General features: G+C 39.1%; 9 protein-coding genes across 19 annotated transcripts in view; 4 read left to right on the top strand and 5 right to left on the bottom strand.

Moving 5' to 3' along the window:
* Positions 1-50,904, bottom strand: part of pcsk5b (proprotein convertase subtilisin/kexin type 5b) — a 59,050-nt gene extending 8,146 nt beyond the window's left edge. For 2 of the 3 annotated variants that reach the window (XM_061729235.1, XM_061729236.1), the window contains exons 1-17: positions 50,276-50,904; positions 45,842-45,946; positions 36,474-36,626; positions 33,583-33,726; positions 32,743-32,819; positions 27,190-27,278; positions 26,371-26,543; positions 23,963-24,175; positions 22,663-22,763; positions 18,336-18,439; positions 15,075-15,192; positions 10,742-10,930; positions 7,453-7,589; positions 6,942-7,073; positions 6,720-6,822; positions 2,674-2,867; positions 811-895 (exon numbers count right to left, since the gene is read on the bottom strand). In XM_061729235.1, coding sequence (XP_061585219.1) covers positions 811-895; positions 2,674-2,867; positions 6,720-6,822; positions 6,942-7,073; positions 7,453-7,589; positions 10,742-10,930; positions 15,075-15,192; positions 18,336-18,439; positions 22,663-22,763; positions 23,963-24,175; positions 26,371-26,543; positions 27,190-27,278; positions 32,743-32,819; positions 33,583-33,726; positions 36,474-36,626; positions 45,842-45,946; positions 50,276-50,452 — 2,294 coding nt within the window. In that variant the 5' untranslated portion in view covers positions 50,453-50,904. Of the gene's footprint in view, positions 1-810; positions 896-2,673; positions 2,868-2,951; positions 3,284-6,719; positions 6,823-6,941; positions 7,074-7,452; positions 7,590-10,741; positions 10,931-15,074; positions 15,193-18,335; positions 18,440-22,662; positions 22,764-23,962; positions 24,176-26,370; positions 26,544-27,189; positions 27,279-32,742; positions 32,820-33,582; positions 33,727-36,473; positions 36,627-45,841; positions 45,947-50,275 lie in introns of those variants that run through there. The other variant, XM_061729237.1, reaches the window with a different exon arrangement.
* A 7,370-nt stretch (positions 50,905-58,274) lies between these two features.
* LOC133450538 (ubiquitin-associated protein 2-like) lies at positions 58,275-75,508 on the bottom strand. Its single transcript, XM_061729234.1, has 29 exons — positions 75,451-75,508; positions 73,229-73,367; positions 72,912-72,989; positions 72,677-72,787; positions 72,344-72,500; positions 71,307-71,384; positions 70,818-70,881; positions 70,563-70,639; positions 70,290-70,342; positions 68,938-69,002; positions 68,540-68,771; positions 68,166-68,421; positions 67,916-68,053; positions 67,636-67,772; positions 66,292-66,518; positions 65,450-65,693; positions 65,248-65,287; positions 64,900-65,026; positions 63,638-63,695; positions 63,283-63,493; positions 63,007-63,098; positions 62,765-62,815; positions 62,308-62,386; positions 61,976-62,176; positions 61,388-61,558; positions 60,748-60,852; positions 60,223-60,296; positions 59,797-59,988; positions 58,275-59,169 (listed from the first exon to the last, which is right to left on the bottom strand). Exons 2-29 carry the CDS (start codon positions 73,322-73,324, stop codon positions 59,074-59,076), a joined length of 3,510 nt encoding a protein of 1,169 aa, XP_061585218.1. The 5' UTR covers positions 73,325-73,367; positions 75,451-75,508; the 3' UTR covers positions 58,275-59,073.
* Positions 75,509-76,616: 1,108 nt separating this feature from the next.
* LOC133450537 (kinesin-like protein KIF24) lies at positions 76,617-87,140 on the bottom strand. 2 transcript variants are annotated; one of them, XM_061729231.1, is made up of 16 exons: positions 86,915-87,140; positions 86,204-86,427; positions 86,007-86,105; positions 85,064-85,918; positions 84,721-84,883; positions 84,495-84,592; positions 84,116-84,328; positions 83,943-84,030; positions 83,484-83,605; positions 81,106-81,211; positions 80,939-81,010; positions 80,703-80,812; positions 78,453-80,518; positions 77,946-78,366; positions 77,754-77,847; positions 76,617-77,630 (listed from the first exon to the last, which is right to left on the bottom strand). In XM_061729231.1, the coding sequence occupies exons 3-16, from the start codon at positions 86,063-86,065 to the stop codon at positions 77,478-77,480; spliced, it is 4,620 nt and encodes a 1,539-aa protein (XP_061585215.1). In that variant the 5' UTR covers positions 86,066-86,105; positions 86,204-86,427; positions 86,915-87,140; the 3' UTR covers positions 76,617-77,477. The 2 variants fall into 2 exon arrangements, with proteins under 2 accessions (XP_061585215.1, XP_061585217.1); XM_061729233.1 differs by lacking the exon at positions 86,915-87,140 and having other exon boundaries at positions 86,204-86,472.
* Positions 87,141-88,129: 989 nt separating this feature from the next.
* Positions 88,130-90,732, top strand: LOC133451076 (Rieske domain-containing protein). 2 transcript variants are annotated; one of them, XM_061730013.1, is made up of 4 exons: positions 88,130-88,407; positions 89,001-89,211; positions 89,383-89,417; positions 89,629-90,732. In XM_061730013.1, the coding sequence occupies exons 2-4, from the start codon at positions 89,028-89,030 to the stop codon at positions 89,917-89,919; spliced, it is 510 nt and encodes a 169-aa protein (XP_061585997.1). In that variant the 5' UTR covers positions 88,130-88,407; positions 89,001-89,027; the 3' UTR covers positions 89,920-90,732. The 2 variants fall into 2 exon arrangements, with proteins under 2 accessions (XP_061585997.1, XP_061585996.1); XM_061730012.1 differs by having other exon boundaries at positions 88,130-89,211.
* Positions 90,733-91,581: 849 nt separating this feature from the next.
* Positions 91,582-95,549, top strand: gtf2h3 (general transcription factor IIH, polypeptide 3). The gene is made up of 13 exons (XM_061729230.1): positions 91,582-91,776; positions 91,892-91,971; positions 92,460-92,566; positions 93,128-93,270; positions 93,422-93,484; positions 93,811-93,840; positions 93,932-93,960; positions 94,078-94,152; positions 94,581-94,634; positions 94,848-94,916; positions 95,008-95,143; positions 95,245-95,281; positions 95,366-95,549. Exons 1-13 carry the CDS (start codon positions 91,767-91,769, stop codon positions 95,433-95,435), a joined length of 903 nt encoding a protein of 300 aa, XP_061585214.1. The 5' UTR covers positions 91,582-91,766; the 3' UTR covers positions 95,436-95,549.
* Positions 95,550-95,555: 6 nt separating this feature from the next.
* On the bottom strand, positions 95,556-99,309 carry psmd9 (proteasome 26S subunit, non-ATPase 9). Of its 2 annotated transcripts, none has more exons than XM_061729229.1 (6): positions 99,137-99,309; positions 98,955-99,051; positions 97,682-97,875; positions 97,469-97,570; positions 97,113-97,201; positions 95,556-96,565 (listed from the first exon to the last, which is right to left on the bottom strand). In XM_061729229.1, exons 1-6 carry the CDS (start codon positions 99,254-99,256, stop codon positions 96,538-96,540), a joined length of 630 nt encoding a protein of 209 aa, XP_061585213.1. In that variant the 5' UTR covers positions 99,257-99,309; the 3' UTR covers positions 95,556-96,537. The 2 variants fall into 2 exon arrangements, with proteins under 2 accessions (XP_061585213.1, XP_061585212.1); XM_061729228.1 differs by having other exon boundaries at positions 98,955-99,054; positions 99,137-99,307.
* Positions 99,310-100,394: 1,085 nt separating this feature from the next.
* On the bottom strand, positions 100,395-105,810 carry LOC133450534 (rab5 GDP/GTP exchange factor-like). 2 transcript variants are annotated; one of them, XM_061729227.1, is made up of 9 exons: positions 105,690-105,810; positions 103,682-103,864; positions 103,430-103,554; positions 102,641-102,792; positions 102,490-102,559; positions 102,277-102,412; positions 102,104-102,198; positions 101,618-101,874; positions 100,395-101,526 (listed from the first exon to the last, which is right to left on the bottom strand). In XM_061729227.1, exons 2-9 carry the CDS (start codon positions 103,837-103,839, stop codon positions 101,110-101,112), a joined length of 1,410 nt encoding a protein of 469 aa, XP_061585211.1. In that variant the 5' UTR covers positions 103,840-103,864; positions 105,690-105,810; the 3' UTR covers positions 100,395-101,109. The 2 variants fall into 2 exon arrangements, with proteins under 2 accessions (XP_061585211.1, XP_061585210.1); XM_061729226.1 differs by having other exon boundaries at positions 100,396-101,526; positions 103,682-103,867; positions 105,690-105,799.
* A 1,416-nt stretch (positions 105,811-107,226) lies between these two features.
* cfap251 (cilia and flagella associated protein 251) lies at positions 107,227-115,570 on the top strand. Its single transcript, XM_061730236.1, has 20 exons — positions 107,227-107,487; positions 107,672-107,812; positions 109,059-109,168; positions 109,264-109,372; positions 109,673-109,753; positions 109,848-109,925; positions 110,390-110,431; positions 110,514-110,764; positions 110,862-111,035; positions 111,132-111,376; positions 111,497-111,648; positions 111,861-112,037; positions 112,137-112,321; positions 112,431-112,545; positions 113,356-113,519; positions 113,610-113,700; positions 114,298-114,441; positions 114,539-114,767; positions 114,909-114,995; positions 115,080-115,570. Exons 1-20 carry the CDS (start codon positions 107,227-107,229, stop codon positions 115,223-115,225), a joined length of 2,982 nt encoding a protein of 993 aa, XP_061586220.1. The 3' UTR covers positions 115,226-115,570.
* A 2,002-nt stretch (positions 115,571-117,572) lies between these two features.
* On the top strand, positions 117,573-140,637 carry mlxip (MLX interacting protein). Of its 5 annotated transcripts, none has more exons than XM_061729224.1 (17): positions 117,573-117,897; positions 122,356-122,462; positions 124,802-124,887; positions 125,095-125,184; positions 125,350-125,385; positions 125,823-125,994; positions 126,220-126,309; positions 126,476-126,570; positions 131,738-132,323; positions 132,594-132,700; positions 132,829-132,940; positions 133,038-133,162; positions 133,267-133,374; positions 133,474-133,601; positions 133,712-133,835; positions 137,073-137,202; positions 138,771-140,637. In XM_061729224.1, the coding sequence occupies exons 1-17, from the start codon at positions 117,590-117,592 to the stop codon at positions 138,875-138,877; spliced, it is 2,511 nt and encodes an 836-aa protein (XP_061585208.1). In that variant the 5' UTR covers positions 117,573-117,589; the 3' UTR covers positions 138,878-140,637. The 5 variants fall into 5 exon arrangements, with proteins under 5 accessions (XP_061585208.1, XP_061585205.1, XP_061585206.1 ...); XM_061729221.1 differs by having other exon boundaries at positions 125,754-125,994; XM_061729222.1 differs by having other exon boundaries at positions 125,344-125,385.
* Positions 140,638-141,192: the final 555 nt, after the last annotated feature.

The raw sequence follows: 141,192 nt of genomic DNA, 5'->3' as shown, positions 1-141,192 counted from the left end.
GGGATGCGTCTCACTTCACTCAGTTTAGGCTCCCAAGAGGAAAACCTTTGAGAAACCCTGGTTTCACTGGTTCATGCTACAAATCTAAGCCACAATTTAACCTACTGTTAATGCTGGTTTAAATTAGCAGCACTGTATTCTTACAGTGTTGCATTTTTTTCTTGAAACCACAAAACTGACATTCAATACTCAAGACTTTTCAAAGTACATGTCCCCAAAGTGGACATGGACACCATGCTTAAAAAAATGTGTTAAATGATGGCAAGATAGAGCGAAAATTTGGGCAAACTGTATATGAACATTGCCATGACTGGGACATGTCTGGGGTGTATCGCAGACTTTAGCTTAAAAGAGACCTGGGATAGGCCAGCAGATCCCTGTGACCCATAACTGAAATAACTGGGTATCGATAATGGATGTTTATGAGCCAACAGGTCCAAAACTCTAAGGGACATTAAGGTAAACTTGCAGAAGAGTTAATGATCATTGAATTTGTAGTTTGGCACTTGTCCCTTTCAATGTGTCGAAGGGAGAGGCACAAACAGAACTTAAGAGTAGAGAATTGTAATGAAGGTACTCTGGAAAGAAGTCTATTCCTTAATTTGGTTCGAGCTGATCTTGACAACATTTAAAATGTGGAGTCTTACTATGACAACCTTTCTCATCCCCACACAGGTGAGCATAAATGTCAGGCTGTCCACTTTGGAAAGTTACAAATACAAAATAATGGATCTTACCATCCAAGCCTCGTAGGATAGTTCTTGGCAAGACAGTAAAATAAGCTCAGATCAGTGACCCTGGAAAGCTTACCTCATCCCAGGTTTACATTCTGCGCAGATGTTGGAGGCCGTACACCTCTTACAATTCTCTTGACATCTCCGGCAAATGTTGGAATCTGTCAAACACAGAAAAAGGATGAAGAGTCTGAACAAGAACTATGAGTTAAGTATTCAGAGAAGAAAGAAGAAAACCCATTGCACGTTCTGCTTTTATTCACATTTCACCAGCCACATGTCTTTTTTTAGAAACTGGGTTGTGGATGAGTATTTTCAAAAGGCAAACTAAAGGCAATGACACGGTTTGATCCAGCGCACAAGGGCAATGCTGCCTTCAGCAGCAAATTAAACTGCCTGAAATATACTCGAGTACGTTTCATCACTTTAACAGGTTGACTGCAATTAAAAATGAAAAATGTTGTCTCTACATTTCCAGAAAACAAGGACATGTTTTGACTGGAGTTTGTGATACGATCAGTGGTAAGTGGATGAGGTGGAGACTGACTAAATCTGGTTGGACTTCTAGGAATCTCAAAATCCCTGTAGAGTGGATGAGGGTGTTGACAGTAAATATACTTTTCTAAATCTCTACATTTCTCTATTTTATGTCATATTATATGTCCGATTTACTTGACTACGAAACAGCTGGTCACACAAAACGTATTATTAAAAAAACTTGTATACAGTTTAAAACACTGATCACAAGGTAAGGAAGAAATAAACTGATAACTGATGTAACCAATAAAACAATTCTGGTTAAAATGCTTTCAAGGGCATGAAACAGTGTTTATCATTTCAATTTTAATGTAAAATATCGCTAATACATTCCAGATGCTTTCCATAGCTTTCGCATCTCAGTCAAAGTTTACTTTGAGCAGAATGAATGAAATGATGATTAAGTGTGATGAATGGAGATGGGAACTTGTCTCTTTTTGCCTTCAGATAAAAAAATAAATAAACTAGTTTGCTTATTTAAAACCAAAAGAAAACTAAGTTGTACTGACATTTCAAAGAGAAAAAGTATCTACTCTGGCATAGTCTGTTGAAATATTATGATTGAAGCTGGATCCTATCACCTCAGATCTGCTGCAAAAAGACTGCCAGCACATACACTAACTTGGCCACAAATATATACACATAATTATAAGATATACATAGTTTCAGTCTCCTGATCGTGCTCTTATTTCACCCATACTGACACACATCTTGAGCACAAGTCAGATATATAAGTATATACTGTATATGGATAACGCTGCGCGACTGTGTTTATTATAAGCCAGTGGTTAACTCAAAATAGAAAAAAAAAGAAAAAGAAAAATTATCTTTAACATAATCCAAAAACAATCAGCTTGGAGATCTGTTTTGCTTAAGGTCTCCCTTCTCTTTAATTTGGGGAACAAAAAAAAACTGCTCACTAGCGCAGACGTTTCACTCCTGTTCGAGTCAGCAGTTGCATGAACATAAACAAGTGGCTAGACATTACATCAAGGATACAAAGGCATCATTCTGAGGTGGAGGGTGAAAGTCGTTTTGCTGGTTAATTTTTGCTCAGCAGGTGGCAGGCAGATGTTTTGAAAAGTCTAGTAGTTTTTCCCATTTGCTGAGAACTTTCTTCACCTTGCACTACATTTCAGGACTTAGTTTATTAATGGACAGCAAAGTAACTTATGACGACAGAAAGTCATTGTTTACCTTTGGGTACAGTATGCTGGAGAAGGCCCATGACTCACATTTAACTAAGTTTACATGTTTGTTATATTTTAAGAAAACAAAAGTCAGGGGGTTCTTTATCAAACTCAAAGAAGCGACTGAATTACGTTCCACTGTGTGTGTTCGTTTCCTTAGAGGATTGTTACCTACTCTTGTACTGCAAAGCCAACTTTGCAGCAAAACGTACCGCTGTCGAGGTAGAAGCCATCAGCACAGCTGGCGACGCAGGTGTTGGAGCCCTCGTTGAGGTGGAACCCACTCCTGCACGTGGTGCACTGGTCACTGCGACTACCGACACAGGTCTCGCACGAGGAAGAGCACTTCTTGCAGCGCTTCCTGTCATCACGGAAAAAGCCGCTGGGGCACTCAGAGACGCACATCCTGCATCGAGAGGTGATTACAAAGGAGACGAGGGAGACTGGGTGAGACAGAGCATCACAAAGAGTAAAAAAAACAGTGCATTTGTAGGTTCCTCTAATGTCCACTTGGACAGCATGATTATGAAGATTAAATTGACCGCATTTTGCATGATTGAATAGCCCTAAGCCACAGCTAGATGGCATGCGTAGAGGTTCAAATTATGACAACATATAGTGTGAACTATTACCGTAGTAAACGAAGCTCTAGTTTAATTAAATCAAAGCAGAAAAATTATCACATGTGGTGTAGCGACATAACTTAATGAGTTCAGAAATACAGATGTGGGGATAGAAGGGGCCTGGTTGTGTGCGTGCAGGTCAACATCTGCTGGATAACTTCACAGACCCTCATCACCCCCTCTTTTTAGCCAGAGGCTCCTATCGTCCAGACAAAAACACACACACGCATACACACTTAAGCCTCTGCACACTGCAGAATTTTCTGCCAAGAAACACATATGGCACGTGTGAGACACATAATCCATGTGTGAAAGCACACACCGCCCTGCGTTTGTCCTGGAACTTCAACACCTGCTTTCACTGCTATACTGATATGATTGCTTAACTAGTAAAGCATTTTCAAAATTACAGTATTGTAACCCCAAGGACGCCGCTAAATAGGAGCTTTAAACTACTTCTTCTTGACCACACTGTTGGCACAAACTTGTGCCAAAAGCTATTTAAATTGGATTATAACTGCTATTTTATAGGTGACGGATGTGTCTTAAGGTCCGTTTCTCTGTTAAAGTAAAAGTGGTCTTCCATTATGCGATGGAGTTAATAAAGGAGTTGAACTGGTGTGTATTTGTGAGAGGACACAGCGAAGGCGTCGTCTCGCGGCTGATTCTGAACATCTGCGTGATGTTTTTAAGCACAAGCTAGCGCCCCTTCTGTTTGTATAAAGAGCCCCCCCCACACACACACACAGCAATTCAACCGTTTCCCTATCTGCTCAGTCAGAGGTGTATCAGTGGTCCAACGACTTCAACCTCTGTAATTACACGGCAAAGCCACCAAGCATGCTACGCTGTAATCTAAAAGATGGTGGGAAAATCTGGACAGACGTTCAGAGAGCAGATGTTTCAGATGCAGCTCAGATGCTTTAAAACATTTTCTCTCTGTGACACACACATTTGTCTCAGACTGCAAGAACCAGCAACAAGCTTTGTCAGTACTATTATTTTTTTTTAAACATCTGATTCCTCTGAACAGCTGATCAGGAAGCAAAGGAATTCAGTTGAAGTCACTACAGCAGTTACACTGAAAGTGACACCTCAGTCTTGTGGGAAAGGAAGCTTCTTTTTTCTTTTTTTTTTTAAACATATCATGACATAATTAAAAGATTTTTCCATTTTGTCAATGGACGTTAATGGATGTCAGTAAGATAACTCCCAAGGTCAGACAGAAACCCACGAGCTACAATACTTAATGGTAAGTTCATGACAGCACTATTAGAAAAATAAGTGCACAAGAATGTATGATTGGATTTCCGTGAAAAAGCTTCTTCTTTCTAAACCGTTTTATCCAAACAAACCCCCAAAAGAGAGCAAAAAAAAAACCACTTCTGGAACAATGTCCTTTGGACTGACGAGTGGGAACGCACGGCGCCATGTTTGGTAGAAGTCACGTACAACAAATAAGCATGAATCGCCTCGTAACAACTGTCAAGCACAATGGTGGAGGGATGATTTGGGGTTGTTTTGCAACCTCCAAAGTTGGGCAACTAGAAATCGTGGAAATATCAAAGTATTCTACAATCAAATGTGACGCCATCTGGTCAAGAGCCAAAAGCTTCACTGAAACTGGGCTCCACGCTCCACAAGATCATTAACCATGCCAACAAAACTCTGTCAGAGCAGAAAACATCAAGGTTTTGGAACGGCCCAGTAAAAGGTCCAGACCTCAGTCTGATTGAAATGCTGTAGTGGGGCCTTAAGAAAGCTGTGCATTAATGAACGTTTGCAAGATCCTTGAAGTGAAGCAGCGTTCTACAGAGAAGCCGAGGGGAACCATTACTCAGCCTGAGACAAGCATGAGTTTCTCATCTCCAGAAATTAAAACCAGTCAAATTAGAAAAACAAAATACAAACCCAGTTCATTTGCCCTTTATTAAATGACAATTGCATGTTTTTAAGCTTTTCCTCTCACGGACCAAGTAAAATTATTAGTATTAGTATAAAAATGTCAGTGTTTACATATATAAATGTATCAAACTGCCTTAAAAATAACTGAATAATTCTTCCTACCTAAAAAAAGAACTGGTTATATACAATAAAGTGATAAAAACTATTTTTGAATTTAACGATTAAAGTTAGAAATTCTGAGAAACAGGTTTATTTGTTTTTAATATAATGTTAAGCAATTTATAGTTTATGAAACCTATAAATAAGAAAAACACAAAAGTTCTACGGACCTACACATTTTGGTTAGTGTAGACATCACATATCCAAGGGTGTAATTATCTGAACATCACACACCACCTCCAGCCCTCCCCCTTCCTCTGACCACTCCCCACTCTTTATTCATCAATTGCTCCCTGTGGTGGCAGAAAAGGGCAGCACAGCTCTAAAGTGGTCTAATGATAAGCTTCGACTAAGCCTGCATGCTCTCATGCACCTGCATTGGTCTGCCTTTTATTAGCGCCGAGACGAGCAGACACACAAAAGGTAATCACCACGGACTTTGATCCTAACAAGATCCTAAGGGCACCAACAAATGTTCACATCTGCCCATTTACCGTCACACTTGTACCATGTGACTTTGTATGCTGAAAATCAGATCACCACATTTATAGACTCTGAGCAGACTAAAGCAAGACTGACTAAAAGTCAGCTATAGCAGTCCCAGATTTAACACTTCTGCAAGGCGTTGATATGCACCATTGATGGTAAACACATTTGTATTTTTCTCCATTCAATTTTCACCCTCTTTAACATACTAATGAGGTTTAGAGTAATATTTATACTTTATAAAATTTTACTTGGGGGAAGACACAATGTTTCGCCACCACAAGGAGTTTGCGCTCTGGGATAACTTAACAAGGTCTCAGACCTTAATCTTCTTGTTAGGTCTATGCCTCGTCCACATTCATCATGAGGAATGCACAAGAGAGACATATTTCAAAGTTTGATAAATATCTGACTCCAACTGTGGCCCACAGTCAGCAACTCCAAAAAGCTGCCTAGAACCCTAAAAATTTAAATTAATGATGTACATGAAGAGGAGTTTAGGAAAACATTACATTTTATTTAATTTTTGCTGGTATTTGTAATTTGTAAGATGTCTGTCAACCATTGAAGTCAATCTGAGACTTGGAAGACCAAGAAAACTTTGTGAGAAGTGTTCAAAGGAGCATTTGAAAGGCGAATGAAAGAGAAAATTAGCTACAATTTCAAGATCAACTAGGTGACTAGGTACCTAATAACAAGGGAGTTTATAGGCGTGCCATTAAGCACTGACCGTGACACGTTGCAAATGATTTGACTTCAGGCCCTTGGGTTTTATAGGTTTAAAAGACAAATATTTGAAATATATAACATTTTACAAAAAACTGCCATTTACTTAATTTCATCAAATGTTATACTCTTTTCTTATTTTGCTTTCTGTTGAATTTTATTCATGAATTTTTTTATTTTATTTTTTTAGACAGTTCTGCATCTTAAAACCTGTGGATATATAGTTGGTAGCAGATGAGCATCTTAATCAAATTAATCATAAATATTAAATTAATATTATTTTATTTAGGTTAATTAAAAATCTTTGTAAAACAATCTCAACCTGAACTTTGACTGAAGGTGTTATGAAGCAGTCAAACCTGGTGTTGTTTTTGAACTTGAGGAAGTAGTGAAGACAGTTAATGCAGTGGTGCGGTCCAGGACCCTCGCAGCCATTTTCATTGCACTCAGAGTCACAGGGGCCTGGAGACACAGAGAATAAAAATCTTGAGCACTTTAAGCTGTCAAAAGCATAACTAAATAAATAAATATCCCAATATTTATATTCTGCTACTGTACATGGCTCTGGATTTATCACTCACCATTGTACTCTTCGGGGAACTCCTCATCAGTGGGCGTCAGGATCTCTGTTAAGCGAGGCTTATCAATATGCAGAGATGAGTATGGGTGCACAGAGGTGCCATACAGCACCAGTGACCACTCCTTCAGCTTGCCTGGGAAAACAGATTCCATGTAAAATTAATCCTATATACAACAATATTTCAGTTTGAAGGCAATAAACTCAGGATATTTTTATTTTTAATTAATTGTGATATGTGCAGAGAATGAAAACATTTTTTTGAGCAACACTGCACAGCTGGGCAGATATTAATCTGGTTACACGCAGCGCTTGAATGTGACTTTCACAATAAGAGCGGAGAAGCAGTGATAGTGGAAGTGTGTGACCCCTGCATTCTCAGTCATTTTCAGCTTAAATACAGACTTTATCATTGTTAATGATAACCAGGAGAAAAGTATCAAGAATTATAGTGACTGGTGTAACTGTTGCTCATGATTTGAGACTCCTAAATTAGTGGGTTATTTCTGTCATACCCGGCACTTTCTGGCTGCGAAGTTGGGACGGTGAGTCATAGATCTCTAGGACCCAGTCGCCTGCTGCCTTCTCTCCCCAGCAGTGAGTGGTCATGAACTCCCAGTTCTTAAAGCCCTCCATGGAGTGATCAAACAACCTGTGCAACAAAAATATACAACCATGGGAAACACAAGCAAACACCCCAAAAAAAAAAAAAGTAATGAGTTTTTTTTTTTTAATTAAATTGAAAAATACAAATCACAAGATGATACCTATTCTGAGTAAATTTAAGAGCTGCAAATACAAGAACAATCAATCACTACTCCCGAGTAAAGTGTAATTACAGCCACTGAAGAAAAAAAAAATAAGACTGCGATTTACTCAAATTCATGCACAAGTCTACATTCTAGTTTGAAAACGTAAATTTAATCTCAGTAATCAGAAAATGTAACCATACAAAAGCGTCAGGCATTTATCATTCCAAATCAATTCAACAGATTTAAAGCAAAATGCAAGGTCACAGCTAATAAGTTCAGAGTTTTCACAATCTGTATAAATACTGCCAGTAAAAAAACAACAACTAATGAGACAATGAGAAAAATGCAGTTTTGCATGTAGAACATATGAGTCTGGATGCTCACATCAGTAGCCACAGGTAAGCATAGAAGAGGCACGGCACAAAAACAGGCGTTTTATTTATGAGAGAGGAGGACGTAGCCGCAGAGCATTTTTAAACGCGTTCCCTGATGGACAAACAGTTTTAATAACACCGAGTGGCAGAGCATGCTGCTTTTCTCTACCGTTGTGGCCCATGGCATCTGTCCTTTTGAATGGAGTGTATTGTGCATCTTGGCGATTGGTTTTCTAATCCCCATCGAAGACTGGGTGCACATCATGGCTCCTCGTGGAAAGTATTTGGTTGCACTCATGTTGGACCCTTGTTTATCCCATTCCACAAATCTTCAATGCACGGTTTATAATTGAGCCATCTGTCATGGCAGCTCTGATTTGATCTCAGGTGCTTGCCATGATGACTACAGATGTGTTTTAGTCCACCTTTGGAGGCTCAAGAGCACAACAGCACAAGAGGTAGAGAGTAAAAGATTGCAATCAATTCAGCCATTACTGATTTGGGTGAGCACAAAACAATGGCTCATTTTGTGCAAACACTTTGGGAGACTACAACTTCTTTCATCATTTTCTTGAACTACTTGAATGAACGGCAAGGCCAGGAGAAAGAAAAGTAAGAAACAAGAAAGGATTAAAAAAAACCAATATAACTATATGCTAAAAATGCATGACTTAAAAAAAAAAAACAAAAAAAAACCCCACAAATATAGTTGGTGGCAGACAGAGCTGTGGTGTCACAAAGAAGATTTCCCACTAGTTTTCCCCTAAGAGGGCAAATGCAACACCTGAGGAATCCTGCCTGCAGACACTTTGCACTCACACCGCTTTAAGCGTCATGTGACATATATTCTTCAATGCTGGTAAATGTCACACTACATTTCTAAACAGCATGCATTGCTTTAAAACCCAGTCAGCGCCAAGCACCACTGCATTTTCTTGCGTTTCCTGACTTCAACGCACAAAAAAAAAAAAAGTTATAACAGCAATTTAGTGCAAATAAGGAGACGTAAAAAAAAAAATGTGATTTGGTTTCAAACAGATGATAAAAACAGAAAAACAACATAAAAACACAGATAGAGAGAGGAGCTCCACGTTATCTACAATGGCCTGATTGTTTTTTTGCATTTTTCCTTGTACAGTCCACAATAACAGGGGTCAAAGGATCTGGAGGAATTTCAGAGCAAGCCTAAACTGGAGCTCCGATCCCTTAGATAGCACTGCATCAACCACTGTCATCCATCAAAAGCTGATACAACCACATGGACGGGGGATTACCTGAGGAACCTTTGTCAAGCACTACAATATGGAACCACACTCACAAATGCCACTTAAAACTTTGCTATGCAAGAAAAAAGCCTTATGTTAACATTGTCCAGAGGCAGCGTCAAAGTCTGTGGGCTTGGAGGGATCTGGGATAGACCATCATTCAGTGGAAATGTGTATTTTGTGGTCAGTCAAATCAGTACTTAGGATCTTTTTTTGAAATGAATAGGCACTGTGAACTCCGGATCAAAGATGAAAAGGACCATCCAGACTATTATCAGCAATAAGTCCAAAAGCCAGGCTCTGTGATGTTATGGGGTTGCACCAGCACCTTTGATAAAGTTTATTTACACTTCTGTTATAGCAGCATTGATGCAGCAAACTCCCAAGAGATTTTAGAGCAGCCTATGCTGCCTTCGAGATGACATCTAACTGCGGGACATCCTTACATTTTTCAAAAACCACATTCTGCTCCTATTACAAAGGCAAGAAGAAAAGCAGGACACGAGCACTGGACTGACATGCCTTCAGTCCTGATCCATCCACGATAAAGACCGTGTTGGGAACTCTTAAACTAAATATGCAACAATGACGACCCTGTACTTTTGTCTACCTTAAAATCCGTATTTGCTGGAAGAATGAGACAGAATTAGGACTGAAACTCCTCATTACCTGGTATCCTCAATGCCAGAACATACTTTAGGGGTTGTGAGATAAAACAGCAACAAAGTGGAACAAAAATAAAGAATGAACTGAACATACTGTCTGCAAAGAAATTAAGTCAGAGTAAATCACTGTAAATACTTGTACGAATCCCTTTCTTTTTTTGCAGTTTTATATTCGTACTAACTTTTTCTGATTTGAACTTGGTAATGTGACAATTAATTAATGTCTTAATCACTGGCAAGCTCTGCATTCATTAGATGATATTACAAGGCCTCGATTGGGACAACACAGTGTTATTAAAAAAAACTATTAAGATCAAAATAAATGAATAAATGTCTCTCTTTTTGAACATTACTAACTATTGTCATGTCTAGCTCAGTAGGTTAGCCTATAGACGTGGAAGTTAAGCCCCTTTTACACTACTGTCCAAGATTTACTATTGTTGAGTCCCTTCTTCGATTGCTCTTTAGATTTCTCTTTCGTCATTAAGTCTCTTAGTCACGTCTACCACAGCCATTGAAGCTTCATGAGCTCCTGTTGTTGTTGTGTGACCTAGTACTGTAAAGTAAAACTGAGTAAAGGACAGAGTGGGGACAAGGAGACAGTAAGAGCTAGACAACACTCCCTTAAAGTGAGCAAATAGACCTTCAAATTAATTTGAATCATATTTTTACACAAAAATACAGCCCTGTGTGCTGTTTTAATATGCTGTAACCTTGAAAAAGCAACCGCAGCTCTTAAATTCAGTACCTGTTGGCAAGCAGCTGAGACTTGGTCCCTGAGGGTGAAGTCAGGTTGATTGACAGGTCCCCACGACGAGGGTGTGTAATCGTAATACGCACAACCACATGTTCCAGGTAAATCACATGCTGGTTGGGATTGTCAGTGCATCCAGTTGCTTTGTACACCGACCGGACCACATGCTCTGGACGGATGGTTCTGCAGAACAGAATGGCATAAAAAATGTTAAGGGAAAAAATACATGCCACAAAACAATCTGATTATGGTTTATTATTCATTATGACACTGAAAACTGAAAAAAGGCAATACATGAGATAGAGAATATTTTACTTTTTATAATAGCAATGACTTAAAATTGCCTGTGAAATTATGAAATAACATAAAAAAGTAAAAAAAATAACTCCACTTTCAATAAGTTAGAAGTTCTTTTATGGACATTGTAGTATTAACAAAGCATATTTGATTCAGCCATTATCCTTTATATAAAAAAAAAAAAAAAAAAAAGGATTCAGCCGTTGAATTTTCCTCTGTATGACCTCAAATATACATGACCTGTACCTGAGATCTGAGGAGCATGACAGTCTCGTTCCACAGACGTTCAGCTCTGTCTGCTCTTTCAAAAAAAAAAAAAAAAAAAAAAAAAAAAAAAACACCATTTGCGACCAACAAACCACTTGACATCCATCCTCAATCGACCTAAAAGCAATTACATGCTCTTTTCAACCAGAGGACGTGTACAAAAGTCCATGTCAAAAGATTAAATTTCTTTCTAAAGAAAGCAAGAACACAAGCATGATAAGAAAGACAAAGAGCTTTATTTGCTCTGTGTGCTATCCACATCCCAGCAGCAGAAAGACCTGTGAAACAGCCAAGACAAACATCTAACAGCCCCTTTGAATAACATCTGTGGTTTGATTTAATACAATAGACAACACAACACCAAAAACGGGGGAAAGTTCCAGAAAAGGAAACCATGAACACCACGGTGACTTTGGAGAAAAGGAGTCTAACGGTTCGGCTGTGCAGCAATTACGCATGAAGTCATTGCATCAATCTTACATAAACAAGCAAAGTTTACTCACTGAAAACGACGAAGGAGTGGGTAAATTACACTAGCTGGCAAACTAATGCTTAAAATTCTTATTGTTATGATTTTTCTTAGCTGGGTGGAGGAGCTGAAGGAAATTATTGCAAGTGACGGGCCATTTGATCCTGCATTGGAGAAAATTGGATTATATTCCTTGTTGTCAGGGTAATGGTCACAACGATGATCCGTTTTAAATGACGAACAGATATACCACAGATGTTTATCTTTAAGACAAAAATAACACCAAGGTAATCCTTAGCTGCAATGGATAGACTTCAGCCCTGTGACATATATTTGTAGTTGGCGGAAAGATTCATTGAGATAAAAAAAAGCAGATGGTTAGTATCGATAAAATGCATTTATTTAATAAAAGGCCAAAAGTGGCCATCAAACTGAAACTAAATTTCTGGAGTGAAAAAAAAACATTGATTTAATGCATCTAATATCGATAAGATCAGTGATTCATTGTAAACGGGAGTGATAGTGGTTTATAATTCAAAGCAGCATATAATGATTTGTTTTTAGTGGTGGTCCGTGGTAAAACAATCCATATGCATTTTTCGATTTGTCCCTAGATCCCGATAATTACCTAATTAGAATCATGAGCAGCCAGCTGAGGGACTTAAGGTCAGTACAAACAATTTACAATAAAAGCACTGAAAGCAGGAAAACATTAACTGAAGCAGACCTGATGGAATGAACAACAATCTCTTTCAATGACCATCTGGGGAGTCTGGAGCTCATAACAACAAAAAAAAAAGCTTTCGCCTTTCTATTGCACAGCTAAGATATCTGAACTGTGCGCATGGGAGCAGATGCACAGCTGATTACTACCAGCCCGATTGCGCAAGAATCATATTCTTTTCACGGCGCATATTCCAAACGGAGCACAGGGATCAGCTGCAAACAGATATTACTAAACAAAGTCAGAAGGGCGAGCCAGAGGGAGTGAGGCAACGCAGCAATGAGGTGACGTCTGCACTGTGTCCAATGAGTTACACCAGAAGCAGAGAGTGCACTTAGTTTTTAAACCCAAGAATTTATGCCAGTAAATGCACACAAATATACCTCCATGTGAAACATCACTATGTAAAACAAAAGGTGCACATAAAAAAGGACATGCATGCAAGCAGATTATCACTCCATTAGGATTTTGTTTGTAAATGTAATGTTTTAGGTGTTCCGTCTTGTCTTTTCCTCCATTGCAATGGCAATAAAACATTTTTATTTTCCCTTGATTACTTAAATCACTTTTGGCTAGATGGATGTAAAACCTCTTAAAAACAGTTTACATGTTTCTTAACAAAACCACCAAGCACAAGGGAAAGTAAGGAAAGAGACAGGTATTGTTTCTTTATTTTAGGCATCATCCCACCACATATTTCAATACTTTGTGAGTCCATGTCTAATTGCCTCAGACACAAGCTAGACTTTACATATGCTTTATATGGGCTGACTTGTGCACCAGAGCAGAAGAGACAGAGTGACACTGATAATACCACAGTTGCAGGCCACTGAAAGCACCGGTTCAGGGCCCAAGTTCAGCATGTCTGCCTGAAACAGAACAGCGCGCAGGCTTCCAGCTGCATCAAGAATAACAAGCTGTGAAGCCATGGCTCTCTCTATTTAAGTGTGTGTGTGTGTGTGTGTGTGTGTGTGTGTGTGTGTGTGTGTGTGTGTGTGTGTGTGTACACACATAGTAAAAGGTCTTATGTGAGAACCACCCTGCCAGAACTAATGCTTGGCCCCATCAAGGTAGAGCTTGCACAACAGCACACTAAAACACATGCCAGTGCAAAACACCAGGGACAGAAAAAATATGAAAAGAAGAGAACGAGAGTGTATGAAACCGACCAAGACACAAAAAGAGGAGTAAAGGGTCTGAGCAAGGATTTCTAAAACAGCTTCTTGCCCATTCATAATACAATTAGTTATGCAAACTAATTGGTTCATTTTTTTCATCTTTGTCATATTAAAAAAACATTCAGAAAAGTGCTTTGGTTTAGAGAAGATTGATTACTCTGTGAGGGATGAGAAAGTATGAAAACTGGTTGTGGAAAGGCTGGCCAGAGAGGGGTCCCCAATGGATGGTCGTGAAGTGTCAGAAAAGATTTAAGAAGCTGCAGAGTGAGTCTGGAAAAAATTAAAAGTCAAAACAGCTGGAATGATGCCAAAAGGGGAAAAAAGGAACCTGTATGACCTGATGCTCGACATCTACAGCCACAAAAGGACACCAAGTGATGGACATAGCCACCTGTCTGCTGGTCTCTGTCGCCGATGTGTTGACCATCTTTGTCTTGTTACTCATTCTGTGGTGCTGTTTCCTTGCATGTTTTCAATTTATATTAAAAACACAAAACGCAATCTTCCCTATGTGTTAAGTAACACAGTGAAAATTGTGCTGTGTGGAAATGACCTTGTGGTGCTACATGGCTCCCACCGTCCCACACACCTGCCTGATGAAATGCAAGCCAGGCGAGGACTTACCTTTCTGAACCACATCATCCCAGCCTAAATACAGCTGTGGAAACCTGGTTTTTCCTTCAGTTTAAGAGAAGATGGTTTTACCAGAGAACACAAAGCATTTGGGCAAAGATATTTAGTTTCCTCTTTGAGAAATAGTTTCATGCTACATATCTTGATGAAGCAACAGATTCTGTTAAGTGAAAACCATTTTTCATAGTAGCCTGTGTGGTTATATCCAAGTGACATGTAGTGCCACATGAGTGCTTGAATACCACAGCCAGCAGCAGTTTGTAGACTCAGGTTCCCTTTAACAACATTATGTACAGATATATATAAACACACACACACACACATTTTTTTTTTTACATTGATGATCCTTTGCTTGAATTTGGCACCAAAGGCCAAGTCACAACCAGTCCTTGCCTAGAAAGACTAAGCTTTGGTAGACACTGCATTAATAGCCAATCAAATGATTCTCCTAATATGATGTGGTTATTTACCTTGCCTCCACAGAGCTTTGACCTCAGTCACATACGTGGGACTACAACACACTCTCCCAAAACAAACAAACAAAAAAAAGGGCTTATTCTGAATGTCACTAATGTTTAAAAATCTCACAGCCAGGTTCCAGATTTGGCCCACCTTAAATTGTGTAGTGGTAGATTAGTGTGAATGGTTTTCACGATGAGACGTTTAGGGGGATAAAGTTAACATTTCTACTCTAAAACAGAGATTCGTGACCCACTGGGGAAAGTGAGTAGCCTGTCTGCCACTGTGAATGTGCTCTACCTGATTTGTCGATCAGCGCTCTCCACGCAGATGTGTTGAGCGGGAACTTGCTTCCATCGCTCCGCCTCCTTCACCATTGCCTCTGCATCCATAAGACCAAATCCATACAGGTGGCTAACTGCAGGAACATGGAAAAGTCACAGCCAGTCATACCTCTCATTCTTGCCATCTATGATGTTTAGATTAGCCGGCATTATTTCAGCATATTCTAGAGTCAAAAAGCGTCTAGAAGAGCAAAACTTAAGGCCAAACTGTTCTTTAAAATAATACTCTGTGATATAAACTTTGAAGACACTGTTAGGTTATATTCCAAAAATGAAAAATTACTTGTGGAAACCATGAAACTTGTGTGTAATTGGGTTGGCTAATCAAATATGAATTCCTTTCATTCTTCTCAACCTCCTTTCCCTGTTCTGTCACTTGGAAAATCTCCAGGCACACTGAGCCTGCAGCCTGGCTGACCCTCGTTTCACACCATCTTGGTTTCTCTCCAGTGTCCACACACACACACACACCACACACCACAGACACACACCACACACACACACACACACACCACACAGACACAGGTATGTGTTAATCATGCACTCAAAGTTACAAAATAGCACAAACCACATGGAGCCGCACAGATGGCAGCTGGGCGCGCAGTAGTTACCAATCGAGATGTAACCTGCTCATCACTTCTCTTCTTACCGAAGAAAACCACTTAAATATCATATCCTATGAATTGAAATGGATCTGAATCGGTCAAGAACAAAAACACAAAAAAGCTTTCTATTTTTAATTGCTCGTAGTAATTAAAAGCTCCACTTGCTACAATACCTCTTCACCTCACGTCAACCATCTTGTGACTACTCTTAAGAATATTTTCTTGATCGTTTTACAATTGGATAAAAAACATATGAAATTTACAGTAATATTTCACGTTTTGGGCATTCTAATATTTTTTCTATATATTTCCACAAGTTTACAACCTAATTAAACTTTAATTGCATAAATCATTTTCTTTACTGTTTTGACTATGGGGCGGTGCAGAAGTCTCAGAAAGGTGTGCATCAAATATGAGACATCATTCGTCAAGGCTTGATTTATTTATTCAAGACAATTATCCAGTATTTTACACCTGAATGACAAAAGTATGTTAACCTGTACTTGACTTTTTTGGTGTGAACCCCCTTTTCAGCAATAACTGTAGCTGAGTAATCCTGTTATCTGGCCTGGAGAAATTTTAAACTACCGTACTCCTCTATACACAGCTGCTTCAGTTTGGGGATGCTGGTGGGTTTCTGCACACAAAATGCTTTCTTTTAATCCTTTACTAACAACTGTATTGAATTAAGTCAATATTTTGACTCTGCCATTCCAGAATACTAACTTCAACCTTATTTAAAAGGGGACCTTTTATGGCATGTAATACCTATTTTAAACTGGCCTTGAATGTCTTAAAAACAAGCTTTTGATTATTTTCGCTAAATAAATTAGAAATTCAGCCTCTGAGGTACAGTATGTCTTTAGCATCCCAGTCTCTAACCTCATTGGCTGCCTGAATGACGCGATACACCGCTACGAAGAAATGGCGGAAGCTCCGGCCGGCGGAGTTATTTGTGGGCGTGGTGTCACGCATCGGAGGCCAACCTATATAAATCGCATTTTGGTTACATAACAAAAAGGAGCAGAATCTGAACGGCTCATAGAAGCCACATCACACTGGATGGCTCATCCGGGCGGCTGTACAGAAACTGCAGAATTTGGTTACTTTGCTCCTCTGAGTTGGCAGGCTGAGGGGAGACCACTTTATATATTTTAAAGCAAGGGAAAACGTGTTTTTCATAATAGGTCCCCTTTAATCATTATTAAGTAGGATAGTTGTTGAGCTTACGGCTGTTGTCCGGCTTCGAAAACCATTTTGTCTTAACATCCAGTTCAAGCACATGCGTTATGAAATTTTCTTTAAGCTTCTGCTGGATTGGTTCAGAATACATTAGATCAATCAAGGAAAGTCATCCTGACCCAGAAGCAATTAAAAGACAAGCCATCAGTACCACCACCATGGACGACAGATGGAATAAGGTTCTGGTGCTGGACTGCGGTTTCATTTTCTCCAAAACACTTCATAATTAAAAAAACAAAAAGGATGATAAAATAACGTGGTTTCATCCATCAATCCTCAAAACATTCTTCCAACAGCTCTCTGACTTGTCCTCACAACTTTCAGCTGACTGCAGACAGGCAGCGATGTTCTTTGTGGAGAGCAAGTTTAGAAGTATTCGCTCTCTGTTCAAATGTATACCATTACAAGTCAAGAAAAGTACATGAATTAAAGTCAGGTGTTGTTCCATAAGGAAGTACTTTCCAATCTGTCATTTGTGGTGCATCGGACTGGTGAGACAACAATTCAGTGCTGACCAGTGACTGCCAAGAGCTCGCTCATATACCTCCAATGGGTCAGCAAGGTCAGTAGCTGCCAAACCGGGCTTAAATGGTGTAATGTGAAAGTCCAAACAGCATGGTAATACCCTACTAGAGGAGGAAAAGAAAAGACAAAACTCTCTCTCATCCTCATTTGGACGTACCGCATGATGCTCCCCTGCTTCTCCAACTACCTTAAAGACTGTTGCTTTCTGTACATGACTTTATATCTGTGACTTCAGGTACTATTCATCTAATGTTGTTGAGGAATCTTGTGTTGTGTAGTTAAAAAATGTAATCTTGTCAAGATCTGATTCTAATAGATCTCAGTTTTTGTCTTTTTCAATAAGCAAAATAGGACACCCATTGATTAACCAGACCTTTAACATAATAGTGTTCCAGTGTTCACTCCCTTTTGGTTTGCTACTCAAATACATACATATTCATTTGAAATAAATGGATGTGGTGAGTTCAACATTTAAAAATTTTGGTTATTTAAAAGAAGACATTTTTGACATAACATAAAATGATATCAAAATAATATCAATATTATTGATCACCAGCTCTACAAACATAATGGCAAGTTAATTTCTGCAATGCACTATAAGTTATATTAATTACATTTCCTTGGACTTTTTACTGATTACATTTATACTGTTGTGTCCCACAAAATATATTTAAATTAATTTGCTTTTAATTAATTAAGTTGCTTATGTTTAAAACCTTCTGCGGTATTGGGAGCAAGATTTCAAAGCAAATACATTATAATGCAGTACAACTGTGTGGGCGCGCGTGTGTGCGTGTGTGCGTGTGTGCGTGTGCGTGTGTGTGTGTGTGCGTGTGCGTGTGTACCATTGTAACCAGCAGCGTTGGTCTTCCAGTCAGGAGCGCTGAGGTGTCCAGCTCGCGAGGTCTTCACAATGATGTGCTGAACGTCTCTCCACGATAGAAGAGAACTAGCAGAGGAAGCACATGAACAAACAAGTTCACTCAGTTAGTTGGCTTCATGTAAAATATCAAATGCCTGTGGAGGCTCACGCAATGTAGGAGTGATGTTACTAAATGACAAAAAGATGTGTTTAAAAGAAAGAAATGTTTTCATCTTTAATGTGCACACATTTCCATATAAATGACAATATTATACATAACTGATCCGCAGGTGAAAAGGTGTTGTCAAACGATGAGAGGAACAAATAAATATTCTAAAAGAGGAGACACTTTGTTCCTGAAGTACATTTAGATTACACCATCGGGGGTGGGGTGGATAGGTAGATGAAAGATGAACATAAAAACATTAAAGATAAAAGAGGAACAGGGTTCAAAATGAAGCATAAGAAAGACTAAACAATGCAAGATGAACAAGATAAAGAAAACGCATTGATACACTTCATAGAAGCCAGATTACTGAGACCAAATTACAGAGAACATAGATGGAAAGCGTAGATGCTTGTTCATCCATCCCTACTTTTTCAGATCTCATGCGAGAGCCATGATGAGATGGCAGCCATGTGTCTCAAGTCCTTTGATGTCCAAACACTACATTAAAGCAAAACCAGGAAGAAGTGGGTCACCAAGTTTCCTGGGATTCCCTTCCATCTCATATGTTGGCCAGATGCTCTGCTCCCTCCCTCATGTCACTCCCTCAGCAGTTAAGACCTCTAGAATTAGCAATGCTCCAAAGTATTTAAACGACACGTAATTCTTAGGGTTGTAAGAAAGCACTTTAAATATTCAAACTCGAGAAAAAGGACAGACATAAGAGTGAGACAGAGTCATGACCTGTTTGTGTCGGTTGCATAACAGCAGGCACGTTCGAAAGCCTGAACATCTGGGGGAAGTCTGCCCGTCACACAATTAACCGCGACTTTCAAGGACTCTGGGAAAACTGGGCTTTTGCACATGCACTTTATTCTATGTTATTACTTTTATGCGTTTAAGTGGAAAAGTACTTGTATGCTAGAAAGAAACAAAAGTACCACTCAATCTGGGTTTGTTCCAAACGGGACAAATCTGTGCCTGTATATTGAGAATGACCGGACTACGTAGATATGACAGACTATTAAAAAAGTGTGTTCTGGGTAATTATCTACCCTTGTTAAAGTTCTCCAACTAAGTTTTAAGAAACATTGTTTCATATTTGTGTAAAATTGCTAAATAAACTGGAGAGACAGACATCTCAGATTTTAAAAGGATAGCCACCAGTCTCTAGTGGTCCAAAAAGCTCGGAAAACATTAAATGCATTTAATAACAGAAAAATAAACATATCAAATAACTCCAACATTCATTTGCTTTTACAGGAAAGTATCATCTTTTTGTGATTTTGAGTGTTCTGTTCAAGCAAAACAGTTTCTAAAAAAAGATTGTTCTCCTGCTCAAAGCGGCAGTAGAAGACGATCCGTGCATGAAGAAAACCCAACACCACTTTGATGTACTTGTGTAGTAAAGTATCCCCAGATGGCTTGAATACTCGGGTAGCCAAGACAATAACGCAGTGTTCAACGTGTCTGAAATTCTGTCAGTGAGCCGAAACATGTTATATCTAAGATATAAACGACAGTAAATAAAATGTTAAAAAAAAAAAAAAAAAAAAAGAGGACTGGTATCAAAGACAAGTCCTGTGACAAGTCAGGAAAATTTGTGTTCAAATCAATATTAATAGGCTTAGCTGCCACTGTGTAATTATGGTGCCATTAATGTTTTATGGTCATTAATTAAAAGTGAATTTGGCATCGTTATCTAGGCCATGACCGCCTTCCTATAAACGAGTCAATACTAATTAATGGAGAATCTCCCAGAGAGGGGAAACCAGCAACAACTAAGAAGCCTAATATAGGGTCCCCCGTATGCAACCATGGATTAAAAAAACCACACGAGTGAGGGCAAACCGGAGGACTAAAACAGACTTCACTGAAACGTCACGTTAGTTTCGTCCTCCAACAGAAGACTGATCCCTAAAAGAAACTGTTATTTACTCTAAAATCTGCCTCTGTAATAAGACTTTTAAAAAGATGGGAAATGAACACAAACGGACAAATAAACTTGTGGCTGCTTGGTTTTCCTTAAACTTCCTAAAATAAGAAGTTTACTTTATAGGTTGTTCGTCTCACTTCTTGTTTATCCCTCCTAAATGTCTTGCTAGGGATCAGTTACTTGCTTGCGCACTCACTTTTCCATTTCTTCATTTTTAAAGGATACAAGGAAAGGCTAACGCGAGGAACGTTTCTGAAGGGACGAAAAGGATAAAAAACATCAGAGAACAGAGCCTGCAGTAGCTTTCTAAATAACTCCTGTGTTCCAGTACACTCTCATACCCAGAAAACCCTTCAAAAAGTCCAGGGCAATGGCTTTGTGGCATGTTTATCACAGAACGTTTGCTCACCGTCCTCCACCAGATAAGAGCAGATATGATCAGTACTGTACACTGTTTGTCTAAACTGTGCCCCTGTTCCTCCGTTACCCTGTTCTCTCTGACTGCTCGTGGATGCATTCAAGAGAAAGAAAGAAAGAAAGAAAGAAAGAAAGAAAAGGGGAGAGCTTGTCTTGGTGGAATCGTATAAAACAATAAGAAATGAGCCCTGGGACAGTGGTGGAGGAACGACAGAGCAGGGGTGACAGCCAGCAAAGGAATAGAACGCAGGCCGGATAGAAACTGTGTGTGATAATCTTGTTGAGGAAACAGGCTTACGTTCCTAGCACTGCTGGGAAACGGAGAATATTTTCTATAGGGAGGGGATTTGGACCGGATTAACCAGGTTAATCGATGTGACCTCGGTGACTTGAGTTGCTCAACATGTGATGATGAACTTAATTCAAGTCTGCGCACCTGCACTTCCCTGCTTCCAATTAATTAATTTATTACAATTTTAGTGCTCAACAGATTTTTGCACTGTGCCCCAACAACAGCAGCTTGAAGGCAGGAGGCCAAGATATGCAAACCAAGTGTAATAAATTGCTTTCAATAAATACATTCTTAAATGTTTCATGTTGTTTCTTCATGGAACTTCGGTGCATTATACATGAATTTTTTGGCAAGAAGAATCCTGGCCTAGAGGCATCCTCCATGATTAAATTATGTCTAAACTTTGATCAAAACCCAACAAAAATACAAAAACACAAGTTGTAAGGACAACCCCAAAGTACCGCCCCCCCCCACCCATTTTTTTAAAAACCAGTCTAACAATGTAACAATATATTCCAGTTTCAGTATTCCTGCAAATGAAACAATACCCTTTAAAGTTAACTGGAATTTTTTTCATATTCTGCATCAAGTACTTGCCTCCACATTCATTAACGGTTGAGATCAAACAAAAACAAAAAACAATCAAAAGATCACAGTAAACAAAAGAAATGCAAATGTGTTTTAGGACTTGCTCCAGAATCCCAGTGCACGTACTCATAATTCTGCTCAATAGACTGTTTTGTCACCTTCCCAGTTTGGAGCTAGATTCTGTTTACACTGCAGCTGAACCTGGTTGTCACCGCACAAAAGAAAACTTAATCCAGCCAGGAAGAACACAGCCATTAAAGCAGCCAAAAGACAAGTAGTGTTGTTGACAGAAAAGTCTCAGCGCCGCCCTCCTCTAGTACCCCCAGCTAAGACACTTTGCCAGCCGAGCAAGTCAAACTATTGGTTTGTCGTCAACATGCTCCCCCACTCCTGCTCTGGGTGACAGACAGGTGAACAACAACAGCTGGTGACTCCGTTCATTGAGCTGCCTGCCTTCACCATTTGCACACACTTATACCTTTTTAAACAACATTCATACAGATGTTTAACAGAAAACATTGTTGTCAGCTGCACCGACACAAATAAAGAAGCATCTAAATATGAGGACATCGTCACACAGTGCTTGCGTGCTAAAATTAGGTGTTACAGCCATCATGTTATGGCACAAATTTGCGCTGCATTAATGTTACTGTTCATCCTATAAAGAGGGTGATAAGGGAGCATTTAGTCCAGCTGTAAACTGAGTCACATAATCTGAAACCCCGTTGAAGCTCTGAGAGTCTCTCCACAAATCTCAAGTATTTACCAAGTAGTTAACTCTTTCTACTGGTGACGATGTGGAAAAAAAAAACGCCTCACGTGTTCCCCTTTAATAAATCAATGATGCCAGAGGACAACAGGGCATTTTAGGTTAAGCAAGGGACAAAGGGGTGAAGTTAAATGGATCTTACTTTGCCTCGAGGGCCAGAGCGATGATGGCAGCGGCCATGGGAGCCGAGGCCGATGTCCCCGTGTGACTGTCTGTACACCGGTGTCTCAGGTCAGTTGTAATCTGTAGATCAACGAAAAGGAGGCGTTAGAGGGGCAGGGTAAAGAAATACAGAGGGAATACAGGAATGACATACCAGAAGGAGTGGAAGCAAAAAGACAGGAGACAAAAAAGGACATCAAAAAACATCCAAAGAATGAGCCAGTGAAGACAGTGACACCAGGACAAGAGGGAGAGAGCAGGAGAGAGGTTGAAGTCATGATGATCAGGTGAATATAGAAACACCTGAAACTCCTGAGATACACGTTCCAACTTTGATACACTGCTGTACTATAGATAGCACAAGGAAACACACACACACACAAACACATACACACACACACAGGGATTTTTCCAAGAAATCGGCTCAAACCTCAAGAGAAACAAAGGATACAGTGTATTAGGCAATACGAGATGATAGAACAAGTTATTAAAGAGCCTAATGCTCACTTTGATTGTATGTACTTTAATCAGCTAACTAGTCCGACAGCTTGACAGCCAGTCAGCCAAGAAAAGCTTGGCTAACCTCCAGTCTTAGCCCTCATCAAAGGACCTTTATCTGGGCTGAAAAGTTTGAGGAATTATTTGAAGAGACGGACAGAGACAGAATCTGTAACGATTTTGTGAGGAGAGAAAGTGGCCCAATGTGGTGCAGTCGACATGCCCAAATTACGATATGAAGTCCTTCTGTTAAGTGTAGGTCAATTGTAACGCGAGAGAGAGAGCCTGTGTGTGTGTTTGTGGGCACCCATCTGTGGTGTCAATATGAGGAATGTACCAAGACACTGCCAGACAACCTAGCACAAAGTGGCCAACTGTCTCTCAACCATGCCACAGGGTCAACGGAGTGAAGTGGTCACTTTGAGTCAAACGAGGTCAGACCGCTACACCCACAAAAATGCACACAAACACACACACAACACACACACACACACAAACAAAAGACCAAATTAACGCCAAGTTCTATAATGCTGCCCACTCAAGTGGATTTAAGCACTGTGTGCAAATTTACAAGCAGACACACATTTCCAAATCTCTTTGGGACACTCTGGAAACTGGAAAACAAAAGTGAAGCTGCATCTGTGGTGTTCTGTACCAACATTTGAATAAAATTAGGTCATGGATGCTGGTAACATGAAGCACCTTAACATGTGTGTGTTTCATCATCCCATCTCACAATCTACCACACACATACACACACATACACACACGTAACTCCTTACAATCTTTCTGTCATAGTTCTCCCCGCTGCTGTATGTGGTCGTCAGTGTGGACGAGCATTCCTCCAGGTACCAGGGCTTGCGTCCACTTTCAGCTGTGCTAGAAATGGAGATGGTGTAGATGGAATTTGTGTAGCCATCACAGGAGCAGTGGTCTCTGCTACGTCCGCCGTTACCTGAAGCCCATACAAAGATGGAGCCACGGCCCTTCCTCCCCTAACAAGTAAAAAAAATGAAAAAATGCAGAGAAGTTACATTTAGAGAATTACCATTTTTCTCAGTACTCAGGAGTAATTCATCATAGGCAAAGTTTGTTTTGGTTTAATTCTTCTTTTTTTTTAAGATCTGAAATGACTGCAGCAAGAGCCAAAGTGCTAAACAACATCAGATACCAGCCAGTTTACTTCATCAGTTCTGATATGATTTGGGAACAGATCTAAGCTGACTTGATCCAAGTTCAGTAATATTTTAGCTGGCCACGTTGTATGGGATGTTAAGTTGGCATTGTGAAGTGTCACTGCGTTGAAGTGTATTTTGGCATATGGGAGGTGAGTTTTTGTCTCATTATGTCGCTGCCACCAACAAGAAAGTTTATTTACTGGCTGAGATTGCACTTATATTGTTACTGGAGTTAAATAAATACACTTGCTTGAATTTGTAATGTATTGGCTTCAACACTTAACAAGATTCATCTTTTCCTGGAAGAGTACACATCATATCATATCATATTTAATGAGATTAATCTTTCTTTGTAATTGTTTTTTCCCTATAAAAATTGTACTACATTTCTTAAATGGTCTGCACTTTTTTGGTTGTTCGGATTCTGCAATAAAGCGTCTGCTGTGTTATTCATCCATCCTTTCACACACCCGCCATCCACTCTACCCACTCAACCACAGCCACTGTTGTTAAACTGAGACAAAAACTTCTTAAACATGGCTCTTTTGTCTGCTTATAAGGAAAAATGGTGCTCACACTTTGACGGAGCTGCGTCTTTTCTAAACTCTAATGTTATTTTAACCTAACATTATCGTAGAAATTTTCAATGTATTTTTGAAGTAGATTCAAAGAAATTATAGAATGTCATTTACTTCAGTTATTTTTAAGCCCTATTAGGTATCAACTTATTCTGTGATACAAGTTTTTAATGCAGAGAACCAAAACTGGGGAACGAGTAAGCAAGTGGACAGATATCCAATCTTTCTACCTGGTTCTGCTGCTTTTGTTGTGATAGTTTGTATTACAGTCAGGTTCCATCCAGTTCCCTCTGCTTACATAGAAGTTGACTTTTGGATCCTCTTATCATTAAACCGCTGACAAAAGATGCTTGATACTTGGGAAAGTTGAATTCTGCCCACTGAATAATCCAAACAAGCACAAATTTGTTCACTCACCTACAGTCTCAACAGTTACAAACACTCCCATCGAGTCTTTCCCAAGTTCAGCTTATGAAGGCTTCAGCTCAACCCAGAAAAGAAGAGTTCTCAAGAATCAACTAAAGTTAGCACCACTTTGTCATGTCAGGATTTGACGTTTGGATCGGTGTAACTGAAGAACTTCGCTGCACCGTGAACAGCAGAGAGGCGGGGGCATCGTTTTGTTTTTGTTGCAGTACTCATTGGTATCGAAGTAATTTGATCAATACAAAAAAAAAGGTATTGATATTCAATACCCATGAATGTCCTGATTTTTGGACTAAAAGCAATCATATGTGCCAGAAACAAAAAAAAAAAAAACACAGAATCAGAGGTTAAAGTTTAGAAGCAAAAGATGGACTTCCCTTTTTCTTTTATGAATGAACACGATATACAGAGCATGCCAGAGTGCACTTCTCACCAGTCGTCAATCTCAACCAAAAACACCTGCTCTCAGCAATATCCTCTCTACCAAGCATGCCGCCTCACAACTGCGTTTTTCACCTGTCATCTTCAAATGCCGGCCTGTCAGGAGTAATAGGGATCGTCTTCTACTCACACTTACTGTCCATCTTTTTCCCCCCATAGTTTTCTTTATTTTTTTTAACGCTGTTTGTTCTCAACCTTCCACTTTTCATTTAGTAAATGTAGATAATGAGATGTAATCAGGAAATCATTTCTGCCTCCGCCACCCCACGCGAACTTTTGATACCTCCTTCATTTAGTTCCAACTTGTTGTTATGCAAAATAGGCTATGAATATGTAAATTAATGTATGCTAATAGTGTAAGGCTGTGCTCTCATGTCAGTTGGACCTTCGCAGGTAAAAATAACAAATCTGGGATCCGAGTGTACAGCCATGAAATACACATCTGCTTTGAGCGTGCGTTTATATCTTTTCTTTCCATATAAATGCAAATGTCAAAATCTTGGCTGAGCAATGAAGCACATGTTTATTTGTACATTTTCCTGCATGCGAATGTGAGGATGCACCCACCATGCGGATGCCATTCTCGAAGGCCTGTCTGGCCAGAGACGCTGGTCCATCCACAGTCTTTCCATCATCATCAGGTCCCCAGCTGGCACTGTAGATGTCAATGTGTTGCGGGTGGAGGCTCAGAGACCTGGCTTCCACCATGTCCGTCACATCTCCATCCAGCATTCGTACACCTGATACGTGAGCAGAAGTAACACAAAGTCAAGTTTAAAAATTCATCAGGGTATTCCTGCAGAGCCTGCTGCAAGATTTAATAAAGCAGCCACTGGACATTCTCCTGCTATAATTATTGTTGTAAACTAAAAACAGGACATGCCAGTACATTAGTGCACAAAAATCATCAGTTGAAACAGGCATTACCAAATAACTAGTTGCATTTTAACAGCTTTATCTGTTACGGCTATTTAACACAGACAGATTACCTAGTGGAAAAAATTTCCAGTAGTAACAAACTACTGGAAAAATAAGCCCTACAGTTGAGGGGGTCGTTTGTTCCTTCAGAAATAAATAGACCCAAAGAGAAAGTTGCTCTGGGTGTTCACCTTTACACTCTACTGAAACTCTACACTGAAGAGAGTAGCATCTTCCAGGATAATAATACCCCCGCCCACAGGAAACGGTGGGAATGATTTGTTAAGTATGAACATCTAGGGAAGAATGTGGACTGACTCTGGAATATTTTCCAAACAGCATTCAAGAGACAGTATCAAATAAATTATAGGTCATAAAGCCTTAACTACACCTAACTACACAAGTTTTTTTCTGAATAAACATCAGCTTCCCACACACAGCTGATAAATAAAAACATCACTCGCTCACCTCCTATTCTGGCATTGTAGGCAATTCCCACGATGCAGTGGGAGTTGTTTGCAGCGGCAGCAACTTCACCTGCACATCGTGTACCATGTCTGAGGAAAAAGCCGAAACAAAGAGCTCATTACTAATCAAATGTAAACACACTCGCACCCTGTATCTGAGTTAGAGAATATAAACGTATAAAGTTTTAGACAAGTGGGAGAAAACAAACTAAAATGGACATGCCATTTCTCAAGAATAGTTAAATCGATCCGAACGTGTAAACACACAGAGAAATGTGTGCATAACGGTTAAAGAAATCCTAAACGCAACAGATGACATTTAGATAACTATTTGAAAGAAAACAAACCTTAAAATATTAAGGAAAATGTAGTTAAGAACTTTTATAAAACCATTTTATTTCCCTTATAGTTAGATAGATGTCTGTAATAAATAAATATATAAGAAATGTGTTTAAAAAATACTTCATAAATGTGGAAACATATACATATACAAGCAAACCGTTTAGAGCACCAGGTAAGCCATGTGCTCAACCAGTTTACAAAATGAAAAAGGAAGAAATCCAAGAATATATGGCTGACGTCTATAATCCCTTTTACAGTTAAAAAAAAAAAAAAAAAAAAAAAGAAATCACACAACCGAGCACCAGAATAACACTCCCCCAGTAACTGCAGTGGTGACAATCGGCCCGCGTCAGGAACCAGCACAAGCTCAAACACAAACACACACACACCTCTGACTGCTGCCATGGAAACCCCCAGGAAAGAAAAGGGACATTACATTGTCCAGGAGATAAATTATACCCAGAGTCTGTATAAAAGTTAACAATGCTCAAGAATCATTACTTTTAATTAGCAACATACTTGCTTTCTATTGCTGCTATTTTTTATTTTTTTGTACTTGTCAGTTTCAAATTGCAGATTGTTTTTCCAAATTGCTTAATGAACTTTCTTCATCATCAATTTGTCCAGTGATTTCTGATTTCAGAACTAATTTGTCTTTTATGCAAATAGTTACAAATAAATAAAATAGACCACCAGATAGAGCATTTCCTTGTTCCATCTACGTTGTTGAATCGTTCAACCTATAGGAAACTCCTGTATTATATATCCTGTACGCAGCTGTATTTGAATTTAAATGGAGGAAGAGTGGTTGTCAGACTTATTGTTTAAAGTAAACTGTGAAAATAATTAATAAAATAAATGTAAATAAGTATATTCTGCATCATCAAAATTATATTAGAATAAAGAGTTTTGATCAAATTTCATCATAAAATGTAGAATTTGTATCCTGTGTTGGTGAAAGGAAACCTCTATCAGACATCTGGGAAGGCCTACTGTATGTGGACTGCGGAAAAAACACAGTTGCAAAGTTTCGTTTAATGATCCATATGGTTCCATACGCTGCATACTGAAGAAAGAATAGCTTCTGTTTCAACGGACGGAAAAATGTGTAGAGCAATGTGTGAATAGAGTACATCCATTTATTTATATGCCACAATATTAAGGCCCTGTCCCAGTACCCCTCGTTTTCATCCCTTCCCCTAAATTTTGCGCGTTCCCGTGAGAGTAGTGGTGTCCCAATTCCTCTTTTCACCTAGGGGGAGTGGGCATAACGAGGGCGAGTGGCTATGAATTGTCCCTTCAGAGCAAGGGTTTTCCAATGCACACTCGCTGATCTAGGGACCAAAAAATTTCCCAGAAAGCTTTTCGTCGTCATTTGCGGACTGAATCCAAAAAAAAAAACATGGCGGATATTTCTTATTTTTTAGTGAATAAAATCAATATTTTGAGTTTCTGCATAAAAATGAGTTTTGATTACATTTCTAGCGAGAAATATATACTTTACTTTCATAATATTCACTCAGTGAATGTACATAATCCCTTTTTTTGCCTATTGTTCACGAAGATCGCGCCGGAATACAGGCTGTTTACGCGTTACGGGCTGTTACGGCGTAGGCTACGTAACCTACGCCGTAGGCTCTGCGTCGATTTGACTCGCCGACCGAGGGCAAACATCATTTGCAGACTCGTCTCAGATTGTGACCGAGGGAGCAAGCATTTTTTTGTGAGAAATAGAGAGAAATAATCCTGTGACTCGTCAGATTTGTTTTGGATGTTTCTGATATAATAGTTTTCAGAAACCACAAAGCTGTTATCTGGGTAATTTACACACTTTCAGATAAAGCTGAAGTGAAGATAGCGGAGCTGATTTATGGTTCCGCGTTAAATCAACGCAGAGCCTACGGCGTAGGTTACGCGGCGACGCGCGCCGTATGCCGTAGGCTCTGCATCGATTTAACGCAGAACCATAAATCAGCTCCGGAGCCGGCAGACAGGCAGAAATCCCCAAATTTTCGGAGCAAATTTCTTAACATTTTATAATATATATACATTTTATAATATTTGGATAAACTGAGCCCAGGTTGGGGATCTTAACGGTTACTTTTACGCCTGAAAAAATATTAAAACTTAATAAAGTGTTAACAGCGCTACAGCTGCAATTAAAACAGCTTTTGGCTCTCAGCTTCCTGATTAGGAGTAGGGATGAAAACGAGGGGTAGGGGGAGTATTGGGACAGGCCCCTGGGAAGATTTCAAGTGCCCGAAAATCTGTCCCTTCTTTTTTAGAGCGAGTGAAGAAAAGTAGGGCTAGTGAAAAAAAGTCGGGGGAGTATTGGGATTGGGCCTAAGCCTTGAAGGAAAGGGAAAACTCTTCCAAGAGCAAAACATGGTGGAGGTTATATGTTGATGGGGGATTTTATTGTTGACTCTGGTTCTTGAGGCTCTAAATGTGTCAAATAATCTAATAAATCAGAATATAACCAAGAGCCTTTTTCTTACCCTCTTCATTTTCAAGTCAAAGGTCTTGGGACCTTTCAGCGGGACAGTGACGCAAATCACACATCTAACAGCAAACTTTATGGACTATAAAAGGAGGGTATGGGCAGTTTTTAAGTGGTCAGCAAGAAGTCCTGACACAAATCCCACTGAAAACTTTTGGACTGAACAGAAATCTACCATTTCCAAAAGACTCCAGCAATCTATTACCGGTAAGTGTATGAATACCTAGAAGTGAAGGATAGATGCAAAACAGGTCCAGATGGCTTAAAAGAAACTTGTCACTGTTTGCAGTGACGAATACTGATAATTGTGGTCAGGGTATGTTTTTGCTTGTAATATTTTCCTATTTATATTTTTCTATATTTATTCTTGTGTAATATGTGCAAATCTCCCTTTTCCCCTTTGATTCAATTGTACAAAACCTGCAACCTTTCTAGAGACATTCACATGGCTGAGGCTGTGAGGGTTAAAGTTTATATTTGAAATGGCTGTAAAGCAGTGACTGGTCCATTCATCAAAGTTAATGAGCCAAACTGCTGGTGCCTTCTTTCAAAACAATTCAACACTCAACTTCACTCTGTTTTCTCCACTCCAGTAATCCATAAAATCATCTCCCTGGCTATTGTTCCAATCTTTAGCTTTTGCCTGCATTTTCCATTTTCTTCACATCTGTGTCAGAGTCACTCATGGATGACTCTGCTCAACCGAAAACCACACAATGTTTATGGACTGGATAATAAAGCGAACAATTCAGATATTTCAGCAATTACAGCCATTTAAACTTGCATTTAACATTTGCATTTCTGTGCCGAGCAAATTTGTTTCTCTATTTGCAAATCAGGCTTGACATCTTCTGAGATTTTTTTAAAAACAAAATTTCACAGTTTTATGCAGGTTACACAAAACTCATTTTGTGAAAAGTTGTTTAAAATAAAAAAAAAAACTTTAATCTGACTTTCATTACCCTGCCTGAACCTTGACAGACCATTTTTACAAAAACAACATTTTAGCTGCACCTAACACAGTTTCAGGCTACATTTCTGATTGGAGCAGCTGATTACCGAGCTAATGTGGTTGTATTGATCGGTGATTGTTGCAGATGAATACACGATTACTATCGTGAACAAAGGGTGGATCTAACTATTCAGATATGCAAATATTCATTCAAAACTCATTAAGTGTAAAGCACCATCTTCCACACTTATTGTGTGCATCTTACAGCTCAACAAGTGTGCTGTATAAACATCAAGTGTGCTGTTTTGTTAATTGTATTATTGGATTGTAGTATTGGATTATGGATACAGCACGGATTTGTTGTATCTTAGGGAAAGAAGCATTTTCTAGAACTTTACATCAAGGAGCTACTTTGTTTTGTTTTAGTAAAGATAGTGGCTATATCTATTTATTTAGTGTATAAATACCTAATCGTGACTCTAAGGTCATAAAAACATAGAAGATAAAAAGCTATTCATTTTGTTACCAACTCTATAGAACACACACATCAACTTCAACTAGTCCAGGGGCCAGAGCCCAAAAATTCACTCGTCAGTACAGCTCAAGGTGACTAAACTTGCTTAAGATTTTTGAAAATATATATGTCTGTAGATGATATTTTGGTATGATAACCCTTCCTGAGTGGCAGCTGTATCATAGTTTGAATGACGTTATGTGATGATTCTGTACTTGGTTAACCTTCTTAACACTATCTTAAGTACACACAGAACTTGATAGCACAACTACAATCAGATCTTGACATATTCCCATTAATAACGATGTTAATTTTGTTTACAATATTGTTATGTTTATAATGTTGTTTCTAAAACTAAGCTGGTTCCTTATCTCATTGTGGTGTCCTTTATATCCTGAACAGCCGTTGTACTCATAAAAAACTCATTTAAATTAACAAGACTTAACTTTTTTCAGTCAGTCTTTTTTCAAGTCTTTTTTCAAGTCTTTGCTTGACCAGCTAAAGTTTGCTCAATGAAGTCAGTTTACCGTATCCCTCAGAATACATTCTACTCTTCTCCCCTTTAAAATCAATTCACCTCCAATGACAGCTGTGACCACCAAAGGTATGTTTAAATAAAAAAATCTTCAGTTTTAATGGTTATAATGAGAGGTTTGAAAGGAGAGAAGATTAGTGTCCACACGCGTAACATCATAGTAAAACTATATCAACCTTGACAGGCCACTACTTCATGAAGCTGCATCTGTGGGTCTGATGTCTCTTTAAGACAAGAAATCAGCGAGGACTGAGCCACTGCTACAGCTCTTGCGTTGGTGCAGCCAAAACACACATACACACTCAAAGGGGGGGGAAAAAAAGGGAAAAAAGTCATTGAGCCAAAGCCAAGCTGGCACAAGACAAGTGCTTGGACAAGGCAAGTTCCCCACCAAACAAACACACACAGATACACTCATGATGTTCAAAACAGAGAAACCACAACCTAGCCACAAATGTTACAATCAGACTCACTAATGTAGGTCATTGCACCCACAACAGAGTCAAGACTCAGCTGATACAAACATGTTCGAGCGCAGAGCGCCGGGTATAGACCAGCCTGAAATAACCTGATGTAGACGGACTCTTGAAAAATATAGCAACAAAACACAGGGCCACGTGTTTATTTTTTCCTGCAACTCAAAAAATAAAAAAAACTAAATTGTCATCTTCTCAGTTGGTGGAAAGGATTTTTTTCTTTTTTTGTTCTTACTTGTTCTCATTGGTTGCATCGTATCGCGGCATGGGATCCGGATCGTTACTGTTGACATCGTAACTTGCTTGAGGGTCCTGTAAAAGGAGGAAAAAAAAGGGAATCAAACTATATTCATTTGTAATAAAGATAAGGAGTGTAAATATCAAGTCAAGGGGTACATTTATTTTAAAATAAAAATAGAGTGTGTGCATGCATGGAGTTACAAAATCACAAAAAAAATGTTCCCCTTTCCCCATCAAACAGTCCATATTAGCGTCACTCACAACAGTTTAGCAAATAGAGTTTAATCAGAGCTAATCAAATCTCCCGTGCTCTTCACCCTTGGGCATAAACAAATCCTGGTATTAAGAGTAGCTAATGACTGCAGCGCAGGCGCTGTCACACAGGGTGTGAATCCTTTTATCTGCAGTTGATTGATCGCCTTACCTGCTTTTTAAGGCCAAGACGTTACTCTCACTATCTAGTCACTGGTGTGTGGAGGCAGAGATTCCTCAACAAGCACACAAGGTCTGCAGCTTCAGACAAACGTGTACACTCAGCATACCTCCGTCCCTCAGGTATGAGGAAGCTTCCCACTGAAATTTAATCCACGGTGCATCAGATCTAAACTACAACCGGATTTGGGTTCTATAGCTAATCATAGAACCCAAACCCCTGAGTGTATCCTGAGTCAATCAGACATAGATATTGTGTACTATTGCTTCTGTTTGAATTCATGTACCTACCCCCTCCTCGCACAAAGACACTTACAAATATTAAGCCCTTTCATTTCACTAACGACAGCATGCACACACTGCCGCGCTTGGCTGCCCTACACGTGCATACATACACACTCACGTAGTTCTGAAAAAGGTCTGGGTGGTTCCTCTCGATGCCGTCATCTAGTATGGTCACCACCACGTCTTTGCCCGTATAGCCCCTCTTCCACGCCCCCATGATGTTCATGTCAGACTGGCAGTTGTGGACGTCATCGTTACAGTGCTGGAGAGAGAAGCAGATAGATGACATCATCATCTGAGTTTATGATCATACCCACATGCGTTCCTCTTGATCTGGACTCTGGGCGAGAAAGAGCACTATCATTTCCCAATCTAACTTAAACAAATCCAAACCTGTTTATGTCAGGCTTGAAAAATTCTTCACATAATCTTACATGATGGGATTCAACCATAAGGTTGTGTCTCAAGCTGAGTTCAGACAACACCACATACGAGACAAAGATATTACAAAATTAGGCAATTAAAGAGTTCTTGTCAAGGCTTGTCCATAACTCACTTTGATGCAATTGGGAAAGAAGTTACTTAGTTACTTACTGGAGACAAAAAATAAACAAACGGTAGTGTGAATTACACTGCCTTTCTCAAGCTTAGGAAACAAAAATGCATATTTATATTTATATATATATATATATATATATATATATATATATATATATATATATATATATATATATATATGTGTTTTAGTCTGTCATCTCACACTACACAGTCATGAGAGGAGGATATTTCTGTTGTGACACTACAAGAGAAAAGGAAAAGAACATTTCTGACATAACTGTAACAGAAAAGGACATAGGAATAGTTATCAAGTGTTTATTTCAAGCCAACACTGTCAATTCTACCCTTGACCTCACTTCACTATTCAAATAAATATCCCAATTGACAAAACACGTGGAACAAATGATGTGGACTTATCCTTTGACATTTTCAGTAGCATTAGCACTCGACAAAAACACATGCCTTAAGTTTTTCTTGTCCTGAAGCTGACTGGGTTAGATTATCAAACGCTGTTCCATCAGCTACAGAAGTCTGGACTAGAGGCTGGGAATGACATCATACCAGGGTTGACTGCGTTTCATCTGCAACACATTTGTGTTTCATTTACCCTTTTATGGCCCGTGTCCCAAATAGTATTAAATGACGAATCGCTCCAGCAGAGTCATCTGACAGCAACAGAATAGTGTCAGTCTTCTCCCAGTAGGTCAGATCCCATCAGTTACTTTTAATGTTATCATTTTGTAGGTGGGTGCATGCACGCGTTTTCACACTCTAATGATCCGCCTTAATAGACAGAATAGTACTATAAACACTACACCACCATAAATATGTATTCTCCTCGTTGGTCTTTAATTTATAGGAAATACACCATATGAGTCTATATGAGGGTAACATTAACAAAATGACTGTGTAAGGTGAGATACTTGTAAAAGAAATTACTTAAGCTTGTGCTCAGGTTTTAAACAAACATGCAAGCAAAAAAACTTCTAGCATTTGATTTGACTGCAAAGACAGCAACTGAGATCAAGCTAAACCTCCGCTGCAGGTTAAACCACAGAGGCAAACAGCAGTACAACGATAGGGTTTATGGGGAATCCCTCAGGGGTTTAAAGCAAGGTTGTAACTCCAAGTCTCAGCCAAAGCTAGTGCAGCTGGCCCTTTAAAAGCAGCAAAAAAGATCTTTTGCGGTAAAATTTCAGTTTCACTTTAATATGAAGGAGCATCTTTTTTTATTTGTAGGAAGTGTCATGCAGCGGTCGTGGTCTTCTATCCCTGCTGACAGGAACAATGATGGATTTAAACCACAAAGCCAGAACACACTCAAAAAAGTAATGATGTAAGAAAAAATGAGAAGATTAATTCTGGACAGCATCATAAATGCAGCTTCCACACCCACAGAGGGGCCCACACGGCTAAAAATGACAATAGTTTATTTTGTGCGATCTTTGTTTTTAACTTAAAATTATAGCACGCTTTCAAATTCCCAAGCCATTCCCTTTAAACTCCTTTCTTTGCAATGTAATTATCTTGAAACGGAAACTGTTGCCACGATTTCCCTAAAGCAATCTCACACAAAGTGGTAGATCATAATAAAGTCACCACTGTCCTGCCATGTTAAGGCGCCTCATCTTACACTGTAAAGGTAATTACAAGAGATGTTCCATCAGTTTCGATTACGTTTTTGTCAAAGTGACATTAAGTATAACTTTAAACCAAAAAGAAAATTCTTCCACCACTTTAGTTTTTAAAATCTGAATCATTTACTTGGTCATCTCTGACAGTTGTGGTAAAATGTAAGTGTAATACCAATATGTAACATCACCCTTGTGTGGCTGTGCTCAATGTTTCAACTGTAAAATATGGAGGGCAACTTTCTTGGAAATGACCGGACGAAGCAATTTCATGTAAACCCTGAAAACACACAAGCCAAGTTCAGACGGATCGAAACTGGAAAAATAAAAACCTCAGGTCAAAGTATCAGGACTTATCTATATCACATTAACAATTGACAGAGCCGAGGACGCTCAACCATCCACATGTACACAAAAATGTATAACTAAGAGTAATGATCTGAGTGTGTATGTACATCGTTGAGATAAGGTTGCAAAAGCCAGCTGTGTGAATTTAACAAAACTTAACTTTGAGAGATTTTAAAATCCAGAAAGGGATACATATTTACAACTGAGTGGACTTTCCCGTGATGGATGCTGATGAACGATCACAAAACTTTACACCTTGACCAGAGCTTGTTACTTCTAAAACTAAGGAAAGATTAAACTTTCATAACTACGGCAACTTTAACTCTAAAATGCAACAATTCCTGTAGATTAATTGATGCAGCGTGATCAAGCCTATGCCATGACCTTGGCAGATCTTCGGCCCACAAGCTGGATAAATGTGGGCAGCATGCAATCCTCTGAGGAAAACAGTCAGAGTATGCAGTGCACTTACAATGTACCACATACTGCTCCACTTGGCATCATTAAAGAATATGTTGTTTTGGGCCTGGTTGCTGTAGGCGGGGCTTGTCTGAGAAAGGGGCGGAGATGGTTTATAATCCCTCTTGATCCTCCTCTTCACCACCTGCTGTTCTATCCACTCCACCTGAAACAAACAGACAGGATATAAAAGAAACTAAGGCTTCAAATAACAACACAAAATAGCAGCATTGCTTTGCTTCTCCCTCTCTGCCATCACTTAGCATCACTTTTCATGAGCTTTTTCACAAATCAGATTGTTTCCATTAGAGAAAAACAAACCTGTGGCTCCAGCCTCTGGGGTTTTGTTGAGTGGAGCGGGTTTGGGTGGGGGTGTTGTGGAAGCTGATTCATGTCTGGACTGTTTCTGTCCTCAGCTCGCCGAGCTGGCAGTAATGATAGCTTCATCTATACCTTCAACTTGTGTTAGTAACCAGCAAATTACGATCTGAAATCATGATACTGATTTGATTGGCTGTCTGGCTGGCTGTCACTGCAGAGACCTCACTAGCTGACAGCCAATTACACTTAATCAAACAAATAAGTAGATCTCAGGGGATGATGATGTAAAGATTATGATGATCATATTAACCTTTGCTCAAAGTAAGGAAAATTGTTGAAATTTTCTGGGATTTTTATTTCTATTTTTTTAATAAAGCAGAATAAGCCAACAAAAGTTTGAGGCGGAGGGAAATGGAAAAAGCACCACGACTGATTTAATAAGCTGTCCATAGATTCAAAGAGCACACAAGGATACACACAACTGATAATAAACAGGGAAACACAGCTTTAAAACTTGGCATAAAAAATGTTGGGCAATTCCCAAAACACTTTACTATAATTAATATCTACAAAGCAATAAGACTGCATGGCAGCTGCCATTAATGCACCTTACTGTCAGCTAACATGAGCCAAGACATTCACACTGGAACCCATGATGACTGTTAGACAGATAACAAGCCACAGAAGGAAACATCACAGTCTAATACTGTATCTTTTGAAAACATCCCTTTTCCATTTAAATATTGCACATGTATTTAACCTACAAAGCTTTGCTGTGTATACAATGGCTTCATGTCATTCCTCAGGCTGGACTAATATATATATATATATATATATATATATATACATATATATATATAAAAATAAAAATGTCTACGTCTCCCAGGTAACATTAATCTCTCAAATGTTATGGGCTTGCTCAAAGGCGTGAGGCATTCTTTGGCAGGAATCTCACTCCAGTTTTAGATGGAATTTTCCGATTTCAAAATCAGCAACGTTGGAGCTGAACAAGACAGCTGGATCCAGTCAACTCCTTTTCAACCATTTTCTGTGTGTTTAGTCTAGCAGACTTCATCTATCTAAGAAGACTCTGTCAGAAACGTTCATGTGTAAATTATTAAAAACAGAGAAACTGAAATATTACCAGAGATGACAAGAGTCAAGAATATTTTTTTAAGTATTTATATTTGGACCTAAACATGAATGTGCTGTAGTTTATGCAAATTATGTTTGAGAAAATTTCAATTGTTTTGGATATTGTACATGTTCCCACTGCATGCAATGTTGTGAGGCACTGCTTTTACATAGTTTCCTTAAAAGCGCGTCCATCTGTTCATCACTGCACCTTTTACAAACTAAAATTCAGTAGCTGCACACATGATGCACTGACACTGAAACTACACTCATAACGGATCAATCAATAAAATAATTTATACACCACCAAAGTGTTTTTGTTTTGATGCTCACTTTGCCAGCTCCATAAATCTGAAACCTTATCGAACGCCATCCCTCTTTGGAGACAAAGCATTTCTACAGGTCAATACAGCTTCACCAGACAGGGGGGAGGAAAACAGAAAACAGCTGACATGATGACTGCAGAGTGATTATCTGGTCTCATGCACCGAAACAATCTGCCAGCATCTCCAGAGAGTTGCCGCACGAGGCAACAAGAATGAGAGAAGGTGTAAGAAGCAGCAGCGACAGAGTTAAAGAGAATAAGTCCCAGGAGGGTCAATAACACAAGAAAGAAAGTGAAAACAGATAGCAAAAGAGACAAGACTGCAAAATAATGGAGGGTAACTGGTTTTCCAAAATAGCCTTATAGTACTAACTCAAATATGTAGCCTTATTGATTGTAGACAAAACATTTTTTTTTAATGCCATAGTTAACCTAAATGAATCATTTTGCAGACGTTTCATGCAACTCTCCAAACCGAGGAGAAAAAGACACTCCAAGAAGAGAAATATAATGAGTGGTAACCAGTAAAGCCTGATGCTCCTCCCCTCTGCCAGCACCCCAGCTCATTTCACTCCAATTTCTATTAGGGCCATCAGCTTCAAAGTAACCGTTTACACACACCATTAACCTCAAAAAAACACTGTCATCAGGAGTTGTGCATGAGTCCGTCTGCACAAAACCACTGGTATGTCATTACAATTTTCATACATTAGCTCGGTATTCACCACAATCTCTGATGAGCAATTGAACTTCTCATCCGCTCCCGTCTGCAAGTTGATTGACAATAATTCCAAGGCAGTCTGTTGATGGCAAACTGCATCCCACGGTACCACAAATTCTCTCCTACTGCCATTCATTCTTGAGCAGACTGATGAGACAGGAAAGTCTTTCAAAACCTTGCAGAACCGGAAGTTTCAGGCCGTGTGCATCACTTCTAATGAAGAGCCTTTGAGAAAGTGAGCCAAATGCTTCTCTGCACCTGAAGATGATGTCCACACAAAAAAAAGCCACAAATTGTCATGATAAAAGGAGTTTTTTTGTCTTCTGCAACACATCTTACAAAGTGAGTAGGTGTAGCAAAATAAAAATAACAAAGAAATGTGAAATATACTCAGTTTAGTCCAGAGATAGCTACGCTGGGGGATCCCCAAACTGATTATAACTGAAGATAGATGTCAGAAGTAGAAATAACCGTTAAACTGGAATATATGTAAAATTCCACCATTGCTCTTCAATTAGTTTATCTTAACCTCACTGTATGAAATTTTGAGCCCAAAGGAAAATGATTCCAGTAAATTCTGAACACAGACATAAAGATAAGGATTAAGGCTAAGTAAATAAGTCCATATGTTTCAAAGGGAACTCTGGGGATGCTGGCATTAACATCCCAGAAAGAAAACCCTGCTGGGTTTATACGATAAATCAGGTTTGCTCTGTGTTTCATTGTGTGGTAATGCCACAAAAAGCTCTTTTCAAAAGGCACTCCGCTACGCATTGATTAGAGGTTAAAGATTTTACGGCTGTAATGTGTAGAGTTGCAAATCAAAGCTCATGAAACTTTCACAATTACCAGGATCTCTGTCCTAATCACTCATAATGAGGAATGTGACACACTAACAAAACAAATCCAGAGTAATTTCTACTTAAACAGCGATACTTTAGTGAACTGCTGAATTTAGTAACTTACAGAATGTCCATTATTAGCAATAATCACCATCAGATGTTTCCTGTAATTGCTTACAACACTTGAACAAACATCAGAAGTGATGAAGAGGAGTTCAGAACCACTCCCTCCTACAAAGCCATTTCAGAAGAAATGAAGAAAATGAACAATCAAACCACGTTATTATGAATAAATAAAGAAGAAGTCCAAGAATTTCGAAAGGAAATCATTTTTTTACAGCTATGGGGATAACTGTACTCAGACATAAAATGTGCATAATGTCCAAATGTTTTACTTATTCAAATTTGCATTTACAGTGGATCTCTGCACAACACTTTCTTGTTCAGTTGGGACTGCATTTCTTTACTTGCATTATAAAGAATGGGCGAATAGACACATACTTTTATCGTCTCTGTCCAAGATACACAGTGGCTGATAATGGCATTCGACAGCTTTTCTAAAGCTATCCAGGGCAATGTCATCCTTTGTTATGGCTGCTAAAAATCCCTCACAGATAGCAGCCTGCAGTTATCCACGACGTCAACTGTATCACATATGCCAGAGCTCATACAAACAAAGAAGATATTGCCTCTAAAACGTGCCCATACGTCACTGTCATTGTTTCAGTGCCAATTCCCTGGCCAGCTGTGAGGCGTGATGATTTGTTTAAGCGATTTAACTCCAACTTTGTGGAGGAGAGAAATGATTTGCTAGCACCTGTACCTCTTCATCAGTCCTCTTCTCCCTTTTTCAAGATTTTCTCCCACCCTGATTCGCTCTTATCTCAGTCTTTTACTTTTCTCATCTTTCTCTGTCACTTACTACTTTTCACTGCCTCTGCTTCATTTGATTTTGCTCTTCTTATCAGCAGATGCCCATTTCTCTCTCTCGGATGGCCTGTCTTTGTCTCCCATTCCCACTCCAACCCCGTTCCTACCTCCCACACTCTTTCATTCGCTCTCTGTGTAAGGGTTTGCAGGTGGCTTTTGCTGGCTGGGTCAGTAACCAGGGGAAACTGGGGAAGAGTTCACTTCAATAGAACAAATGGGAACAAATTTATCCACTTTCCGCTGTTTGCGTGACCATTTTTGAGCTGCAGGCAAAAATAATTGTAAGATGGGAGTTTGAAAGAAGAAAAAGGGCCAAAGGCTAGTGAGACATAAACCCCTGCCCTTACACAAGAAGCCAGTTTGGATCTTTTCTGAAGTAAATCTGAGAAACTCAGCACAAAAATGGCCAACTTTTCAGAGCGATAGAGCTGTGCTGACCAGCTGTAGGCGCTTGTTTCAGGGGCATTGATTTTTTGACGGTTAAACAAACTCAAAGTCAAGGACAAATATAGGAGTCCTTGTTGCTGCAGAGGAATTCTGATTTAATGGAAATCTGTGCCTGTATTTGGAGTCTCACGTCTGGGATTATGCAAATTGTCTCAAATGTTCTGACATGTACATAAGCTTTGTCGTTTGCTCACATATTTAAGAGTGCTCACAAAGCAGCAGAGTGCAAAGAAACACTTCTTTAAGCCATAATAGATAAATATGGAGCAACTGTAACTGTTTTAATCATCTAATAATTGCACACTGGCTTGGGCATGACTTGTAGAAGCCTGTATCTCATTAATAATACAAACTGTTGAAATTTTATATCACCATCACAGCTATTTTGCATTTTAGTGTCTCCCAGCAAGGACTCAGCTGTAAACCACACCTGGCTCTCAGTTTTCCAGCAACAGTCTGAATAAATAACTTCAAGTAAACAAGTGTCTAGCTAAGTGAAACAGGCTGGAAGCAACATGCTCTTACACTAAAGGACTGTGGCCAGAAGCCACAAAGGCACTCAGCTGTTGTACCTCTCTACTAACTTCTGCACTTCAAAAAAACATTATAAAAGAAGAAACAACCACTGCAGTACAGTAATTACTGTTTACAGTGAACCTGAAATAGCTGGAAAGACATTTCAGACAAAGACATTTCAAACTTGAGCTCATTTTACACCAAAACCTATACTGTTAAGCGTGGAGGTATGATGTACAAACTATAGAAGAAAATGGCAACACATCAGTGTTAATGTACAAAGTGCTGGCTGAGTGTTGCTTAAGGCACACAGGCAGGTTCATATAATTAAGATTAATGATTTAATCATTCTTCCCTGCTCAGTTCAGCTCTTTTCATTGCATTTTTACAATCTTTGGAGACTTATCCCAGCACTACTAAAAATAAATCCTCATCAGCAGTCATATGGATTACTTAACCTAAGAAAGAAATACAATAAGGTTGGGAATTGTGGTGGGTTGTTGGGTGCAGAGACATCTGCCCAGCTAATCCCAGCACTTTCCCAAGTAAGAGGAAAGTTATTCTTCTCTCATTTTCTGACACCATTGCAATCTTCTACTGAACTGCTGAGAGTAAAGTACACGTTGGCAGTTGCTGCAACATATTGCACTATGCTTGATTTCTAATTACCAGTATGAACATCCTTGAAGATTGTGCCATTCAATTTTGAGATGTTATAGAGGGAAGAGAAAAGAAAAGACTGGTTAAGGGGAAGGTCCAGGCCTGGTTGTCAGAGACCTTTTTGTACTAGAGAAGGGGGTTTTGGCAGTGAAGAAGAAACTTAAAGAAGATGGTACTTAATGAGGTAACACTAGCAAAACAAATATGAGCAATAAATAACTAAATCATAATAGCTTTGGTATCCTTGTCCTTGAAAGTGCGAAATAGCAGTGTCTTGCTTGCTGCTTTTTAACCGGCAAAATCAGCTGGTATCTGCATCCTCACACAAGTTGCTTAGTGTAAATTAATGGTCACTGTAACATATTATTGTAACATATATTTGTAAGAAATGTGCCATGAGCCTTGATCAAGTAACGGCACCGATCCAGGTGACGGACTGATGCATTAAAAAAAAAAAAAAATCTAAATCATAAACTCAAACTCACACCTACAAGGCTCTAGCAGCCCTCAACCGTTACATTTTATGAGGTCTGAATTACCTCGACCTTTGACCAACACACTCAAATCAGTTAATCTTCGAGTGAACCACCTCACTGGTCTTTCCTGATATGTCCCAAAGGGAAAAGATGGACACATCAATCAACACATGTCCAGAGCTGGTTTCGACACAAAAGCCATAAAATACATCTACTTCTTGGAGTAGCCTTGTGGTGAAATTACTCTAACCTGAAGACTATCGACAGACAAAAAAACTTTGTTTTACATCAGCATGTTGGAAGAACGCACATGTTTTGTAAACCCTTTTCTCATGCATCACTTCAGACGATGTGACGTAAAGAATGGATGTGAATTTTCTCTAGTTTCTCTATACTGGAACAAAAAGCAGTAATGTTGAAATGTTGAATGCAGCATTACTATGGCTGATAAAGCCCCACTGTTTATGATAAAAATAATAAAACCATTGTTAAAATAAACTTAAAATAACCTTGATACTGGAACTATTTGAAGTGAAAACACAGACTATCTATGCATGTGACCTTTCCCCAGCTTGGAATAAGATGTGGTCTTTGACCTGAGAGCAACGTGACACAGCAATTAGTTGGATGCCATAAAGGGGTAATCTGTACTGTTCTGCATCACCATGGTAACATGCGTGCAAATGATAGCTATGGATGGCAGGGTGCGCCTTCCGTGCCATTGCTACACCCCTCTGACTCACTCGGGCACAGCTGTCAAAAAAAAAAAAAAAAAAACTATTGAAAAACATCATTAGTAATATACGCATGTGCCCAACAGCCAACAATGTTGATCCAAACCCACAGACTGGTCGGCAAATTACGCTGAATACGTAGCATCTGACGGCTCAATTTCTCTACGTTACACTCTTTCCGGATTTGGTTTCAGTAATGCATCGTTCTTCTCTTCTCTTCCCTCTGCTTCTGCTGTGATAGCTCATTTTCTGTTTTCTTTCATTTAACCTCCTTCTCTCTGATCCAGTCCTCTGAAATCTCTCAGTCTCTCGGCCAGCTGGCATCTGGACAAAAGCCTTCCTTCACCATGGCACGGTGTCAGGCCCAAGAGGGCAAGAAAGCCAAACAGATATAAGGATAGCAACAGTGAGAGAGGGAAGTAGTAGAGAAATTCAGAGGAGGTGGAAATTAAAAACAAGTAAACAAGAAAAGTGCACAACATGAGTTGATGGTTGCTGTCTCTTCTTTTTTTTGGCTCACCCTTTTTATGCGCTTCATCCTCTTTATTATTACACTGATATCATTACCATTCCTCAGCAATGAGCGTGCTGTGAATGTGCGGATAAAAACTTGCACTTAAGCGTCTGAATTCCACCATTGAAATCTTGCACGTAAAATCACTGTTGCAAGAAAACACTAAATCTTCAAAAAGTCTCCTGTTTTCCCAGTATCAAGTCTTAGCTTGTTCAAATAAAATTACCCACTTCATCGAAAAGGACAAAAATCAACAAGTTTGAGTCAGAAACAAAATGACAAACATGAAAAATATGAATAATTTCCACAAACAGATTCGTCCTTGAAACATATTTGAAGCCATCTACTTCAGAACTCATGCATCTAAGCATGGAACAACCAAAGGAGGGCCTTGAAATAATGGATACACCATATGCTCCAACTCAACATACACCAAATTTGATTGAGAAATACATCTGGTTTATCGTGGTGAGGCTCAAACTGTCCACTGTCTCAAGAGAGGTCAGACGTCATTTCCAATACAGCCAGGATGTGATGCCTTGGTGGAGTGGCGGGATGAGCATCGTGCAAGAACATTGAAAATTAAACAAGTAAACTTTAGTTCAAGCTCTCGTTGGAATTACCAGTAAACGTAAACACAGTGTTCTTTTCATCCTACGATGGTGAGTAATCACGGAGGAAGATTTTCCGCACGGAATATCGTTCTGGTTTGAGCATTGTGGTGGCAGTTCTGCCCACTGGTGGAAAGTTCATGTCTGAAACACAGCCTGATGACATCGGGATCAGACTAACGTGCTATAAAGCAATTCAATTGTACATAAACAGCAATGATACACAGGATGATTCATAACCTACGGGCCCAGCAAGTCAGGCTGGTTTAGATATAGCTCGAGAAAATATTGCAGGTTGAAGCATGTCAGGTCAAAAACTGATAAAGCAGCATTTTGACACTACTACGTTATACCTTATATACGCATGATAGGCTGCATTAAACTCAACCTCCATCGTGGTACAATGCTACAATACCATCAATCAAGGTCAAAAAACACAACTTATGTCATTCTTAGCCAACTAAAAGTAACAGAATAACAAATATTACTGTATTAAGAAAGGCGTTATGCGGCGAGAGTTGAGGTTTGGGCAGTCTGTCTAATATCTTCGTGATTTGGGTTCTAAAGATTACAAACATCATGACCTATGAATCACAGGCTTTAGAGGAATGTGCAGAAAGCCTGTGCCTTGACAGGCAGAGCTTTTTTTCATAAACATTTTAAAGAAAAACTGACCTACATCATGGATGTAGGTCTTCATGGTGTATACTGTATACACGAGGGGCACCATCCTGATTAAGTATCAACAATCAGCCCCTTCACACCATCAAGTGAATGTGTTCTTCAGTGTTTGCAGGACTCTGACTAAATACGTTTACCAGAAAAAAATAAAAATAGTAAATTAGTGAACTGATTACTAAAGGAAAACAATTGTCATAAATGCCTGTCTGACAAAAACAATCTTTTTTTATTTTTTTTTATTTTGGCGTACGCATCGGTTTGATAAAACCGCCTCATCTGAAGATCCACCCGGTTTTTCCAGGATTTTCAGCAGCCGAGTCAGTTGTTAATGCTGAAGGTCAGTCACAGTATGATTATATACTCTGGTGAATACAGAGGCAACAAGTGAGCAGCTTTATCCTGACGTGAATACCATAAGATATACAAGGACTGCCTAAATTATCAACTCAAAGCAATAGAACATGCTCACCTTGGGCTCCATGGAGATGAAACTATGGCGACCACGACTGGACAATGTTGATCTCTTGATTGTTCGACTATGGTAGAAGTGATAGTGGTCTTTGAGATCCCCAATCTGTAAAACACACATATGGATTTAGTTCACATTTTCATCATTGTTACATAAGCCTTTTTTTGTTCAACATAATGTTGAAATGTTTGCTTCTCAACCATTAATAATTAAGCAGATTTTTGGTGTTAAACATTTTTTTCCCTAAAAATGCAGGTCATGTTATGATTTTTTAGTAGATTAAAGCTATCTGGGAGCCTTCTCTAATTTCTTTTAATACCAAACTGAGTCCATGATGTAAAGACCGGGGGTCTGCCGGGACAGAGAAATCTACTGCACGTCTCCTCGTCTTTCTTGTTGCTGAGGATAAACATTCGCTATGCTTTAGGACTTCATGGACGGATGTTTGTTGTCATGCTGCAGCTGAATTTGGAACCAATCTGAAGCTTCTCCTCTGGTATTCTTTTGATGGAAAAGAATCTTAACATCAAAAGCAGTAATACTTTTGCACAGTAGTGTATGCAGAACATGCAAGGTCTTCAAGTAAGCAATGTTACAGGACAGGTTCATGTTGTGAATGACTACCACAAATTAGGACTAAGTACAAATACTTTTTCTGTTTTTCTTCTATGTATATATTGTCCTGTTTTGCGTCTTTTTTTTTGGTTGTTATTGTTTATTTGTTTTCTCCCAACTCTTAAAACTGGAGATTTTCCCAATTTCTTGGTGGGTGATTAGAATCAGTCAATTTCTGGATGATCAGTTCAGAATTATTGACTGGCATCAATAAAGGAGCAAATATATTTATTCATCTTTTTAGTCCCTCTCAAAGAAATTAGATTTCTTTGAAAGTAGTCTTTATAAATGCATCAGCATAGAGTTATGAGAAATCCTCTTTTTTTTCCCAGTAGGTAAACACCTCACAACGGTGCTGTCACTTGAACCAAGTCTTTGATCTGAAAATCTTTTGATCCCAGGAGTACAGAATACTCCAACATAACAATATGTACAGCCTGTAAGGCTGGAACAACAAACTTTATGCAGAACAAAAATCATACAACCAGCTGTATTCACAACAACTGAATTAACAGGTGAGGCAGGGGTGGAAAGGCAAGTCAAACTGACATTGATGACACAGACAAATGTAACGGCACGCAATCAATACTTTGAGTGACAGCAAGCGATGAGGACAAAGGATACACAGACATACAATGACAGACAGACGGCAAGCTGCTGGACGGTGATTAGTTTTAATAATTGATAAAGACCACACGATCCCTCAGATGATCAAACTGTCATGGCTGCCAGGGGTCCTGTGGTGCATCACTGATCCATGGCCGAGATCCACCGCCACAGAGCCCATTAGATCAGTTTTCAGCTCATGTACACAAAAACAAACAAATATTCTCTAACTTTAACACTGAAAAGATGAAAAACTATTCCAAACAAATGTTCACATGCACAACCTTTAACACAGCCTCAACCTGTCCTTACATCCCCCTTTTTTATCTTTTAAATATTGCACAATTAGAATTGATCCAATCGTTCACAAACAAATGAGTTCTTACGAGCTCATACTACAGTTTCAAGTGTTAATTTGATCAGTTTCCTGTCCATATTAAACAGCAGGAGAAAGAGAGCCATGAGACAGGAAGACGAGAGCCCGCTCACACACACGCAGCAGGATTCTGCCTATGCAACAAAAAAAAATTCTTGTGTCAACAGAAATGTGAATGGATTGCAAAATCTGTTTTCCAACTTCTTGTAAAACTGTGCAAACGTCCTGCAGATACTTGGCAAAATGTAAAAGTGACAACAAGGGGCCCCTGAGGTGCTAAACACAACATAAAAACGGAGGACAGTAACTTTTCAGATAACGTGACAACAGAGATTTCAGAAATAAAAATCCAAAAACACAAACAAAGATTTACAAAATGTAAACGTTTCCATTCTCAACGGTATCCGTCTGTTAAACATTGTGTTGCAGATTTTGTTGCGTTTTTGTTGTTGCTGTACTTTTGTGTTTGGGAAATAGGAAAGCACATGAAGCAGATGGAAACACATAAATGATACTTTGGTACTGCATCACAAACTCGGTTTGCCCTGTAAACATGATGCCTTTAACAAATTATTTAACATAAAGGGGAAAAAAAATCCAAATAATCTCTTTAAACTGTTATTGATCCAAGAGGCTCCTGTCCACGTCTGGCTGCAGATTTGAATCCTCCTTCTCAAAGCTCTGAATGGCTCCACGTCTTCTCCCACCTCTTTAAAACACCCGTTTGGACAGATATCCACGACTGGGACCTTGTCAGCTGATTTAGACTCAATTTGAGCCAGTGTCTTAGTCTGGGAAGGGGGCTCCATGCTTAAGAGGATTACCCAGAATTCCCCAATGAGGTGCTCTCTCACTCCATGCCAACTCTTTTCATCCATCCGTCCATCTATCGCCCCTCTTTCACCCCTTTATTCTACCATCTCTTAGTGTGTGCTTATCTTTGTCCGACTTCCTCTTTCCAAACCTGTCAAGAAGACTATATTGTCTCTCTGCCATATTTTTTTTTGTTCCCCATCCCCCTTTTTCCTCTCCAACTACTTTCATTCGTCTCAGCACGTAAAACCCAACTTAGCATTCATACATTTATGAATTGTCAACAGCCCAATCCCTAACAGCATTGGCGATAACAAATAAACATCAAGTTATCTTACTAAAATAGTTTAATCCCCAATATACATAAGTGCCATGCCAAAGAAAAGGGAGGGAATTGATGACAGGGATGTCAGAGTTCACATTGGGCAACCAGAGTGCGCCGTTATCACTCCCATGGGAGCGGTTTTCAGCTGACCCCAAAACCAGGAAGTGAAGTAAAAACTCTTGTCTATGAGGTGTCAAAGTCCAATGAAGGCTTTATATTGAGATGGAAATTAGGGCGAACCATGGGGGTTGGGGGCGACACTCCACTCCACTGGGGAATTCCTGGGGGTGGTGGGGTGGCGGTGACGGGGGGATAACGCAACACATTAGTTGCTGTCAAAGACATGGGATAAACGAGGCCATTAAGGCCTGTTCTCTCGGGAGTATAGTGGGTGGGCAGGCTGGATAAGGTGGAGAAGGAGAGGTGGGGGGTTCAATAGCTGTTGACTAGGCTACCCCACAACAACCTGTCAGAATGCCCCCCTCTGTTCAGTGTTGTCTACATGTTCAATGCTGGCAAGTGCAGGCATGAACTATCGATGTATATTGGTTGTACTCGAGTATGTGTGGGGTCTGCGCTTGTGGCCTATTTCTGTAGACCACAAAGACCAGATGACTACATTTCAAATTTTGTCAAAACAGATGTAGCCATGAAAATTCCACCTCCCTTTTATGTGCATGCATGTGATCCCGCTACAGAAGGAAACAGACCTAACTTTGAAAACTTTCTCCTTTTTTTTGCTCAAGTTTTTCTTTAAAAATGAAGTGAATGGACACTTTAAACCTGAAGTGTCAAACATAACTAACATTTTAGGGCTTAGGCAGTGGAGGCATGCTGATATGCCTGGTGTCACTCTTATTCTACATATTTTCCATCTAAGAGTGGTTCAACATTTGTTTTGTCCTTTTTCTGAAATTCACTCCTACAATTTCACAATAGTTGCAGAATGTACCGTTGAGCATCTACATTAAAGGATAGTGTTGACACAAATATCAATTAGTGTTGTTTATGTATCCATGTTCTTTTTGTTTTTTTTTGTGTTTTTGTGTCTTATTTGCTCAGGAGTCAATATAATATAAGTTGTAAAAACAATATCCCATGCACACTCACACACACTTATTTTTTGTCTTTATTCTTTATATATTGCATTATTAGTTTGCCATCACTTTTGTGTAGTTTTACTTTCTGGTTTTTTGTATGTTAATCTTGACATGAAATTTTAATATCTTCAGTGGAGGCTTCAAATAAGCCCATTGGGTTTTTTGCCTCTTCCTGCACCTATAATGTTTATCATTGATATGTCCTGTATATTTTTTTAAAACTGTGCAAAACAATAAACTAAACTAAACTAGTGCACGGTTACAAGAGTATCTGTTGCATAAGAAAATCTGTTTCCCTGTGTCCTCTTTCCATGTCCCTTCCAGAGCCAGCTGGCCTCACCTGACTCTCAAACCGAGTTGGTAAGTGTGTGAAACCGGCCCACGGAGGAGGCACCTGTTGTGCCATCCTGCCATCCCGCTCCCCTCTCTTTGTCCCCGGCTCCTTCCCTCTCTCCTCCGCCGGCTGGCCGGCAGAGAGGAGCTGCAGACCTGCGGGCTCCAGCCCGCTCTGCCGTCGACAAAACCCCCAGCGCTGGAGCCACGGGGAAACATGCACAAATACATTCAAGTGGAAAAACTTTGAGGGGCTCCACTCCTACCTGTCCCATGTTCCTATAGCCATATTTCTCCGCTATCCGCTCGGCCACCGCGGGTCCCCCGGCTATCCTGACCGCCCAGTGGTTGGTGTAAATCCGGGCTTCGCACGGCGGGGACGCGCAGCCCAGACACAGCGCCAGGCAGAGGAGGCTCCGGCTCCAGGCGGCGTTGTGGACCATCTTCCCCCACTTTTCACCACCGGACTGTTCTTCTCCTCCTCCTCCTCCTCCTCAGCCGACCAGGCAAACAACCAAACTTATCTTCTTCCCGACCGAGACTTTCATAGAAATACAAAAATATCCAAGCAAAAAGGGGAGAAAAAAAAAAGAAAAGAATGGGGGGAAAAAAAGAAAACACTGAGAGGGGAAAAAGAGAGGGACAGAGGGGGAGGAGTAGAAATACACCTTATCTCCAAACCTCTGCTTTCCACATGGGAGAGTTGGGAGTTCTCTCTCTCTCTCTCTCTCTCTCTGTCTCTCTCTCTCTCTCTCTCTCTCTTCCACGGAGAAAGAAAGAAAGAAAGAGGAAGAAGTGTGCGTGTCTGTGCGCCGTGGAGCTCCTCAAAGCTGATTTGAACAAGTCGGATGTTGGTCGTTCAGCTCATCGGGCTTTCATGTGGTGAAATGGCTCCAGCGCCTCCCCACAAATAACTGGCTGACACTCGGGAGAGTAGAAACAACCGAAGCCGCGGGGCTTCCCTCCCAGCTCCGCCGGGTCTTAAACACACCCCGCTTCGCATCCGCAGCTGAGCGCCGCTCTCCGCCAGCGGCGGCCCGGGGAGGGGGTGTCCTGCTGGGGGCTCTGCGGAGCTCCGTGGAGGCCAGGCTCAAGGAACCCCCCCCCAAAAAAAAAAAAAAAATAGGATCATTGTCTTTAAAGCTGACTAGATTCTTAATAACATTTATATTTTGACAGAACTGTCAAGTGAACTTAAAGGGGACCTATTATGGCGTCTAATACCTATTTTAAACAGACCTTGAATGTCTTAAAAACAAGCTTTTGATTGTTTTTGCTAAATAAATTAGAAATTCAGCCTCTCTGAGCCATGCCTTTGGCCCCGTTTACACGGGGCAAAAACAGAGGCGTTTTCATGCGTTTTGGCCGTTCGTTTACACGAAAACGAAGGTCAAAGCCCCCAAAAACGATAATTTCTGAAAACTCCGGCCAAAGTGGAGATTTTCAAAAACTCTGTTTTCACGTTTGCGTCTAAACAGAGGAAACGGAGGAAAACGGAGATTTACGTCACATTATGCGACAGAAACGTCACCAGCAGCGTCATGAGTGCGACCTGTGTTTACAATTTGTTTGGCCACCGTCAATATTTTCTTTTATTTTACCTGTTTTAAATTCTCTCAGACTCTCGTTCCGTCTTGGAAGTAAAGCCTGAATTATGGTCCCGCGTAAAATCGACGCAGAGCCTACGGCGTAGGGTACGCGGCGATGCGCGCCGTACGGTGTGCGTCGCTGCGTACCCTACGCCGTAGGCTCTGCGTTGGTGTAACGCGGAACCACAAATCAGCCTTAACTGGAAGTTACACGTGTCATTTGTTGATGTTTTTTCCAGGATTCTGATTGGCTGGCATGACGTTAACAGCGTTTTCATGCGGGTCCGTGTAAACGAGGATATTTTTGAAAACGTAGAGGGGAAAATATCCGTTTTTGTAAATACCCGGCTACGTGTAAACGTGGCCTTAAAAACAAGCTTTTGATTGTTTTTGCTAAATAAATTAGAAATTCAGCCTCTGAGCCATGTCTTTATCTTCCCATTCCCTAACCTCATTATCTATGCAGGATTCCGAGGTGGGCGGGGCTATGATAATGAGGGACTGTGCTGATTGGCTGCCTGAATGACGCGATACACCGCTACGAAAAAATGGCGGAAGCTCCGGCCGGCGGAGTTACACCGTGTCCGTGGCGGAGTTAGAGCGTCAGCAACAAAATTAATTCCATTGCTTTATTTTCTATTGGACTGTCCTAACTGGCCGCAAGCGACGCAGCGCCACAGAGCGCTACGCAGCACGCCGTTTTGAGCTGAACATTTGTCGGATGCAGGCTTCTATTTTCTTCCTGTCGCTCGCGTTGAAAGCGCAGTAGGAAACGGTCACGGATGAGGAACGGCTGATCCAGTTAGTTGAAATGAGAAGTTATCTCTATGATTCCTCCTCATTTCACTACAAAAACCTCAATAAAGTGGCAGCTGGAGGGAGATGGACAGAGAGCATCCAATGTCACGCAGTGCGACGTGATAGTCGGACGCTCGCATGCAGTTACACGGTGTTTAGTTGTGGGCGTGGTTTGCATTTTGGTTACGTAACGAAAGGGAGCAGAATCTGAACGGCTTGTAGAAGTCACGTCAGACTGGATGGCTCATCCGGGCGGCCGTACAGACACTGAAGAATTTGGTTGCTTTCCTCCTTCTCTGAGTTGGCAGGCTGAAGGGAGACCACTTTATATGTGTTAAAGCAAGAAATAACGTGTTTTTCATAATATGTTCCCTTTAAACAAAGAGACCATGGCAGCGAAGATGTGTATAGGACCAAGAAACCCAAACTGAAGAACTAAATGCATTGTCCAAGCAGATATTATCCGTGTATCTGAGTTTAGTGTCTTAACCTGCATGTTTTTGCATTCATTTGCTCTTCTGTTATTATAATTTTTTTATTTTATCTGAGTGATGTATCACCTTTCATAACTGGTTTCAACATTTTTGCATCTTTCTTGTTTTGATTATTTTGAATCTCCTGAAAGATACTGCGTGTCTGGGATAAAACTTTAAGCCAGCTTGGGTCCCTGGGGCCTCGACTTTTCTTTTCTTTTCTCTCATGTTGTACATTTTCTCTTTTCATTATATATTTGCTCTTTGTATTGCACCAATCACCACAACAAATTCCTTGTGTGTGTTTTACAAACTTGGCATTAAACCTATTTCTGATTTCTTAAAGACTTTTTATATACATAAATCTATATAAAGTCTGGATTTATTCAGGGAATAACTTAAATGCACATGCTTACCCATTTGACACATTTAGATTAAACGCAAACCAGGATTTCCAAAAAGGATTTTTTTTACATACTTTTCATCCCCCAAATTTCCACCAGCTAACAAGTGGATGCATTACATTATGTATATGGGTGTGCTCGCCGTTGAATGCAAGGTTTGTTGGTCTCCTGGGCAATGTTGACATAGACATACCAATGTAAAGCTGAATAAACCATGACCACCCCTTCAGTCATCATCTAGTCCAAATCTGCACCCGACATAAATAAAAAGTCACATTTCAAGAAAAACAAAACATCAAATATCTTTTTCTATGTTTATTGTTCTTTTATCATCCATGACACTCTCATTCCTTGTTTACTGGTTCTATAATATGTTTTCTCAATATAGTGGTCAGATTTGGCCAAGAGGTTTCACTCTTCTAATAAATCTGTAAACATAACTGGAACTCAAGTGTGTTTACAATTATTATACTGTCACAGATGATTTTAGTGCATATCTGGGTTAAGTGCCAACTGTTACCAATTAAACATTCTGCCCTTCATTCTAGCCTCACGACATGTTTCCACTTTACCACTGACGTTGTAGAGTCATGCCCCCCACGGAAACACGGGTCACAACTGACTAAATTCTGTCATTATGGAATGCAACTGGTATCGTCTGCCATTGAGCCTTTTATTCAAGATCTTTGATGACTGATGGCTTTTTGTTTTGCAGCAATTTTCCAGCGATGTCTCTGTGCACAGCCAAAACTCTGTTCTGCTTGGGACACAAGTGAAAATCAGCATAATTGCACTAATTGCAGAGTCTCTAGCTGAATGGACCCTGCTGACACATTTTACAAGCAAGCAGTGGCACAAGAGCATCTCATGGTACCCCAGATGGAGATGAAAGGGCCTAAAGGAGAAAAAACAAAAACATCCAGTTAAAGTTTAATATTATATATTGTATTTCTGATTTTGTTTTTCCTACAAAAGGGAAATGAAACAGAATAGAAAATGATTTTAGTATAAAATTCCACATCAAGATCACTGGGCTGCTTTCAACACCAGTGCCCCCAATTTCCACTGAGGTTTTAACTGTTGCGATATCCTGTGTGACAGTTTCACAGCTCCCTGTGTTTCTCAAGGGAGTGAACTGAGTGAACCCCAACAAAACGTTTTTGTCAACATCTGAGAACAGAGCTTTCATGAGTGTCAACAAACACTCTGAGGAGCATTCCTGTGTGCATTCTCGCGCCTCTTCATTGAAATGACAGGGCGAATCGTGTTTTTCGGCCAAAAAAAGTTCGAGGAAAACGCACTACACAATTACACAACTTTCATGACACGTTACAATGGAAGGCCCCAATTGGGAGCTGCAGCCAGCCAGCTTTACTTACCAAGGACACGGCTAATTTGTTCATTCAGTATAAAGCCCGGCACTTCTAGAGGAGAACCTCCCTCATGATTTTTTTTGTCTCATCAAGACAGGCATATTGTCTAACATGTGAGCTATTCCTTTTATTCATTTTATATTGTTGCCTCTCATTTTATTATGTTTTTTCTAAAAATCGGATACTATTCTCCTCTTTAGAGTTCTTTTTCATTTTGACTTTCCTTGCATCTTGTAACTTTCCGTTCCATCAGTTCTTCCCTGGGCTTTCTGGTATCTCTGTGGGTGGGCTTTAATAGGAGTTTCGGCTGGCCTTTCAACTTCACTTTGACATGTGACCTTTTTGCTTTAGGCTCCTGCTATCAATCCACAATAGCACCTGTCACTCACCTATTTTCTATCCTCTGGGTTCTGCATCTCTCTCTTTTCATTTTTTTCCTACCCTACTCTTTGTCAGACAAATTCCATTAAATGAGCTCTTTTGAGGGGTTCATGAACTTTCTCTCGCTTGATTTCCAAACGATCGGGAGGAAATTATCAGATTTCTTTCATTTTTATTTCACTAAATTACATTATTCATGTATTAATTGTCTATCCTCAGTGGTGTAGTGGTCTCTGGAGATATGGGTATACTCTTAATTAATTAACTTTTTTTAAGCGGCACACACAGCAAAGGATAAACAATTTTATACAATTTTATAAACAATGACATGTAACTACTACTCTATTTAGTTTACCCAAAAAGTGCCAGTGGTATTTGCACACATACAGTAATTTTCTGCTGCTTGACCTCACAGAGCCAGTGTTGCCAACAGTGAGATAAGTTGCTATTGGCTTTACCGTTTATATATGACTGTAATGGATGCTGTAGGAGAGAAAAATAAAGTTGTATGGGGATTTAAAAGTAGTAGTAAAAAAACACCTTTAGAACTACAATCGAACTTTCTTTTGTCAATCCTTTTTTCAATGCCTTTGTCCTGATTACAGGCCAGTACAGCAACATTTAAATGCTATTCTAATCATTACATTAGAATTATATGTAAAAAAAAAAATGTCATCATTTATTATTGAAAGGTGCTGGGCCAGTGCAAGATCAGCCAGCGGTGGATTTGCAGATGGGCGATTTGTTTGCAGGCTGGCGGGAAGAGGGATGCATAGCAGCTCAGGCTGCTCATTGATAAGAGTGAAAGCCATAGAAGCCTTCAAGTTAGTCTACAAAAGTCAACGCTTATATTGGTTAGGTTTAGACATGAGGACTCAAGAGGCAGAGTAGGGCAGGTCGTGCCTGGGAAAACAAATACGGCCTATCCTTCATTTTGTTAGTGTCTTTTAAATCATTTGCCTTTAGAACATATAATGAACATGTACGATGATGGAAGCCATTTAAACAAAAATGTCCTTTCAGAATTGCAAATGTCCTTGAAAATGTGCATCGGCCAGCAGTTCAGCTGCTCTTGGTGATGCTGCACCAGCTCTGTTGACATTAGTCTAGCGCCAACATGTTCACACCTAAAGATACAGGTACTTAGTCAGATGAAGACGTCGACTAGGTGGTTGAGCCCCTTTTGATTACCGAACTTTGTAAATTGTGATTGTAATGTGCCTGGGCTGGACTCGACCAGTAATATCTGCAACCTGTTCCTGGTCGAGTTAATAATAATGGCAGACTCTGGCCTACGTCATCTATTGCACACTAGAAAGATACAGTTAACAAAACACCGTACTAGTCCATATGGACTACTTGAAAGGTGAGAGAATAGTTGACTAATCCTCCCAGTGCAGTTGACTCTAACTAGACTGCGTGGCAGTATTGGGTCAGTAACTTCATAATCCTTAGAGCAAACTTTAACTGGGCAAGAGATGTTTGGAATTTTTAAATATTTCAAATTGTGCAGCGAATGCAGTGCTACAACAGCTTCTACTGTTTGCAACGGAAAGGACAGAGTTGCTTTTTTTCTGTCTTTCCTTCTTATTTTTTTGTGGATTGCAAAATTATCGGATCAGTATTCAGTATCGACCAATACTCAACATCAAATGACTTGGAAGCAAAAAAATGTGATGGGTTATCCTTATAATGAATCATTTCAACTTATGGTATTACAGGGGCCAAAATATTGATGTTTGATGTCCTGGACATAGCCTACGTTTCTTCCAGTGCCAGCTGCAATAGGCTCCAGGTGAACTTCGCAAAACCAAATAAGATTGACATGGTTACAGAAGTTTTAAAGATGGATGGATGGATGTTAAATACAGTTGTGTCCCACATATTAATTGCATGTCCAATCTGTACCCAGGACAGCATCATATAGATATGAGAGGTTCATTTATGTTCCTGGAAACAGTGATCCACCTGGTTTGGATTTGTGTGTCAGAAAGTGTGGACTCAGTGAAGAACATGTAAAACAATATTTATCTACTGCCACCTGGCGGTCATTGCAAATAGCAAACAACAATGGTGACATGACTGGGTTAAAACAGCACAATATCTCTAAATGTAAATGATCAAATTGCAACAATGTTATTGGGATCCTGGATCACAGTCCATCAATGTGCCTTCCCCCTTCTTCATGTCCACCTCTATAATTCATCGTGTCAAACTGGATTGTGACATGCAAAACAGAAATTTACTTTACAGTTTAACCAAAAGAAAGTGTTATTTCCTTTCTGCCAGTGTCCACCCTCGTTTTGCAAGATGCAGGCCCAGTTACTGCTTTAAATGAATCTGCTAATGCTGGTGGAATTACCCCCCTCTGATATTTGTTTTCTTTGCCCAAATCAATTGTTTTAATTTCAAAGAACACATTTTAAACTATAACTTGATCACATGTTTTAACTACACGCCGACTATTTAACAGGGTCTTTTTACCTTTCACAAGCTGGGACACAACACTGATAACTGGCTTAAAAGTTAACTGCAGAGAACAGTTTTGCAAACATTATAGAAATCATGTTTCAAAAGATTACTTTAAACAAAAGGTTCAGGTTTACTCAACTTTTGACCTTCCAAGTAAATCCTCGCTCAAATAACACAAAGAATTAATGCTTGTCAAAGAAAAGCTACGGAGAAAATCAAATTGCCTAGTAAAAGTTCAAACCCACATCTAACACTTTATTGTGCAATAGAAAGAAAATACTGGATTTACAGTGAGCCAATGGGGCAGCACTAAGGCTGGAAATGAAACCAAACTATGTGAAAAAGGCTAACATGAATAATATCCTAAAATGACAGTGAAGTGTCACTGCTCCATTATCTTTAGGATTGTAGTGTAAAAAAGAGCTTTGAAAATTATTTTTAGTTTACCAACAACTGAAAAAGATGCAAATTTAATTTAGGGAGAGTACTTTTTTTTGCTCTACACATCTTTACCTAGGATAAACACTTTCCAAGTGTGGCTCATCTTTATTGTATCTAATCAGTGATACTTGATGGACTGTAATACCCCTCCCATCAAAAATGAAAATTAAAGCAGTATACTTAGTCTCAAAGCATTTGAAATGAATGCATGAGTATGAATGGGGAGCAGCCAGGTTCAATTCACCATCTGAATGCTTTTGTTAGTTTACAAACTCTTATGTGAATAAGTTGCTGCCGTTGAGATAAAACACAAAAGATCACACATAGATCACAATTCCAACTGCTCAGAAGTTTATTTCAAGAGAAATGAAGGTTAAAATTAAATTAAAATATAAAATTTAGATGGACAGGTCTGTTTAAAAAGGGAAGGTGGCAACAGAGAGAGTAGGCAGCTTCCAGAAGAAGGGAAGGAGAGAAAGAGGCAGGAAGGGAAAGATGAGAAGCTACAAAAGTAAGTTTAAGGGGGTATGAGCTTGGCCATTCAGGATGTATAAAAAAGAAAAAACAAGGAGACAGATGCAGTTAGTCATTATAAACCCACCCCCATCTTAATTGTCCTCATATGCAATCAGTGCTACTGCTCTCTCCTTTTCCTTTTTTCTGGTTTCTTTGAGGAAGATTTGATCATTTGTCCTCATCACTCACTCATCATCATCTCATTCTGTATTAATGTAGCATCTTTTCCTGCAGTTTTGAAAAAAAGTAAACAAAAACTCCTTCAAAAATAAAATGCAGCAACCACATTTTATGTTCTACTATTACATATACAGTATATATATTTATATATATAAATACATACATAAATATCTTACATGTACAACCAATTTTGAAAAAGGGGGTAGGGCGGTGAAAGAGCGAACCCAAGAGACTCATGAGGACTTTGTGGGGAGGTGGGGAGAGCAAGGGTGCTCATTTTGAGGATAGTGTGTCTGTCATTTTTATTCTTATTTTTATTTAGCTTTACACACAGACACACACACGCACACACGCGCACACACACACACACCCACGCACACACACACACGCACACACACACAGCCTTATTTTGTGGGGGAGGGCGTAAGAAGCGTTCCTCAATTTGCCCAGTATGGGGAGCTGCCGTAACTGGACTTGCTGCCTTGGGTTTTCTGTTGCATACCACTGGACTGACTCCGCTGACCAGGACCACCCTGCAAAGAAATAGATATCCATCCAGGCTGACGTGTTAGATCAACTAGTAAGATGTTTAATATCTCATTTCACATGCAGGTTATTAAAAGGGAAGTTACAGTATGATCAACAATAAAAGTTCCCATTTTAAGATTGAATATTAAACAGATGCCCTAAATTAAGAAATTCCTCCCCATGCATAGCATGTTTGCATATTATAGTGTGTTATAGTTGGCATTTATACTTGTGTTGCTCTGTAATTAGTGCGTCAAACACTAGGTGGCAGTGTGTGTTCTTTTATCCAGCACTGTAGCTTGCAGTGCAGTTTTTGTTTACTTTTGTCAACCTCATGCAAGCCAGTTGAACATATTGAGTAGATCTGCATGTTTGATAACTGTTAAACAAGCTACCTTCACTGACATTACAGCAATCATTTATCTAGTTTGAAAATTACTATTAATACATTTCTTGGGATGTGTACTTCAGGACATGGTGTAGGCTGTGGCACAGGATCCCCAGCTGTCTTCTTTTTGTGTATATTTTTTCACCCAACCACTTTCTTTAAGCAAGGGTGTACATACATCATCATGCAGAATAATAAATCCTCATTTACTTTACTAGGCTGAGTAGGCAAAGCTTTTGTTTACCTGTCCATCCTGTGTGAGGTGATGGTGCAGCAACTGGGAGTGGGGTTGTTGGTGTGGAGGCAGGATGTGTAGGAAAGGAGCAGGAGCATAGCCAGGTGCACCTCCTGGGTTCAGGGGCCCCGTTCCTCCCAGTGCAGAAGGAAGGCTGAACGGAGGTGGTGTCCCCGTGTGGAAGCCCTGCTTGTCAAATGCCTGTGGAAAATCAACGAAAAGTACATGAGGTTCTATTTAATACATACATAGGGTATAATTTATAAGTAACATGAATAGTGAGCATGTGCATTTCACTGAAATCTATGTAAACACACACACAAACACACACACAGTTTCTTGTTCTGATGAACCACCTCGCTGATGAAACTGCTGGGATATCTCTGTAGGTCTTTTGGCAGAGCGCCATACACTATATGACAGGATTTAACATACCTGCGTTTTGCTGTAGATGGAGCCTCCCATGTCTGGTACTCCACTACTGTTACCAGATCCTGACAATCCTGGTGCTGAGAGAAGAGGGAATAGAGGGAGACGGAAAATAAAATAAAATATTGGAATATGAGATGTGAGGAGGAAGTACAGCCAAACTGAAAAACAGAACGGGGAGAATCAAGGGGTAAAAGGCAAAGAACATCTACTGTAAATTCAATGCTGACGAGTAAATCTTCAACATTTAATGTCCATTTATAGGGTTAGTAGAACACGGGCCAGCCAATAGAAAGAAGCATGTTGTGTCAGGACAAGCAGAGGCATGTTTCTCCGTTTTTTGCCACCCTTTGGTATGTGCTAATTTATGCTCATGGAAGCGCAATCATACCCATGCATATACACACCCATCTCCAAGGTAGCCTCGACAGTAGAACCATCTGTAATTATGAATAAACCCATTTTCCCCCACCGGAAAGAAAAAAAAATAAAATAATGGTGTGTTAGAGTATGCACATGTTTTGTAGATACCTTTCCCAGGGCCGCTGCCTGCTGACTTGGGCTGTGACTGGGCAGAGCCTCCATACCCTGCTTTATTGTACTCCCCACCGTGCGCTTGAGACAGGTCATCAAAGGCTGAAGGAGGAGGAAAATTACAGAATAGAAGAGTAGGCAGAGTGAGCAGAGGGTCGGGGCGAGAGAGATGGCAAACAGATTTGGGGAAAAGGAGATAAAGGAATAGAGAGAAGCCAAGAGGGCAGGGAAGAGAAATGCAGTAAGGTAACCTGACCACAATAGCAGCTGTGTCTTTAATGAGCTTAGACCAACTTTAGCAGTGGGTTTTAGCTATGCATGCAGCATAAGCAAAACAACTTAGAAAGGAAGGGGAAAAAAAAAAAAACAAGCTCAACTCCACACTTGCATGCAGGAAGAGTTCTTCTCCCTTTCTCTACTTGCAATACCTAATTTTACCCAGAGTAATTATATTATTGAGGTTGGCGTGTGTATATTACAGACGTGCACACACACACACACACAACCTAACATGATTAATTTCTAACTTAAAACTCAATTATTTGACTCTGGAGGAAGTGTGCCGATTTTATTTGCCCCAACCCGCCCCAATAAAAAAAAGAAAAAAAAAAAGATTGCTCTCATTTTGTCATATTACCTGCGCCATATGCATGCTGTCCATAACCGGGCTGATGCTGTTGGTGGTACTGATTGGAGGGGTTAGCTAGGCCCATTCCAGGCTGCTTGGCCGAAGCTGGTGGAACAAAGACTGTGGGACCATACTGGAAGGCTGAGGGAACGCCAGGCATCCCAGCATAGTATGGCAAACCTGTGAGGTAGTTTATAAAAAAATAATAATGGTAAGTGCAATATACAGGCGCTGCTGTTGGAGAAAGAGACGGAAAAAACCTTTAACTTTTGTTAAAAGATGAATTTATTTCTCTCTCTCTCTTTTTTTTTTTAAAAACTAAACAAGCCTTATTTAAAGAAGCAGTAATGCATAACATATTTCCACCCATTGCTTTTTTGAATTCAGGGGCACCCAAGAGTTAAATTCAATTTTCAATTCAATTTTATTTATATAGCGTCTAATACAACAGAAGTTTTCTTTAGGCGCTTTCCAGAGAACCAAAACATGACCCCCGAGCAATTATTACATAAACATAACACAAACAATGGCAGGTAAAAAGCAGGAGACTAAAGTGAACCTCCTTAATATTTAACACTAACTTTGCTCATCATTTACCTGTGTATCCATAGCCAGGCGGTAGGGGAGGGTTAAGGAAGGCCTGGTTCTGTGTCTGCTGACCCTGGTTCTGATTCTGGCCTTGTCCCTGTGTTCCGGCTTGCTGTGTCTGCTGAGGCTGCGATTGCACCCCGGCTGTGGACAAGCTGGTTGGGGGAGCTGGGGATGAAGAGTCATTCCTGCCAAATTTAGTTGCTTCACCTGGACCCACAAAAAAAAAAAAAAAGTGATTAAATAAAACATCTGAGGTCATTTCTTTGGCATCTGTGTAAATTAACACCATCTTAAAAACAAAACCAAAATCAAACATTTGCAATATTAACTTAATTTACCAGAGTATGGATTATTTGCCAGGCCGTCTCTTCCAGGCATAGGAGCTGTTGCGCCAGGGAATGTTACACCATAGTAATCCTATTGAGAAGGACAAAAATAATTGAAATGGCAGCTGTTTGGTTTGTATTATCCACTAAAACAGCATACAACTGACAGCATACGTTTGTTTTTCTTTCACGTGCAGGTCAAGCACAATCATAACGGGGGACCCCTCCACCCCATTTATAGATATATAGTTCTTAAAAAAAAACAACTGCAAGAACTTTGTCTTTGCCATGGAATAATTTCCTCATTAAGTCAACATTGGTCTTCTCTGTAAACATGTTAACATTAAGACATGCTACTGTGGGCTTGACCTGGTGCATACTCGGGGTTCATGACTGTGGATCACAAGTTGAGCACAACAACGATCAATTGGCCCATCTGTCTGATCTCTATAGAAAATAAGTGACTTACCAAAGGAAGGCGAGACTGCAGCATCTGCAAGTCTTCATACCCGTAGATTTGCTGTTGAAGTAAAGAGAGCAGATGATGATTATCCTGTGACATGTTGGATTTTGACATTTTTCTGAAGCTCTGGAGAATAGGAACCAAACCTTAACACAATAAATATTCAGTGTACAAACTCATTAAAAATTACACATTTTCGATGAATTGTACACAATCACGTAAATAAATGATAAGAAAGGCATGTTTACTGGGTAAGCAGGAAGCAAGCCACCAGGGCCCATAATGTATTGGTTGGCAAGAAGAGGTGGTACTCCTTGAGCCAAGTTGGGAGGAGCTTTACCTGAGGAAGAGAAGGAACACAGGGGTTATTTTTTGAATTATTGTATGCTTGAGTCAGAAAAGATAAACTGTGTATTTCAAATTGTGAGTAACAACACGAGGAATTGTATTTCAAAACACTTGTTTTGTCTTTTCTTTTTCTAATAATCTTTTGGAATCACATTCGTGTGTCATCATGACTATACCAGAAGTGGTGAGTAGTGGTGCTGCGCGGCTTCCAGCAGCTGAGAGTATGGAGTTAGTGCCGTTTGGAGTTAGGCCTGGTGCTCCAGATTGGTGCAGACCGTTGGAAGATGAGTTACTGACAACTGAGAGAGCTGGTGCACTGGGATTGACCACTTGGCCGGATGATGACGACGAAAAGGCATGAAGGTTGCTGCTGCTCTCCTCAGTTATCTGATAGAACAGGAAATAAGCAAGGATAGATAGAAGAGAAGACAATGTTTTCAGAAATGGTGACCAAGAAATACCTGGATTTATGTAACTTCACTACACAGTAGAATGTGTTATGGCTGCCCATATTTGTGTAAACAAACTTACAGTGAGGGCAGAACTTGTGGCAAGTGCCGATCCAGATGAGTGATTACTGCTCATGTGACTAAAATGAAAGCAAAATAATATTTGAAAGCTTTTTTTTTTTTTTTTTTTTTTTTTTTTAAACGAAGCAAAAAAACAAAAACAAAAAAAAAAACACATCATGGGACATCAGTGAAAAATTATATCTGTATTACAAGATCAGGAAACACTACTCAGCCATAACATTATGTCAAGCCTGATTTTGGGTAGGTCTCTATTTTGCTGCCATGATGGCGGTGACGTATCTCGGTATAGATTATATAGCGCAGTCCACAGGTGTGTGATCAAATTCAAATCTAGAAAATCTGGCAGCCAACACAACACTGTGAATTCATTCACCTCAATGAATTCCCCAAGTCATTTTTATACTTTTCTTGAGTGCATGTTATCTTGCTGAAACAGACCACAACTATACAGTTTCCAGGAAGTGGTACACGTGGCCAGCCATAGTGTTTGTTATACGTCAAAATAATATCAACATGAAGGCCACCAGGATTCAAAGTTTCTCATTTAACTTTGCTTAAAACATCACATTTCCCTCACTGGCTTGCCTTTTTCCCTTCTCGCTTCCTCATGCTACGTCTTCCTTGGGTAATCAGTGCACACAGTCCCAGCCATTAACATGATGTAAAAGAAAATGTCACTAATAAGACCAGATGGCCTTCTTCAGCTGCTTTATTCTGGTTATGATCCCCACATACCCATTGTAGTCACCTTCAGCAGTGGATAATGGTCAGCATGAACAGTTACTGGTGTGTGGCTTCCCAGCCTCGTGTACAACAAACTGGAACGTTATCTGACATCTTTTAGTTGTGACTAGCATGAACTTTTGAGCTATTTGTGCCAGAGTGGTTCTACTTGGTCAAACAACACAGGTCAGTGTTTGCCCACCAAAAGCATTAATAAGCTGTCCAACAACCTGTCACTCATTCACAGACTCTTTTATTTTTCTTCCTTTTGGCAAGTCCAATGGAGATGCCACTACCCAGATAGCCAACACAAATCCAAGCTGTTCAAATAACTATGGGTGATCATTTCCCCCAACACATTAATTGTTAAGGGACATTGTTAAATTATTCCAACATATCCCATCCGCTGCTATTGTAACAACATAAGCAGTGATTTTCACTACACCCATCAGTTATAATGTTTGGGTTGAGTAGTGTATATGCACGTAATCACAATCATTTGCTGGCTAAATAGCATATGTCTAAATGATGCCTTACCTGGTGAGTGAGGGGATGGGTGTTGAGTGGGAAGGTGTAACTGCAGGGGAAGGGATGTGGTGGGATGAGACACTTTCGCTTGTCATAACAGGAGACTCCGTTTTCACTGTTCTAGATGACTGTGTGGCTAGAAAACGAGAAGGATATTGATTTGGAGGAAAACCTTGTGTGTTCAAGTTACAAAATTATTGAGAGAAGGAACTGAAGAATGAAACACAATAGGAGATGAGTTTCAGTGAGAGGGTTCTCTCCAGTTCCAACCACATGTATTTAGTGATAAATAATATATTTAACTTAATGGGCATTCCAGTAAAGTGCTTTAGAACTGATAATGATCAAAGTACTCACTTTCCTGTGTGCTCTGGGTTTTCATGCCACTGTAGCCATTCTATGAAAAGAAAAAACCTCAAAGCCTCAGTCTTATTAATGAACTGTTAAAATAAAACAGGCTGATACTGAAACCTTTACAAAATAATCATTAGCAGTTATCAAAATTTTGACCACGTCATTCATAATTTGATCAAATGGAAAGAAAAGTTTATCTTCGTACCACTGTAAGAGGTGCACTAGCAGCTGATGGGAGATCTTTGCTCTTAGGGAACCCAAGATGTGGTGGCAGGGACCTTGGGTCAGAGTTGTCCACACGGCCAGCAGAAGAAGGGACAGCAGAAGAAGGTGGAACTCCTGCACTGGGAAGACCAAGCGAAGGGGAGGGAGTCGCACTGGGTAAGCCTAAAGATGGTGAAGGGAAGTTGGGATCCGATACTGCAGACGGTAGGCTGCTCATGTGTTCACTGTTCACAGGGCCAAGAGAAAAGTAGGAGAGGGAGGACAGAGATGCATTTTAGACGCATGCAGACAGTAGTTTGGTTCCATTCGAAACCTTTTTTGACAGACTCGGTCTCACCACATTTACCTGTTCAATTTTTCCTGCCTAATATAGGCTAAAATACTTAACACTTGATTTCCATGTCACAGAAAAGATTTGAAAACAACGCGGACATAAAATGCGTTTTAATGAAAACAACTGGGAAAAACAAAGAGAATTAGGCAGACATGACCATAAAGAACTGTCATTTCAATTTATGATCCTTTCCCATGTTTAGTTTTAAATTACCAAGAGAGGTTTTTTGTTGTTGTTTTTAAATTTAAACTGGCTCAATTGTTTTCTTCTTCGAAAGCTTTGGTTGCATGAGTGCACAGATAACAGGTACGAACTCCTCTGTGGAAAATTCCTGGACATAGTTACTGCAACCAAAGCTTTTGGGTGGACATTTCTGCATAAAGTAATCTCTTATCGGACATGCCTCCATCTTGAACTGCCCAAGTTAACATGCAAATTTGATGCAATAACAAAGCTGCACTTCAAACAACTCAAAACAGCAAGTATACCTCACAGCTCCCGACTTGGAGAACATGCTCTGCGGCTGCTGTGTGGGAACAGCAGCAGGAATAGAAACAGCGGACGAGGGGAGAGAAGGCGGGTGTTCCCTGGCTGACTCAGTCTGTGACATCTCTGCTGTTCCACCCGCTTCAGACCCGAAGTCCAGCGCTCCGAACTGAACATTCAGACCAGATATGTCTGCTGAGCCTGGCATCTCCACAGCAGACGATGGAATCTGAGGTGGACAACATAAACGTCTTATAGTAACAGACATTGGTAGCAATCACTATTAGCTTTATATACAAGGAAAAAATAAGAGATGTATTTGCATTGACCTTGAAATTGCACAAACTAGTACTGCAAAAAGAAAATACAGCTAATGGAGAAACTTTCATTTCACAAAAATCCCAAAATACTGTATAACAAACTTTACATGGTGTTTTTTTTTCAGGTATTTTGAAAAATTAATAAATCACAAAACTGCAATAGAAAGCTTTGTGTCTGTGTGTTTGTTATTGTTCAAGCCAAATTTGAGACCATTTTTAACTCATTAATCTGACGTTGGCTTGTGAAGAAAATTAACTGACAATCTTCTGCAAAAGTAGGTTGATAGTTGTTTTTTTACCCTTCTAAAAGCAGCAGCACTCAACCCAGAGTGTGCCACAATGCTAAATACCCATTTTTCTAAATACCCTGGCTAAGCTTCACTAACCACAACAGCCCTTGGGGAAAAAAAGAACCAGTTCACAACAATAACACTGTCACTGCTTAAAACTAACATGGACTTCAAACTTTCTGCGTGTGTGTTGAAGTTTTTCACCGTCCCTCTAGCTATGTCACATCAGGAGCCTCTGGAGGAATTACTTGCATGCATACCTCATCAAAAGTTCAGTGAGTAACTTACGCTTTGAATCTACTACTCCTCTGTCAAATTGAGCAAAATGATGAGCTTGCCTTGCAACAGTTCATTGTGGATGTCTGTCTTTTTTGAGTAAAAATAACAATGGTTAGTGTAATTGCATAATGGAAATTAACCTGACAAATTTTCCAAAGTTCCAGACATCCATTTATATAATTTTAGAAAACCTTACTCAGAGATAGGTTTAAAAAAAAAAAAACGAGAAAAAAAACCAAGCAAGCACATCGTCGTCATCATCATCCAGTGCAATTTGTGGAAAAAGTTCATCTGGAGCCAGTCCTTACACAGAACTTGTTGCTTTCTCGTCACCATATAGAAGCAGACACGTTGATGATTTTCAAGTGCTACATTGTCTTGGAAGTAGCGCAATATATACTTTTTCTTTATACTTATTTTGTCTTATTAAAAAGGGCTAAATGTCACCAGAACTTACTTTTGAAGTCAGAGGCACTCTCCGTTTCTGTGTCTTCAATTGCCGCTGAGGTGGCTCACTGATCGGAGGCTCCAGGCCAGACAGTTTACTTCCTGGTGAAGCTCCGTCTCTTACATGAGGGACAGAAGACTCATGACCTAAAATTCAAAGCAATATACCACAGTTCAATCATTTCTTTTTGTGGATCATGCAGCAATAGGTATTTATCAATATTAATTTGATTAATCATTTTACTTGCACAACATAATGCTCATAATGTGACACAATTATGCAGTCCTACCTGGTGGTGTGGGGACCTGTGGTGCATGTGAGTGAGACATGCCCAGAGAGTCTGCGGTGGGAAGAATGGAGGACTGCTGCTGCCTCTGAGCCAGCTGGCTGAGCACTGCTGATGGCTCTGGCTGAAGTTTCATTTCCACTGAATAAAGTAGGGAGATCAGCAAAATATTGTCATTTTTGAGAACAATTTTATAGGCATGCCCTAAATTTCCAGGCTGTTTTCCTCCCTCTCGAATATGAAATACACTTACAGTGTTGGGACGTAACAGGGCCGTTCTCAACCCTCTGAGCCTTGGTATCTGCAGAGGGCGAGGGCGCAGGAGCAGGACTTTGTGTTGGAGGTGGCCCTGCATCCTGGGAATTGCTGTTGCTGCTAGTGCTTGCCAACATCTGGCTGGTTCTCTGAACAAGCCGAGGGCCATTCAATTCCTCCGATGTCCGAATTTCAGGAGCTGGTGCCTGCTTAGTTGCATTAAGGGACCCAAAACCAGAACCTATGACTGAGGACTGGGAGCACAACAGAAACAAAAGGCAAACTGAACACATGTATAACATATCAGCATTGTGAATCAGATGCTGGTTCTTGCATGAGTTGCGTGTAATGTGTGTATAATGTTGTAAATACCAGGGCAGCATGTGCATAGGTGGTGCTAGCAGAGGCGGCATGGGCATAGCTGTTGGCTGTGGCATGTGCATAGCTATGTGTTGCAGTCCGTCCATTGTGGTGGGAATTGGTGAACACAAGGCTTTGGCCCAAATTCTCTGTTGAGGGGCAATCAACTATGGCTCCCAAGTCAGAGTCCATTGAACCTCCAACAGCAACTCCAGATTTAGGCACTAGGCCGGCCATGTCAACACTGAGGAAAGAAATGAGTCAAGGCAGCAGGAGGAAAGAGAGGAGGTACAATGTTTAGACAGAGGCAAAATGGAAATGACTACTGTATAGGTTAAATGGATGGCAATTCTCTAGTCTAATGTATACATCTTTGAAATAGGATAGGGGTTTTGGGAAAGGTTGCTTACTTTTGTCCAGGTGCAATGTGATTTGCTGGACCAGAAGAGGCAGTGAATACTTTGGTCTCAGACAACTGTGAAAAGATGTAGAGTAATCTGATTAATGTCTGCATATATCACGTACTGCATCTTACCACCCATCCATAGCCACATTAAAATCTAGTCATGTGCAAAAAAAGTAATAATCCACTTCTTACACACTTAAATACAGCACAACAGTTGATGAAAATCCATGTTTATAACAAGTTGGAAAACAAAATTCCACAGTGTGTGTGTGTGTGTGTATGTATGTATATATATATATATATATATATATATATATATATATACACACACACACACACACGAAAAAAAGTGAGATCTACATCCCAGTTTTTACAGGCCCGATCATGTTCAAGCTCTGCTCAGGTTTTTGGCAGTACAACTAGAAAACGACTAAACAAGTTTGACTTGTTTAGGACGGAGAGAACCTATTCTGTCTAAAAATACCACAGTAATATGGTTCAGGCTTGCAAAGTTGCATCTGAACAAACCACAAGACCTCTGCAACAAGATCCTTGAGACGGACAAGACTAAAGTGGAGATGTATGGCCAAAATGCATATCACCATCTGTGCTGAAAAACAACCACACCATATCAGCACAAACGCCTCATACCAACTGTCAACCACAGTGGTGTAGGAGGACAATGATGTGACCTTATTTTGCAGCTTTTTTTTTTTTTGAGTCAACCATCAACTATTCTGCATGCCAAAATATTATAGAATCAAATCTGAACCTGTATGTCTGGCAGCTAAAGCTCAGCCGAAATGGGGTCATAACACAGAACAATGATTTCAAGCTGACCAGCCAATCTACAACAGAAAGGCTTAGAAGGAAAATAATCAAGTTTCGCAATCGACCAGAGTCCAGACTTTACCTGAATGAAATACTGTGGTGGGATATAAAAAAGCTTTGTATCAATGCCAAAATGCCAAACCTCAACCAAGTGATGAAATGTTGTAAAGAAGCGTGGCCCAAAATGCCTCAAAAAAGATGTGCGACATGGATAATGTCATATAGAAAATAATTTGTTTGAGCTATTGCTGCAAAAAGTGGTTCTACATACCACTGAATCCTGGGGTATACTTAAGTTTTACACACAGTTTTGAGGTAGCATTAATCTAAAGTTAGGAGCTGAAGGACAATATTACTTTTTATATTGTGCCTGAATACGTAAAATCTTTTTCAGATTATTGTTGTAATAATACAAATTAACTCTCCGAAAGTTACAATTTATCCAGCATCTCTTCTGATGAGGATTGGACATTAACCAGGTTGCTCCTTAAGTTAAAACAAAAAGTATAGCAATTTCATTCTTACATCCTCACTCCAATCCTCTGCGGTCCAATCTTCCAGATTGCCTCCCCATGTTCCTAAAATAGTGGGGGGGGATAAATAAATAAAGCAGCCAAGTTACCATTACCATGTTCAGTTAAATGTTTTAATTCTACTTTCATTTTACCATCTGCAGAGATGTCTAGAATTTATGATGTTAAAGATAAGACTGGTACTGCTGAGCCAGGAATCGATCTATTACGAAATAAGATCAGAACCTGGCCCCTCAAATGTGGCATTTTATTTTGTGTTATTTACCAGTTCCTTCACCGTCTCCTTCCCAATTTTCCTGGCGAGCTCCAGAGTTAGCAGTGTAATCAGCAGGATTGAAGGTGCTTTAAAAAGAAAAAGGTAAACAGGGGGACATCAAATTAAGGGAGTGTGTGTGTGTGTGTGTGTGTGTGTGTGTGTGTGTGTGTGTGTGTGTGTGTGTGTGTGTGTGTGTGTGTGAAAGGTTTCCTTGATGCTACTTATGGCATTCAGGTTAGATTCACGTTTGGCACCAGTTCTTACCCCATTCCCTGAGAAGAGAACCTGTTACCAGCAGCTGCTCTTCCTCTGCCACGACCACCTACCCCTAAAAACACAAAGCAAAAACAGACAGGTGAACACTGCCGATTGGTATACCGTACTTTAGCCACAGCTCTTGATTTCGTTCTAAAAGAATATCGGGGTTTATAAACCATAGGCAAACGCACACCAGAGATTCTGCTTTTTAGACCGATAGCTTGTTGTTCTGAGTTACTCAAGTTATTCCTGAAGCTTTGCTGCTATGAAAATTCATCATCTCTTTATTGAAGGAAGACATTTCTAGAGGACATTTCCTATGAATTAAAATTGGAAAAGATTCCCCATTTGTTTTAAACGAAACCCCATTAGATAAACAACTGTCTTGTATCAGCACAAATGAAATGGCAACTATAGTTAACACTTATGAAAACCCATCTTTCCAATCGGATACATTTACTATGACTTAAAGACACATTACAATCCAATATTCACCTCTCCCCCGCCCCCTCCGTCCACGGTCTCCACCCCGTTCTCCTGGAGTCACCTCAAAACCGTTCTCCTCTGATCGACCTAGAATCCAACAGGTAATAAAGGGAGGAAGAAAATAAGTAACACTGGGTTTAAATTCTAAAATCAACTTTTGAATGTTTTGATTGACTTAAAACAGCACAAAGAAACGTAAACTCTTAAGGTCCATCTATGGGCGTGGAGGTTAGGTCGTTTTGACAATTCTGTTGAGGATTACTCGTTTGGTCTCTTAGTTGATCACTCATTTTTCTCCTCCATATTTACTTTTTTGAGTCTCTTATTTACCTTTGCCATGATGTTCACTGTAACTCTGAAATAAATTAATTGTTGTTGATGTGTGATAGTGTTGTAAGTGATACTCATATAAGACAATGGGGGTGAGTGTTCAAAGTTACTAGGCTGGTTTGGCAGAAACGGAAGACCAACACAGCTAGACAATGCCTCCTAAAAGTAAGCAACTATTTCTTAAAATTAAAATAAAACTTATATTTTTAAGACAGTCTTTTATGCTAATATAATTGTCACAACCAAGGAAATACACTGCAATATTAAATTCCTGTTCACTTCTTGAATAATGTTGTATTTTTGCCTGTATCTGCTTGACAACAGTCTATTTTTCTGAATCCTACCACATTTTTTGTTGAGGTCTGTGCACTGTGCTCATTTGCTACCCGTCTGCCCATGACACCAGTCACGCACACCAAGTATGAATGAGACAAGTGCATGCAACTACCATGGAAACAAGAAGTCTGGTTGAAAGGCACAGAGGGCAAAAAATGATTTACCTCAACTCAAATAGTTAAGTTTGTCCGAGATAACGGTTTTATATATATTTATCTCAGAGCAGTTAATTACTTCTTATTATTGGAAATATTTCTTATTGGACCGTTAAAAAAAACAAAACAAATAAAAATCAAACAATAAATCGTCACCTATTCCACCTTTGTCTAAGATATACACACACAACCGGGGTTGTCCATAAGCATTTTTCACTTTCTTACCTTCACGGCCTCGACTGATGCCTCTGCCCTTCCTGTTGGCACCCCCACGTCCACGACTGGTGTCCCGCTCTCCTTTCTTATCCTTGTTCTCTTTTATCTCTGAGGGTCCTCCTTCTTTTCCAAGGCCACGCTTCTTTCCCACAGTCTCCCAAGAATTCTGAAACGGTTGACAAGACAATGATGATGGCACTACAAAGTTCACCAATGTTGTGATTTAATTTTTTGATTAATTTGATTTTGGTACCCTAGCCAAACAAGCAATGGTGAGCTATATAACAATAAAGCACAACTGGGAAAGATATGAGAAAGGATTAAGTGTGTTAATGATCTTACTGTGTCGCATGTGCTCTCAAGCAGAAAATTGATGGCTCTGTTTACATCTTCATTGCAGTCATGGAGGGCAACCATGCACTCATCTTGAGTTTTCCCAGTAACCTCAATCAACTGGAAACAACATGTAGAGTTAGAAAAATATGCAATCTAGCAAGGGTCCTAATGTTATGAAAATTTAGTAATATACATTGGTGATACCAAGGATGCCTTGGTAAATGCCTGTGCAACCACAAACCTGTTTGACCTTGTCTTCAAAGTCGGCATCATTTTTGTCGAAGATCATTTGGGCTAAACGAATCTGTTCTGCTGTGGCCTAGTAAACAAACAGAGCTCAGTTAACAAAAAAGACTGAACAATATGGCACCTTACACCAATTTGTATTTTAATCTTACCACACACCACTGTATTATCTTAATTTCCTTAAACACAATGTGCTCCAAAAATCCATACAAACTTTTTTTTTTTTTTTTACATTATTTGAACATTTTTAATATTAAACAAAATTATCAAATGAAAAGGTCTAAAATAAACAATACTTTGCTAATGTCCCACCTGTATCTGTTTCTGTGGCTGTGTTGTTTGTGTGTTGATGGGCAGCGTCTTGTCCCGTGTCCCCCGGGTTTGATTGCTGACCACTGAAGTCATCATATACAGTATATACAAAACAATGTATGTACAAAATAGAAAAAATCTGGAGGGCAGAAAGGAAAGGGAGAGATGCAGATAAGAATAATAGTCAATCAGTAAGATGGTCACATTGTATCCAAAACACAGTGCTGACTGACAGTGCAGTATGGTGTAAGACTATATAAGCAGAGCAAGACTAACCGATGTATACCATGTAAGACTATAACCCCCATCTGTTGCCTGCACTTCCACAGTTAAATTTAGCCACCCAAGAGGGGACTATCCAAGTGTCATCTTACACCCCCCCCTCACTTTCCAATACAAAACACTGCTCCTACGCTTGAACATAATTTTCGGATAACATGAATATTCCTCGTTAGTTTGAACAGAGACCCGCTATGGCACCGATGATTTTAACCCCTTGTTATACTTAAAGACAACCCTCTACACATTTCTCAACAGCCTACGACAGTTCAAATCAATAACATAAAACTAAGATCAGTTTCATCACATTAAGTAATCAGTAATTTCTTACGAATATTATCAGAGGTGTCAAAAGTATTCACATTCATTACTCAGGTAGATACTAGAGTTTAAAAATACTCCTGTAGAAGTTGAAGTATCAACTCGTGTTTTTTACTCAAGTAAAAGTATAAAAGTACTGGTTTCAAAGCTAGTTAAAGTATAAAAGTAAAAGTAATGTAAGGGGGAAAAAAGCCATTAAGGACAAAAGCCATTGAAAATGAGTGCACCTTAGTATAATGCAAATATATTAAAGAACCATATATGTGTACTATTGAGCATTAACATGTGTTTCAGAGAGCAGAGGATATGATGACTAGTTGCCTATAAGTATTGTAATGGTGCAAAAAGTCAAACTTCAGAGGCACGTTATCATTTATCCTAACCTTTATTGGAATGTACATCCAAGTTTAGTTGCAGGAATCTGAGGGAACGGATGTAAGAACAAAACTGGACAAGAACATCTGAAACAACCACAACCAAATTCACTCTATCTGGATGGAGCAATTTAACTGGATAGTTTTTTTTAAAGGCCGAAATGAAATAGAGTAACGAGGCTGTTTTTAAAATGTAAGGAGTAAAAAGTACAGATAATTGCGTGAAAATGTAAGGAGTAAAAGTAAAAAGTCGTCTGAAAAATAATTACTCCAGTGAAGTATAGATAACCAAAATTTCTACTTAAGGTAACGAAGTATTTGTACTTCGTTACTTGACACCTCTGAATATTATTAACTGGTACAGCGTGAGATTCCAGCTCACATGAACCGAATCCTAATATGTCCCTGACAGTCTGTCCCAACAGAAACACATGTCAAAGGACGAGGACCGGCTGATCTCCGCTGGGTGGTATTGGTGTTATAATTCCGTCCCCATGTGTACTGAACATGAGCAGTAAGTGATGGTTAACAGTACCTGGTCTAGGCAGGTACCGGGGGACAGACTAACCCTCAGGTCCAGCTCGTGGTAGCCGCTGCCGGCTAATTGCTCGCCTTTGTTCCGTCCTACGACTCTTAAGGCTGATTTATGGTTCCGCGTAGCCTACGGCGTAAAGTACGCGGCGACGCGCACCGTACGGTGTGCATCGCCGCGTACCCTACGCCGTCGATTAGACTTTACCTTTAAATCTCACTATATTCCCACAAGATTATCAACGTCGGCACCGTGCAATCAGTCAACCACGTCCGACACCGGCTTGTATATATGTGTTTTTTATGTAAACGTGTCCCAGCCTCACGAAGGAAGAAGGAAAAACAAACAAACGTGTCAGTGCCTTTGTGTAGCAGCTAACGTTAGCCGCGGCTAACTACTCCAGATCAGCGGTCCCCGTGTTCCTGCTCGGAGTAGTATGTTGGCGACAAGTTTGTCCAAATACCCGTGGCTCAGCTAAACCGCCACTAACAGTGACAAACCACCCACTAACCGGCACATATTCGACCCGTCCACTCACAATGTTCGGCTAGTTAGCCAGCCAGTTAGCTACCCGCCGACTCACGCCGACAAGTCTGCACGACCCGGCCCATCGGTCACGTAAAACTAACTCAAACGTATATGCAAAGGGAGGGTTTGACTTTGAAACGTTTTTTGAATACCGTAGACATAGAAAGAGACGGTAATGTGTATTTTACCTGCTAACACGCTTCGCTCCGCCAGCACCACCACCAGCAGCAGATGCTGTCACGTGACCAGCCGTCCAATCAGAATACACACAACTGGTCACGTGGTCCCACACGGCGCACCGTCGTGAGTGTTTTTGTCTGGCGCTAGGCACGCAGGTGCTTTCCTTTTTCTGTTTGGCTAAAGAACAAGTGGGGACTGAATGCCACGTTGTTTGAAAGCCTGCAGAGCCTTGGATGTTACACATTACAATTACTCAGAACACCATCAGATATGGTCGACAATCCCAGAAATTATCCTGTGAATACATGGCACCCAATGTTGTACAATATAGTGCAGCTTTTGACCCCTGTCCTATCAGTAAAACATGCAGAATCACAATATGGATTTGCTTTACACTATTTTGTCAAGTATGGTTAAAGTGGTTTTGTCGGTTTCCTTAGCATCTTTTCACTTTCTGTTTTCAGAGCTATCATTATTATTACTATTATTATTATTATTATTATCATCATCGTCGTCATTATTGTTGTTATTATTATTATTACTTTTATTATTATTTTGTGTAGACTTATGATACTTAATTTGTTCTTTTTGTATATTCTATTCTCTTCAAGATAAGCTTTATGCTTCAAGCCCAGACCTTTTCGGTCAAAATAATCACAATATTGAACAGGGAAAAACCTGTTATCTTGTTTGTTGATTTTTATGTTTGTGATTGACCAAAATAAATATTAACTAACTAAAGTACTGTGGTTGTGAGCATGGTTTGTGTGTTTATATGTGGCCCTGCGATGGACTGGTGACCTGTCCAGGGTGTAACCCCTGCCTCTCACCTGAAATGAGCTGGGATAGGCTCCAGCAGACCCCCGTGACCCTGCAAGGGATAAAGCGGGTATAGATAATGGATGGATGGATGGATAAAGTACTGCGATGATTGATTCAACAGTTAAATCTAAATGTTGACCCACAAACTATGAAGGCAAATGTAAGGATAACTGTCCTGGAACTACAGCTCAACAGTGTGGGTCATACAGCAAGGCAGTTATTGCAAACAGCCTGTTCCCCCACAGAAGATGTAAAACAAAGCTTGTGCAAGAAGTCTAATCTGAAACTGTGTTTTGTACTTTGTGTTTAGCCAATTTAAACAGACACGAACACATACCAAATTTTGTGGTAAATTGTAAGTACATTTACTTCAAATGTTAGATCAACTTTCATATACTTTCCATTGCATTTTCATGAAAAAGGTTAGCAGTTTTGGAAGGTCAATTTAAATAAATAAAAAATAAAAACAATGTTTTTTCAATGACTCTAAATAAATAAAATCTTACACTCTTTCAAGCACAACACTAAGAAACAACCTGCAAAGCAAATATATGACAACCTGAGCTTGAGTTTGAAGTGAGTTAGCAAAGTACAAGCTACATATTTGGTTAACTCTGTTCCTAAGATGTGCGGAAATTTAGTTCTGAACCCAAGAGAGGAAATATCTTAATTTTTACACATCAGTCACAACATGTCATATCATTAATGAATTTGCCTTTGGGAATTCATAAAGTTTTTGAATTGAATTGAAACATTTTTTTTTTTTTTGGTAATGTAACATATAGTCAAATGAAGTCAACAAGTCATATTTCAAATAACTTATTACAGTATGAATCAATTCTCAATAAATTGAGGAAAGAAGTATCAAATCAACATGGAGCAGATGAAAAGAACAAATACAGCTTTGCAGGTGATCATTAAAAAATCAAGACATGAACATCCATACAAATGGATATACTTTTTTTTCTCTTCTTCCAAATACATTCTTCTCAACAAGTTTCCCTCTTAAAACATTGATGTGTGTGTAACATGTCTTCGTATAAAAAAATTGGATATTTGTCCAATCCCCATAGATAAGTTTGGTCCCTTTCATGTAAAGGACATCATGACTGTATCTAACTAATACCGTAGTGAGTATTATCAGTGAAAACAATAACGACATACATTACTGTTACTGCGACGAAAAATGTATTCATTTAAAAAAAATAAAAAATCATTTTTCATTCACAACTGGATCATCTTGGGCTTTGGTGTAGTTAGATTGCATAGGTTTCAGATGTGGTTGCAGCAGAGATCCCATGATGTGGACGCATCTAGCCTTTTGCTTCATGAACTCCTCCAGTTTATGGACATATTCCTGAAATGCCTATTAGAGAGAATTAAACAGCAAGAGGAAGAGTGAGAACATATAGTGATTGCTCTTTAAATGCAAAGGTAATTAAAAGATTAGGAGAAGTTTATTGAGTTGTAAATTGGGATTTAGTCTGACCATATTATGTTGCTGGCTCAGCAGCATCCTCTCTTTATGACACAAAGCTTCCATCTCTTTTAGCTGCTCCAAGTGGGCTTCCACAATACACCATCTAATACAGGACCAAGTTAGTGAAAGTGTTATGTTTGTGTTATTAGGATTTCCCTGGTGTGGATATTCACAGAATGCTGAGATTTTAATCGTACTTACTTTGCATGGTCCATGTTGTCCAGAGTGTACAGTTGAATTCTGGGTTTATGTTGCTGATTGTTATTGATTTGGCAATCACTGTTTGATTTAGGTGAAACATGTGGTTTCCTGAAATGGTTTAAATATACCTGTGTTAAGTGGCCTGGGATGCTTTCTGGTTGTTGTGTTGTGATGGAAGATGAAGTATTTTTGTCTTCATAGCATGCATATTTTTTTGGATTAGATATGGTGAGTGACCCTGTGTCGCTAAAGTGTTGGACAGAGGGTGACGAGACAAAATTCTGCGTAGAAGCCGATGTAGACTGTTTAAGTGGAGACGCAGAGGCTCTGTTGTCATGAACTGATGGTATGTGCCTTCCCTGATCGCTCTCCTGGTCCTTGAGCACAAACCCTAATCCTAAATTATCATGGTTGTATGTACCTGGACAGAATAAAAAATGTATCAATTTAAGGATTTTACAAACACGCACACGCACACGCACACGCACACGCAGTATTTACTCTTACCTATTCCACAGACATTGCTTCTGATGTATTTTTCTTGCTCGCTGTGACCAGTAGCTGTCAAAGAGTCAGATGTTTGCTGGAGAATTTTTGCTTGTGGCCGCTCCAAAGGTGATTGGTGAATTTTTGCATCCTCATCCTCTGAAAATGTCCTAACCTTATCCACACATGAGAGACATCCTTTTCCTAGTTCCCTTCTGCTGTGTTCTCCACACTCACTCGCAGGTAGACAGTGTGAGGTGCTGCTGCTGTTCCTTTGAGGACATGAGGTTATAGCAGCCTGTGTTTGCATTTGAGGCAGGGAGCTGCTGAGCGGGTTCATAATGTAGCTAAAAGAATCCACACTACGCTCATCCTTAGGAAGAACAGGCACTTTGTCCTTTAAGTCTGGACAGTTATGTGCATGAACGTAAACAGGACATTCTGGTGGTCTTTTAGTAGTGAGAGTTAACGTAGTTGACCAAGCAGGTGAAAAAGGTGATTTACTGTCACAAGCAGCGAAGTGTGGTTCCTTTTCTGCTTGGCTGTTCAACAGCACTGCTTGTGGAGTTCTTTGTGTTTGCAACATACAGATGTTGTTGTTGCATCTAGTATATTGTGATTCAGGGAGTGCTTTGCTCTTTTTTTCTGGGGTCTGAAGTACATTGGTATGTGCTGGGGAGAGGGGCCTTTCTGCAGGAGCTTGCTGATGCGGCGAATTAAGAGAAGGGTGGCTTAAGATGGTGTGGGAAGACTCTAAACTGTGATTGTTGACTGCTCCTCTCTGCTGAGTGCTCCACACTCCATCATCTTGGATATTTAAAGCAATCAGAGCCTCCACACCAACTTCTCTTCTGTCCTTTGCTGCACACCTACTAGACACTTGTGTCTCTATATGTGTTGGAATTGTAGCCTTTGTTCTAATTGCAGACATGTGCTCTGCCGTCGCCGCCCAAGCGGACCTCACACCTCTCTCTTCCATCCCTGCTGGTTTCTTCCCTTCCTTCATTTCTCTTTCTTCTACCATTGCCTCAATAAGCTTCCTCTTCTCACTTTTATTTGTGCTTGGCCCCGTTCCTTCGCCAGATAACCTCCACTCCTCACTGACATCAAGATAGTTGCTATGAATGTCCCTGTCATTGGTGTTGCTGGAGTTTGTGGAGGTTTCCTTTTGTACATGTGTTTCACCACTGGGGGAGGGTTTCTGAGCATCACAGTTGACCCTGACATCGACTCTGGGTGTGGATGTATCTGAAATCTCTTCCAAGCCACAAAACAAATGAGCAGAGACTGAGCGACAGGAGGATTGCTGTGGGGAAGACAGAGAGCTCTGAGTGGAAGTGAAACATGTAGAAGATGAGCAGAGCTGGACAGATGGAGTTGAAGGGACAAACTGCTGCAGGTGCTGATGATACCATTTCAGATGTCTCTGCTTCTCCTTATCAGGGCTGTTGAAATCTCTTTGTTTTTTCCAGTTTACTTCACTGTTTGTATCCCTACTGTTTTCCACTTGTCTTCCGGTTCCTAGCCATTCTTTTTCTGTTTTCGCTCTGGTTTTCTGGTAGTGCTCTTTTTCTGTGCTGTGAAATCCAGATTCCCTTTCAGTAAAAGCTACATGACCCTCGTTGAGTTCTCCCTCTTTTTGCTTCTCATCAGTTTTTTGTACCAAAACCGGCACTGGCTTGGTACTCTTCGGTCTAACATCGTTACTGTGGGCATTTCTATCCGTTTCATTTTCCAGTCTTCCTCCCTCTCTTGTATCTGCCCCTTCACATGGACACCTTCCATCCCTCTTTCGTAGGCAACCTCTAAGTGGCGTGGTGTGCTCAAAAGCGACTGCTTTTCTGTCCCTTGCCTGTGTTTCCTCTCCACATCTGTTGTTCTTGGGTGTTGAGCAGAGATATGTGCCATCTGTGTGTAACTTAGTTGTAGGCATACTGGGACCAAGACTCTGGCTTTGTTTCGCCGGCTTATGCCTTTTAGGGGTTCCAACATTGCCACCCCTGCTAGACAGGTTCTGTTTGGGGGAGGGTACCATCTTGCATCCTCTTCTTCCACCTAGTCCTCCTTGTCCCTTTAACTCCTTTACCCTAAAAAAGTATATTTAACAAATGGCTGTAAGGAATCTTTTTTATTCATAAGTAGAACTGAAAATGTGTCATATAATTCAAATCAGGTGTGGACTATTCTGCAAGTAAAGAGTAGTGCAATATGAAGTAATAAAATGTGTCAAATTGCTCACATTATACCTACCTGCACTCTCAAAGCACTTACCGATCTGCATATCTTAGTGTATTAAGCGTGTGTTCAGTTGCTGGGTGACCAGGTGAAATATTGGCAATCATGCAGGTCAGTGAGTCACCAACAAATGAGTCTTTCAAAACCTAGAATGAGACTGAAGTTGTTCAATATGAAAACACAGAAAAAGTCTGTAGATCAGAGTAGATACAGAAAACAAGCTATGATATTTATGCATTATTGTGTTATTAGATACAGGACACGCTTACTACCTGAGTAAGTTTGCTTTGTCGAAAAGGAGTGTGAGAATTCTCTTTGTCGAGGGAACGAATACATTCTTTAAGCTGAGGGGAAAAGACATATAAACCATGGGAAAGTGCATATAAGATATTTTTAAGAGGGATCTCTGAGGGTATGAGGATGTGTCTGCCTAACTTACAGCCAACAGGCTCTGGTTGATCTCCGCTCCCTCCATACGACTCTGCCTGTCTGGGTCTTTGGTATCTGATGCCCTCTCACTCCCTGCCAGGTCCACAAACCACATTCTACGCAGAATTAAACAAACATATACCTCTTAGTTCAGTTGTTTTACACAAACACTTGTAACTTTTTTTTTCTTGATGAGCCTTAAGAAAAAAAGACAAAATCATTAGGTTTATAAACTATAAGATGAAAATATAACTGTAAGTCCCGTTTGGGAAGGCAGAACTTTAACAAGCCCATCAATCTACTCCTGACATAACAAGTTTACTTTAGCGAGGCAGACTATGGTCTGTCCTGACCATGGTCTGAGGGTGATGCTTATCAAATTATCCCCTGACATGTCAAATGTAGCTATTTTCTTGTGCCTCCTTGAAATGTTGTCCCAAGTCAAATTTGGGGAGAATAAAATGTTAACATGAACATTTATAGCTTTAAATGACTGTGACCGACTTTTGAAAAAACATGTTCATATGCTGTTTTCTGTGAGGCGTGGGGTGAGTACCTATTGTGATGAAGATTGGAGAAAATAGTGACATGAAAGTGTTTTAAAATTGTAAGCCCTTTGAATGAAAACTGACTTTGGTTCTGCAAACTTGACATTATCTAGGAAGTCAAATTGTTTCCAGTTAAAAAAAAAGTACAGGCTCTAAAAGACATTGAAAAAGGCATATCCATACACCCGTTGGTGATGCAACAGTGCTGTTTCTTCATGGCCAAAAAATGTTGTTTTATTTCTGGAAATATTAAAGAAAACGAGTTGGGAATTCTAAAAAATATTCCAGTTTGGAATTAAATAGTTTTAATGTCATTGTTCTGTAGAATAAAATTAGATTTTTTTTTTACAAAAACACACTGTGCCATACGCAAATGTATAATCAGCCAAACAACCAGAGTATTCTGGATTGGTAAACATAGTTCACCAGTGCTGCACAAGCACCATTGTAGCTACACTCTTAGATTGTCAGTGAAATTATGTTAGCAATCTTACAGATTAAGTTAAACCAATATACTGTCTCGCAAGCCACTATATAAACATATCAGGATAGTTAAATTTTAATAGTCACCTTACTTTACATACTGTAAGTGGATGTCTTTGTTGGACTCAAATAATATGGCTTCAATATTCCTGGTGTATTGTGCAGTTATTATTAACCATGGGGTTGAGTTGGTCCTTGATTATCTTGTGCTGTCCTTGATGTCCTGGTCAGTGTTTTATATTGAAAGTGTGGTCATCCTTCCTATCTGCCTCTTCCTCTCATCTGTGTCTTTTCAGCCTTCCTACTTTTAGTTTTAGCAGTCAGACCAGAGTGAGCAGGGAGGAGGGTCGCAGTCTTACTTAATGAATCATTTTAATTTAAGGAGTTATCTCCGGGTGGGTGGAGAAGTCCTGCCTCGGGTGGAGGAGTTCAAGTATCTCGGGGGTCTTGTTCACGAGCAAGGGAAAGATGGAGCGTGAGATTGACAGACGGATCGGTGCAGCGTCCGCAGTTCTTCGGTTGGTGTACCGGACCGTCGTGGTGAAGAAAGAGTAGTGTCGAAAGGCGAATACATTTTAAATCATGCATTTTATTTCTCCTATGTGATGGTTTAATGTCTCTGTAAAACACTTTGAATCACGTTGTTGCTGAATTGTGTTTAAATAAACTTGCCTTGCCTATTTATATTTATTATCCCATCTCTCCTGTCTGTCCTGTCTGTCCTGTCTGTCCTCCTTCACTTGCCAGTTTGTTTATGTCTTTTCCTCATTGTGTTGCCCTGTGTATTCATCTTTTGTCAATATTTTTTTTAATTTATTTTTATCTAACCTTTACTTAACCAAGCAAGAACAATGAGAACAGATTATTATTTACATTGTTGGCCTGGCAAGTGCCAACAAAACCCACGTGAGGGGCCCTGGTTTCACTGCTGCAAAAGCATTTCTTTTTTTTAATAAAGGATTTTTTTTTGTTGTTGTTTGTTTTGCACTCCTATCTTGTGTTTTTATAAATGTGTCTACTCTGGTTCTTGTAAACCTGACAGAGGGATGATCTATGCATGTGGTGGAGGAGTGAACAGGGTAAAACTTCAACTTAATTTATGTAAAATTAGATTTTTTTTTTTTAACCCACACAATTCTGAAAAACTAAATTCCATTCACACACGAATCCCCCATTATAAACAAACCTGAAATTTTCAGTTTATTCACATTCATTTCTATACACATTATATTTGTTAACCTGCGTATATTCCTATTAGTTTCCCTGGAAAGATTCAAACTTTGAAAATTCACTGAATATTACCACCTTAGACACAACCTTCTTATTGAGAATAATAAAACAATTATATGTCTCTTACCTTCCAGCTATCTGCTGGTTTGGATCTCTAAGCTGAATTTGAAGTAAAGCGTGGGAACGAGAGGAAAAGGCATTCACGCCACTTATCCCTTGAGTTCGTTCTTCAGTTCCCTTTGAAATCACCTTGCAAGGGTAGCAAAGAACCCCCCAGAGAAGGGTGAGAGAAAGTAATATTACAAAATATATTTTACAAATGGCCATTATCACTATCTTCAACATAGAAACAAGGAGACTTTCCTTGTAGGATAATATTTCAAGAACTGTGTTGATGCAAGCACACATTTAGACAACCTAGGTTAACAATTACAATTGTATTCCTCTTTTTTTTCTTTTAAAGATTGTTTCCGATTTGGTATCAGATTCTTTGTAAACGTGTATTCTACAGATTGGGTTGCTAAATAGAAAGCAAACTCTGGACAACACAGCATGTGACTAATAATTTGTAACGGAAGAGGCATACCTGCAGCAGCGAGCTGACTGAGTCCACTCTAACATTTTTCAGATCTGCAATGTGAACGACTTTCTGTCCATCCTCCCTGGCAAATAACCTTCATAGGAAAGACAGAAAAAAGAGATTAGGGCATTGAAAAAGTATGAGAAAACCCATTTCCATAACTCCCCATATATACAGACCTTTTCCTGTGGTTCAACAGGTCATGTAGCTGACCACAGTAGATCTCAAAGAAACTGACAAAAACCACCAGGGATGAGTGTGTGGTGGAAAGCTGAGCAAAAATGTCCCGGGCTGCTAGAGCATACAACCCAGGTCTCCCAGGACACAAACCCAGCATGGTGTGAGTCTTGCCAGCACCTGTTTGTCCATATGCAAAGCAGGTGGCCTTGCCTCTGTTGATACACAAAACATGTGTGCATGTGGATTAAGAACAAAAATAGAAATAAAGCTATAAATCTTAAACCTTATAACCTTTAAACTGAGTTATTTGGACAAAAAACATGATATGGTGACAATACGCACACATGTACAAGTATTGTTACATCAGTGCTAACTTACCCTCTTAGCATGTGCTGCACAAGAGGATATGCTGTTCTTTGATAAACGTCCTCGTTACAGCTCTCCTCCCCGAAAACCTGGTCAAAGTAGAACCTGTGCTGTGGTGCAAAACACCAAATCGGAAATGAGAAAAATCAGCTCACTAAGAATATATTGATCTGATAAAGTGACCATAATAATAAACTACACCTTCAATACTCCCGTAGTGTCATTTTAGCACATCTACCTGCAGGATGTAATGTGTGAGATCCACAGTTTCTTTGCTTTCATGGACAATGACACACTCTCCACCTGGAGTTGTCACAACATTTGCCTCTCCTCTTTTACACTCTCCACATGTCAAAGGTCGTTTCCTCACACACACACTGATCCGCTGCCCTCCCAATTTTCTGCAAAACACACACACACATGATATCCCAAAATGAGGATGACTGAGTGAAACAATTCTCATCAGACAATTTCATATAAACTCTATTTATATTTCTCATATTAAACAAATGTAACCTACTGTGCTCATTACAGCATGATGAAAACTAGCAGTCAGAACATTCCAGGCCACTGAAACTTACTTGTTTTTTGGAGCATGAGGAGAACTCAGCGGTAGTCCATAGTTGTAGCCAGCAGTTGTCTTTACTTCATGAACAGGTGTCAGCTTAGACGAATCTGTGTAGCAAATATTCTTCCTAGAGAGTTCTCTTCTGTCTTTATATCCACATGGTTTGTTGCTAGGAGGTTTTCTTGTCACTTTTGTATGACTGGGTTTGTGTTTTGGGAATGTCTTACAATTTGATGCAAATCTGGTGTCAGAATCTAACCTAGAAATGTCTCCTGTGAGCTCTGTCTTAATGTTTTCTCCATCGTAACGGTTACACAAAAAACTTTGTACACCTTGCTTGTAGTGGTTGCTCCTTTGGTAGCCACATAAATCATTTCTTCTGTCATGCTCAAGTTGCACAAGTGTGGCTGATTGTTTTCCATCGACCAATTCATCATTTATATCACTATTTCCATAGACATGAACAGTGTGTACAGGACAAGAGACCAACCTCTCGCAGCGATCAAGATTTTCATCACTGAAGCTGAGTCGTCTACGGACGCATGATGGTCTCGCAAAAATGAATGATTCAGGACTAACCACAGACGCTCCATTTTCAGTCTGATTATCATTCTCAGCTTCATCATGATTAACAAAGCCATCAGGAGTGAAACTGCCATCCAAAGCAGCATAGCCCTCATCACCTCGATCAAAATCAAAGTTATAACCATCATCACACGCAAGACTATTCAGGTCAAGAGTTTTGATCATCTGGATCAGATGGAAAAGCCGAGTCCTGTCCAGCATGGAGCAGACTCCCAGAAGGGGATAGTCTTCCATGCTCAGAGCTGAAAGGTGAACCGCACGACAAACACCCATCAAAGTAAACCTAAGGGACAGGAGACAGAGGAGGATCAAATCTGTTAATGAAAAAGACAGAGCAAATGTGATGCTTCGTTAATGCTCTGTCTGCTTACCTTGCATAGTGATGCTGGAGCCCAGCTGCTCTCAAACACTCGTACAAGCAAATGGTCATTTCTTCCCCTTCTTTCTGTCCTTTATTTCACCCAACGACCCTGAGAGAGGTAGACAGGTGACTATAGTTTCTCCAGCAACTGGACGCAAAATGCAGAAACATGAAAAACAAAAACAAAAATAATTCACACATACAAACCTCCAAACAGCTGCAAACTGCAGGCCAACCCAACAACGCCATAAGGCAGTGCCTCATGTGTGGTGATTTCTTTCAGAGAATTGTGCCCAGCCTTTGCTCACTGTGTCATTACTACCACCCTGCTCATTTGTTGGTAAGCAAAGTACGAGACACCAGTATGCGGCTGAAATTTGACACTTGCAAGATGGAGCCAGGGAAGCATGGTGCAGTCATCGCACATTTCTCTACAGGGACAAATATGATAAATATAGCAAACACAAGCAGCTGTTGACTTCTACTGTCAGTCCTGCCACATGGCAAGACTGACACCCTGTTCAACATGGAGGCCCTCATAGACTTAAGCCTGAATTATGGCTCTGCGTTAGTGTAACGTGGAACCATAAATCAGCCTTTACTGTACTGGTCATTTCCATTTCCTTCAGGCTGATCCAGTGTACAGATAATTCATCCTGTCATATCCCTGCCCAAGTAACTGTTAATTAATCCAACCTAAAGTGTTTAATTCATATAGTTGAGGCTCATAAACTAACAGGGAAGAAAATACAGACAACCTTTAGTCCAGCTTTGTTGTTACAATAACATCCCAAATAACGCACGAGTTCACGTGTTTGGTGTCAAGATACTCCTGATATGTATTTTGCTTGGCCTACTTGTGTATACATTGGTTAATTGTAAAAAAAAAAATTATGTTAATATAATTAAAAGACTCACTCAAGACTTAAAGAACCAGAAACAGCTGAGAGAGGCCGACGTTGAGCTGGCAGTAAGCAGTAATGTTTCACGAAGTTGCTGTGCTGAACGATACTTCCGTACACAGATTGGTCTCCATGACGACACACGCTGTCTTCTCCCGCTCCGCCAGGAATAAAATGTTTTCGCTCATAAAAACAGGATTTCAGGAGGACGACGCGTCTAAACGTCCAGTTAAGCATGCAGTTACAGATAATCCTTCAAGGGCTTAATGCCCACCAACAAACCCACTAAGACAGAAAGCCTCTCAGATTAAATCTTCTACACCACGTCCTTTCAGCAAATGAAATAAAAGGGTTTCTGGTGGAAATGTATTAGCTAGACTTGAATATGATACACTTTATTGTATATTAATAATCGTTTTTTAAATAGTTCCTCATACTTTTCCATTGTTTACCATATGGATCTGTGAGCTGAACAATATTGAAATAAAATGATATTTTAAAGCCGGAAATGAAAAACATTTAACTTATATTTACAGATATAAATGTTTGGAGGGAAATAAAGGAGTTTAAAGAAAGAAAGAAAAAAAAACGAAAAAGGTGATAGTCAGTTGTACAGTAACCGAATAGTAAGCTAAACTATGTAAATACTTTCAACAGAATATAGTTTTAAAATAAAAAATTGTCTTTACAAATTAAATCATATCTGTCATTGTTCTGTTGTGTCATACTGACATTCTTAACATTGCTTTTTTATAACAACAATTTTTATAGGACAATTGCAAGTGCTATTTTGGTTTACAGATCTACACATCTATTGAATTTTGTATCACTTATATAATATAAGTGATGTGTTTATACATTTTAATGATTAATATAAGTTATATTAATCATTAAAATGTATAAACATTAATTTTGATTAATTAAACTCTGGCCTAAGACAAATGTTGAAAATTACCTAAGTTGACACTGAAAAAATGTACAGTAATCTTACACTATCAAAAACAAAAAAAAGAAAAGAATGAAATATAAATAATATAAAAATGGTTCAAAAATTGTTTTATGGGGGTTTTACCCAACGTATGATCATATAAACTGCTAGTCTGATATTTCTGGTTCTTAATTCTATGTCGCTTTTCTGAGTTCTTTCATAAAAACATTGAAGCCTCACTTTGCTCAGCATTACTGCTCACCATTTGTTCCACGTTCCAGTACGGACACGATAGAATGTAACACACAACATTGGTTCTTCTTTCTGGGAGCCACACATGCTTTAAGTTTATTTAACATTTTATTTTTCTGTATTCGTCCAAATAATATTTCACGTCTGTTTGATATAGATAACAAACCAGCGTATCCGGGTGTATACGAGATAAGTTGCATGTTGCGCCCACGACAAAAACATAATCTTTAGCAGTCAGATTCAAGACCCTGAAAGCGTCTGGGGAAGATAGCTGCTGCTGCCATGACTACGAACAATTTAGTTGAGAAGAAACCATTAAAGCATTAAAGGTACTTTAAATTAGTGTTAGACTGGACTGAGAGTCCAGAGAAAGAAAGAGTGCCCATAGTTATTTAGTGCTAAGTTCTGCACAGGTTTTAAGAAGAGAAAAAGGAACACAGTTTAAAATGGGAAACGTAGGTCAAATCTGGGTTAAATTAAAAGATGCCTGGAGTTACAAAACGTATTTTCCATCTCCGTATCTTCTCGCCGATTTTTCTTACATTAATATTGATGGATGAGTCTTAGTTTTATAAAGGCCACATTTTTTCTTGTCTAAAATCAGTATTCAAGTAGACCATTGAAACATTTGGATCAATTGGTATGTCGTTTCTCCAAGGTGTAATCAAAAAATGTTCACTGCCAAACTAACAAAATAATTAATTAATATTTTCATACATATTTTGATGGTATGACCCCTTTATTTCTTTTTTTTATATCCTATTATTACCTCAAATTTGAAGAAGCTACATGCTAATGTGGAATTTGAAGGAAATGAGCAACAACACAATGTCACGTTTACTCCTCCTCTGGTTCTGTTTTTACTAATAATCATTTTTAAAAAGCAAACTTTCTTTTAAATATGTTATTTTTTCTTTATCAGGAAAATCTATTTTTCGAGGTTATCAGCATGTCATCTCCTGAGGAGGCTTCCCAGATGCCTTCATCCTCATCCCCTCCTACTATGCACTTCATCGGTAAGAAGGAAGACATCATGAAGGCTGGTCGTGTGACTAAACAGATGAACGGATGCAGAGATGTGCTGGTCTTGTACCACCAGGGACAGCTTTATGCCATGGACATGCGCTGCTACCGTAAGCTCTCTGTGTGTAGATGTTGTGTGTTTACAATTACAAATATAAACATGTTGTTGTTTTAGTATGGAATGCACTTTGCACTTTCTGGTGGCTCATCACATATTAGAAATTCTGGTGTGTATAATGCAAAATGTTATTTTTAATTATTATTTTTAAATCCACTGACAGATTCTGGAGGTGCATTAGAACTTGGAGACATTGAGGTGAGTTTTCTGATATTTTGTGTGAAAGTTAGAATAGGTTTAGTAAAATATATCAGGAACTATTTGACATACTTATCTGTGCTTGGAATAGTAGATACATTGTGTAGTTTTCTGTCCTTTTCCTATTTTCTTTGCAGCACTACTACTAATAAAACTACTTCTACTATATCATATTTATTCAACCTCCACGTTTGTGTTATGTTACAATTAGGAGTTTAATGGACGGCTCTGCATTGTGTGTCCATGGCACAAGTACAAGATCACCCTAGCAGAAGGGGAAGGACTTTATCAAGCTGTGGATGATCCTACAGCAAAACCACTGAGGACTCATTGGCGCTCCAAGGGTGTCAAACAAAGGATTCATAAAGTCACTGAAGTCAATGGGGATGTATATGTAACACTGAATGATTCAAAGGATGCCATTGAGTCGGATACCTACCAGACTGAGAGATTTAGGTCTGTTTCACTTAAAGTACAGACAAAGACCAAATGCAAGAAATAGGGAGATCATAAATGATTCTTTGGTTAGACAACCAAAAACTACCTGAAACATTTAAGGGAATATTCAGGAATCTTTTTTTTTTTCACCGGAAAGGTCTGAGGGAACAACACATTTTTTTCAGAGTAACTGTAAAAAACATATACTCACAAAAAAAGTAATTCCATTTGGGACGCAACAAGAAAACGTGATTTAAAAAAAAAACTATTTTATTGTTGGATGTTGGATAAGAGTAAATGTTAGCCAAGAGTCACGGGATGAGTGTTTTTTTCACGTGGATGTCAGTCTGCGTACTTTGTCCACCTAGAGAAGTATGATATTTTGAAAAAAATAAATAAAAAAAACTGGAAAGTATCAGAGCATAGAGGTACAAAAGGCTTTTATTTGCCTTCAAGAAACATCTAAAGTCTCATTGTTTCCAAAGATTCTGCAGGTTTTTAAGTAATGAATTTTCATTTTTAGCTGTAAGACATGCAAACAATAAACTACAATGTACTACATATGACTAACTTTAACCCTTTTTTTTACCACAAGGACATTAAATAGTACTTGTCATTTTAATTGAGTGAAAAACCTTTGCGCTTACTTGGTTACAATCTCCCAACCTATGAGGTTAACTGTTTCCTTAAAGCAATAATGTGCCAAAAAAAAATCATCCATCCATCCACCCATCCACCGAGATACAGCTGGTATATTTATTGTTTGTGTTTTTTTTTATTTCATTCTTTTTTAATAAATCTTTATTTTTGGACAATATAATAATGTGTACTGATTAAATAAATTTGGTTAACTTGAATGTATTGATTTATACATGTTCTGCCTCACTCTGCTGCACCCCTCACTTTGTATTTCTTTGTATAATTTGTATAATCTTTTTGTATTTTTTTGTATAATTTGCTTGTAAAATTGTAAATAGGTTATTTTTATTTTTATCTTTACTTTATTTTATTTTTTATTTTTATACAGAACTGTCCCTTTTCTTTTCTTTCTCTACCTCAAACTGCTGCACCTTAAATGTTTATTCTGTTTATTCTGTATCATAGAAATTCAACATTTGTTTTATTGTTTATTTTACTACCAAAGAGCGAAATTACCGGAGTCAAATTCCTTGTTGGACAATGTTTGAACCTGGCCAATAAAGCTGATTCTGATTCTGATGTTCTGTTCTGTGCTTGAAGCATATACAGGCTTGTCCTGCATTTGATGTCATCAGCACATTTGTTACCAGTCCAGGCAACAAGCACAACACTCCCAAACCTTCATGAAGATTAGTCAAGAGTTCAACCTCAAACCTCACACCTCTCTCTCTGCTACACTTCCTATCGCCAACACTGTCACTTTATGTTTATCATCATATTCATTTTCTCAAGCATTTCCCCAAGCCAAGACAACACAAGTTGCATCTGGGAATTAACAAAGTATTCTTGAGTTCAATTCAATAAGGAGTGCCAAATGCTCCAATCAGAACAAGAAAGCCAGAATGCTAGACTACTTTTTTTTTTTCTTGACCCTTCCGAATTTTCAGTAATCCCAACCATCCCTGTTATGTGGTCCTGATGTTGGTACATTCCAAAAACCGCCGGTAGGTGGCAGCCGCGAGTTGGGCGCTCTAATATTAAGAGTAGAAGAAGTTGTCGCACGTCTCGTCTCCGGTCCGTGGCTGCTGCGTTGATGCTGAGAGCTGCAAGTGACGGACATTTACAATTTATTCAAACTTGAAAACGCTCTCAGCACTGTGGATATTGTGTGCACCTTACTGTCTGATATGGAGGCCAACAGAAGATAAAGCTGGAAGAACAAAATTACAACTTTGTTGTCTTGCTTTATCTCTGACAAGGGAACACCCCGCGATGGCATCAGGTGAGTCCTCAGCAGTTTTTCACTTGGGTGGTTTTTTATTTCCTTGTAAATTGTGGTACACGTGGTTGATCCTTCGTGTGACGGAGCTGTGTTTTTGTTTGTTTTGTTCCTTCAGAGGAAGAAATCAGTCTGCTGGTCATCGTCGTGGACGTGAATCAGATCTGGTGGGGTCAGCAAGCCCAGCGAGAACCAGAGGTGAGTTTTTATGTTTCACCTTTCAATTACTCTCTAACCATGCAGTTAGAATAGAAGCTGTGCAGAAAAACCATTGAAAGTTAGACGGATACACGTCGTATAATTGATCAAATAGATGGAGGGGACCAAGAATGAGCCAAAATCTGGAATGTAGCAAATCATCTGCAAATATGGGATTATAATTTGTTTTAAAATTACTGACAGGAGCAAGGCTTCAACACTTGAGGGGCATGCCTCAAAGCTAGAAATGGATAAATATTAAAATAAAAATCATGGAATCTATTATCTATTATATGCACAGCACATTAAAGACTGATTTTAACATTTGAGTACATTCAGATGGACTATCTTGGATTATTATCATCAACAATGAAGAAAGCACTTTGCACATCTTATTATACTTTCTGTGAGTACAGCTTAAGTTGTGTTTTTTAAAATGTGTTTTAATAGAAACATAAAACAGTCACTGTACTCTTGTCTCGATCCAGTTGACCCTGTCCAAGTGTCTGGATGCAGTGATGGTGATGGGGAACACCCACATGGCTATGACCAGGACAAACAAGCTGGCCGTCATCGCCAGCCACTGTCAAGACAGGTAACCTCACATGGCCGTATTTCTATTCACTTTGTTATTCATTAATTACACATGGACTCAGAAAAATATTACTGTTGTACAGTTTTTTTAATTGTTAAAGTTGAACATTTTCTGGTTAAGATTTTAAGACAAAGAGCACATAAACTGAGTGTCTTGCTTTTCCTTTTTATAATTGTGTGATTTAGATAGCTGTTTGAGACATAACTTTTTATTGTTCGAAAAATATTTAGAGTTTAAAAGAATAAATACATTTTGTGTAGTGGATATATGTCTTTGTGTCCTTCCAACCTTATTGTGTGGTCTCATTATCCCAGATTTGTTTAGTTACTGACTGCATTGCAGATGTCTGGACTGAACAATGTTAAAAATGGTTAAAAGCAGCTTCACTATACACAACTACAGCAATAAAATGCTACTTGCGCATTAATGTATTCATGCATCACCTTTTTTGGAGATGCAGTAATTAAATATAGATCACCAGTTTTAGTTTCCAGGACTGAAGTGTCAAATGTGTAATGTTTTCCTCCTTTCACTGCTTATACTTGCATCTCTTCTGCTCAGTGACTTCCTGTATCCCAGCAAGAGTGGGAGAGGTGGGGACAATGATGTGGATGACGCATCGTTCATCAGGGATGGAAAATACGAGCTCCTGTCTGTGGCCAACAACATTATTGCAGAAGAGATCAAGAATGTTATGACAAAAAGTAGGTACATCTGGAAAAATAAAACTGATGCATGTAAGAGATAAGAATGACAGAAAAGTTATCTTTGCTCTCAGTACACTGTATTTATAGTTTTAATTTAGGGTTTATATTTAATGCTGTTGTCTCCTTAAATTCAACTGTCTTCCAAAAGCCGAAGTGACGGGGAATTCCACCGATACTCTGTTGGCCGGATCCCTCGCCAAAGCTCTCTGCTGTATCCTTTCAGCAAAAACTGTTTTTCTTTTTTAAAGATTTTGTGGTTTAAGTGATTTATATGCACAACAAGTTGGGCAAAGGGTCCCAGACCGGGACTCAAACCTGAGCCGGCTGCACAAGGACCAGAGCTTCTGAACATGGGGTCCCGGGCTCAACCACCTGAGATATGTGCAACCCCTTAAAATTTCCCTTTTGAGACAAAAGGTAGGCCATGGGTTTAAAGAAAATGTTATGAGACTTAAATGAATACATATTTTTTTCTGTATGAAGTCATGCGTATGACTGAAGTGTTGAGCAGGTTTTCCTTAAAGCTGTTACATCCAGATATTAACAAGGTCACGAAAGAGTTGGAAGGTATTTATCAGATATAAATGATGCTTTTCAATGAATTCTGTTTGTAATTTTAGAATCATACAATATTGGGTTGTTGTTGTTTTTTGTTTAGCTGGGCAGGAGATCAAATCAAGAATACTGGTGAGCCCAGAACAATCTCTTGGTCATACTCGCCTAATTTTTGTTTTGTTGTTGTTTGTATTTAATTGTAATTGTAATTTTTTGGAGCTCATATTTTGTTTTCTTTGTTCTTGATAGGTGATAAAAGCAGCAGAGGACTGTGCACATCAATATATGAACTTCATGAATGTGATTTTTGCTGCCCAAAAACAGGTAAAATTATATATCTTTGTGTTTTAACACTATTTCTGATTGAGTGTGTTTTATTCTATTCATTTGGGGGGAAGGGGGCTGCTTCAGAGTTTAAATTTGCAACACATAATTGATGAAGGAAAAAACTCCATATTTTGTATCTTCCTGGGTCTAAAAGTCTTTACAGCCAGAACAAGAAACATTGATCACTCTGAAGGGTTATACAGTCATTTCAGAATAAATTGCTGTTTGTCAAACTTCTCTAAGAAAGGTTCAGAACTGGGAAGTTTCCAGTCTTCCCAGGAGTGGGCGTTCCAACAAATTTATCCTGCAGTCAAACGGCACTTTCCTCAAAAAAACTCCATGGGATTGTCTCTTTTTGAATTTTGTTTTGTTTCAATAAATGTAATCAAATGATCCCCTTTGTTTTTGTTATCATTTTAATGCAGAACATCCTTATAGATGCCTGCGTATTGGACTCAGACTCGGGGCTTCTTCAGCAGGTACATTTTACAACTTTATGAACAATATAAGTTGTGCAGTTTAAGAACAGGAAGGAGTGTTCATTTTTCAGCTACTAAATGATGTGTGGGTTTCAAAAAGCATTCAAGAAATACCTTTGACAAGTGGTTTTTGAGTGGTCTCTTGTTTATTCTTGGTAATGCAGCTTTTGAACCATGGTGCCATCAGTATTGTGGTGCTGTTTGTTTTAATAGGCTTGTGATATAACTGGAGGCTTGTACCTGAAGATCCCACAGAAAGTAGCCTTGGCACAATATCTTTTGGTGAGAAAGGATTCTCGTTAGACACATTTTTAAGGACTAATGTTGTGTTACTTAAATCTGAACTGAGTAGTGTTGCGTGTTTTTTAAACAGTGGGTGTTCCTTCCTGACTCAGAGCAGCGTTCACAGCTGGTGCTGCCACCGCCCGCACATGTGGACTACAGGGCTGCGTGTTTCTGCCACCGTAATCTCATTGAAATCGGTTATGTCTGCTCAGTTTGCCTATCAAGTGAGTATTATTTAGTCACGAGAAATAAATGCAACTTAACCATCTTCTCATTACTGGTAGGAGCTGTTGAAATAATACTTGTTTTATTTTTTTCCAAAAAGTTTTCTGCAACTTCAGCCCCATTTGCACAACATGCGAGTAAGTTCATTTCATTTATCTGTGTATTCGCAATGATTTACTCTGTATTTTGTTATTAAAATGTTTTATTATTTATTCCTTTAGGACCGCCTTTAAAATCCAACTTCCACAGATGGTCAAGCCCAAAAAGAAGAAACTCAAGCTGTCTGCATGATATTTTTTTTTCTCTCCTGCACAAATGTTGAAAACCTTTTTTTTTCAATTTTTTTTTGTGCTAATCTGCTAAAACAGGGACATGTTTGGTTACCTGTGACTTCCTTTCCATGTACATCACGGCAGGTATTTTGTATTTGTTGGTGCATTCATTTTCCTGATATCTTTGGTTAAGGAGAATATATGCAAAGTATTTTACATATAAAATATGTATTTAAATGCATGGCCCAAGAACTTATATTTCTTCACTTTTTTTAAATTACGTTCTTGTTGACAGAATCTGATATACAGGTAAAAGAGCAATCCTTCAGTCTGCATGTGAACAGTCACCTCATTTTGGGGGTGCATCTCTTTACATAGAAGAACCCACTGTGCTTCGTTATTTTCAATTTTCTTTTACCCTACTAGTGTCCATTTGTTGTGGACATCACAACAGGGGTACAAGTTCAGATTTTGCATCTCTCATTCAATCAATCATGCTGAGTTGCGGTGTCAGCAATATTTTAATTACCAGGAATCAGTTTTAAAGAGGTAAAGCGGGGAAGTGCATCCCAACAAGCAGCACAATCAACCACAAACAATGAGTAGATTAAAATCTTCAACTGCATTTTACAAATCTTTAAATGTCATTTTTATTTTATTTTTTTGATGAAATAAAGAAACAAACAACCTTTTTTTTTATCAGAGTAAGTGACAAATGATGTCCCGACTGCTTTTCAGCACCAGTTCATCACTATTATATTTGAACAACTCAGATTTGAGAAAGCATTCTCTTGATCAACTAACTTGATCTCAGTGAAATTGCAATGGTATTTGTTGCAAATCTGTCAGGAGCAGAAACATGTAAAACTTAAAGAATAGTCAACCCAACTCATGTCTCAGTCAGCAGATTCAGCATGAACTCATCATCGAAAGTGTGATTTAGTTTAATTCACCCTTTCTTACCTCTTTCCTTGTTTAAAGGAAATGTCTCAAGTTTCAAATACTGAAAATTGAATATAGATAGAAATTGCTGCAATATATACAAAATTTGTGTAATGCTACTCAAAAAGCTATGTGGAAAAGATGTTCTACAATGTAGACTTCGCACAAAGTCCTCTGGATTATCGCTGAACTGGAAGAATGTTGCATCTGGTGGGAGGAAAAAAAAGAGTTTGATGATTTAGAGTCAATCTCAAACCAATTTAAGGGTATTTAAATCACAAGTAATGCACATTCAAATGAACATTGTGGACTTAAAATAACCCAGGGTCTATTATTAGATGGTAATGAGTGGAAACCTTTGTTAGGTACAAAAATGATATGAATTAAATCAATCTTGAGTTTGAACAGAATACAGATTTGCAGCAAAATGTTAGCACGGGAGGCAACAGCTACGTCAAAATATATTCATATTTGATGTTTCTAACAAGACTCAAATGTAATTTCAGGCAGGTGATAAAGGGTCCCCTTCAGACAAGCTGTTGTTACTTTAACCTTGTATGATTACAAAAGATGTATTCAAAGATGTATTCAGCTACCAATGTCACATAAACTGAAATTGTGTGTGGGAATTACCACACACATGGCAAAAAAAAAAAAGAGCTTGTTTTCTTTGCTTCTAAATATGCACCCCCAATCTCTGAATCTGTGCTCAAGTCCATGCGTGACAGTGATTGCGTGTCAGTCGTGCACTCACCCCAGCAGGCCTCTGCCTGACCATCGTTGTGGAATCAAGCTCATGGTAACTTTCTGGTCAGCTCTGAGCACACTGACACGTAAGGGTTTCTGCAAGGGCACGTAAAGTTTACAATAGTTAGGTTATTATTAAATTAGAATTCAGATAAACTAAAATCATTAAAACTGTCATTACCACAGGACTTAAGGGAAACAAAGAAAAGTACAGTATAATACAAACAGAGGACCTTACTCCTATCAGAAAAAAATCTGTCAATAAAAGGAAAATTCAAATCTCAATCCATCTCCACTATCAGAATTGCTCACATTATTAAATGAAACTTTAAAATGGATCCATTGCACAAAAATGAAACTCACTCCTTCGCTGTGTTGCACCACAGAAGCAATATTTTGGAGGTTCTGAAAGTTGCCCGTGTGCACAGAACCAAACTCAATCATTTCATCGCCAACTTTGAGCCCCTTTCAAAGAAACAATCAGTTATAAAGATCAGTAAAACAAACATATTTTGGAAAAGTCAACTAACATTTTATAGAAAAGAGCAATATTAAAGCAAAATTCACATCACTCACAGCTCTAGAGGCAGGCGAGCCTTCGGTCACAGCCTCCACTCGTGCAAAAGGCGGCGGCAGAGTGACCTGCTGCTCCATCGCTTCCTGCTGGGCTTCTGCTTGATCCTCGTCCCGCTTGGCTTTCTCTCGTGCGTGGAGGTCGTGCAAGGCTTCTTCTATCTCCACCATGATGGCCTTGTGGTCATTCTGCAGGCCTGAAATACATGATGAAAGGTTTATTTTGAAATCTTGAAATTATAAACGAGAACGTTTTTTTCTGAACAGAGAGATGTTAAGTAAATTAGGCAGTGGATCCAAAATATGTTCTAAGCAGATACAATCAAATTCTTGTGTCAGGCATTTCTCAGTGAAACTGAAGAGAAAAAAATATTAAAACATGCTGATTTCTATTAGGGAAAAGACCCATCTTAAATAACATTTTAAAAGGAAAAATAGTTGGTCACACATCAGATGAAAGATCTGGTTGGTAATGAATCTGAAAAGTATACAACAGCCATTCTTTTTGTTTCTTTAATGTCTGACATGTTAAATAATACAAAGAAAATCATATTTTTTTATTTCAAGTGTTTACTATTTATTAAGATTAAAAAAACACCCCCATTTTGTCTTTAACAGCTTATAAATAATATATTTTGTATCATTTTGTGCCACACATTGGGTAAATATATGTATTTTTTATGTATTTGTTGGATTTCTATTCTCTCCATGGAATAAAACAATTATTTGTTTCAAAAGCGAGTGGTACAGAAGCCTCAGAAATCTCAGTGAATATGGTACATCCGACATTATAGGGTTAATAGCCAATAAAATTTACTGCACCCACTCATAACAAGTAACTGTTGATTAAAACATGGCACAAGAATAGTCAACAAAGACTCTGGGATGCTTTCATCAATGTGTTTTTTTATATTACACAAATTAAATAGATAGTTAAAAAGTTAATGAAATTATTAGCAGATTATAAATAAAATTAGTGGTAGCCCCACACTGATAAATTATATATATATATATATATATATATATATATATATATATATATATATATATATATATATATATATGACATATCAGCCTCCAAAGTTAAAATGTTACCATTATTTTACCAGGCATATCCTGTGAAGGTACAACTTGTACAGTCAACCCTCACAAAAACACCACCAGTGCGCTGTGAGGGTTAAAGAAACAACAGCTACCTCACAACAGCATTTTCCGGTCACGAAAAGCAGCTTTTTATTGAAAGAGTAACAATGACGCAGGATACATGTCTGCTTACAAGATATGTTGTGCCTGGCTGCCCGGATCTGGTACAGGTTGACATCATCTCGGGGGAAACCCTCATCGTCCACCAAGGGACCCTCCACTCCGACTCCCTGCTGAAATAATAACAAACATGTTGAGCTTCACGCAGCATGCCGAGACTTGCACTTATTTTGGTGCTACGTATGTACAACTTACGTCCTCCAAGACATCGTAATACGCCTTTATTTGCTCTTCGATCTCATCTTTCTTCTTGATGAGGTTTTGAACATGTTCCATGGTTAGTTCAGAGTTGTTTTCTGCTCCTGTCATCTTCATGGCTGCAACATCTCTTCCACTTCCGCTGTCTCCAGCTAATCTTCTTCTCGGCTTTAGTTGAACATCCGCGTGATTAATTAGCGCCACCTACTGGTCTGAAATGTGGCTGTTATTAGTTTTTACTTTTCATTTTCAACTTCAATGTAGGCTACGTTTTTTGTTTTGACGTCTTCCACAGTCAAGTCCATAGCAAGACGGACTAACATTATTTTAGTGCCCTCCTATGCAACTTTATCTTTTATTTAATTATTATTATTATGAATAATATAATAAATTATTTATTATTTTTATTATATTCATTTCTATCTTGTTATGTTTTTAAATCTTTTTGTCTTTATATAGCTGTTTGGCTTTTGGGGTGTTTGATTTGTAAATGAAAGTGCTGTGTGTGTGAGATGGAGATGTCAATTTCCCCGAGGGCAACTCCCAAAGGGATTAATAAAGTCATCTGAATCTGAATCCGGCATGTCATTAGCTTTTAATACTAAAGTTGCTCTTAACCCCCTCAGACTACAGTAATTTAATATTCTGTAGTGTTTGTTGAATCTCTTTTGGGATTAGTGATCCACTTCCTGAATAGTGGTACTGTAAACCGGTCGGGGTGAAACTGAAGTCTGAACATCGTAATTTTAATGGTCATGCCTCTCCTGAGTGTTCAAAGCATTCCTTCCATGTACAGTGAAAAGTCCATCATTAATCCTTTTTTCTCTCACTCAATAAGATGCCAATAATTCAATAGTCTTGAATTGAATGCTAGAATTATTTGATTGTCGTGTTTAGTTTTCTGATAAATTGAAATCAACTATGTAAAGTAACTATGACTGTATTGTTGATAAAAAAAAAAAGTTTGATTAAGTTTGACCTGGTGTATTTCAAGTTCTGTCACTTTCTGGTTCGCAGTTCAAATAAAACTCTTGAGCTGGATTATCCCAAGTGAGATTCTGCAAGTTTGCCCAAAAGTTGAGTGCAAAGTTAAGTGGCATTTCTCCCATATCCCATTTCCAGTTGTTTGAAATGCACCTGTGCCAAGTCTAAGAATCTGATGCTGAAAGCAATTTAATTGACATAAAGTTGTACATGCAACTGAGCTGCAAACCAAACATTCTATCAGATCTGATTAATGCTTTGTAGCATATTTAGCATGAGGTTTATAGAATTAAGTCGTGATGTATTGTCTTCTCAACAAGTCATAAAACAAATCATCTCATAAATCATCTTTAATATATTAGTAGATACAATAATGTATCAAAAGATATTTTTTCTTGAACTTCATCAGTTACCAAACAAAGAATCCTTTGAGTATTATCACAGATGAAAATGTGTTGTACCAAACAGTGCAGGCAACCGACATTTTTATAAGTGACACAACCCTGACATAAATACAATCCTTCACTTGTAGTGGTCAACATCTGTCATTTCACATTTTCCTATGTTTTTTTCCCCCCTCTCATTTCACTGTAGTGACCATAGTTGATACACACCATTATTGGTTATTAGCACCCCTTCAGCATCAAGTGATAGCCCAAAGTCCAATGTTCCCCAAGTGCTTAATGTTACTTTCCAATATACTTGTTACTAAATCAGTATAAGTTTTTAAAGGTTATCATCCTGAAATACAAAAGAATAATTTTTTGTTCACAAGTTACTATACGAAGTTACGTTTTTAAAAACCAATTACCTTGTACAATACATAGCACAGTTTCCTTCAGCAAGTTTTCCTTCATCTGCAAGCGTCTTTCTACACCCCTCCCTCTTGGTACGTGTGTTCAAAGTGATTAGAATTTAAATCATTTGCTTCGCTGACTACATGTTGGTTCTGATGATTCAGTACCACATTAAGAGGTTGTTAAAAGCTAACAGTCTGTATCTTCTGGACCCACGTTTGGATCATTTAGTACCAGCATTGACTCATCTTTAACATCCTTCTGCTGGGATGCGCTTAGAGCAGATGATGAAACCTCCCGTGACACTTCCGCCTGCGCAGACATCTCCTGTTGTACCTTTGAGAACTGGGTTGTTGCCTCATCCAGTTGTGAATGAACAACATGGACCCATTTTTGTAGTTGCACACTGAGATCATCCACTCCTTGGTGCAGCTTTTCTTGTCTGCCTTGCAGCTCTTCCAATAGGTGCTGTGTTTCACGAGCAACCTGCTGCCTCTTGGTTAAAGCAGCTGGAGCACGCTGACCCAGCATGTAGCCCTCAAACTCTTCTGGACTGAGATTGAGAGCTGCTCCATTCAGCTTTTCAATGAAAGCCACTGCACAGGACTAAATTGTGGGACAAGGATACAGGCTTGAGCCATTAAAAAGAAAAACAATAATTTGGTGTATGATGGCTGAGCAACTTTGACTAACTCACCAGGTTTGTGAAGTAGTAGCCACTCTCTCCTGCCATCAGGCTGTGAGGGAGCCCAAAGCGAATCATGTATTGCATGTTGGAGTGCAGGCGAGGCGGATTGGCTTTCAGCACCACATAAACCAACCCTGACAGGAAGTCATCGGCATTAGCAGGCTCACTGTTAGAGATGGAGAGTGCTTCGAAGACGTGGTGACTGCATTTGGAAACACATGCGAGTTTGTCCTGAGGTGCTCTTTTGGCATCCATTTCAATGATAGCTGTTAAAAAAAAAAAAAAAAGAAACTTGTATAACCTTTAAACGTGCTAATGGAATACAATTAATACTTCAGAGCTTTGTGGCAGCAGTAGCTACTTTTTCTAGGATTTATAGATGCTAAACAAAATATCAGATGCAAAGGACTGAAAACAGAAACAGTCACTACGGGCATTGATCCTGCTGTCTATCCCTCCATAACAATGTGAATAAGTTATGATGTTTAAAACAACCTGTTATAGCAGGCAGAAAAGGGTCGCCTGTAACTGGGGTCTTTTCATCTGGAAATGGGACACCCAGCATCTGTGGTGTGACCCAGTTTAAGGACCTGCACAGTAAAGATGTCAATGACAATTGGGACCTCAATTTACTATTTTATATCATAACAAGAAATTACAACAGCTACCGTATCCGTCTCTGTAGCACCAGGTCCTTCTGTTCATCATCACAGCTGTCATGGCAGAAAACCCACTTGTGCAGCCTCGTCATTATGAGCTTCTCTATGTGCTCCATTATCTGAGTCACCTGAGCTTCAGGAAAACCTAAAAACAAAAGGGTGCAAATCAGAGGCCTTTATATATCAGAAGGTACGGTGTTGGCTGAAAAGATAAGTACTCACTTCTGAAATATTCAGCAAAAGACTGATAGAAATCCTGAACAAGATCCGACTGTTTTTGTACTGGTAGATCCTAAAGAGATGGTGACAATCTGTGATCAAATTTTGACACGTCAAAAAGAAATTAAATGCGAACATTTCTGCAGTTAATTACATGGTATGCTTCCATTGTATTTAAGAAAGCTGTACAGCGGGACTGCAGACGCTGCGAAGACGGGCTCCGCAGTATCTTTAGGAAACCAGGGAAGTCACCGGGCTCAAGGCTCTGGTACGCTTTTAACATGTTAATATGGCTTTCAGAGGTCTCTACAAGAAGAAACAGTATACGTTATTTCAGAGTCATACATGGCATAACATAGAAGGATGATACGTTTTTGTGGCACAAACACACACAGTATGTGTGTATATATATATATATATATATATATATATATATATATATAAAACACAGCATCACAATGTACAGGTTACTTCTTCATAGTAAAGATACACGAATGAGAACCAATTTATAAACCAGAGAAAAAAGGAAAAACATACTACTTGAAAAACAGTATTGTTGCTATTGTACAACTCCAACTCTAAACTGTGCCGAGGAGGTGTCTGATGATTCAAACAAACATCTGGGCTGATCACCTTGAAGTAGTGCTAAATTAGCTGCTAAATGTATGTGTAAATGTATTTATACATACAAGATCTTTGAGCTTTTACTGAAAATGGTACCACCCTTACTTGTGCAACTCAATAACCATAAAATGGCCAGTTTAAGCCATGTAAAAAGTTTCAGAGTTAAAAAAAAAGATAAATATTTAACTTTTTAATCCTTTTGGGAAATTCATTTATATTTGAACTAAATGAGACGAAGCAGATGATGCAGGGATAGGAACAATTAGCCCGTTGAAGTTGATATAAGAAAAGTCAAAACACACACCACTAGTGATTCTACCTTGAGGTTTTGGAGGTGATGAACTGCCCCAGAAAAGTCTTCTCACAGTGTTAATTCTGCGACCTTTCTCAATGTTTTTCTTCTCCTCAAATTTAGAGAATGTAGGAAGTCCATCAGTATTTGGCCTACAACGAGAGCAGGTATTAGACATTCAAACATAAACTAACATTTAGCCATAAGCACTTAAGCTGCCTAACATTATGTAAAACAACTGTATTCTAAATTGTGTCATTGAGTGTCATCAAAGTCTACCTCGCGTCTTGTCCCGGGGCTCCAACTGAATGAGATCTCTCTTTCCAGCATTTTGAGCAGAAGCCTTGCCACGTTGGGTTTCCATAGAACCCACAGGCGTTCTTGCAGAGGAGTTCTTCCTGAGAGACTCTGATTCCTCTTTGCTTTTCTGTCCACATTGTAAAGCACTCTCACACAACCCACCTGCTGAATTTGACAACATTTTAACCATTACAAAAATAGTATCAATAACTACAATCACAATGACTAAGTATTTTCACATTATAATTGCTATACATACTGTATGTGTTCCAACTTTAAACTAGTTCCCTTTAAATATTGAATGGATTCATTTAAGCGATATGCATTTGTGCAATGAGGGAAGGCGTGGTCCTAAATGATAACGCTTTATTCATGCAAGTACACTAATACTCAACTTGCCAACAAAAGATTACCATATATGACCTGGCCGCGTGTTTTAATTGTCTTACAGCCTAGTGTGAACTAAAGTGCTTTACAGCAGGATAACATAATGCACCCCAACAGATCTGGATAGTAGAATTTAGGTTCCATCTTCAGGGAAAACATATATATCAAAGCACTGAAAGACATAAGGTAGTCTTGCCAAAATGGGCAAGGCCAAAAATATAGTAGTGAATATTTGTAACATTTTAAACCTTGTGGGGTTGTAGGGACTTTTTTCCCATTCAGATAATTTTGCCCTTAATTTCTGGTTGTTATTCCATATGGGAGAGGATTTTTTTTTTCATTATTTTATTCTTGAAACTGTTTGAAATTCAAATTTAAATTATTCTTAAAGGTCATCAATTCACAGGGAAGACATGTACTTCCCTTTCAGATATCTAGTCCCAGAGGTGTCAAGTAACGAAGTACAAATACTTTGTTACCTTACTTAAGTAGAAATATCTATACTTCACTGGAGTAATTATTTTTCAGACAACTTTTTACTTTTACTCCTTACATTTTCACGCAATTATCTGTACTTTTTACTCCTTACATTTTAAAAACAGCCTCGTTACTCTATTTCATTTCGGCCTTTTAAACTATCCAGTTAAATTGCTCCATCCGGATAGAGTGAATTTGGTTGTGGTTGTTTCAGATGTTCTTGTCCAGTTTTGTTCTTACATCCGTTCCCTCAGATTCCTGCAACTAAACTTGGATGTACATTCCAATAAAGGTTAGGATAAATGATAACATGCCTCTGAAGTTTGACTTTTTGCACCATTACAATACTTATAGGCAACTAGTCATCATATCTCCTGCTCTCTGAATATATGGTTCTTTAATATATTTGCATTATACTAAGATGCATTCATTTTCAATGGCTTTTGACCTTAATGGCTTTTTTCTCCCTTACATTACTTTTACTTTTATACTTTAAGTAGTTTTGAAACCAGTACTTTTATACTTTTACTTGAGTAAAAAACTTGAGTTGATACTTCAACTTCTACAGGAGTATTTTTAAACTCTAGTATCTATACTTCTACCTGAGTAATGAATGTGAATACTTTTGACACCTCTGTCTGTCCCCATATGATAAAATCCACCATCCCCCCTGATTTCTTTTTACAACTCGAGTACTGCCAATATGGCAGGATGAAGCTCGACTCCAGAGGTTAGGTTAGGTTATTAGGTTAGGTTAGGTTGGTCAACAAGCCTTTATTCCATCAACGAACTAACAACTGACAACTGTCACCGGTCAACTGACAGCAGACCGTAACCTAGCAACCATAACTCTCCCTGCTGCTGCCACGACATCCCGTCAATTACAAACACACAAAACTATTGGGAACGTTTTAACTGAGACTTTTCATGTTTTTTTCCCCCCAGAAAACGAAGATAGACGCACTGAATTCCGGTGAAAAAGGAAACTAGCAGTAGAGGTTTGTGAAAGTTGGAGTAGCAGTTAGCTGCAGACTAAAGCTAACGTTGCTAATGCTAAACTACGGTTAAGCAGGTAAATCAACAGTTTAATCAGAACTCATTAAACCGTAATCGTTGTCCTCACCTGTCGCTCAGCCAGTGGGCGAGGTCGACTGCTGTCTTGAAGGATAACTTATTCAATCTTTGTTGTCATACATTCTGCATTGCAATAAGAACGACAACCTGTCACGACACTATGAAATACACGAAAAAAGATTGATATTTTAAACAGAAATACCGATAAACGTGAAATACTGAGAGGGTGTTGCTGTTTTTAGAGAAGTTTGGTCACTCTTGCGAGACCGGAAACACGTAGCTGGAAAACCATCTCAGTTTTGACACATTTCCTTGTAGAGCTGACCTTTCAAAATAATCTACCGCGGTTGAATTGGTTTGATATTGGATATTCGACATTCAAAGACATCCATTTAACTTGTGATACATACCACTGATTTTGGTCATATTGCTTGTGATGTGTTCATGGTCATCCAGACTATATGTTTTTGACATTGTGACCAAGTTCATTATGACAAACTCCGATTTTAATGTTTCGAGTTATGTTACAATTACACTTGAATGGCATTTTAATAAGAAAAACTATGAGAATCAGAAACCAATTAACTTTGATGCCACAATATTGTTTGTTTATAGTGGCTTGAAGGGTTAAACTTATGTCCATGATAAACTTGAATAAAGCTGAGTAATCAAGTAACAGCCATAGACATATACATGATGTATATATGTCTATGGTAACAACTGCTGTTGTTTTCAATTAGGCGTACTTGAGCTTTTTCTTTGAAAGAAACGACCGGAAAGTCTTCAAACTTTAACTTTTTTTTTTTTTTTTTTACACAATTCTTTATTTCAAATTGTCAACAATACATTATAAAACAAACAAAACATATGAAACAGTTGATGCCAGGGCATTAGTCACAGACAGAAATTATAGATCAGTTCAAAAAAAAGTTATGCATAGTCCATAACTTAGTGGTTTGGATGGCTTTTTTATTTTTAGAATATTGGGTTGTTGCAATGTATTGTTTGAATTCATTTTTAAATGTCGGGAAAGTGTGTGATTAGAGAATTTAGATGTGTGAATATGAAATTTTGCAAGTAACAAAATTAAATTGATGATGTAAAATTGATTTGCTTTGCTGTCTTCAAACTTGAACGTTTTCACTTCCACCGTTGCTATCCGTCGTTTCCACCTAACAAAGCCTGGATTATGGTTCTGCGTTAAATCGACGCAGAGCCTACGGCGTAGGGTACGCGGCGACGCGCAATGTATATTTCGCGTCGCCGCGTAACCTACGCCGTAAGCTCTGCGTTGGTGTAAGCGGAACCATAAATCAGCCTTAAAGGTAACTAGGCAACCGAAGCTTCCCGGTGACAAACATACACAATTTTTGTTGTCGCATTGCTGGATCGTTTACGATTACCCAACCTGATTCAAAGAATTACGCCTGAAGAACAGTTTGTTAGTATCATATTTTGTAGCCTATCGATGATGTTGATGTAAAACATTTTTCGTAGGAATTCTCTCAAGTGGGTTAAAAACATAAAAAACAAGCCAACAGTGAAGTAGTTTATAAGTACAACTCATTCTCTTGTGTTTAGATAGTATGTCAGGCACTAAAAAAAAGCGAAAAGATGCATCCACAAATTGCAGCGATGAAGAGCAGAAGGCCCCTGGCCACCTCCACGAATGTGCAGTTGTGGGTGCAGAGAAGCAGGTGAAACACAGAGATGAAGCAGAGCATATTACAGAAGGAAACAGTGTGGAAACAGGGCCCGACAAAGTGGAGATGACTGGGCAGTCTTTAGTCTACACTGCAACAAAAGACACACTTTTTGGTCAAAAGACAACTCAAAACCATGTATTGGTAAGTATTCCCTTTTTAAGTTTTACTGTTGTGCAAATGTGTACAAAATATACAAAACATTTTTTTTTTTTATATATATATTGTTCCTCTGCTCTTGCTGTCAAGAGAAAATTAGTATTTCCTCAAAATGTCATTGAGCACTTTAACTGCTCCCCACAGTACTTTAAAATATGCCCTTATCCAGTCACCAGAATGGGTCCTCGGGAGAGAATCATCTATTCCCGTCTTTTGTCTGCAAGACCACGATAAGCTGATTGTGCTCTACGCCGGGGCTCATGTTGGGATCATATATAATCACACTTCAAATGCCCAGCACCTGCTCCAGGTAAAAGCACAAGTACTGTTCAGTGTTTAAGGAATATAAAATATGGTCTTTTATAATTTGTGACTTTTATGAACAGCTAGGAGTGCTGTACAATGTGGTTCAAAAGATAACATCCTTTGCCATATCATTACATAAACTTGAAAGTTATTAGCAAAGATTTAGAAACATGTAAAAGACAAGAAGCCTTGACATAATAAGCAATGCAGTAACACTGCAAAAAAACAATCAGTTTTCCAGATGTATATCCAAATTGATCACTTGAACTCCCTTGAACATGTTTTATCCCTTTCTCTGAAGGACTCATTCAGACAAATACTTTCATCAGAGGCTTGCTCAAGTAAATAAAATAAGCACTTAATACGCATGCACAAATTTCTGGAAACACATTTCTTACAATATGACACTGTGATAGTGAGAAACAGTATCAAATTGACGGGAGGTGTTGAAGTGAAAGTGTTATATATTGTTATTCTTACCAATGAGTCACCCTCTACATCATATTTGGGATATACTGAAGGTTTCCAAATTAGAAGTGCATGACACTTTAAAGCCAGATGTATTTCATCCAGAGCACAAATAGGCAGACCTAAAGTGAGCACACAAACAATTAATCAGTATTTAAAAAAATGTTCTCTGAGATATAGAACAGCAACCGTATCACAGATGCAGAATGTGACCTATAAAAGCAAAATAGTCTAATCAACAAACATCCTGGCACACAAAGATTTGTATTAGCAGTGGGCTCAAAAGACAAGTAGGTTCTTGAAACTACTTCTGTTGAGGGAAAACACACCCAGCTACATGTCCCAAGCCAAGAAATAACAGTCTTTCACTGTGAGGGGAAAAAAGCTCAGTTTTACTGATGAACCCATGTTAGCGAATTATGACAGCAACAGAAAGATGTATGGAAGGAGATGAACAGGAAATAGAATAATACACCACTGTACCAAACCCACCGTGAAACATGTTGCTGGGAATTTTCAAGTCGAAAGCTGAGTGTTTTGTTACTTTGCAAAACCTATCTCAAAGCACTGACTTTTCGCTTAAGTTAATATATTGTGATGAAAATTAGCTGTATATTTCGTCTGTCTGTCTGTCTGTCTGTCTGTCTGTCTGTCTGTCTGTCTGTCTGTCTGTCTGTCTGTCTGTCTGTCTGTCTGTCTGTCTGTCTCTGTCTCTCTACCTACCTACCTACCTACCCACCTACCTACCTACCTACCTACCTATACCTACTTTATGTCCTCAGGGTCACTCCCACCAGATCTCATGTATATGTGTGAGTGAAGACAGGCGCTGGATTGCAACAGCAGACTGTGGGTCCCAGAGCATGTTAATCGTATGGGATTCTTACTCCGGGTAGCTCTTGATTCTGTACACATTAAGGTATCTCTTTCTTCACTAAATTACTGTTAGTTACTTTTGATGATGCCCATGTGTTTTTAATCTTCCAGTATTCCTGTGCAAACATTATTTGATTGCCATGTTGGTGGAGGTGTCATTGCAATGGCATTTTCAAGCAACGCAAAGGATCTGGTAACCCTTGGTGGTGAAAAAGTTCAAGTAAGTATGACAGCAAAAGCTGTTTAGACATAGCTGGTTATACGTTAAAAAAGCGAATCCACACCATAAACAGAGTTTTTGATTCTACAATATTAAATACACTAATTATAAAAATCATAAAAATCAAGTTCAGTGTGTAGAATATTTATCAACATACTTAAGATCTTTCATTGTTTCAGCCTCCCTTAATATAGATCAGCCTCATGTTCTCAATGTAATTTATACACTATCTTTTCAATATTGGATTAGACAATAGGAAACAGCATAAAAGCTGATAACCTTTCATGACAATTGTTCCAGCGTGTGTGCATTTGGGACTGGACCAGTGAAGTGCGAAAGCCCTTCTTGTGGACTGAACTCAGTCCTGAACATGGTTTTCAAGTGAGAACACTTGTTTGTCTTTAATTTAAATACGTTGTATCATGGCATTGATAATGTAATCAAAAAATGCTTGCTGTAAAATGATGTTTTACAGGATTACATCAGTTTTAAACCAACTGATCGTACTCAGCTCCTCAGTGGCAGCAAAAGTCACGTGTTATTCTACAGCTGGGTAAGTCCAAGGGTCAGATGTATCAACCACGCATATTTAAAAAATCTGATGTAGAACTTATTCTCCCCACAAACCGTTATTTATTAGAGAGGAATTTGTGGTAAGAATGTGCTCACCTTGGTTTGTCGTCAGACCATGTGTTCACGCATTTGATGCTCTTCAACCATGAATAGCTGTGTCCACATCCTTTTGTGGTTAAAGATGGGATTAAATAAGATCTGTACATGTGCATGTAATTTCCCAGTGATTGAGATTCATAAAACAGAACCACATTTAAGCATGGCTTTAAAAATCTGACAAAAGACATGCAGCTGTAGATCTCTGTCTTTCGGTGCATGCAGTTTTACTTATAAGTCTTCAGAGTTTTATTAATGTGTCCCGAAATGTGTTTTAGTCAAAAAAGTAAATAACATGGTACAACTGTGGTATGTATGTTTGTTTCATTAATAATTTGGTCTCTTTAGGCCAAGGGAAATCTGCAGTACTTTGCCATGAAGCCCAAGAGGGTAAATCTAATAAGAATTTAGTTTAAAATGCTGTCTGTATATTCTGAGTGTTTTGATAGATGTCTTTTGTTAATTATTGCAGTCAATTCTTGCAGAAGTCCAAAAAGCACTTACTCAGCCTTCTCCTGGCCTTCTCCAAAATGCTGACGTGCTTTTCTGCAAGTCTGTGTTTCACTGGGAAAACCCTCAGATCCTTACACCCATTCTAGGCAGCATCATGGTGTGGGATGTAATGGATGACTTAGTTGAGAACCAGTATCTCCCTGTTGAAAAAATCTTGTTAATAATACAACTCATGAAGCACCCGATCAGTGTTCTCACTGTGACTGATGGGTAGGTAGAGCCAGAGAAATTCATCGTAATAGTAATTTACACATACACGTTTTTTTAATATATATTTACTTTGTTTGTGTTATCTGATCTCTCACAGCTGTTTTGTAACTGGTAGTACTGAAGGGGAAATCCATTTCTTTGATGAAACATTCACGTATCTTACTGAGATCGATGATCTCAACCTGGATGCTGTTACATCTATTTCCTTTTCTAAAGAATGCGCAGAAGAATATCTGGAAGATTGCTTTCTGAAGGCCAAGCCATTCATTAGGTATAACATGCACAAAGTAATGTACCTTATGATTCAATTGTTTTGTTCATCAAATGAAAAACCCAGAAGAGTTTTTTCGTCTTTTTTCTTCTGCAGGAACTTTGTTGTGTCCACAGCCAGTTTGAAGGTTGTGCATGTGAATGCCCAGAACAACATTCAGACCCCCTTGCTACAGCATAACCCTCTCCAAGTGGTGGCATGCCACCCTAGTCAACCAGCTGTGGCCATGGGGAGCCAGGATGGCTTTTTAAAAGTGTGGGACTATAAAAACAAAGTGATCATTGGCAGCAGGGCTTTTGACACAGACAGGGACATCCAGTGTGTCACTTTTGACCCCAAAGGTGAGTCACACTAATTGCTACTGAACAAATGCTGTTCCATATACAAAGTACAGTATCTTCTATTTTCTCTTTGAGTTTGATGGTGTGTAGTTCAACAATGTCATGTTTGTCTGTGTCCAGGGTTATACCTGGCAGTTGGTTTTGGCAGTGGATCTGTTCGCATACTAGATTCCCACACTTTGCAAAGTGATCAAGAGGAAAGTCTCAGATCCACTACTAAATGCATCCATCTCATCACTTTCTCAGCTGACTCTCAGTACCTTGCCACTGCGGTAAGCATGTCTTTGAAAGACACAGTATATCTGGACGTAGCTGGTTAAGACTCAGTCCTTCTGAAATTTTTGTTGTAATGTTGACCCAATGTCCAAGCTGTGATTACAAGAGAAAATATGTTACACTTGTGAGCATTGATTTTCAAATGTATTATTCAATGGTTTCATGTTTTTATAACTTTAAGTCAGTTTTTTTTTGTGTTTATTTTTAGGATTCTGGCAAAGGAGTGACAGTGTTCCACTTACAGAGAAATGAAGGCCCTTTGCTTCGCTGGATGTATCTGGGCAGATACTGTTCTCACTACAAGCCCATCGTAGACCTTCTTTTTGGGGTCAGTCCAGGCAGCACCCAACCGAGACTGCTGTCTCTGGGAATGGACCGTCAGCTGGTTAGTCCACATTGTGTATTTAATTGTTTTCTCTTACAGCTTTTGTTGCAGTTTGTTTTACCATACAAACCTCTTTACACACGTTTGTGGAACTAATAGGTGGAGTATGACCTGAAAAAGAGTGTCACGAACCAGCTTCTCATTCTAAGCTCTGAGCGCATTGAACAAAGTGCTACACCACGGTGCATGGCCTGGTATCCACCACTCTCCAGAGAGCACTTTCTTCTCATTGCCTCAGACCAATACAAGATGAAGCTTTTCAACAGCACCACCAACATGTGCAGGTCTGTAAAGTCCTGTAATAGGACCAGTTTTTCGTTCACTGATTCCTGTGTCCAAAAATCTTTTGGAAAGTCTCATTACATGTTTGCATTAAATGTTGTATAAAAACAGAAAGACACTTCTTGGACCAACATATGGCTCTCCTATAAAGCAAGTTGCAGTTCTTCCCAAGTCTAAAGAAGCGAAGATAAACGCATATCACTTGGCTTACATCAATGAGGATAAGGTAAGTGCCAGAGCTTGTTTTTGGACTGTTTCATTTGGTTGATTATGTAAGCTTTATTTTGTTTTTAGAATGTTATAAAATCGGCGGGGGCACGGTGGTGCAGCTGGTAGTGCAGCCGTCTCACAGCAAGAAAGTCCTGGGTTCGATTCTCGCCGGGGACGCTGTGGGCGCTGAAGTGCGTGTTAGTTCCCCCATGACTTCAGTGCCCACACCCTGGGTGGGATTGGTGAAAGGGCCTTTCTGTGTGGAGTTTGCATGTTCTCCCCGTGTTCCCTTGGGTAGCAATGTGAGCTACCCTCACAAAAACATGCAACAGTCCTGGGCTATACATGCCCCCTCTGGCCAGCCGGGGCGCCAGATAGGGTGGGGAGGATCTGGCCGGAATAACCTGATCCTTCCACGCGCTACGTCTGGCCAGAGAAACTCCACCCTGTCTGGTGAAAAGATGCGGCCTGCTCACTCCTCAGGATAAGGAGGAGACCTGAGCTCAGTGCAGGGCCCTCCTGGGGTTAGTAGAGGGGAGCAATGCCCAGGACTGTCACTTAGGTAGGAGCACTGGGTGATATAATGGGAAAAAATCTGGGATAAAAAATATTGAAAAAAAAAAAGAATGTTATAAAATCAGAATTTGTCTTTTTGTTGTGCATGAATAAAATTAACCTTTTTTGTCTACATATGATTATAATGTTTGTTGTCAACATTTACTTGAGATTAAGTCAGGCAATATGAAAATATTTAATGGTTTTTATATTACTAGTTGTATTACTTTATAATATTACTATTATTACAGAACGTTTGTGTGTTCTGCAGGTGGGTCTCCAGATTTTGCCTCTGGATGGGAACCCCTACAACTCCAGTGCAGTGATTTGCCATCCAGCAGGGGTGTCTGCTCTTTCCTGTTCCTATGACGGGAGATTTGTTTTCACCGTAGGGGCATCTGACTGCTGTGTCTTCTCGTGGGAAATTAACTTGAAGTAAGGTTAAGTAGGGCAATCCTAGGAACCGAAGGGACTACATGACACTAAGGAGTCCTAAAACCTGGTCCTCTCTTGTGGTCCATGCAGTGTGTTGGAAGCGGCTGCTGCCTTGGGTGGAAAGGACATGTTTCCCTTTTACTCTTTCCTAGAGGGAGGACGAGATGGCAAATTTTATAGGGTGTGTTGAAGGTTTTGCACGTTCCTTACAATTGTTGAATGTTAGACAAACAACCCATGGCAGACATTGACATTATGGTTATTATGATTCTGCATTGTGTTCACTTCTTACATTTATATTTTTGGATAGAATGATGTTTTGCTCATTTTTTTATTATTTTAGAATGCAGCTCAGAAACCACTCTGCTAAAAGAACATGTTTTCTCTTAAATCAGACTTTTAAACAGTCCATTTAAAACTAACTATTGTATTTTTGATCTTATTTTTATAGCACTTTTTATTAATTATCCTGAAACTAGCTCACAGAGCTTTTGTGGACATTATAGCAGAGACAACATAAGACAACCAAGCAAAAAAGAAAAATACTTTTTAAAAAGTGTAAAAAAAAAAACTTTGCCTCCTACAGGGGGACTAAATGAGCTAAAAATAGCATCATTTATATACTGATCTTCAGGAATATACAGAATAACAAAATTAAATATATATTTTTGATGTAAAGTTCCACCTCGAGATATGACATTTAGGTTGTACTTTACACTATTATTGTAACTTAGTTTCTAATTGTTCTAAGGTTTTGTTTTGATTTTTTCTTTTTGAGGATATGGAGGACTTTTTCTATTACTGCCAAATTCAAGTTTACGGCCCCGACTTGATAAAAAAAGGTCGAGTCCCGAACGAAATTCCCCTGTCGGAGGTTCCCTCTCTAATGAGAGCTGTGGGCCACTTTCCTACTGAAAAAGAGGTACAGTGTACAATACATTAAAGCAGTTTTACTCATCAGAACTGTGAGGACAGTCCAGTATGTTTTTGTGTTGTTTTGTTTTTTTTTTGTCCACTAGATAGAAGACATGCACAATGAGATCAAGTTCAGTAAGTATGCAGAAACAGGAAAACATGTGACTGACATCAACCTGGAGGACTTTATCAAGCTGTATGTCAACCACCGGCCAGCCTTCGGCATCTCTATTGATGAGATTTACCAGGCTTTTTGCATTTCTGGTAGAACTGACAGTACAGGACAGCCTGTTCTGCTGAAACACGAGCTGTTAGATTCGCTACAGCTTCAAGGTACGGAGCAAGGCCGCTAAATCAGCAAACCATTAGACAGTGCACTTTCAGATGTGTTGTTGTAACTCTGAAAATCATCATCTGTTGTGTATTTCATTTTTAGCAGACCAGTATTATGCCTAATTTTTATATTACTAACAGGGGAACGCATGACAGAGGAAGAGTTGAAACAGTGCTTTGCTACACTTTTAAGCCTCAATGAAGATGAAGAGAAAGAAGAGACACTTTGTGAGTATGAAAAATATTTAAATGATTCTCATAAAACCACATAATTAGTGAAAGAAATTAGCAGTGTTTTATTTGTGTACACAGGGGGAGCAAGTGGAGGTGCAGAGTGTTCAGTAGAGAGTGTTTTCCAGAGACTTCCGGAGGAGATATCCGCAGAGACATTTATACATTCAATCCTGGGCTCAACGTCCTCGGTCGAGCAGAGCGGCAGGCCTTCCTCTCCAAACTGATGAAAGTAAAAGCTTGCCAGATTCTCAATGAGAAGAAGTACTAACTGTAATGATTTTCTTTTCTATAAAACAGAGACAGAATAAATAAAGCCTTATTTTTTGATGTACAATAGAAAAAAATAATATTTAAAACATCAACAAATTGCAATGGTTAGAAAAATGGGTATGGAAATTGAAGGATGGATCTCATGACTTTGTTACTTTGAAGTATAGTATATTACTGACCACAGATTATAAACCCCATTTCCAATTGAGCTGGGTTTTTTGTTTAAAATGTATATAAAAACATATTACAATGATTTGCAATTTCTGTCCAACCTATATTCCATTAAATGCAGTACAAAGACGAGATATCTATTGTTCAAACTGATAAACTTATTGTTTTTTTTGTAATTTTTTCATTTTGAATGTATTGCCTGCAACACATACCAAAAAAGTTAGGAAAGTTGAGGAATCCTCAAAAAACACCTTTCTGGAACATTCCATAGGTGAACAGGTTGATTGGAAACTGGTGAACGGTATGATATAAATGTAACATTCCTGAGAGACTCAGTCATTCACAAGCAAAGATGGGGTGAGGTTCACCACTTTGTGAACAACTGCATAGGGAAATAGTCCAACAGTTTGTTGTGTGGGAAGGTGAACATGTCCACTTCTTCCTTTTATGAACTTCCAGACTTATATTTTAGCAATGTGTGCTTGTCACTGTCTTGGGTGTGATTCTGTTTGGAGTTTTTTGTTAATATGTTGTGGTTAAAAAAAATTAAAAATATGCTGTGGTACCCACTACTTTTCATCTTCCATTGTTCATTTGTCATGTGCCCATAAACCAGTTTGTACATTTAGTTACCTTGACACTTCCTCTGCGTGTTTCTCTCTGCCACATCCCATTGCAGAAGTGCACTTGGCAGTGGGACAGGGTTTTTATATCAATAAACTTACCTTGAACTGGCTTCCTCTAGATTTGATGTTTCATGGAGGACTTTTCTGATGTGCCCTTTGATGTAATCTTCATCCTGGTGCCCTTTACCATTATCTTCCCTGAAGAACTTGATTGCTCACACAGAGGCAAACAGACTGAAGTTTGCCAATGAATATCAATAATATGGAGATGAGTTTTGATAATAATTTTGCCTTGGCATTTGGCAATTACACTTGAATGTCTTTTTAAAAAGAAAAAGTCTGATGAACAAACAGAAACAGACGACTTTTTACTTTTACTCCTTACATTTTCACGCAATTATTTGTACTTTTTACTCCTTACATTTTAAAAACAGCCTTGTTACTCTATTTCATTTCGGCCTTTAAAAAAAACTATCCGGTTAAATTGCTCCATCCGGATAGAGTGAATTTGGTTGTGGTTGTTTCAGATGTTCTTGTCCAGTTTTGTTCTTACATCCGTTGCCCTCAGATTCCTGCAACTAAACTTGGATGTACATTCCAATAAAGGTTAGGATAAAAGATAAAATGCCTCTGAAGTTTGACTTTTTGCACCATTACAACACTTATAGGCAACTAGTCATCATATCTCCTGCTCTCTGAAACACATGTTAATGCTCAATTGTACACATATATGGTTCTTTAATATATTTGCATTATACTAAGATGCATTCATTTTCAATGGCTTTTGTCCTTAATGGCTTTTTTCCCCCTTACATTACTTTTACTTTTATACTTTAAGTAGTTTTGAAACCAGTACTTTTATACTTTTACTTGAGTAAAAAACTTGAGTTGATCCTTCAACTTCTACAGGAGTATTTTTAAACTCTAGTGCCTATACTTCTACCTGAGTAATGAATGTGAATACTTTTGACACCTCTGAATACCTGTATGTTGTCTTCCTATTTGTGTCCTTTAAGAGATTATTTATTTTCATAGTTGTTGTTTTAATATATCTATTTTTTTAAACCATGCACCTTAAAGATAGCATCCAATTTCGTTGTACCTGTACAAATGACAACAAAGACATTCTAATTCTAATTCTAATTCACTTTATTTTAAGCTCTGTGGTGTGGGCGGGGCTTTGACTCCGACCAATCACAAACGCGCCTGCGCAGGAACTTCCTGCTCCGGACGGCGCAGCAGCTTTTGTCAGCTGGTCGGAGGAACCAGCGACTTACGTCAACTCCAGCAGGATAACAACAAGTTCACCTGGGCCGCGCATGGCCAGCAGCAGCGCACTAAAACATGTGTGAACCGAGCGCTCCGGGTCCATGGCACGAGGCTGGCCGACGTTAAGAGCCGTTAGGAGTCCCAGCAGCGCGGCTGGCGAGCCCCATGAGAGAGGGAGTTTCACCGCACTAGCTCCCGGCTAACTAGCGCTGTGTGTGCAGGAGTGGCCGCAGGAGCCCCGGCAGCAGGGACATGTTTCAGCGGCAGACCTACCGCCGGCCCCCGGCCACCGTCAAGCAGGAGCAGGAGGACGACTCGGACGCGGAGGAGACGCAGCTGGTGCTGCGCAGGGCGGACGGGCTGGAGCCGCAGATCATCCACAGCGGACACTTCATGGTGTCGTCGCCGCACAGCGAGCACCCCCCGAAGAAAGGATACGACTTCGACACCGTCAACAAGCAGACCTGTCAGACATACCACTTTGGCAAAGCCTACACGTCGCACTTCTCCATAGACGCCTCCCTCACCAAGCTGTTCGAGTGCATGACGCTGGCGTACAGGTGAGTGAAGCAGCAGGTCTCAGGTCTCAGGTGCAGCTGCAGCTGCACAGCTGCTGGTGCTGGTCGGGGAAACACCAGCTTTCACTTTGTCCCTGTAAACAACTTCAGCGTGAGCCTGAGACCGGAGATTCGCGGGGAAACTGCAGTCACGAGTCTCATCTTCTCTTAACTTCCTGCTTGACCTGTCATGCTTTGTTGTGAGCTCTGTGCAGCAGTGGAGGAAACCAAACACTTTCACTCAGCTGTTAATGCAGCCGATTAAATACCACAAGAAAAGTCTTGTATTCAGAGTATCATAAAATTTCAATATGTGTGTGTATATTAGGGGTGGGTATTGGGAAGGACCTCACGATACGATACGCATCACGATACTTGAGCCACGATACGATACAAATTGCGATATCCCGATTATGCGATATATCCCGATATATCGCGATAATCTACATAGTTCACCGAAAAATTTAAGAATGCATTACACATCTTAAAATCCAAGTTGTATATATAATGTACATCAGATGATAGTGATAATGCATTGGACAGACTGAGTCAAAACAATGTAATTCAAACTTTACATTTTAATTATGCAACATATTTGCATGAAAAAACACACTGAAACACAATGAAAAGTTCAGTATGTGCATTATTCTTAGATACAAAATACTCAAAATAAAATGCAGTGTCTCGCCCACACTGAAATTGAAATCACAAAAATACAGTACAGCTACTTGCCACTGACTTAAAATGACAAAAATAAAATGCAGTGTCTCACCCACACTGAAATCACAAAATAAAGTGCAGCTAGGGGTGGGCAAAAATATTGATACGGCAATATATCGCGATACATACATTGAATGTGTGTGTGTGTGTGTGTGTGTGTGTGTGTGTGTGTGTGTGTGTGTGTGTGTGTGTGTGTGTGTGTGTGTGTGTGTGTGTGTGTGTGTGTGTGTGTGTGTGTGTGTGTGTGTGTGTGTGTGTGTGTGTGTGTGTGTGTGTGTTAGGGGTGGGACGATACAGGTAACTCACGATTCAATACTGTGGCGATATGTGGCCCACGATAGGAATGGGCGATATTTTACCGTTCATGATGTACCGTAAAAAAAATTCCCCACGGTAAGAATTTGTCATCTCGCGGTAAAAATTATAAATTCCCATTGATGACGTTTTTGTGTAAAGTCGGATTTATGGTTCTGCATTAAATCGATGCACAACGTACGGGAAGGAAGGAAGGAAGGAAGGAAGGAAGGAAGGAAGGAAGGAAGGAAGGAAGGAAGGAAGGAAGGAAGGAAGGAAGGAAGGAAGGAAGGAAGGAAGGAGCCTGAAAGAAAGATAAATTCCCATTGATGACGTTTAGTAGCATTTAGTATTCTTTTAGAGCAGTGATTTGGGGGCTCCAAAGACTGAATATGGTGATAGATTTATAGTTAAAAAGATGGAGTTGAATTGTTTTTTTTATCTTCATTTTTATCGTTATCGGGATAAATGCCAGAAATTATTATGATACATTTTTTACTCCATACCGCCCATCCCTAGCCCACGATAACGATAATATCACGATACACGATATCTACGATATTCGATATATTGTAAGAAATTTCATCAATGATATATGTGACTGAAAAAGAAATAATACCCATAAAAAGGAAAACGTCTGTAGTTATGCATTTATTCAATGCCAAAACTTCATACAGTGTACAAAGAAAGTGCATTTGTATAGAGCCTCACTGCCTCCTAGGCTTGTAAATGTAAACACTGTACAGCTGGACAAATTAAAGTGCATGAACATTAATAACATGTTTTATATATAACAGGACAGTGCACTGCTTTGTTTCTAATACTGAAAAGTCAGTAAGCAACTTAATTTTGCCTAGTACCTCACTGCCTTCTAGTCTTGTAAATGTAAACACTGTAAAACACTGCTGGACAAATTGAAGTGCATGAACAATAGTGCGGTGACAATCGCGTAAATCCGTTATGTGTGTTGTAATAAAATATCTATTTGTTTTTTATTTATTGCGACAGAGAGCGCAACAATATATTGCAATATCGATTTTTTTTTTTTTCTTCTCCCCACCACTAGAAGCAAACAACACTTGATCTCAATGTAATGATATCTTTTATTAGATTCAATGTAATTTTATTTAGTTTGTATTTCTGGAAGAGCAATTCAAAGTTCATCCTAGATTTGTTTTAAATTTCAATAAGAATTACTTATTAGTCATTTTCTGTATTGGTCAATTTAATTGTATATTTATTTGTTGGGGTCATGGTGGAGGGGGTAAATTAGTAATTGTTGATCCGAAAACATATCAAAGTACTGGTACAAAATAAACCTCACAAGTTTTCATTTTTAAACAGCTCGTTTAATTCAATAGCAACTAAAAATTCAATGACATAAGCTGTTTTCTGTCTTGTAGATTTTATTTCTCTGTTTACTCCAGCCTCCTCCCAGTTCACAGTCCAGTCCACGTTCCAGTGTGTTTGTTAGGTTTATTGCCGATTCTTATTTGTTCGTTGAAGTTGTTGATGTGTAGCTGCATGATGGGCTGGTGACTTGTCAAGGGCTTACTTCGCCTCTCGCCCAGTGACAGCTGGGAAAGGCTCCTGCCATCCCATGACTCATGATCGATGATCGAGGGATGAATGGAAATAACTTGGATAGTGACACCACTTGTCATCACTTTGTCACCATTTGCGACAAAAATCTTTGGAAATAGGTTGTTCTTAATGCTATACACAATTTGGGTGGGGGGGTAGTTGAGTGAAAGCAGAACAATGAATGTTGAAAAATGTATATCCCTTAAGTTTAAAAAAAAAAAGGTCTAATCATGTATTTATTTTATAAAGAAAAAGGCCCACATAAGTTTAATTTGAATACAATTGATGTTTCAGAAAGTAAAGGTGGAAAAAAAAAGAAAGAAGTTAGTAAGTCTCACGTTACTTTTGGTTCTCTATTTAGAGATGCAGTGTTTTTAGCATCGGTGCCAGCTGGTCAGAGGATTCCCTCAGAGTAGGCACTGGATTTGACTCACAGGCAGAACTATTAATAGAGCAGTTTCTGTTTTGTTGTTGTCATTCATCCTGTAAAAAGTAACAACTGTTAATGTAAGTTAGAACGTGATCTTTTTCATCCCAGGAATTACTTAATCTCAAACGTTCTTCCCAGCAGTAGTGCCATCCTGTCTGGGCTTTAGCTTAAGCTTACAACAGCCTCGACAAGAACGTGTACTGTACATTTGCTTTGTGCAAAGACTTACATTTTGTTAGGAAGAAAATGAAACAGGCTATACATGAAGAACCGACTATAACATTTAAAAAAAAAATCAGGAAGGCTGGAAAGAGGGAAACTGGGAACTCACCCCTTTGGATTTTGATAAACATTGTTATGAAAGGAAGGTTAGGAAACTGGACTTTTATGTTATGCCCTTTTTAAAGGAATGAAAATGTAGTTTTTTCCCCCCATGTGACTAACATTTTAAAACTTCTCAAACCCTCAAATATTACAGTTGTACTGGCATATTTTTAGTTCGCTTGCAATATTTTCTTTTTCTTCGAGACAGTTTGGCTTCTTGTTGATTAATGATACTAAATATGTCGTCATGCTGTTATAACGGGTCTCAAATATGGCTACCATACCAGTGCACACCAATGAGCTCCCCCAGTGTCCCCTCGTCTTACATTAACTGCACAGTACAATTATTTTGAACAATACTGGAATCACTTTTTTTTTAATGATTGCTCACTGGCTTTGGAGTTCATGTTGCATTTGTTGCACAAAGGAAAAATGTTGTTCTGGCTGTACTCCACTGTTACTCTTCCTTAATTGTGTAACTGTTGTTGTTCGATTTCATTGACTGAAGAAACTGTCATACAGGTATGATGCTGAACTATTATGCAGCTCATTTAGCTACAGCATGCATCCAACACTCCTGGAAACGCAGCCCAGATCAGGGCATACTGCCCCAAACTGAAATATACTGTTTAGTGGAAACGTGGTTTTTGACAGTCTCTTGAAAACTAGTAATGAATAAAGTAGAATGAAAATTAATAAACAAAATTAAAAGTGAATTAAACCAAAATAACTGTACCCATATGTTTTCGTGAACTATTAAAATTTACTTAAAAAATGTCATAAACATGTACTGTATTTAAAATGTTACATTATAGCGACCAAATTGCAGTATAAGTTGAATAATTTTAAGTCGTCAAACAGAACACAGGACAGAATGTGAAAAATAATTATTTCTTCTCAATTACATTATTCTTTTAATTATTCAGAGCCAAAATAATAATAACAGTTAAACACAGCTGTGTATGCACTTCCCAGGATACAGTTGGGCTTGTCTGTTCTTGAGATAAGAGATTAATCAATCACCCAAGTGTTGTTCATTTTGACAACTGAACGTTTTTGTTCAGTTTGTGTTTATAAAATTGTCTTGTCTTATGTGCTTGTCTTTTCAGTGGTAAGCTGGTTTCCCCTAAATGGAAGAACTTTAAAGGTCTAAAGCTGCTGTGGAGAGACAAGATCCGCCTCAACAATGCCATATGGAGAGCCTGGTATATGCAGTGTAAGTGCTCCACATGGTCTCTTTACATTGTTTTTAATATTTAATTACAGCTCTACTTGTTTGATTGTTCGTATTGATGAGTAGACATTTCAACATGTTGCCTTTGTCGTTTAGTTACTTTGTTTTTACTGTAAATGTTTACTATGACCCACAGCTGTAGTTTACTCCATAGGGCCATAGTCACAAAATTAAAGGGGACCTGTTATAGCATCTAATACCTATTTTAAACAGGCCTTGAATGTCTTAAAAAAAACTTTTGATTGTTTTTGCTAAATAAACTAGAAATTCAGCCTCTGAGCCATGTCTTTATCTTCCCATTCTCTAACCTCATTATCTATGTGGGATTCTGAGTCGGCGGGGCTATGATAATGAGGCTCTGTGCTGATTGGCTGCCTGAATGACGCGATACACCGCTACGAAAAAGTTGGCGGAAGCTCCGGCCGGCGGAGTTAGTTGTGGGCGTGGTTTCACGCATCGGAGGCCAACCTCTGTAAATCGCATTTTGGTTACGTAACGAAAGGGAGCAGAATCTGAACAGCTCGTAGATCCACATCACACTGGATGGCTCATCCGGGCGGCTGTACAGACACTGCAGAATTTGGTTGCTTTCCTCCTTCTCTGAGTTGGCAGGCTGAGGGGAGACCACTTTATATTAGTTAAAGCAAGAAAAAACGGGTTTTTCATAATAGGTCGGTTTAAAGTCATCAAGGTGATATTCATTTAACATTTTAATGAAAACATGTTCTCAGTATACCAGGGGAATCTATCATTCATTATTTCCAAATTTGAACCATCAGAGGAAGTTTTGCTGGGTTTCATAAGCTTGCATGATAACTTAATTCAGCTGATATTTGTAATTTGTCGATAGCTGAGCGTACTGTAAACATAATGATTATGCCTGATTGAGAAATATCTTGGTGTACTTGCCGAACACGATGGTACTCACTTGACTTATCAAATACTGTTACTGAATCAATTCTTATGATAAATAGGGATGAAAAAAACATTAATCCCAGGTCTGGCTCTGCTATCATAAGGCATTTTTTATATTAGATCCATTAACTTTCCTTGGATAAAGAACTCTGTTCTGCTGTAAATGCACAGGGTGTTATTGCTTCTCTGTTGCCTGAAGCCAAATTTAGGGTAGGGAAGAGGAGTCAGGAGTCTGCCGTTTTGGTCATTGACCCCATGAAAGTTCTTTCTTAGACCGTTTAATTTGTTTATGACCTGAAATTTTTTTTTCCTGCCAAGCAGGTTTTTTTTAGTTGTCAGTTGCTCCAGAAATGGAACGTCTTTTACGTTTCCCACTGTTGTAAAGCATCCTCAGCTCTGAGTCCGAGGACCTTGTGGATCTCCTTCCCTCCCCAGCTAGTCACTTATCAATTACCCATGTCAGCTCTGGCTGTCGTGACCCTGATCAGCTGTTTCCTGTTATTTAAACTCCCACCGGGTTGCACTTACGTTATGTTACCAACAAATCCCACCCAGGCCCGCCATCCCGCATATTGACATCAGACCAAGCCTGAAAGTGTACCCTCAGAGGTGGATTATTGAGGGGGCCAGCTCAACACCTGACCATGCCAGTTAAGGTGAAAAGAAGAGACGTAAGGCTAGTTTTGGGTAATAAACACTTGGGATCCGGCAACGTTAAAGGGGCTGAAGAAAGTTCTTAGTGACCTGTCACGAGCAGAGAAAACTATCAGTTAGGTCTAAACATACACAGCGCTTTCTGCTGTAGTCAAGTAAAATAGCCGTATAGAGCGTAGACTTGTTTCACACACCTTAACAAATTATTGTCTCAGTGTAACTTTTATACATTTTTAAGTTGTTTAGTTTTTATTTTATGGGTTGAACTTATCTGATCTTACAACTGTAGTTTTGGTTATGTGTGACCTCCATGTATAGTTACCTCAAGATGATATGTAAAATCACCAGCTGTGGAGGGGACATCTCTTAAGTTCAATAGCTTGTGCATAAATATAAAAGTTATTAATTTATTTCGAGGCACAGTCTTGATAACGTTATTGTTTTAGTAATGGTTTATTTGTATGTCAACGACTAATGGCACCTTTGACACATTTTTTTAAAGATAGACACAAAGTGGGTCAAAGTTCATGATCAAGGTGTAGGAAGTGTGAGCGGAACGATGACCTGATCCGTTTACCTGAAGCTGCTCACGTGTGCATGGGCTGGTCAATCTGTAGTCTACACACAAGATGCAACATTTCACCTGGAACCTTTTTTCACCACTTTTTTTTTGTTTTTCCATTTAAACATCCCACACTAAGGGGGGAAGAAAAAGCAGATTCATGTATTTTATATATTTTATCTACCCTCAGATGTGGAAAAAAGGGAGAATCCTGTTTGTCACTTTTTAACGCCACTGGATGGAAATATGGACTTGGATGTCCACCGTCCTGCTGAGGTAAACTTAGTACTGATGTCATGTTATATTCATGTCACGTTATAGTCATGTCACGTTATAGTCATGTCACGTTATAGTCATGTATATATATTCAGCTTTTAGAATATTAAATTACCCCTCAGTTTGATGTTTCCTTTCCCATTTCCTTCCTTTGTGGCTTGTTCTTGCTGTGGACCTGGGTTTCTTTCCTGTTTCGTTCTCCTGCAGGCCATAGCGACAGATGGGAGAGGCTGGAAAAGAAGAATAGAAATAGTCATAAGAGAATACCACAAGTGGAGAACTTACTTCAAGAAAAGGGTGTGGTATCATTCAGTTTTCTGTTATTACACCATATATTTTATTTTCTTTTTATTAAGGGAATGGTGGGAACTTTGTTGCAATATCCTGCTCTTTTGTGTACCTAAACCTAGGTACCTAAAATGCTGTTTATTTAATGGACCATTCTCTCTTTTATAGTTACAGAAGCACAAGGATGAGGACCTCTCAAGCTTACTTACGGTATGTAAAACGGCATGATGCTTATTTCACCAGGGCAACGTTGATATCAACATGATCACTGCTGTCAGCATCTTTCAGACACATGATACTGTTGGAATTAACCCATGCTAACTCCTGTATGTTTTTTGTTGATGCAAAAAAAAAATTTGGGACCAGTCAGATGCTGTCCTGTTAATATTTATGTGGTGAATATTAATCTCAAGACTTGAGGGGGCTAAAGCTAATGCAAAATACTCTGCATATAAATAAGGAATTCATTTAACGTAAATGTATGTTAAACATTAATACTGTCTCTTGTTGACACTGCACAACACTGCATGCATGTGTGATATTAACTGGCTTGCTTGCTGCATTTTGAATACTCAAAGGGGCCAGAGGAGCAGTTATGCCTGTTTGGGGAAGTCTCTCCAGACATGCTCCGTGTCTCCTTTTGTCAGGATGAAGAGACTGCTGCACGACGTATGCCTCGTAAGCATTATGAAGCCCCTGCCCCAATGGAGATGGACCCGCTCTTTGATATGGATGTTCTGATGTCGGAGTTTTCAGACACTTTGTTCTCTACGCTGGCGTCACACCAGCCCATGGCCTGGCCAAATCCAAGGGAAATTGGTGAGAAGTTAATAAAGTTTCTGTTGTATATCATCCTACTGGTATAAAAGATACTAGTATACACACTTTTTTTCCTTTCATCGTATTAATAAGCACCTGCTAAATGATTCGGCATTTGAATGTAAATGTTGCGGCAGCTGTTTCTTCAACAATATTTCATAAATCCATCAAATACTAGTATGTTTTCTCCTCGCTTGCCCTTCTTCTGCCGTCAACTTTCCACAGCTCATGCAGGAAATGCAGATATGATCCAACCAGGACTCATCCCCTTACAGCCCAACCTCGACTTCATGGACTCATTTGATCCACTGCAAGGTAGAAGTACCCCAGCTGCAGTAGCGGCACACTACTAATAGTTCACACTGTATATGAAATCGAGCGCACAAGTTCTAGTAATGCTGCTGTAGCAGTTGGCTTAGACTAACACAAAAGGTAGTGTGGTTTTACTAACCTCTAGCTAACATAGAGACTCTTGTTCCAGACTTATTTCACAGCCTCCGTCAGCCTGCCTTCCCCTCTGTTTCCCCCACTGCATCATCTGTCACCCCTCTGCCCAGCAGCAGCTCTCAGTCACAGGTAAACACCAACCCAAGGCTCAGCCCCCTAACACACTCCACTTTGATACTTTGTTAGAGTTTATTAAATAGACTTATCATTTTTGGCCAACTTTAGAGGATCTCTTCCATCTTTTTGTCTTTTCATAGCTATATACAAAATCAATTTTCTTTGATATTTTTTAAAATTGATTGACCACAAGTATCTTTGTTTTTTCTTCAAACATAACTTACTATGTTATCATAGATTTATATTCCAGGACCTTTTCACACCTGAAAATATAAACATAGGCTAATTTAATTATCTCTCAAATGGGATGTGTCCCCTAATTGGTCTGCATACAGGATGCATGCATCTAGGAGAAAAGTAGAGGGGAAAAAAATATATAGTCATTTTGGAACCACTATATGATTATGGCATTGCAATCAGCAACACCTATTCCAAATGCAATACTCACTTGCTCCATCATTTTTGTGTCACCCTCTTAGGAAACAACAAAAGTGAAGACATTTCAGTCTTTTTTTTTTTTCTTACCGTCATTTAATAATGTTTTTGTGTAATATCCTTCCCCCATGTACTTGCAACTCATTTTTTCCTTCTTTTAGTTCTTAAAAAAGCTTCTTTTAACTTGCTGTAAGTGCTCTGAAAGTGTGACTTAGAAGATATGTTCATGCTGGAAACAAACTCAAACTAACTTCCGTTTGATCTTTTAATATTTAGGAAAAGGTCTGAAACAAACAAGCTGAGTGTGAAAGCAGCCTTACTGTCACCCATATAAAAGACACATTTTAGTAGTTTTTACACCAGTAAAAGAATAGTTTTACATGTTAGGGAGGTCAGTGCACAGACAGGAGTGAGTTGGTTTAGTATTACTAGGGTCCAAGCACTGAGGGTGCGAGGACCCTATTGTATCTATTATTATTATTATCATTATTATCATTATTACCATTACCCTAAATTAATTGCCTTTTTGGAGGCCTTAACAGGATCAAAAACTCACCAAATTTGGTACACACTTCAGGTGTCGCGTAAAATTACGTATTTTATGGGCGATGGGCATGGGTGTACAAAAATGGGCTCCAAAGCACCACCTACTTCATTTTTTTTGACGAGCCCCACAATATGCTTTCACCTACGACAATGACATTTATGTGTCTATTGTATCAGACTAAGACCTATAAAAAGTCTCTTGGACCCATGCTCTTTATGTGCTCTATTTCCTGTTTTGGTTATCCAATCACAATTAAATCTGTAGATATTATTGTCATAAGGGTCCTAATTAACTGTTTCCTGTATCTTGGTCATAACTTGAAAGTAGCCACCATCATTCGCCATTGAATGGGAACTCTCAATTTCTTGTACTTACACATTAAAAAAATTATAAAAAATCAGTTGTTTGTTCTTGGACAGAGACATTTTTTTTTGTCATACTTTGTCTAATTAACTTCAAACAGCTGATTTATAGGGATTTTTTTTTTTTTTTTAAATTGTGGAGTGAAACAATAATTTTTTTAAACTTTTTTTTTTTAAGCAAGCAAGTTGAAATGAAGCTGAATTGTGGGGTTTAATGCCAAGATAATCTGTGAAAAGTTTCAAACTTTGATGAAACATCTTTTGAGTTTTTACAAATATTTTTGTTATAAATCAAGAATTACAAGAAGGGCTCTCAAGTTTTGACGCTTACATGGTGTGACTTTCCTTTTTGGGAAGGAGAGGTGGCAGGGTTCAGTCACCCACGACATCGCGTAAGTTAATGTGTAATAAATCACAGAACAGGGCCCAACGATGTGGCGATGCCCCGGGGCTTGATCACAAAATAATAAAGAAAAGTCATCATATTTTGCCCAGACTGCTGTCTTTAGTTGTGTGTGACAGACCCGTGAGCGGGGGCGGGGAGATGCGCTACTGGGATTGGTTGCATTACGTACGTCAGGTGTTGGTCTTGTCCAATGAATGATGATTTTACTACAACAGAAGACGCATAGACAAAATAGAAGATGTCGAAGGAAAGGGTTGAGAGTGGCGGTCAGAAGAGGGGGAAAAAAAAATATTAAAATTGCAACGGGAATCACATTTTTTTCTAAAGTGCCCAGGCTCACTGGGTATTTTTGAAGACGTCCAGACGCGGAGAACGAACCGCCCGATGCTACTAATGAGCATATCTGTCAAGTCTCCCGTTTTGGCCGGGAAACTATTGTATTTTACCCCTCTTTCTCACCATCCTCCCATATTAGTATTTCCCTTTTTATAACATAATAATTTTTAAACTGCAAACTGGATTGTCGCTAGTCTCGCGAGAGCTACCACCTGATGTAGCCTGGGTGGTAGTTCTCGTGAGGTTAGTGGCGACAACAGGAACAAACTCGGAACAACAAATAGGAGAGATGGATGGATTTAACCAGGGGGAAGGCATTTCTACCAAAAAAGCAAAGACTTAGTGTAAATATTTCTAAAAATGGGAAACCGAATTTACTTTCCTAAAGAGGAGCAGGACAGCGAACAGTTACACGTTCTGAAAGTTATTTCAGCTAGAGACACAGAACCATGCGTCTGTGTCATCAGTCATTAATACCAGAGAGCCACATCAGTGAAAATGGCAAATTAAAATAAAATTTAAATGTTTCACTTGAAGACAATCAATGCGTATATAAACTGAAAATATTTAAAGGGGACCTATTATGAAAAACACGTTTTCTCTTGCTTTAACATATATAAAGTGGTCTCCCCTCAGCCTGCCAACTCAGAGAAGGAGTAAAGCAACCAAATTCTGCAGTGTCTGTACAGCCGCCCGGATGAGCCATCCAGTGTGATGTGGCTTCTACAAGCCGTTCAGATTCTGCTCCCGTCATTACGTAACGAAAATGCGATTTACATAGGTTGGCTTCCGATGCGTACGCCATTTTTCTGTAGCTGTGTATCGCGTCATTCAGGCAGCCAATCAGCACAGTGCCTCATTATCATAGCCTGCCCGCCCACTCAGAATCCCACATAGATAATGATGTTAGAGAATGGAAAGATAAAGACATGGGTCAGAGGCTGAATTTCTAATTTATTTAGCAAAAACAATCAAAAGCTTGTTTTTTAGACATTCAAGGCCTGTTTAAAATAGGTATTAGATGTCATAATAGGTCCCCTTTAAAATAAATAAATGTGCTTCAATTCACTTGTGTCTTCATTTAAGATATATTATATACATAGGAAGTCCACATTTCAGTGTTAACAAAGGTAGAACTAGCAGATTCTGAGTACATAATTGTAGTTTGTAAGTGGTTGACAGGTAGTTATTTTAGATCTCTCGTAGATCTGTCTTAAAATGTAAGATACTGAACCTCGGTTGGACTGGTGGGGCAGTGGTGGAAAATTTCCCCTATTTTTAAATCCAAAAACTTGACAGCTATGCTTATGAGCCGTTGCAGGCGTTGTTGGACGTGCTGACCCACAACTGGTATCAGCGGGCGCGTTGGTTGCTAAGGCCGAAGAACCATCACGACCGCCAGCAAGGGAATCAACGCTGACATCTGCAAAAACATTTTAGTATTTAACTAGGCAAAGTAGGCTACTATAAAACAATAGCTTACAATATAAGACGTAAAAAAAATCCAGAAGAGTCATCTGCAGCAGGTTTGGGAGTAACAATCACCGGCCGACAGAAATTTGCAGTGGATGTTTTCAATGTAATCATTGATACACTTGTGGCCGAACTGAATTTGATGTATGAATCCTATAACGCTCTGAATAGCATCTTTGGATTTCTGAATAAAATCCACATCCTCTCATCGGAAAAATGTCTTTCGTCCGCTGCTGCGCTTCAGAAAATAAAATAATATTCAGATTTAAATGAGGACTTTATTGATGAAATAATGCAATTTAGAGAGTTTGTCAGAAGAAAAGAAATCAATGGTGCACAGGGATGTCTTCAGCTGATAATTATTGTGCGTGATGATTTGTTTTTGTTGAACAAGTTTTTTTTTTTTTTTTTGGAGTGAGCAGTGCAGCACACTTGTTTCTGGCAGGTTCTGACACTTTTTTCACGCTGTAGATTTGCGTAATGTTTGGATTTAAGTGTGTACATGTTGAAGCTGTCAACTCTGTATATTGATGTTTTAGCAGTTTTCCTAATGTATGTTTTTGTGTTCAGATGTTATTGCTCCTTTTGCAACTGTTGGGTTTTCATAATTGAACGCGTGCGTGCGTGCGTGCGTGCGTGCGTGCGTGCGTGCGTGCGTGCGTGCGTGCGTGCGTGCGTGCGTGCGTTATATTTTCTGATTGGCTGGCAGGTTGGTAACTCTCAGGTAGCTGGTAGCTGCTCTCAGCTGAGAGCTGAGTGTACAGTGGGGTACCTTGACTCGTTTGTAAGATTTGTAAGATGGGCTGTTCGAATTACAATGGATGAGACTTGAGAGCCCTTTTCTTGGGTTTCCCTTCTCGTTCAGACTGGATGGGTGGAACACTTGATTAAGTAAACCGTCTTAAAGGGTAATGAAAATCAGCACACACAGTCAAAACAAACAAAAAGATGTTTCTTTTTTTTTTTTTTTTATATCAAAACACAGTTTACCAACATGGGAAAATTGACATTGGTCATCGCAGTGAATGTCGGTATCTCAAAAGTTTTGGTTTATCGCACAGGCCTACACCAAATTAAAGAAAAGGGTTTAAAACGGTGTAATTCCATGTCAAGAGACTTCCCATAACACTCATGTGATAAGTTGACCTTGATGTGGAGCCCAAAGGTACTTTTTATAGTGATATTGGCCCAGGAATGTGGTGGCACCTGGGGGAGTCTTGCATAAGTGCAAGGGCCCGATCAACTCTATAGTAGTTTCTGTTATTGTTATTTTTGTTATTTTCATTGTTATTGTTATTTTTAGCCTCAGTTTAAACTTTGGCCATTTCACGTTTTGCTTAATAACAGTTATTATCCCACTGATATGTGTTTATATAAAACCTTTTTTCTGTGAATATAAAGCTGCCATATTGAGAAGAAAACAGTTAACCATCATTAATGTTAGAATTAGAAATAATAAATAAATAAATAATTTAATTGTGTCCATTTTTAAAATAAAGGACATTATTCACCAACCATATTAGGTATACTGTACCAGGTAAATGTCATAAAATGGCTTGTGAGTGTATTACAAAGTACTGGATGTGTTTAACTTAATTTCTTTTTTTCCTTTGTTGCCAGGCCCAGTTAATGTCTTCCTTGCAGCTCTCAGCCAGCCAAATCCCGTCCGCTGGCCCCCTGCCCCTCCCCTCTCCGATGCCCAGTCAGACCAGAGAAACTGGTGGTAGTGGAGCTGGCTATGTGCAAAACTGCATGCCCCTGTTTGCCGGGCAGGTGGCTTCCAGCAATGAAACGGTAGTTTCCTCCGTTTCTCAGCCGTTACGCCACGATCCCCTGGCACAGTGCCTTCCAGGTCAGAACCTGGCGTCAGCACCGCCCATGGGTCCCTCATCCTTAAACAGCACCTCAACGTTGGACGAGACTGTTGCTAACTCTGTGATTACACACACAACCCCCTCTACTGTCACACCCAGCAACACAGCCACCACCTTCAGCCACATCTCAGACTATAGCTCCATATCCTCACAGTCGCCGCCTCCTCCATCCCAGCTCCAACCGCTGGCTTCACGGCCCGCCGCTCCCGTCCGGCAATCTCAGGCTTTTGCTCTACCTCGGCCTTTTCAGTCAAACAGTGCCAACAAAGTCAACTGTGTGCAAAGGATTGCTCCTGTTAAAACCCTCCCTTCTTCCCACCTCATCTTCACAGGTCGGTGGTTCCTTATTATGGTATTGTGATCTGGGCGTTAGAAAGTGCCTAAATCCGTTGCCACAAGATAGCGCTCAAACCTTAGCAATTCAGAAATATTGGTGTACCATGATAAATGTGTTAGTCATACAAACTTTAGTGAAGTCAGTGTCACTACAGTGATGATGCTGATATAGTAACTAATGATTTACAGAAAGATCATCCTAGCATTGTAAAAGAATCAAAACTTGTGAAACAAACACATTTTATGTATATTTTTTGTCTTCACAGCCCCTTTCCCAGGTCATCCCAACGCTGTGATTGTCACACCCACACCCTTGAAAGCAGATGTAGTCTCGACGAATACCAGCATGGTCATCACTCCTCATGCTGGAGCGGTACGGCCTCGCTTTATTGTTGGAGTCGGGCAAAACTGGACCATGACAAGAATAAATTTGGCTCTTTCAAAGGTGAAATGTGAGAAAGTAAAAATGCAATTTATTCTAAAACTATTATTTCATCTCAGGCCCCTGGATTTCACATGTTGCCTCAGTCAAAGAAGCCTACCCAGCCGATGGGCCTTAAAGAGAAGTCGTATTCTTCATGCTGCAAAACTCAGAAAGCTTCCCCAGGTGGAGGTGAGAAGTCTACCGAACAGGAATGTTTCAAAGATTGTGTAAAGAGCCCACAACTTCATGAAAAGTGTTTTCTTTGTCTTCTTTTTTGTCTTTTCAGCTCACAGTCAGGCAGGATCAAGTCAAGCATCGTCTTGTAGCCTGGATCAAGTTCCCAGTCCCCAGTCCTTAATAAACAATAGCAGTAGTAGTACTACCAGTCTGGTAAAAAATGAGCCAAGTCAGGTTTGTGTCTGGATTTTAAGATATTGTTAGGTTTTCCCCCCTCTTTTATACATAAAAACACTCAAATAACCATGTGTAATATTTTCCCCGTTGTTGTCTGGCAGAGTCGGAGGACAGCTCACATATCTGCTGAACAAAAGAGACGATCAAACATAAATATTGGCTTTAAGACACTCTGCAGCCTGGTTCCAACTCTGAAGTCACAATCAAACGTAAGTCTGCGTAGCTTTGTGTCTACCAAAGGAAAATTGTAAATGATTCTCCGTGGTAACTTGGTAACTTGTAAAATTTGATTATCTCTTTCCCTTTAGATCACTAATGCAGTCACGTTGCAAAAGACAGTGGAGCACATTGGGAAGCTACAGCAAGAAAGGCAGCAGCTGCAGGAAGAAGTCAAAAGATTACGAGAGGAAATAGAGGAGCTAAATACTTCTATTAAGTATGCTAAACGGCTGTATGCATCTGCTTCTCTACAAAAATGTTTCACACAGTTCAATGGTCTTCCCTCAATATTTAATTATTATTATTATTATTATTATTTAATTGCAGCTTTTGTCAGGAACAGCTGCCTGCGACGGGTGTGCCTATGAGGCAGAATCGCTTAGACCACATGCAAGACAAGTTTAATGAATACGTGAAGAACCGCACCCTTCAAAACTGGAAGTTTTGGATTGTATCCTTCAGTGAGACTGAGCTGCTGCCTGTTGTCACACCTAGTAACTAAACTTCCTCTGATTCATCTTTTATTTAACAGTTGTCATGTAAGCATCATGTTGACAGGCATATCTTGTTTTTAACGTTACACTCCAGTACAAGTATCTTCTGGTCAACCTAGAAGAGGAAGGTTTTTTCTCTCCACACATTTTCTTCTTCCAAGCAGACATACTGTCTTCGTACCTTTGATGTTTCCATCCCTCCTCTGACTTACCATTGTTGTTTCTCCAATGCTCATTGGTTGTAGCTCCTAGCTTCTTCTTGCCTGACATCTCCAAACTATCTAGCATAATCGAAAAGCCGCATATCAGTTGGCAAGCCTCGCCAATCACGCTTTTGAAGAGTTTACACAAAGCCATGAGGCTGCCGGTAAAACTCAGATTGGCCTCCAGTACAGAGCATTTGCTGAAATTAGGCTTAAAATAAAATGTTATATTTTGAACTGGATCTTTAAGGAAGCCTCTCAGTTTTCATTTAGGGGGTCCTAAAGCTCAGCTTTGTGACTCCTCACCAGGTGGTCAGTGAGATAAATACAGTGTGCATTAAATCCATTATACCAGGTAGACTTGTAGTCAAGACCGCCTAAACCGAGTCCAACACACTACCAAGACCAGAGAGTATCAAGACGAAGACCAAGACAGACCAAGTCAAGACCGAGACTAGTTCAGCTCAAGACCGAGACAAAAAAAAAAAAAAAACCCATTATTTTTTCATCTTGCGTGAGTTGTAGAACATAAGCACCTTCCTGGGTTCAGCTGCTTAGTTTACATACAGTGGGGCAAAAAAGTATGTAGTCAGACACCAGTTGTGCAAGTTCTCCGTCTTAAAAAGATAAGAGAGGCTTGTCATTTTCATCAGAGGTATATGCAAATTATAGTGGAAAATAAGTATTTGGTCAATAACAAAAGTTCATCTCAATACTTTGTTATATATACCCTTCTTTGGCAATGACAGAGGTCAAACGTTTTCTGTAACTCTTCACCAGGTTTTGCCACACTGTTGCTGGTATTTTGGTCCATTCCTCCATGCAGATCTCCTCTAGAGCAGTGATGTTTTGGAGCTGTCGCTGGGCAATACGGACTTTCAACTCCCTCCAAAGATTTTCTATGGGGTTCAGGTCTGGAGACTGGCTAGGCCACTCCAGGACCATGAAATGTTTCTTACAAAGCCACTCCTTCGTTGACCGGGCGGTGTGTTTAGGATCATTGTCCTGCTGAAAGACCCAGCCACGTTTCATCTTCAATGCCCTTGATGATGGAAGGAAGTTTTCACTCAAAATCTCACGATACATGGCCCCATTCATTCTTTCCCTTACACGGATCAGTCGTCCTGGTCCCTTTGCAGAAAAACATCCCCAAAGCATGATGTTTCCACCCCCATGCTTCACAGTAGGTTTGGTGTTCTTTGGATGCAACTCAGCTTTCTTTCTCCTCCAAACACGACAAGTTGTGTTTCTACCAAAAAGTTCTATTTTGGTTTCATCTGACCATATAACATTCTCCCAATCCTCTTCTGCATCATCCAAATGCTCTCTAGCAAACTTCAGACGGGCCTGGACATGTACTGGTTTAAGCAGGGAGACACGTCTGGCACTGCAGGATTTGAGTCCCTGGCGGCGTAGTGTGTTACTGATGGTACTTTGTTACTTTGGTCCCAGCTCTGCAGGTCATTCACTAGGTCCCCCATGTGGTTCTGGGATCTTTACTCACCGTTCTTGTGATTATTTTTACCCCAAAGGGGTGAGATCTTGCGTGGAGCGCCAGATCCAGGGAGATTATCAGTGGGGTTGTATGTCTTCCATTTTCTAATAATTGCTCCCACAGTTGATTTCTTCACACCAAGCTGCTTACCTATTGCAGATTCAGTCTTCCCAGCCTGGTGCAGGTCTACAATTTTGTTTCTCACGTCCTTTGTCAGCTCTTTGGTCTTGGCCGTAGTGGAGTTTGGAGTGTGACTGTTTGAGGTTGTGGACAGGTGTCTTTCATACTGACAACCAATTAAAACAGGTGCCATTAATACAGGTAACGAGTGGAGGACAGAGGAGCCTCTTATAGAAGAAGTTACAGGTCTGTGAAAGCCAGAACTCTTGTTTGTTTGTAGGTGACCAAATACTTATTTTACCCAGGAATTGACCAATTAATTCAGTGAAAAACCTACAATCTGATTTCCTGGATTCTTTCCCCCCATTCTGTCTCTCATAATTGAAGTGAACCTATAATAAAAATGACAGGCCTCTCTCATCTTTTTAAGTGGAAGAACTTGCACAATTGGTGGCTGACTAAATACTTTTTTGAGGTTGCATTCAACTGCAGCACAATAAAACAGATACAGTTGATGTCTTATGTGATAACTCACTATAAATGTTTTCATCAATTAGCTGAGATCAAATGTGTGGCGATCGCACTACCACTATATCTAAACCATTTGATGATTGACTCGACTGCTTTTAAGGTTTAACATGTCCCAAAATCATCTAACAAAATAACCACCCTCCAACACCACCCTCCACCTCAGAAAAATCTAATGAATAGTAAATGTTACTGATTTAAAATGTGCTTCATTTGTAGATGAAAGGTGAATTTTAGATATTAAAGATACTAACAATTATCGACTTGAAATTGCATTATTTACCACTATAGTAGCCAAATTACCCTGTATATCAGCATCACTGAAATGGCATAGACCTAATGCTTAATCAATCACGATATGCAAATATTCCAAAGTCAATGATGCCATATATTTATTCAAACAAGGCCATTATGAACACAATACTGTAATTAAATACAGACACGTGCAGATGCACCAAAAAATGCATTAAATGAAATGCAAAATACAAATAGTTTACAAGACTGTACATAAACAAGAAGAGGAACTGGTGATCACAAGATTCTGTCACCTTGGTGTGTGCAATGGCATCTCAATTATCCATAGAGTCCGAGACAAGACCAAAGACTGTCAAAGCCGTGACAAGACAGACCACAAAAAAGTGGTCTCGAGACCAAGATCAGTCTCGAGAACTACAAGTCTAATGCTCTTAATGCTTTATAGTAGCTGTTTCTATTCTTTTTCGCTGAATGGTTTCGATATGAGGCTTGAACCTTTCAAAAAAAGGCCACGAATGTACACATTAGAGTTTGGTTATTACTCAGGTTTTCAATCTGCTGTTGAATTAACCCTTGACTGTAATTAATTCTAGTTCAGCATCATTATCAAGCCTCTCTTTGAGTCTTTCATCGACATGGTGTCAACGACAAGCAGAGCAGAGCTGTGTCAGACCACGCTGCAGTGGTTCGAATGCCATTGCTCCCTTCCTGTACTAAGACCCAGTAAGTAAAAGTACACTCTTCCTAAACATGCACACAGGATGTCACAGACTCAGTCCATCAGCTGCTTAATGTCTTTAATTCAGTAGTTTTTTTCCCCTTGATTCATTTTGCCACTATCTGTTTGTGTTTCCCTGTATTCATTTTCCACTTGTCTACTAGCCATGACACAACAGGACATTTCTCAATACTTTTCCTTTTAAATGTTGATTAAATCTTCCAGATGTGACAGTTGCGCATTGCTTTTTTTTCTTCCTCAAATGTTGCCTCATGCTTTTGTTGCGTCGATGGAAGAATTATGTTAATTGCTCTGTCTCGTTCTTCTTTGACTGGTGGGGCTTTCTTTGTCATTTAATGACTTATGCGTATCTTTCAAATAGATTACTAGTTGAAACTTGATGCCTCGTTGTCCTTAGCATGACATATGTGCTGCTTTTGGTAAACTCTCGGTTTTAACACAGCTGAAAAGAAAGTAAAAGCTTTTGTTTTCTTTGTGTATTTAAAAATAACCGAACAAGTGAAACAAAATTAGGTTAAATGGGAACAAAAAAAACACTTTTATTGTTTATGCATCTGGCTGCTTAGATTAATGCGTAGTTGAAGGAATGTTAAACGGTTTCTGTTCCACAGCAGGTTTCTGGTTTATACCTGTCACATCAATTAAATAATAATGCTTAAATAACTTTATTAGCTGAAAAGTACCCCCTTCAATTTGACTTGCTTCAAAAAAGTGTTATCTTCTAAAATTAGCTTTTTTCATTCTAAGTGTCAGCTTCTATCACAGTCAAAGCTAACATTTATTTTTTATGTACTATAGTAAAAATTAAAGCGGCCACAGGGAACCACATTGCACAATCAATTGCTGAATATTGCACTGACAAAATGACTTGGGATATATAAACAAATACTTGAATATGGCGCTAATGGTGTTCTGTTCTTCTCATAATACAGACCCCAGACAGCAAATAATATCGATGTTGAAATATATAATATTTGAATAACAGCAACATGGGTTTTATTTTTGTGGGAGAAAATTTGCACCTGGCAACAACTGCTATTTTGGCAATAAATCTGCTTAATAGCATGGAAATACAGGCTCTTGATCATTTTAGTGGAGTATCTCTATCCTCCCTTTTAATATTTTCTGCAGTAGATCAGGGAAATAAAGTAAATGACTGTAGGGGTAGCGAGTGTCAGCTGATGGGCTAAATGTATTATGTCATTCAGAATCAGAGTACATGTCACTTAGAAATATAATAGAATACTATTTTTTTGCAATATTTATTTATTTTTTTACAGATTGTCTTCTGTGTGAAGTTATCAGTGTCTAAAATGATTTTGCCCACTCCTCTTCACAGTGTCGCTTCAGTTTGCAGTTGCAGTTTGCTTAAATGCAGCTCTCTTAAGTTTTGGATGAGAAAGTTGATAACACTTTGTGTTTTAGAAATGAAACAGGGTGTATTTTCTTTTTCCATAATACTACATATAGATATACAATTTATTTCAAATCACTGTGTTGGATTATTGTTCACGGATCATAGTTAATTAATGTGTGATTTATGGGTTTTCAGTGGTGCTGAGTACACTCCGTCAGCTGAGCAGAAGCACATCCATACTCAGTGATCCGTCCGTGCTCCCTGAAGAGGCCATCCAAGCTGTCTCACATGCAGATGTGTAATCATGCTCTCAGGAGGAGTTCTGTTGACCTCAACATTGTCGATATCAATCGTTTTAAAAGAATAAAAACAAAATGTAAATATGTTTTAATAGTTATGGAAATTAAACAAAGTCTTCCACAGATCCACAAATTCCCAGCACAATCATTGAAACCACAAACGTTACCTGGCCCTGGACTTCTTTGACCTTGAATGTAGGACAGTCATGAATATGGTTTGTTGTACACTGTTGAACAGAAATGATGGAGTAGCTTCACATAATCAAGCTGACAATATTCTAAATACCTATAGATGTACACGCAACAGCAGGTTCTTATAGTTTAATTTTTGAACAACAGGGTGGATTTAGATAAAAGCAACGTTTGTAATATAAAACACAACAATGTGTTTAAAATGTAGAATAGTGAATTTCAATTGAGTGTTTTTTGCTCAGAAGTGTTTTTTGTAACCACGAGATGAGTTTAATTTGTAATATTTGCCTCTGCAAGATGGAAGCCTTTTGTTTTACTTTTTGTCAAGATGCTCTCTGGGGAAGACCTCCTGAGACAAAATCAAAAGAGCAGCCAATGAAAGAGAATTTTGTTTTCCATCTTTTATTTACTCAGGTGAATGCTACATTGCCAGTTAACACTAGTGCATCCTCATGAATCTGTTCACACCATCCTTCTGGCTTTTGCTCATTCTTCATATTGCAGAAGATAGCAATCATTTTGGATATTTTACACTCATGGACTTTCATACAGGCATATCGCCGCAGGATGGAATAAAATCACTCACAACCCTCATAGGGAGCATAACTGACACTACAGAACAATATAGATTACTGGTATGTATACTATGCTCACATGTACAGTACTGCAGGATCTAGTGTGCAGAAGGGGTCTTTTCTATTCTTTGGTCACTCAGGGCTACATTAGTGTGTAAAAAGAACATTGTCCATTATCCCAAACAATCAAGTCAGGACTGTTCTGAGCAGGATGATGTGTCGTCTATAAGGGTACAGTTTGTATTACAGGGATTGTTTTGTTTTTCCATGCCCTTTTGTCACAATAATATTTCATTTTTTATGTCAGGAAAAAAAAAAGAATTACTCTTTCATGTGAACATATTGCACAAAGAAGTGCACCACAAGCCATATCAAGGGGGGTTTTACCCCTCTATGGTACACTTGCTTTGTAAGACAGTCTTGATGGGATGCAAGTAAAGCACCATGCAGATGCAGCAGGCATGTGGGACGTACATCAGCCTCACGATCAAAGTGTCCTTATCTGTACTCATTGCAAACTGATGTGTTTAGCTTTAGTTTAGCTTTTAATTGGTAACCCAGCACTCATCAGGCAGATATGGATTTTGTGATTTGTATTCTGCCTTTTTTTTTTTTGCAGATATGAGTTTACAGTAGCAAAAAGCAGCATTTTAATTGTATAATTGTGTAGCTTTTAGCATGCAGTCTTTGGTTGTTGATTGCAGGTGTCTTTAAACAAGATTTTTTTTTACCTGAAAATTTCTGTTAAATGTACATTTGGGAGGGGGGGGGTTAAAAATTTTGATTGAAACTTGACACTGTTACATTACAGTGTACAACCATGTAATATGTTTAGTGTTGCGAGTCAGATATTAAAGTTCCCATGAAAAAAACTGGTAGTGTGCTGTTAAATTTCTGAAGGGTTACAGATTAACTGCAAAAGTTTAACCTTGAGAGGTTAACCCACCACAAAAAGCACAATCTCTTCTGATTTGTTAGTTTCTGGGACTGCACAATTTGCATGTAAGAAAAGTCATTATTTTTCAGTCCTGTTCCAAGAAATTACAAACTTCAAAATACCATTCTCCCAAATGTTTTTATTTTTTGCCAGTTACTACTGTATAGTTGCAAGAAATATAATTTAAAACACTCAAACCAGAAATGTGATTTCATGGGAGCTTTAAGAGCTCACTTGTGTGCTTTAATAATTTATTGACTTTATATGTAGTGTATGTGTATGTATGTGTGTGTGTGTGTATATGTATGTGTATGTATGTATGTATATGTATATATATGTATATATATATATATATATATATATATATATATATATATATATATATATGAAACAACCTTCATATTCAGCTATTGTTGCTTGAAAAGGATATTTCTTTTCATTGTGATCAACCTGTCCTCTGATGAATGGCTGCATGAACACTCGCCTGTGTGTTTACTTTTCAGTTATCCAGTGGCTTTCATATTTTTGACATACCAAGTTAAGTTTCCTTTTTATAGTTTGCCATTTCTCTAAGAGAGACTTTTTTCTTCATTGGCAGTGTACAGTATATTTTT

Source organism: Cololabis saira, chromosome 9 (genome assembly GCF_033807715.1).
Source record: "Cololabis saira isolate AMF1-May2022 chromosome 9, fColSai1.1, whole genome shotgun sequence".
In the NCBI taxonomy this organism is placed as follows: Eukaryota; Metazoa; Chordata; class Actinopteri; order Beloniformes; family Belonidae; genus Cololabis; species Cololabis saira.
This window is presented reverse-complemented; position numbering and strand designations above follow the sequence as displayed.

What these genes read in the sequence shown, in the direction of transcription:
- LOC133450538 (XM_061729234.1), bottom strand. Translation starts at nt 73,324, where the DNA reads ATGATGACTTCAGTGGTCAGCAATCAAACCCGGGGGACACGGGACAAG. An exon ending in TTCTCTTCTCAGGGAATGGG is followed by an intron (nt 70,640 to 70,817) that starts GTAAGAACTGGT and finishes TTCTTTTTAAAG; the next exon opens with CACCTTCAATCCTGCTGATT. An exon ending in CCCATCCCCTCACTCACCAG is followed by an intron (nt 63,696 to 64,899) that starts GTAAGGCATCAT and finishes CTTTCATTTTAG; the next exon opens with TCACATGAGCAGTAATCACT.
- LOC133450537 (XM_061729231.1), bottom strand. Translation starts at nt 86,065, where the DNA reads ATGACCATTTGCTTGTACGAGTGTTTGAGAGCAGCTGGGCTCCAGCAT. An exon ending in CCTCATGCTCCAAAAAACAA is followed by an intron (nt 84,884 to 85,063) that starts GTAAGTTTCAGT and finishes TGTGTTTTGCAG; the next exon opens with AAAATTGGGAGGGCAGCGGA. An exon ending in TCACACATTACATCCTGCAG is followed by an intron (nt 84,593 to 84,720) that starts GTAGATGTGCTA and finishes TTTGCACCACAG; the next exon opens with CACAGGTTCTACTTTGACCA.
- LOC133451076 (XM_061730012.1), top strand. Translation starts at nt 88,980, where the DNA reads ATGTTATTTTTTCTTTATCAGGAAAATCTATTTTTCGAGGTTATCAGC. An exon ending in CATGGACATGCGCTGCTACC is followed by an intron (nt 89,212 to 89,382) that starts GTAAGCTCTCTG and finishes ATCCACTGACAG; the next exon opens with ATTCTGGAGGTGCATTAGAA. An exon ending in TAGAACTTGGAGACATTGAG is followed by an intron (nt 89,418 to 89,628) that starts GTGAGTTTTCTG and finishes TGTTACAATTAG; the next exon opens with GAGTTTAATGGACGGCTCTG.
- gtf2h3 (XM_061729230.1), top strand. An exon ending in CCTCGCCAAAGCTCTCTGCT is followed by an intron (nt 93,485 to 93,810) that starts GTATCCTTTCAG and finishes TGTTACATCCAG; the next exon opens with ATATTAACAAGGTCACGAAA. An exon ending in ACTCGGGGCTTCTTCAGCAG is followed by an intron (nt 94,635 to 94,847) that starts GTACATTTTACA and finishes TTGTTTTAATAG; the next exon opens with GCTTGTGATATAACTGGAGG.
- psmd9 (XM_061729228.1), bottom strand. Translation starts at nt 99,256, where the DNA reads ATGAAGATGACAGGAGCAGAAAACAACTCTGAACTAACCATGGAACAT. An exon ending in GCTCGCCTGCCTCTAGAGCT is followed by an intron (nt 97,571 to 97,681) that starts GTGAGTGATGTG and finishes TTTCTTTGAAAG; the next exon opens with GGGCTCAAAGTTGGCGATGA. An exon ending in TGGTGCAACACAGCGAAGGA is followed by an intron (nt 97,202 to 97,468) that starts GTGAGTTTCATT and finishes GTGCCCTTGCAG; the next exon opens with AAACCCTTACGTGTCAGTGT.
- LOC133450534 (XM_061729227.1), bottom strand. Translation starts at nt 103,839, where the DNA reads ATGTGGACAGAAAAGCAAAGAGGAATCAGAGTCTCTCAGGAAGAACTC. An exon ending in ATCACCTCCAAAACCTCAAG is followed by an intron (nt 102,793 to 103,429) that starts GTAGAATCACTA and finishes TTCTTCTTGTAG; the next exon opens with AGACCTCTGAAAGCCATATT. An exon ending in GCTACTACTTCACAAACCTG is followed by an intron (nt 101,527 to 101,617) that starts GTGAGTTAGTCA and finishes CCCACAATTTAG; the next exon opens with TCCTGTGCAGTGGCTTTCAT.
- cfap251 (XM_061730236.1), top strand. Translation starts at nt 107,227, where the DNA reads ATGTCAGGCACTAAAAAAAAGCGAAAAGATGCATCCACAAATTGCAGC. An exon ending in TCGTGGGAAATTAACTTGAA is followed by an intron (nt 113,520 to 113,609) that starts GTAAGGTTAAGT and finishes TGGTCCATGCAG; the next exon opens with TGTGTTGGAAGCGGCTGCTG. An exon ending in GAGATGGCAAATTTTATAGG is followed by an intron (nt 113,701 to 114,297) that starts GTGTGTTGAAGG and finishes TTTCTTTTTGAG; the next exon opens with GATATGGAGGACTTTTTCTA.
- mlxip (XM_061729220.1), top strand. Translation starts at nt 117,590, where the DNA reads ATGTTTCAGCGGCAGACCTACCGCCGGCCCCCGGCCACCGTCAAGCAG. An exon ending in CTCATTTGATCCACTGCAAG is followed by an intron (nt 126,310 to 126,475) that starts GTAGAAGTACCC and finishes CTCTTGTTCCAG; the next exon opens with ACTTATTTCACAGCCTCCGT. An exon ending in TCACTCCTCATGCTGGAGCG is followed by an intron (nt 132,701 to 132,828) that starts GTACGGCCTCGC and finishes ATTTCATCTCAG; the next exon opens with GCCCCTGGATTTCACATGTT.